Source organism: Danio rerio, chromosome 17 (assembly GCF_052040795.2).
Source record: "Danio rerio strain M-AB ecotype USA chromosome 17, GRCz13ab, whole genome shotgun sequence".
In the NCBI taxonomy this organism is placed as follows: Eukaryota; Metazoa; Chordata; class Actinopteri; order Cypriniformes; family Danionidae; genus Danio; species Danio rerio.
This window is the reverse complement of record NC_141037.1, coordinates 49090543-49196450: the sequence shown is the minus strand read 5'-3', so window position 1 is coordinate 49196450 and position 105908 is coordinate 49090543. Positions and strand designations below refer to the sequence as shown.

The window sequence follows — 105908 nt, the reverse complement described above, 5'->3', positions numbered from 1 at the left end:
TCAAGTCAAGTGCAGTACTTGGGTTGAAAGTTGAGTCAACTTAAAACAGCTCTGCAGCAAGTAGTCTTACAATTGTAAGAACTGTCAGGTATGGTTCTAGTTATTTTTCCACATGAGCCACATGATTACAAACTGTGCTCAGCCTGGAATTCTACCCATGGTTAGACAGCCGTGCTGGTACACTTTTAAAAATGGTCAGTTGACCTTATTTAAAGTGAGTAAACCTGTTGCCTTAACATTTTTAAGTAATTGAGTTATGAGGATAATTATAAAAAAATAAGTTATATCAACTTGATAGTTACAATGCCAGTCTCTCCAAAACTGGCTGAGCACAAGCACGCCATTTCTTTTTTCTGTCATTTAACAAAGTAAATATATATATATAAAAAAAAAGAGTCCAAAACAAAGAAATATCTTATATTGACGTCCATATTGCTGTTTTAAATGCAGTATTGGCGCATTTGTATTACATTCCAAAGAGTTTCGTTATCAGCACCACCGTGGGATATGAAATTGTATCTGTGCTGACTGGATCACGATGGCATAAAATGGTTTTATTTGGCTTCATAATAGAAACGTGTCTTAAAGTCTGTGTGAAATCAAAATGTACAATGTTTGTTTTGCTAGCGCACATTGACATTCTTTAATTGAACAATTAATCCATGCAAGTTGTTCCACTAAAAAAAAATGTTTTGGTAATCCTCAAGCAAAGTCTGACCATTTGCTTTTGTGTTTAGATTGGCAGTCCTTCTGTTGATGTCATTTTGACGGTTTTAACCCACAATATTTTAACCACGCCCCTTTTACTGTTAGTTTGCTACAAGTGAATGATGTGCAAAGATAAAACCCTGCCCTCTACTAAGTATTCAGTTTGAGCAGAGAGATAGTATATGATGAGTAAATTTTCATTTGGGTGAACTATCCCTTTAAGAACACTGTTTACAGTGAGTTTGGAACATGATTACATTAATTTACTTTTACTTTTCATGATGTTTAATACTTTATTATAAGAATGTTTCTTTTCTATCTGATTTACATGCAAACCTGCTGAATTTCCCCCCAGGTGGCTCAATGCTAAAATATATCTTCATTCGTGAACATTTCAGAGATGTAAATTATAATTACCGCATCCATACTAACAGCCCGCTGCTCACTAAAATGAAAGTAATATTCGCATACACTCATATGGTGTTCACATACAAAGGATTGGCATACAGCACAATATGAAGCAAGCAGCTTTGAGAGTTGTGTAATGTCTTAAAAGGGCTCAGATCACACAATGTGGGGGGGTTTCTTTTTCGTAAGGATTGATACTCCTTGTATTCTGACATCTGGATAGACATTCTGAAGCTCAGTGATCTGAAATGTTGGAGTAACCTTCGGTCACAAAGCATTAAACCAAGACGCTTTCATCTGACAGGGATGTGCTGAATGCAGTATGTCCTGTGACTAGTTGAACTCTAACCCTTAACCTCTGTTGAAGAGGCAGGGGTCAAGATCTGTGACCTCTAGGCATGACCTCGCTGTTAGACTTGTAGAAAGGATTAAATGGGCTGATGGTTGCGTTATACTGTATGGATTTCAAACTGGATTTTATGTCAAAACAATGCTACATATGAGCTGATTCATCTGTACAAGCTGCTCACTATAATCGATTATTTCCCAAAATAAAATGTGTGAAACAAGGATGGTGAAGGTGGTCTGTAATGGGTCATTATTAAAATTATTCATTCATTTGCTTTTCAGCTTACTACCTTTATTAATCTGGGGTCGCCACAGCGGAATGAACCGCCAACTTATCCAGCATATATTTTACGCAGTGGTTTTAAATTTAAAATCAATTAAAATTTTTTTGGAAAGTTTCCCTTTCCTTTCATTTTACATTTTTTATTGAAGGCATGATTTCAAAATATGACTAGAACAAAAGTTGACTTTAAAGTTAAATTTAAAGTTGAACTTAAAATTTTAAGGCATCAAACTTCAGGACATTTTTGAGTTTAATCAAATTAAATCAAGTGAAGCAATTGGGTTTAAAGTTGAGTCAAATATGTCCTGAAGTTTGTTGCCTTAAAATTTTAAGTTGAGTCCACTTTGTTTTTTTGTTTTTGTTTTTTTAACCGTGCATATACAGAGATGTACACTGTCAGGGAGTGTTTGGATTTCACCGCATGTCATTCAATCAAAAAAATAATAAATTAATAATTTATTAATAATTAATAAAGTCCCTTTATTAATCTGGGGTCACCACAGTGGAATGAGCCACCAACTTATCCAAAATTAAATCAACAAAATATGTCTTGATTTTTTCATAATTTTTTTTACAGTGTAATTATAGTAGGTGTATTTGAAAATTAATTGTAGCCTATATGTTTATCACATTACTCCATTGCATTTTTTTAAATAAAAGGTTTAAGAAAAAAGTTATTATGGGGACCTTTTCTGTTCATGCATGTATGTGTGCATGTGTACATTACAAGAACCTTTTGTGCAATAGTTCAACTATCAATGCCTATAAAGAAATTTCATTTGAATATTGTGATAATAGTATTGTAATAATAGTAATATACATAATAATGGATAGAATTGTTATATATTCAAAGGTTGATAGCCTAATTGAACAGCAGAATTAAAAATAAAATAATTTAAATATTTAATTAAGAACTTGATTTGTATGTATTCAGTGGAGAATATATAGATAGAATATAGGCCTATGTCTACATATAAAAGCTCAATAGGTCTTTGAAAAATCTCTTCTCAAGGACTCATCGTGTATTCTTAACCATGAAGGTTTAGGGTAATATCTTCCCAAAGGAGGAAAATTATTCCCGCGACTTAAAAGACAAAATGGGAGAAAACGGCAAGGCTTAACCGCCCGGCAGTGTTTAAGATGTGTGCGGTCGTCACGGGCAGGAAAGGCCGCGAGAGATAGAAACGCTTCAGAGCTGAACCGAGCTGCGGTTTCTGCCACACCGGGCCGCTTCCGCAACGGTAAACAGCCAAAGTTAACAGCACTATTAATTAGGTTAATATGAATATGATCACTGCCAGGGAAATTCAATTCTCTCTGCCCTAATCACAACTGGATAGCTTGTAAAAATTATTTTGTTAGGCCCCGGTGCAAACAGCGCGGCCTTTTCCAAACATTTGACAACTATTTGTTTTGCATGGCGATTAGCGTTTGCTTGCAGCGAGCGAGCGTGCGCGGGGAAAGCACAGCAGCGGGACCGCGCAGGCTCCCGCGGGAACAGCGAGCGTGAACGCGGACCGCTGCTGTTGTTTATGGAGGCCTGTGTGTATTTGAGCAGGTGGCGAGGATTAGCGCTGCTGTCAACACTGAACGCTGGATAAAGCCTCTGCTCACCCTTTCCTCAGTCTGCTCATTAGAGCTCATCATTTTACCATTTCCCTCACACACTCGTGTCTGAAGAGGTAAGGTTTGTTTGGGGGACGGAAAACGCTCACAGACGAATCCTCATGTGGAATGGTGATCTTTTCTCCGCTTGTGGATCTGTTTCCAAAAGTTGTGCAAACTAGTCTTACTTTCTCCCTTTATCTTTTCGAACAATACACTTAAATGAACTTTCTACAGTTCGCTTTTAGCATTAAAGGTTAAACTGTTTTTAAAATTAGATTTGCTATTTTAATCCCCTGACAGCCAAACATGGTTTTGGCATTTAGATGTTTACGTCACAGTTTTAAACTTTAATAAAAACCATAGTGCAAAGGCAAGTTACAGCCTAGGTTATATTTCTTAAATTTGTAGGCTATACTTGCATTCAAGCCTATTATTATAGTGTGTCAAACAATGAATTTGACATTTAGTAGCCTAATTGATATTTTCATTCATTCATTTATTTTTTTCAGCTTAGTTCCTTTATTAATCAGGGTTCGCCACCGCGGAATGAACCGCCAACTTATCCATCATATATTTTATGCAGCGGATGCCCTTCCAGCAACAACCCATCACTGGGCAACATACACACTCATTCACACACATATGGACAATTTAGCTTACCCAATTCACCTACACCAAATAGTTTTTGGACTTGTGGGGGAAACGGGGGCACCCGGAGGAAACCCACACGAACACAGGGAGAACGTGCAAACTCCACACAAATACCAACTGTCGGGGCTCGAATCAGCGACCTTCCTGCTGTGAGGCGATTGTGCTACCCACTGCGCTTAATAATAAGAAGAACATAATAATTTTAAAAAATTGACTAATAGAGGTTTTTACAGTCAGTCTCTGACAATCAGCATACAAGATGAATAAGCTCTAAAACATTTCTAAACGAATGGATAATTAATACAGAGGACAAAAAAAAAAAAAAAGTGGTAACGTCTGGGTCTCAGGTGACTAAAATGTGAATTTACCAGCTTTACTTTTCCTCACATTCCCTATTTAACCATATAAAGCCTGACATAGTAAATTCAACGTATTTGAGCAATAAAAGACAAGAAAAACGACCTATATAAAAATGTAACTATAATACCAAACATATAATGCAGTGCAAAACAATAACATTTAGGAGGACAAATACAAAACCCATAGTTTGATATTTTGAAAATGCTTTTTAACTTTATAAATTAATATATAATAAATAATTATATAGTAAATAAATATATTTTATCTTTGTTTTATTAGTCATTTACAGGGTCAGATAGATCTGCTGACATTTTTTGCTATTTCTGTTCACAATTTTGTAAAAAAAAGAATAATGTTGATCTATGCGCAGTGATTTTTGGATAACAGTAACAAATATCTTAAAACATTCAGTAAAAAATATTAACTTATTCATTTTTATCAAAGCAAGTATATCATATCTACTAAAAGACAGGAAATATTTTAGTTTACAAGCTGAATTGTAAATAAATCATATAAATATTAGTTAATAACACACACACACACACACACACATATATATATATATATATATATATATATATATATATATATATATATATATATATATATATATATATATATATTCTGTTGATTTCTTTTTTTAATATATATTTTTATTTTTCAAAAGTTAACAACACGGAACATAAAAACTAAGCAACAAACAAATTAAAGTAAAACATACAAAGTATATAAAATAAATAAATTACATGAAATAATTTAATAAATAAAAAGGGAGAAGATACAGTATAAACTAATAGAGAAAAACTATTTTGTTAAATCAAATCATGTGGTACTGTTTTAATATAATTCAAAAATGTATTTCAAATCTTTTTAAATAATTCATAATTTTCGGATCTTCTCCAATGGTATACAGTTGCAAACTTCTGAGATCCACAGTCCAATTGTTACTTCTAGATCTTTTTTCCATTTTAAAGCAATACATTTTTTTAGCGATTGTCAACATTTCTGTAAGAATTTTTATAATTGCCCAATAAACATATCTCTGGATTCAATGGAAAATCACTTCCATGAATCTGTGATATGATGTTGCATACTTAACACTTTCACTTAAGGGCACAGCCATGCAGAATGCAAAAATGTACCTTCTTCGGGACCACAGCTGAAGCAGAGAAGAGAAATACTGTTTTTAAATCCGTGTAATCTGGATGGATTGTAATAAAGCTGGTGTAAGAAATTAAAATTAACTTTACGGGTCATTTTGTAGTTTTGTCTGTTGATTTATTTGTGCGTGGGCCTAGTCATATGGTATCATAAAGTGAGAATATATTGGTTTGTTCTTGATTGAATCTGAAACAGTATTTAGTTGTTGTTTCTCGTCTTTATGAAGTAAACAAGGATTTGATGGTTAACTGATTTACCCAAGTACCCTATTAAGCTACTAAGTATTGTCATGGCATTATGGAATGGTTTGGAAACATGACAGTATAGCTGGTTTACCTGGATGAAAATTGTTGTTCTGGAGGATCATCTTAATCTTCAGGGCTTATATGAGATTATGAATCAGGTGTATAAGATCTTGTAAGATCAAAATCCACCCCTCTTTCCCTCGCTCTCTATCTCTCTCCCTCAATTCAATTAATTTCTATTTAATAAATGCTTTATTTATATATATATATATATACACATATATATGTGTGTGTGTGTATGTGTATGTGTGTGTGTATATAATAAATAAATAAATATATATATATATATATATATATATATATGTGTGTGTGTGTGTGTGTGTGTGTGTGTGTGTGTGTGTGTGTGTATATATATATATATATATATATATATATATATATATATATATATATATATATATATATGTATATGTATATATGTATTTACAAAAAATAGTAAACACAGTAAATAGTAGTATAGTAGTTTAAATAGTATAATAACAATTATACTTAAATAAAAAAATAATAAATAAAAAAAACTACATTTAAAAATGAACAATGATGGATAAAACAATACTAATATAAATAATAATAATAATCAGCATATTTACATGAACTCATTAAAAAATGTAGATCTAAAATAATTTTTAATAAAATATTTTTTATTTATTTGATAAACTTTTATTTATCTTTATTGGTCCTCTTGTTTGAGCTCTCTCTGTCTCTCAAATCAATCAAATCAATCTCAGTATCTGAAAGAATATATTTAACTACATTATTTAAAATCTTTACAATCCTTTATAGTTTTAACTTTAATCAATGGCATAGTATATCAGATTACATGAGTAAAATCATATACCTATATATCGCTCTATATTTCTCATTATTTAGATCATATTTATAAGTGAGTAAATTAACAGACTTTTTATTGTGGTGGGCCAAACATATAACACAGCTCTAAACAACAACAATTCAGAGTACAAATACAAACCATGTTGTATTATATTTCATATTTGCATTTTTTAAATAAAAATTATGTATCCATTCAAGTAAAAATACACTGATTCAATTTCCTTGAAATATTAAAATCAATATAAAAAGTTTTTCTTAAATGAAACAAACAAATCCTGAGCATTTTCACTGCAAAAATGCAGATATGCAAAAAATATGACCTAATGATGGACTAAATAATAGCAAAATGACCTAAAGATGCACCAAAGAAAGCAAATATGGCCTAAAGATGGACTTAAAGGCCTTTTAAATTACGAAATATGAATTATATGTCAGAAAGTACACCACAGATTGCCTACATCAGGTTTTTGAGGATACATCACACAAACTTTTCTGTAGCTCGTGGATACACGCGCCTACCCACACATCCAATTAGTTATTAAATGGCAAATCCAGTATTGTTCGCAGTGTTATTAGAGCTCCCACATGCGTTCCTTTGGTCCACGCTGCCTCCAGTGCCCTCCAGTGTTACGGCAGCCCACAAATCCCAGCTTGAGCGCATCACTCTCTCAAATCGCCCTCTCTCTGCCTCCTGGAGCAGTGACAATACAGCATTACAGCACTCAATCCATGTCAACAGCAGCTTTGCTTAATGCCAGCTCAAAGCTTTTAAGCTAAATCTTCACCTAATGATGCTGAACGATTAGCCCTTTGCTCTTATGCCTGTCGATAGACTCGTATCAATTAGTGTTTGTTTGTTTGTTTGGTGTTTCGAGGTGAAGCTCATGCGCATTACAGTATTCGAGTTTCAGACATACTGTACTGTTCTATTACAGGAAATATTTTTATTTTTAAAATTATATACTGTTGCTTTGAAATAGGATAAAAGATTAGGACGTGAAATTCTTGGCATTAAGAAATGGAAAATTAAATATTAGTCTAAATTAAGTGAATCTTTGGAGCTTGGATTGCATTGGGTTTCTTTTTTTTTTTTTTTTTTGTCTGCAGGCCTTGTTTTTGTGTTCATGTGTGTGTAAATGTGTGTGTGTGTATTTGTGTAATACAGTGGCAGTCCTGTCTCCTGCTGTGAAGCAGATGTTGCCCTCTGTTTTTACCCACCTCTACACCTTTTATGGCATGCCAAGCCCCCAGAAGCAATAGTGCCATGCTAAGTGAGGGGCTCAATGGATATATAAAAATGCAGCAGAAAACAGGTATGAACTGTGGATAATGTTGGTGTGTAATTTGGATCTATTTCTGATAAAGCTTTAATTTGGCTGATCTTTTTTGGGAGTTTTTGTTTTCATGTTTTAAATAGAATTTTGGCGTGAAAACACTGTAATGGTGACTTTTGTCCGTATGAAATTTTATGCAAGTGCAAATAAAGTGCAAAACTGAAATATCACATAGTCGTAAGTATTCAGACCCTTTGCTCAGTTTTTAGAAGCATCCTTTTGATCTGATACAGCCATGAGTCTTTTTTGGGAAAGATGCAAGTTATTCACACCTGGTTTTGGGGATCCTCTGCTATACCTCTTTGCAGATCCCCTCCGGTTCTGTCAGGTTGGATAATAAAGGTTGGTGGAAAGCTATTTTTTAGGTCTCATCAGAGATGCTCAATTGTGTTCAAGTTAGGGGTCTGGCTGGGCCATTCATGAACAGTCATGGAGTTGTTGTGAAGCCACTCCTTTGTTATTTTAGCTGTAAGCTTAGGGACATTGTCTTGTTGGAAGGTAAACCTTCGGCCCAGTCTGAGGTCCTGAGCACTCTGGAGAAAGTTTTCGTTCAGGATATCCCTGTACTTGGCCGCATTCATCTTTCCCTCAAATGCAACCAGTTGCCCTTTCCAGCAGCTGAAAAACACCCCCATAGCATGCCCACTGCCACCACCATGCTTCACTGTCGGGACTGTATTGGACAGGTGATGAGCAGCCTCTGCTTTTTCCACATACTGTATACCATTTAGAATTGAGGCCAAAAAGTTCTGTCTTGGTCTCATCAGACCAGAAAATCTTATTTCTCTACATCTTGGAGTCTTTAAGGTGTTTTATAGCAAACTCCTCTGAGGAGAGGCTTCTGTTGGGCCATTCTGCCATAAATCCCCGACTGGTGAAAAGCTGCAGTATTGGTTGACTTTATACAACTCTCTCTCATCTCCCGACTGCATCTCTGAAGCTCAGCCACAGTGATCTTTGGGTTCTTCTTTACCTCTCTCACCAAGGCTCTTTCCCCCGATAGCTCAGTTTGGCCGGACGGCCAGCTCTAGGAATGGTTCTGCTCGTCCCAAATGTCTTCCATTTAAGGATTATAGAGGCCACTGCGTTCTTTTGCTGCGTTCACACCAGACGCGGCTGAAGCATCTTTTGTGAGTGATTTACATGTTAAGTCAATGCAAGGACGCGAATAGACATCCTGCAGAGCGATACCTGCGAATGAAGCAGTGCAAGTTAATTGTTTTGCGCGCAAATCGCTCGAGTTGAAAAATCTGAACTTCAACGGACATTCGAGCCACTTTAATCAATCAGGAGCTTTCTCTTGGAGGGGCATAATTATGCCATAGCTCCTGTTGCTGGTGTCCCGAGGGGAAATCTTCTTGCCGACACCGGACAATAGTTCCTCAAACTGGGCTTGGCTCAGTCCGAATCACAGCTGTTTTTCAGCCTTCATAAAGCACAAAAAGCAGAGCTACAATCTCAACAAAATCCATGTTAGCCATTTAGCATTGAATCTAGAGTCACCAAAAGCCCTGCCCATGACGCGAATCCACATCTATTCTGAAGTGAATTTGACGCATGAATGAAGTGAGTAAACTCAAAATATTCACGTGTGAATATCGCTATTTATTTGCAGGTTCCACCTCTGGTGTGAACACAGCATTAGCAACCTAAAGTGCAGCAGAAATTTTTGTAACCATGGCCTAATCTGTGCCTTGCCACAATTCTATCTCTGAGCTCCTCTGGCAGTTCCTTTGACCTCATAATTTTTATTTGAGAAAGACAGTGAAGATGGGCTCATTAGAGAACAATACATGTTTCACATTGTCCACAGACCAAGATTTTCAAAGCAGGCCCCATTGAAACCAAAGTTTGTCATTGGGATGAGTAACCGGATGTTTGGCTGCAGCCCGGCAATGTACACTGCACAAACAAATAAAGGGAGCACTTAAACAACACAATGTCCACACAACTCCGAGTCAGTTACACTTCAGTGAAATCAAACTGCCTATTTAGAACTCAACACTGATTGACAGTCAGTTTCACATGTTGTTGTGCAAATGGAATAGACAACAGGTGGAAATTAAAGACAATCAGCAGGACAACCCTAATGGATGGTTCATGCAGTTGGTGACCACGGACCATTTTTCAGTTGCTATGCTTTTTGGCTGGTGTTTTGGTCACTTTTGAATGCTGGTGGTGCTTTCACTCTAGTGGTAGCATGAGACAAATGGCACAATGCGAGCTGTGGCAAGAAGGTTTGCTGTGTCTGTTAGCGTAGCATCCAGAGCATGAAGGTGTTACCAGGAGACAGGTCAGTACACCAGGAGACGTGGAGGAGGCCGTTGGAGTGCAACAACCCAGCAGCAGGACTGCTACCTCTACCTTTGTGCAAGGAGGAACCGGAGAAGCACTGCCAGAGCCCTGCAACATGACCTCCAAGTGGCCACAAATGTGCATGTATCTGCTCAAACGGCTGGGTATAAGGGTCCGACTCTCACAGGTGGGGCTTGTGCTTACAGCCCAACACCCTGCAGGACATTTGGCATTTGCCAGGGAACACCAAGATTGGTATTCGCTACTGGCACCATGTGCTCTTCACAGATGAAGATTCAGGTTCACGTTGACCACATGTGACAGATGTAGCAGAGTCTGGAGACGCCATGGAGAATGTTCTGCAGCATCATCCTCCAGCATGACTTTTAGCAGTGGGTCAGTAATGGTGTGAGGGGTGGCATTTTTTTGGAGGACCCTCCATGTGCTCGCCAGAGGTAGCCTGACTGCCATTAGCTACCGAGATGAGATCCTCAGACACCTTGTAAGACCATATACCTGCGCTATTGGCTCTGGGTTCTTCCTAATTCTAGGCAATGCTAGACCTCATGTGGCTGGAGTGTGTAAGCAGTTCCAGTAAGATGAAGGCGTTGATGCTATGGACTGGTCCACCTGTTCCCCAGTCCTGAATCCAATTGAGCACATCTGGGATGTCATGTCTTGCTCCATCCACCAACGGCAAGTTGCACCACAGACTGTCTAGGAGTTTGCGGATGCTTTAGTCCAGGTCTGGGATGAGATTACTCAGGAGACCACCCGCCACCCCATCAGGAGCATGCCCAGGCATTGTAGGGAGGTCATCTTTACTACCGATCCCAATTTTGACTCATTTAAAGGACATTAAATTAAATTTTGATCATCCTATAGTGTGTTATTCCACTTCAATTTTGAGTGTGACTCCAAATCCAGACCTCCATGGGATAATGCATTTGATTTCCAATTGATATTTTTTGTGTGATTTTGTTGTTAGCACATTCGACTATGTAAAGAACAAAGTATTTAATAAGAATATTTAATTCATTCAGATCTAGGATGTGCTATTTTAGTGTTCTCTTTATTTTTTGAGCAGTGTATATTGACCCTGTAAAACTCCAGATGAACAGTTTTGGTGGAAACAGGAGATTGGAGGTGCACATTTAATTCTGATGTGAGTTGGGCAGCTGTGACTTTGTTTTTTGGTTACAATCCGGGTTAGCACCTGGACATCCCTTTCAGTCAGCTTCCGCTTTCATCAACAAGTTAATTCTATTGAATGTGGTTCATTCTTCTTTGTGGTATGCTGACGTCACTCTGGATACTGTAGCTCTTGATACACCACAGATCCACACTTGCTGTCTGTCACCGATGTGCTAGCGAGACTCTGATATGTCACCAATAGTATTGTGTACATTGCAATATTTTAAACAATAACTATGTCACTACTCTGCTAATTAAACCTTCACTCTCTGTTCCTACTAGTGGAACGTGCAATCAGTGAGGATTGGCCACCAGGCAGGTCAAATTTAGCCACGAAACCTCCAACACTAAATTGCCCTGTGTTTCAGTTCCATTGTCCAACCCCTGTATGTCTGTATGCATGTATGTATATGTGTGTATGTATTTTGTGTACTTACATGTGTGTGTATGTATGTATGTAAAGATTACTTTTATATTTATAACAACATTATTTCCTTTAATCCACAACTTTCTGTTGCATATGAATGAACTCGTGTCTCCTATATTTGAGGAGAATCCTGGATGTACATAAAAAAGTTTGTTCTCATACAGAATGTCTCTTAATTGACTTTCACAGGTTCTCAATGTGTGATGGCCATGATTATGCAACATTCCGAAATTGTCATAAAAGTACTTGGGAACTTTATGCAGGTAATAAGTTATAATGTTCACCGTGAATTGTTTTGTTCATAAAAACTCAATGTGTTGCCAGGAGCCATATTAATTTTGTATTGCCTGTGTGTTGTTTTAACTCTCAAAGTGCTGATGCCTGTTGACTTGCATTTAATGAATCATGAAGAACCAGTTTCAGCTGAAAATGATCTGTAATGTTCTGCTAAAGAAAAAAAGTCACCTACAGTACATCAAAGAAGGCCTAAGGGTGAGTAAATTCGTTTTTTTTTTCATTTTGGGATTAACTACCTTTAAGAAATACAATGCAATTTTAAATATATCCTTCAAACAACTTCAAACAAAGCTTTATATAATTGTGAATGATAAAAAAATTTGTCCCCTCATACAGTTGAAGTCAGAATTATTAGCTCCCCTGTTTATTTTTCCCCAATTTCTGTTTAACGGAGAGAAGATTTTTCAACACATTTCTAATCATAATAGTTTTAAGAACTCATTTCTAATAGCTAACTTATTTCATCTTCATCATGATGACAGTAAATAATATTTGACTAGATATTTTTCAAGACACTTCTATACAGCTTAAAGTGACATTTAAAGGCTTAACTAGGTTTATTTGGTTAACTAAACCGGTTAGGGTAGTTAGGCAAGTTATTGTATAACAATGGTTTGTTCTGAAGACAATCAGGAAAAATATAACTTAAAAGGGCTAATAATTTTGACTTTAAAATAATTTTTTTTTTAATTTAAATTTAGCTGAAATAAAACAAATGAGACTTTTTCCAGAAAAAAAAAAATATTATCAAACACACTGTGAACATTTCCTTGATATAGCAATCATCATTTGTGAAATATTTAAAAAAGAAAAAAAATTAAAGGGGGTTTATTAATTCTGACTTCAACTGTATATTGAATAAAATAAATGCATCCGTTACTATTTTAACATTTGACAAATTATTAATATGATTCAATATCAAAGTAAATATATTCTGTGCACACAAAATCACGTTTCTACACTTTGACCCATGTATATGTTATGCATTAGAATATTTATTTCTGAGTGAAATCACTTCCATCGTTCAATATTGATGTATGATCACTGCCTGAAGTGACTTTAAAATGTTCAAACCACATGCAAAAAAGACCCCAAAACAAACCCACCGCACTTTTCATTTCCTGTCTTTGATCTCAAAATAAAACAATGTGTGGCATATTTTAAGGTTCTTGCCGCTGAGCAGGAAGCAGAGCCAAACCCCGTCTTTAAAACGAACGCTGCTTTGAAACGTGCAGTAAAGCAGACGGAAAGGCAGAGGGCAGTAGTGCACTAAAACAGCCCCCCAACAAGCCCTCTCTCCCACACTCCCTCTTTCACAATGGAAGTGCGCCCGGGGGGGGGAAGTGTTGCTTTTTTAGGTCTATAAGCCCGTATCCCTTAATCCCTCGCCATGATTGACAATCATGATTTAGGGTATATGGTGTCCCATTCTAATCCAGCAGCACTGCTTTCATTTGCATACTTGCCGTGCGTGGCCTCATTTTCAGGGGAGGCAAACTGCCTGCTGCCTTTGTAAGAGATGCAGAGAGAGAGGAGAGGAAAAGAGAGGGAGAGCGAGAGAACAAAAAGGGAAATAGGAGATAGAAAAAGAGAGCTGAGAGGAGAGAGAATTTGGAAAAAGAGAGTTGGCTGCCATTGAGGAGAGAGAGCGAAAGAGCGACGGAGAGAATGATGAAAATTAGATTAGAGAGAGAGAGAGAGATTAGAAATTGGGAATGTTTGTGTATGTCTGCCAGAAGTGAGGATAACTGTATACTGTATGTGTGTGTGTGTGTGTGTGTGTGTGTGTGTGTGTGTGTGTGTGTGTGTGTGTGTGTGTGTGTGTGTGTGTGTGTGTGTGCTCACCAAAGTCAGTCCTTGCCATCCAGCCACTTCAGTATCTCTCAATTGCCCTCCAGCTCTAAAGATGCATCCCAAGGCACATCACACAGACGAGAGCGAGACAAGGAGAAAGGCTAAATTAGCATTAACTTAATTAATGAGGCATTTGCGATAACAACCAACATCCTATGACACCTGCGAATAAAACAGACTAAAGAATTATGATTTATAACAAAACTTTGAAGATGATTTCTAGGTTACTGTATGGCATTGACAAGCAAGAAGCGTGAAAAGAAACAACAACAACATTTCAATATTATGGAATCTTAGCAGCAGGGTTGATGTTATGCTGTTTGACCTTTATTTCCACTGTATATATTTGCAACCGCCTTCTCCGGATCTAAACTAAACTAAATTCGTATGCCCGACTCCTGTTTTCATGCTGTGAAAACTTTTGTAATTTTGTATGATGTGCGGAGAGAAGGTCAAACATTTACAGTCCAAACATTTAAACAGAAGGTCAAACATTTACAGTCCAAACATTCAAACAAAAGGTCAATCATTTAAACAGAGCGGTGTGTTGTGACAGATTTATCCATTGCAGTTCGAAGCAGCTAGAGTAATAAAATGTTGATTTATAGTGTTAAACCGTGAAATCAAGCAGGTAAAGTCTCTTTTTGTCAAGAACATGTCGGAAAACATGGTGAAGTGATATATGAATTGTGAAATAATAGCTGATGATGATAATAAGGACAATAGTAAATGCTGTTGTTATTATAGTTGATCTTAATTACAAAAATGTATATATTTCTTGTTTTGTGTTTGGTCAAAACAATTTAATTAAAGCCTGATATAATATTTTAATAGCCAGTTCAAATACCTATAATTAAATTATAAAAGAAGCACAATAATTAATTGTGAACTTTAATTATTTAACGTTGTTAGTATGACCTCTGGCTGATTTGGTCAAAAATAAAATAAATAAAATCTAAACAATGTAGTTTTGCTTTATTGTATACAATTTTTAAATAATTATAGTTGTGTGGTAACTATATATTATGAAGTAGATCACTGTAAAAAAATTATTCAAAGATGATCCCTTGGATTTACAATTTTTTTTTAAGTGAAGTGGCTGTAAACAGTTTATTTAGGCTGAGTTCAAACAAACAAATTGAGTTGAACATTACTAAATTTAATTAGTTTGTTTAAATTTAACCCATAAAAACATTTTTTCAGGCATCATTGTTTTCAGTATATGGTTATATTAATAAACAATATGTATTAGTTTGTGTATAGTGTTGTATTTATTTATTCGGGATGGTCTTTGGTCAAAGAATAAGGGAATTAAAAGCTATAATAGCTCATATGTATTAATATTTAATGATAGTAACTTGTATAGATGGCAATTATTGTATTATAGAATTTGGATTTATTTATGTAGGACTAGGCATGGGCTGATATAAGATTCTGACGGTATGATAACCTTGGATAAAAATATCACGGTTTCACAGTATAATGATAATTGTTCTAACATATTTTTAAATATATCAAGAAAAATAAAACTTTTTTTTTCTCCTATGAAAACAATATATTTTATTTTGTGAAAGATTTGTAGTATTTTGGAACAGTAAACATGTCAGGCTGAATGATTAAAATAATTAAAGACTTCATTAGTTTTAAGAACACTGATTTCTTTACAATTTACAGTAGCATCTTTGGATATTTTTTCTGCTGAAGGTAATGTTTTAAAAAAAAAAAGTTTTTAAAACCTTGACTTTTCCAAACCGTGGTATACCTTGAAAACTGTTATCGGTTATGTTTCATGCCAATGTGGGGGCGATGTTTTGTAAAAGAAGAGCAAAATAACAGTTAAATATAATGACACTGACATATTGAATTGATGTGTGCCCTGATTAAGGAAAGCACCGAATTGTAATATGCTGTATTTGTATATAGAAACGTCACCGTGTGAGTGTTGTAAGTGTGAGTGAAAGAGCAAGACAGAAGGTGAATATGATAAATCTGACCTGATTAATATCTGTCGTAGAGTAAGCCAGGACTGATCCAGTGTTTACTAGACTAAGTGGTTTCCTGTCAACATGCACCGTCCACATATTCACGCGCATTAATACTTTCCCCAATTTGCTATTTACTAAAACTGAGCGCCTGTGTGCATTTGCATTGTGTGCGCGCATTATGTAGCGTATCTCTGAAGGAGACATGGGGGGGAAAAAAACCTTCACTTATTCCCCCATTTTGAGAAATTAAACTCTTGTACTTGATCCAGCTAACAGGATTTTCTTAAATTACTTTATAAAAGACCATCTTTTAACTTCGCTCTCTCACATGCAATCCATTCATTAGTAGGTCTGCCTGAAGGGCCTCCCCACATCAATTGCTTGGGTTAAAGTTACAAACTTAGGCAGCTCTGTGATGCGGAGCGCGCGTGGTGGTGGATCGCGAAGGCGGGGGCTGGAATTATTAATTTCTCAAGTATTAGGAAAAAAAAATAACGAGATTGAATTAAGTGTATTGGCCCTCTGTTATCCTGGGCTGTAGCCTCAGGGTCCGACTGTGGTGGAGGACATTATGCAAATGCTTCCTCTCTATATCTCCTCTCTCCCGCTCTTCCTCTTTTTTTCCCTTTTCTATAGTTTTTTTTTTTCTGTACTCTGAATTAAAGCCATAGGAACTACACAGGACACTGCACTGTAAACACTGTAAAAAATGCAGGGTTCCACATAATTTATTCATGTTGGCCATTAAGTTAACATTAAATATAAGTGGATTTGAACAATTTAGTTTCCCCAATAAGTTGCCAAAATTGTGTTGTTTCAGCTCATTTTAAATAAGTAGTTTGAACAAGCAGCACAAATATTTATTTCAATGCACTCAAACTATGACTATTGCTGCTTGTTCAAACTATTTATTTTATATGAGCTGAAAAAACACCATTTTTAAGAACAACTTAATTGTTTTTTGTTTAATCCACTTAAATTTGTAAAAACAACTAAATTAACTTAATTTGTGTTAGGAAGGTGTGAAGGAATTGTGTGACACCCAACATGCTGTACAGCAGGGGTGCCCAAAACGTCTATTGCAGGGGTAGCTTGGGTAGATAAGCATGGTATTAAAAAAATAGACATCAGCCTATCATCCATCCTCAGTGAAATTTGTCCCTTGATTGACATACAGTGCAGCCAATCTGATATCTGACCATTTCAGATGCATGGGTAACCACGTATGCACGTAAAACCGCGGCAACTTCAATAAATGCTGCAAAACTGTATTGGCTATATTGGTCCAAATATCGTTACACCATCAAGGTAGTGTGCTTGAGGCTGGCTATCAGCAGCGACTGTCCGGACTGTGCTTCCCTGACTGATTCCATTCAGTGCAAGTCATCAGATTAAAGTAATGACAAAAATATGTACAGAGCTGTACACTGCAAAACCCGAAAAGTTAAAGTAACTCCAACCATTTGAGAAAACCGATTGCAACAAACCATTTAAGTTCAAAAACGAATGCAAATGAGTACTGGGAACTTAATCCATTTGAGTAAATGAAGCACATTTGAGCACAGTGAAACCAGTAGTGTAGTCTAGGCTATACGCACGTATACTCCGTATGCCTACTTTTTTCCTTGAGTTGTTTTGTATCACAACTTCTGAGGATCAATTATTACCTATACCCTCGGTATACTCACTTGTTTTGCTGATTTCAATTCCCTAACTAGTGTGTATTCGCATCCCCTTTAATTGTATTCCAAATGTTACTGATCCCCTTGGCCGTCCGCTGTTCACTTTCACTTTTTTCTGCGACTCCCCAACCTCCTTCACTTTCGTCCACGACAAATCCCTTCACTCTTCACTTTCATCCGCGACACCCCTCCGCCATCCAACGCCCCGCCATCTTACCCCTCGCTCTCCATTTTCATGTGTGGCACATCTACATCCTTGGATATCATGCCGGATCCGTTACTCTGATCTGTTCTGGGACCTTGCAATTCACAAACTATGCACTGAATGTTTTCATTTGACTGCAATTCAGAGTGACATCAGAGTGAAACATCATGTGTTGTATTATATTAAAAATTATTTCCTTTTATGACTTAGGCCCATTATGATAGTGAAATATGCAAATTTGCCTGTATGTTTTTTATGTTTATATTTATGCCATTTTGAATTTAAAAAAGTGACAGTTTTATTTAATACATGAGAAAAATACTTGAGAATAGGCTAGTATTTATTGTTTCTTTGCCTACTTAAAAAATTTGGGTTGGGTAGTAATAGTACACCACTTATTTTTTAGGACTACACCACTGAGTGAAACCCAATAAATGAAGAAAACTCAATCGAACTGAGTACTGTAAATCTCAATAAGATAAGGCAACTCAACCATTTGAGGAAACCGATTGCAACCATTTGAGTTAAAAAAAACTAATCTTTACGAGTACTGTGAACTTGCTCCATTTAAGTTAAAGTAATGAGCAGGGCCAGACGGAATCTGCGGACGTTTTTTGCTATTTCTGCAGAGAATTTTGGTAAAAATCTGCAGATTTCTGCGGAATTATTTTGGGAGTATCTAGCGGAGTATCATAACTAAAGCCTTAATATATTAAATAAAAAGTAATAAATTACTGAATAAAAACAGAATAAATTTTGATTTACACATTTACTCAAGTAAATAAACAGAATTAATGATGAGTTAAAAATCTGCGGAAAATCTGCGGAATTCTGCGCGCGCAGATTCGGTGTCGGCCTAGTAATGAGGTATTTAATTAACTCATTCTCCTCAGAATGTTCATAAATAAATATGTGTTTTGCATTTTTATATTAGGTAGATCATTTTGACTTGGTCATTTTATAAGTAGCTCGCATGCTAAAAAAAGTGTGGGCACTCCTGTTGTACGGTGTAAAAAAAAGTCTGGTTTCCACACAATCGATTTGTGTTAAGAAAACACAAGGTAATTAGGATAACTTAATACTTTTGAAAAAAAAATAGTCGGTAGAACATTAAACAATTTAGTTGTCACAACAAAACTCAAGATTTGCGTTGTTTCAGCTCATTTTAAATAGGTAGTTTGAACAAGCAGCACAAACATTTTTCTTTTCAAAAACGAATCTATTTGAGTACTGTGAACTTGCTCCATTTAAGTTGATTAATGAGATATTTAATTAACTCATTACCTTCAACACTGAGTTCAAAAGTCTTCAAATGAGTAGACTTAACTTTCGGTAAATTTTAAGTTAACTACACTCATTTCATTTGATAACGTTGACTTGGGTTTAACAATGGGTTTTGCAAATACAGAATTCTCAATATGTTTATAAATAAATATGTGTTTTGCATTTTTATATAAGGTAGATCATTTTGACTTGGTCATATACTTCTGTGTATATATGTGTATGATGTGTACTGTATATTATGTGTATGACTTTACTGTGGACAGCAAAGTAAGAATTTCATTGTACAGGGTAACTTGTGTTCTTACTGTGCTCATGACAATTAAACTAATTGAATGGAATTTATGAATAGCTCACATGCTGAAAAAGTGTGGCACTCATGTCGTACAGTGTAAAAAAGTGTTAGGAAAACAAAAGGGAATTAGGATAACTTAATACTTTTGAAAAATGTAAGTGTATAGAACATTAAACAATTAAGTTGCCGCAACAAAAACTCAAATTGTGTTGTTTTAGCTCATTTTAAGTATTTTGAACAAGCAGCAAATCTATATTTTTGAGTGCTCTCAAAAATGACTTATTAAACTATTTATTAAATTACTTATTTAATATGAGTTAAAACAACACAGTTTCTTGGGAACAGCTAAATTGTTTTCTGTTCAAACCACTTACGTTTGTAAAAAGATAGCGTTAACTTAATTTGTGTTGGGAAAACATGAAGCAATTGGGTGAAACCAGTACCACAATCAATGGTTTGTATGGATGGGTTCCACACAATCGATCACAAAGGAAGGAATTAAGTTAACTTAATAATTTTGAGAATTTTAAGAAGATTGACTACAAAATAACTGTCAAAGTACTCAAGAATTGTGTTATTTGAGCTCATTTTAATTAAGTAGTTTGAACAAAGTCATTTGCAAACGTGTGTAACATTCTGCACTTGTCCTTTATTTCTCCACACTTGTCCCCAAACTTCATGCTCTTCACCAGAATAGAACATGAATTTTTTTTCGGTTTCTTCCCATCTCCCCTTCTCTGTGCTTCTCTAATCTCAGAGCAGGATGAGATTGTGACGGGTCCCATAAAAGAGACAGCTGTCAAAACACGGGCTGCTCCTGTCATCCCAGCCCTCCCTCTGTCTCTCCCTCTCTTTCTCTTTCTCTCTCCGAGGTGCTGATGCTCCTGCAATCTCTGGATGGGAAATGAGAGAGAGGATAATCTGCATCTATGTCTGTCTATGTTTCCTTTTCCCTCTTTTTCTTCTTCTGCTTCTTCAATCTGACAGCTGAAAAAAAGCTTCTAGCTGGAACGCACTGTGTTGCTCCTCAGTGCTCACATAGAGTATTAACCAAACTTTCTGTTTTTCCCAAATCAGCACTGGAATGACCGGTTCTCAGAGTTTGAGATGCAACAGAGTGGGTTTAACACAACCGTAAATTCTTACCGAATTTAGTTTTACAGTCTGGTGCCATAAACTGTAGGAGGAACTTGCAAGTTTTTCTGTTTTCATAAGAGGAACTTCGCCACAGGATGTTTTTCATTTTTGGCGATGTCAAAGTAGAAGCCATTTTTAGGAGCTGTTAATCTTGTCAACGAAATTAGACTGAACATGAATTTAAAAAAATAAATAAATAAAAAATACTTTCCATTTACTTACAATCAAGTGGTTCCAAACTTTTATGATTTGTTTTCTACTGTTGAACACAAGTCAGATATTCTGAGGAATGTTGGAAAAAAGCAGCCATTAACATCCAGGGAAAAAAATGATATGGCCCAAAATTTAAATGTATTGCTGCTGCTCAACATTCTTCAAAATATCTTATTTTGGTTTCAACATAAACAATAAACGTTTGTGAAAATGAGGGGTGAGTAAATTATGAAATTATTTTTTTGGGGGGCAAACTATCCCATTTATTAGGCCATTTTTATTGAAGCAAAAAATATATATAGCAATTTTGGGGACAGACCCACTTAAGCTGCATGAGATAATAAATGCTAAGGGTTTTAACACACTGTGAAGATTCATAAGTTTAAAATGGGAGTAAATCCTCTAAACTGTTGGTATGTCTGTATTGAACACAACTTTCTCCACAAATTGCAACTACACTGTGGTAATGTTTTACTATTGTAAATATTGCAGTGACTTATTATGAATGCTCATTTTAAAGATGTAATAGAATGCATTGATACAATATATAAAATTATTTTCTGGTGTCTAAACTGTTAACAATTTTCCTATAGAATCCACAGTAACCTACTGGCAGCAGTTTGCCTGCAACTTACTATAAATCAATTGCCGCAAAAACAACTTTACATTTACAACACCATTGATCTTGCTCTATATGTATTTACAGTACTGTATATCTTTCTGTAAAATTAACAGTAATTTTTACAATGCAACTTTAAAATACAGTGACATACTGCATAAATCGTTGAAAAAAAATCGTTAACAGTGTAAGCGGGGCAGATTTAACCAATAAGCAGCAACCTCTTATAGGAAAATCTGAGGGCCCCCTAATGAATACACATGAATATAAATGATACTTATAAATTATATATAACATTGTTTTATATCATATTTTGTACAGTGAGGGACTAACAATTTTAATTTGAATCTGATTTTTACATCTGCACAAACGGGTCGACCACCTTCAATCATGGAACAGTCCAGTAGTCCAATCAGCAAAGATTTACTTATAAAAGTGAACAAGTTCATGTGTTGTTTTTAGTTCTGAATTCATCTTAAGAAAACAAACAGTTTCAAAAGTTTTACAAGGTGCTCTACATGTTGTTTGTAAAGCAGGTCACTGATTCGAACCATTTCTGTGTGGAGTTTGCATGTTCTCCCCGTGTTTGTGTGGTTTTTCTCTGGGTGCTCTGGTTTCCTCCAAGTTGGTTTTATATTCACATTGGTTTATTTTTTAATTGACAACCTGTGACACGCTCCATATATTGTTTACCATGCTTTGTTGTTATTGTTAAAATGCTTTGTTTAAACTGCTTTGTTTTTTTAATGAGTTAAAACAATTAAATTCTCAAGGTTTTTTGGGGGAAATTTTAATCGTTTTATGTTCAATCCATTTATATTTGTAAAAAAAAAAAACAATTAGGGTAACTTAACCAATTAGTGTTGAGACATCATGTGAAACACAGTGTGACATTAGCATGCACTGAACTATTATTATTCAGCTATGCTATATATATATCAAGATTTTCTTATAGTGTCTGGATGCAGAGTTGCACTTACATTCTCAGGCTTGCACTCTCAAGTGACATCATTATTAGGTTTATGGTTGGGTGGGTATAGATGTTAACAGCGCATGTGCCTGAGAGCATGGCACATTTGACTGTCAACAGATAAGTCATATTTTGCTTGTTTAAGAGCACGCTTGAAAGGTTGCCAGCTTTAAGTTTAAACTTCCTTAAGTTTAAGTGGTGTAGTTTTTTAGAGTTAATACAGTAGTCAGGTCCATGTTGGGATGTTTTGGCATGTGTCCTGTTTATTTGTTAGATGGAGTACTTGAGTTTAAGATTACTGTTAGCTTAATCTTATCTGTTGTATAGCAAGATCTGGCAACGCTTGATGGATGTGATTCCTTGTCATTTCATCCATCATGCATACAAAAGCGTGATACAGTTCTGAGAGGTGTCTAAACACATTCATTCATGTCATTATCAACTAATTGTTTCATTTGGTTCTTTGAACATTACATAGAAATTTTGTTAATGCAGATGACAGTACCTTCATTTTCAGCAGTGTGGTTGTCATTTGCTTAATGTGTGTATAGAGAAGAATTAAGCAGTAAAAAGGTGAAATGACAACCGATTTTTAGCTGGAGTGTGTTTCAGGCCTAAATGATAAATGTGCAAGTGTATCAAGTAAAAACAAAGACTATGTACATTATAATGTTCAAAATGAGCTCAAGTTTTCACAGTTAAGACAGCATTCACATGTTGTCAGATAGATACACAGCTTAAATGAATGTAGTAAATATTTTAAATGTCTGGTTGCATTTTAGAGAGATTATACTCAATTATACAAGATTATACAAGTATTTGCCAGACTAATATTTGTTGTACAAAATGACATATCATTTTGCATCTCATTATTATTTATCTCACTAAAGTTGATTTAAATATTTCAATATGAGAGTATTTCAATATTATAATACTTATATAAGTAATATTTTCTGAAATATACATGTGTAAAAGTTCTCGTGCTATCATAAAAGATAGTTTATAATTAGCATACCATCATATAACATTTGGTGTAACAATGTTTTTAAGCGAACCTCGGCTCAGTTGGCGTTTCTGTGTAGAGTTTGCATGTTCTCCCTGCATTCTCTTGGGTTTCCTCCAGGTACTCCGGTTTCCCCCACAGTCCAAAGACATGTGGTACAGGTGAATTGGGTAGGCTAAATTGTCCGTAGTGTATGAGTGTGTGTGTGTGAATGTGTGTGTGTGTGGATGTTTCCCGGAGATGAGTTGCAGCTGGAAGGGCATCCACTGTGTAAAAACTTGCTGGATAAGTTGGCGGTTCATTCCGCTGTGGCGACCTTGGATAAATAAAGGGACTAAGCGTACAAGAAAATGAATGAATTATTGAAGGAATTTTTTTAAGCTCATCTGACATTCCTATGACAGTTTCCGTGATGCCGAAATTAACCTTATCAAGTTTTATTGTATGTTTGCGTTGTCACTGTCATTGATTGGACAAAAAGACAGCACACTGTCTGTTTGCATAAAGGCTCTGGTGTAGCGCATCCTCATATAATATATTCCCAACAGCAGAAGCTTTTTCTTGAATGGAATTTGTAACCTATATAGCATATTAAATATCACATATTAAATGACTATTTCTATATAATTCTTTTCCCACAATTGTCCAAAGCACATTAACCATAAAGTTTTATGTTGCATTGTTTCTTTATACACCTTTGAAAAGACAATAAAAAGTTAACAGAGCAGGGATTCATAATCCAGGGCTGGAAGTGGTACTAATTTTGCTTCTAAATGAAACGTTCTGGTTCTGAAATGTTCTTTTAAAAACTGCTGTGTTATATTACCTTTTAAGTTCCTATAATAAATATTATCATTGTACTAGCTTGTAACAGACACACAAAACATTCATATAAATATCATCAACAAGATAAGAAACTAATATATATATATTTACACACACAGGTGAAGTCAGAATTATTAGCCCCCCAATTTCTGTTTAATGGATTTTTTTTAACACAATTCTAAACATAATAGTTTAATAATTCGTTTCTAATAACTGATTTATTTTATCTTTGCCATGATGACAGTAAATAATTTTTTCTTGATATTTTTCAAGACACTTCTATACAGCTTAAAGTGACATTTAAAGGCTTAACTAGGTTAATAGGTTAACTCAGGTTAGGGTAATTAGGCAAGTTATGATATTACGATGGTTTGTTCTGTAGACAATCAAAAAATATAGCTTAAAGGGGCTAATAATTTTGGCCTTAAAATGGTTTTTAAAACATTTAAAACTGCTTTTATTCTAGCCGAAATAAAAAAATAAAACTCTCCAGAAAAAAAAAAAATGTTATCAGACATACTGTGAAAATCTCCTTGCTCTGTTAAACATCATTTGGGAAATATTAAAAAAAAAAAGAAAAAAAATCAAAAGGAAACTAATAAGTCAACTGTATATATAAATGTATATACAGATCAAAATAATGGAATATACAGTTAAAGACAAAATGATTAACCCTCCCTTGAAATGTAACATTTTGTAATGTTTTCCAAGTTCTGTTCAACAGTGGTCTGTTCTTAAAAGGGCTTAAAACAATAATATAATAAAATAATGATAAAAAAAATATTTACCTTAGCAGTTAAAAAAAGTAAAATATTTTTTTATTCCAGCAAAGCTCAAGTAAATTAGACATTCTCCAGCAGAAAAAAATATATATATTAGGATACATAATGAATAATTTCCTTTGCTCTGTTGTACACTGGCTTCCCACGGCTCATATCTTGGAATTTTAATAGGCCTATTCCAGACATTAAAAAATCACTATCAGTATTTATTTCTCCAACTAATGCAATATCCAGGACTTTTGTTTGTCATTTAAAGTTTTAGTTCAAAATGTATTTTCTATATGGTCTTTTTTTTTGTTCCATTAAATCCAGTGATCGCATAATCACAAAATTCTAGGGGCTACTTAACAAAACAGCTGCCAGTTTTTCTGTTCATTATAGGTCATGAAAAGTCTGCTTTTTAAGTCAGTGAAATGTCAGGGAATATGACGTTTGATTCAGAGTGGGAACCCTGTAGACATCACATGGAAAATTTTGAAAAAGAATTACAATTTCACAGTAGAGCTAATAACTGTTGTTTTCAACTGTATACATTTGTAAACACACATGTAAATCTAAACTAGCAAAAAGGTATTTGGTAGAATAGTATTAATAGCATTTTTTTTATTTGTTTAGAAGTTACAAAACCATTATTTGTAAAAGATTGAGCTGTATCTTTTATTTAAAGTTGAAGTCAGAATTATTAGCCCTCCTGAATTATTATCCCACCTGTATATTTTTGTCCCCAATTTCCGTTTCGGATTTTTTTTTAATCTTCAAAAGATTAATCTTTCAATATTCAAAGGTCAATTAGGCAAGCTATTTTATAATGATAGTTTGTTCTGTAGTAGTCGAAGCTGGTTTTAGCATCAGGTTCAGAACAGTAAAGCAAGTCGAGATCAGGATTCCTCCAGCTGCAGTTTAAGAGGCGAGTAAGTACGGACAGATCTGATGTCAGTAAATATTAGCCTTCCGCCTGCCGCTACATTTGTATGTATATATGTTTCCTTGATTCCTTGACAAGCTGATTGCATATTCAGGAGCAGATGCTTGGGAGTTGTAGTGCAGGAGAGCGAGGGAAAGCGTTGGAGACGAGTGTGAGGGGGGGCTTCTGTCAGAGGAGAAGGTAATTGGCCCCCAGGCGATGGCGGCTACAAAGAGAGAGCGCGAAAGAGGCAATAGCTCTCGTCCTCCGCTCCCCCTTGCCGTCTCTCATCTCTGGTTCTCGGCAGATCTGATAAAGATAAACGTGTGGCAAACGTGTCATTTGATGAAGAAGGCTCTGGGCAAACACTGGCGACATGATGAGCCTGTGATCTGCCTGCATGAGTGTCAGCAGGGGACGGGCCAGAGATCTCAATCCAGAGCTGCTCGCTCTCTCACTCCCTCTCCGACTCACTGACTCTCCACTGCTGCACTGTTGATAGGGATGCTGTAGCTGTACATTAAAATAAGATAAGACCTTTTATTCTATATCATTGCAATGTGTATTTCCTGATACAGATCAAATTGTGCCACATATCTTATCCTATATATATATATATATATATATATGTGTGTGTGTGTGTGTGTATATATATATATGTGTGTGTGTATGCATGTATGTATGTATGCATGTATGTATATAAAATATATGTATGTATATATAATATATGTATATGTATATAGACCATTTTGAAGGATGTAACCAAAAACAATGGTCGCAACATATTTTTTAACATTTAAAAGTGATTTAAAACAGACTATCTTATATTTCTATAGCTTATGAGAATCCAAAAAGGCCAACATATTGATAAACAATGATATAACAGCTGTTTTAAAATTAAGTTATGATTAAATTGCTTCTTTTTACAGTTATGAAATAGTTGAAATGTGTATAAATTGAAATGTGTGTATGTATATACGTATATATACACACACACACACACACACACACACACACACACAGTTGAAGTCAGAATTATTAGCCCCCCCCCCCCCCCCCCCCCCCGCTTTTTTTTTTAATATATATATTTCCCAAATGATGTTTAAGAGGGCGAGGAAATTTTCACAGGATGTCTGATAATATTTTTTCTTCTGAAGAAAGTCTTATTTGTTTTATTTTGGCTAGAATAAAAGCAGTTATTATTTTTTTAAACTCCATTTTAAGGTCAAAATGATTAGCCCCTTTAAACATTTTTTATATAGTCTACAGAACAAGCCATCGTTATACAATAACTTGCCTAATTACCCTAACTTGCCTAGTTAACCTAATTAACCTAGTTAAGCCTTTAAATGTCACTTTAGGCTGTATAGAAGTGTCTTAAAAAATATCTAGCCAAATATTATTTACTTTCATCATGGCAAAGATAAAATAAATTAGTTTTTAGAAATTAGTTATTAAAACTGTTATGTATATATCGGCCAGTCACATGGCAGCAATTCCATGCATTTAGGCATGTAGACATGGTCAAAACGGTCTGCTGCAGTTCAAACTGAGCATCAGAATGAGGAAGAAATGTGATTTAAGTGACTTTAAACTTTGCATGGTTGTTGGTGCCAAACGGGCTGATCTGAGTATTTCAGAAACTGCTGATCCACTGGACTTTTTACGCACAACCATCTCTAGGGTTTGCAGAGAATAATCTAAAAAAAGAGAAAACATCCAGTGAGCGGCAGTTCTGTGGGTGCAAATACCTTGTTGATGCCAGAGGTCAGGGGAGAATGACCAGACTGGTTTGAGTTGATAGAAAGGCAACAGTAACTCAAATAACCATTACAACTGAGGTCTGCAGAAGAGCATCTCTGAATAACAACATGTCGAACCTTGAGGCAGATGGGCTACAGCAGCAGAAGACCACACCAGGTGCCACTCCTGACAGGAACAGGAAACTGAGGCTACAATTCGCACAGGCTCATCAAAATTGGACAATAGAAGATTGGAAAAATGTTGCCTGGTCTGATGAGTCTCAATTTCTGTGGCAACATTCGGATGGTAGGGTCAGAATTTGGCATCAACACTATGAAAACATGGATTCATCCTGCCTTGTATGGTGGTTGCTTGTGGTTCAGACTGGTGGTCGAGGTGTAAGGAGAAATTCTTCTTTGGCCAGATAGAGAGCCTTCTGACAAAACATTTTAGCAACAAAACCATTAATGATATATAAACAAATGCATTGCACAAAACCTGAGAGGGGGAAAATCCATTTCCTAATGTTCAGCAATGGAATTCATAATGGAATTAATGAGAATTTAGTATTATTTAACTTAAAGGGTGGCACTCTATACTTCATTCCTGAGGGCATCAGCTCCTGATCATTATGGAGAATATGGCTTGCATGGGTCAACCAATAATTTTATGACTCCGCTCCTTTACAGGAGAAATATCCCGAAGGGAAGGTCATGTCACCACTTTCATTATTTTAGTTGTGTCCTAGATTTAACAGACAAATTACCAAACCATGTTGTGAAAGAATAACGTATAATAGATTCAATAGCGGATTTATAAAGCAATAACGTGATACTTTTGTCATTCAGAAGCATAGAATAGTGCACTTACTGCACTCCAACGAAATGGTAGGGTAAAACCTAATTAATACATATTAAACCTCTTTAACATTATTAAATGTACATGCTGAATCTCTGATATGTGTTGGTTTGCACTGAGTCACAGTTCTAAAGTTCAATTTCAAACTATTTTATTTTCAAGATCTGTGTTGAACTATCTGCTTCTTTCAATAGTATGGCAATAAATGGCATGTAAAATGGCATTCAAACTCACATTATCAGCATTTAACACTGAATAAAGCACATGAGGTGTACCTGATGTGATCATTGTCATAGTTTTCTGTTGTTCAGCTGCAAGAAATAGAAGCTGTTTCTAATATATAACTTTCAGGTGTTGGTTAGAACAAAAACTCCCTTTAATATGAAGATATTCCTTCTATTGCGTACCATTGCTTTTATGTAGAACACGACTTAAATCAGCCTTAAATCAGCATTTAGGCTCGCTCCTGTTGGTCCTCAATCTGGCAACCTGCGCTTGCGTGTTTTTTGATCCAAGAGTGCAATACCTAGTTCAACCACTGGGTGTCAAACTTACATGCTGCACCTCTACCTTACATGAATTCCAGACCTAGTCCAGATAGTCCAGACCTTAAGTCAAATGCATTGAACAGGAAACAGGAAGCACCAATTATGAAAGTTGAACTCATGAGTACATTTTTGGACCACTCGAAATGATTTGTGTGCTCATATATTTGAGAGCGGAGAAGCTTTGTCAATGGAGTGTGTTTCTGTGTGTGCGCACACTCACGTCACCCAGCTTTGAAAGCCAAGCCCCCTGGGCGAGGGCTGTGAAGAGCTCGAATGAGACATGCACAATCAGTTCCACTCTTTAAATCTCTCTCAGAAGCATATCTACTGCCACAGTGCTGTCTTCATGGGCCTCTCCATCAGTTAGTGGGCTGTGATCTGGCACACTGCTCCGGCTAATTCTTCCCGCTCTCAATGATGTGCGGATGGAGAATCTTTTGCCTTATTATGTCTCATTATTATTATTTTCATTGTATCATTACTCAATTCAAACTCAGATGTTCACTACGACTATTTTCTGTCCTTTCTCTAAGGGTTTTATTAATGCTGAATTCCTTCCAGTTCAGGCACTCTGTATTTTTAGGTGGCTTGATAATGTGCAGCAGTTAATAGTTGTTGGATAATTTGGAAACTCTCTTGACAACGTTATTTCTACATTATATGCAATACATGTCAGTTAAGGATTTTACTTAAACCTAAAGACTACATCTTGCATGGACAATAGAAGATTAAAAAAGTTTTCCCTGACTACGAGTTTAGATTTTCTTCCTCAACATTGAGATGAGTTACAATTTTCTCTAAATAAATAATCTATCCTGCCTTGTTGTGCCAGTAATTGCGGCGACTGGTGGTGTAATAGTTTGGAGGATATTTTCTCCACATTTTGGCCTTGCTTCCATTTAAGCTCCTTTTAGTCTATACAGCCTACATGAGTGTTGCTGATGACTAGGGCCAGATGGAATCTACGGACATTTTTTGCTTTTTCTGTGCAGAATTTTGGTAAAAAATCTGCGGATTTATGCGGAATGATTTCGGGAGTATCATAACTACAACCTTAATGCATAAAATAAAAAGTAATACCTTTTAACTTGCATTTAATGTTTACAATGCAAATCCAATTAGCTCCACTATTATATGAGGGGCTTTGTTTACTAAATAAATATTTACTAAAAGACAGAAAATATCACTTTAGAAACTATATTACAGTAAATTTTTGTAAATAAATCATATAAATATTTTCAAATTAGTCAATAATATCACTGAAATTAATTTAAAAACAGAATAAATATGAATTACCCACGTTTACACAAGTAAATAAACAGAATCAATGAAGGGCTAAAAATCTGCGGAATTATGCGAAATCTGGGGTTGACCTTGTCCATTCCTGGTCAACTTTTAAAGGGATAGATATCCCAAAAATTAAAAAACAATGTGGCTTTTAATTACTCACCTTCATGTTGCTCCATTTCTTGAGATCTTGGTTCATCTTCAGAACACAAAATAAGATATTTTAGGTTAAATCCGTTGACCGTTGATGATTAATAATCAGCAGCACAACAAACAAGCATCATAGTGAATGCCAATAGTAAATGATTCTGAAGACATAGGCAAACAAAGTTTATTAGTTTTTTTTGACATACAAACGTGTTCTTGGAACTTTTTATAGTTACAGTTGAGCCCCTGAAGCCATATGGCAATTTTTGACAATCTTTAGGACTCTTGTTCTGGACTTTCATCAAAAATATCTGAACTTGTGTTTCAAAGATGAACAAAAGGTCTCAGAGGATTGAAACATCATGGGGATGAATAAATATTAACACAATATTTGTTTTTGGGTAAACTAAAGATTTAAGATCCTTTAAGATCCCAGGAACTGTTTCATTCCTTACATTTTTTTTTTCAAAGTGAAGAAAGTTCTTCTGTTTATTAAATATGTTTTTGCAGTAAGGAATAAAGAGTTGTTTTAAGAATTGATCACTAAATTGTTCTTTGGGGACACAAAACGTGTTGTTCTTTTGAGTCCTTGCAAAAACCCTTCTCCTGGAACCTTATGGAACTGTTCATAAAAAAGAACCATTCAATTGTCTTCACATTCAAGATGCATGTGCATTGTTCAGGTCACCTGACCACGCACATAATTAAAAAAAATAAATAAATAATTTGACAGGTCCATGAAACTGTTTCATTCCATACATTTCTTGAAAGTGAAGAAGGTTCTTCTGAACGTTATTCTTTTTTATTATTATTTTTTTCCAGTAAGAAATTAAGTTATTTTAAGAACTGATCACTTAATTATTTGGGGAAGCAAAATGTGTAGTTCTGTGTTGTTCTATTAAGGTCCCGTTTACACTAATATGTTTTAGTTTTAAAGCTTATAAGTTTTGCTATGGTTATACCATCCATCCACACTACCCCAGAGTTTTCGAGCGCTGAAAACGTAGCAAGGCCTTTTTGGTTCTAAAACGCTGCTGCTCCGTGTCAGTGTGAATGGGGGAAAACGGAGACATCTGAAAACATTCACCTCTCTGATTGGGGCTTTTCCATAATATTTAGTGCACAAAGTTCAGTCTTGCATCCTCTCCTTGTAAGGTCAGACTTCACAAGTTTAATATAGGAAAAAAACTCCTGAGGACTAGTCTGGTAAATCTTCAAAGGGAACAGTGTACTATAATCTCATTCACATCATCCTAGCTATGTTATTTTACTTTCTTAACAATAAAATGAACATATGATATAAGGAACTGCCTATTTTCATTTTGATATTAACCTACAGACCCTAAAAATGTTGAAGCGTCGTGTAGCTGCATATTTACGAGCGTCGTCTTCACTGTATGCATATTTATAACAAAACGAAGTCTATAACATCACTGCCTCTTTTCATTTTCATTGAAAATTTGAAACATACCCTCTCTTTTGCTGAATATCGGTTTTAATAATCAATAATGGCGATTATAAAAGTACAAGGTACAATAAGTTTATACAATATAGAAAATAAATGTAAGCAATCAGTCAAATGTGAAGAATCAGTGTACGCGGTTACAATAATTATTAACTCATCTTTGCACTCAGCAAAGTTACCGAAGAACAAGTGATGGATTCAACAGACTTAAGTCCGGGAATCTGTTGTTAGCAGTGGTGTAAAGTAACTAATTACAAATACTCAAATTACTGTAACTGAGTGATTTTCCTCAGAAATTTTAATTTATTAAGTAGTTTTATAAATGTGTACTTTTACTTTTCCTTGAGTACATTTTTAGTGCAGTAATTGGTACTTTTACTCCACTACTTTCCTTCAACTTGCATACTTTATTTTTCATGTCTATGGGGATTAGAAATTCCAGTCCTCTGACTCCTGTCCAATCAAATAGCACACCTCAAGACATGTGCACTTTATACTGTAATTGCAGCAAACTGTTTGGAAGCATTAAAGGTGTCCAAGAAGACATCCAAAATCTTTACACACATTGACTCAGACACTGTTTAGACGCATGTCACTGATGAGAAGATGACTGATGTTTACTATATGATGGACGAAATGGCCTTAAACACCCAGCAGGCGCAAGACATCAACATGACGTTAGAATGACGTTGTACCCCAGTGTCGTGGAGACATTCCCTTTTGTTTGGAAATTAAAATCATGTTGACGTCATGCAGAACTCAAGGTAAGGCCAACATCCAACCTACGTAAAACCCACCAAATATCAACGTCTAATATTGTTACAGCTTGACGTTGTGAGGACATTACCAGTATGACATCAATCAGACATTGGATTTTGGTTGCCATACCTGATGAATAAATGTCAGTATTTGACATCAATATGACGTTGATTTAAGATTTTGGCTCGACGTTGGATTTTGTTTATTTTCCAACACAACCTAAAGTCAACTAAATATCAACGTCGTTGGACATCATTATTGGACATCAAAATAATGTTATCCTTAGACGCTGGCTAGACATTGATTTGTGGTCACCTGACATCACGACCTAAATCTAACCTAATATTAATGTCTCATGACAGTGTGTGCCTGCTGAGCAATAACTTATTGCACTACAGAATTATATGAATACACATCCACAAATTACATGTAAATGCATCAGCTATAAACAGCGTAATACTCATTACTCTTGAGTACTTTAGAAAGAGCTACTTTTTACTCGTACTTTGCTCATACCGGCCGCTTTGTTGGTGTGTTAAGACCTACTGCAGTCTATTCTGTAAAATGCAGCATAGCTTCTTTACACTGAATTCTAAGCAGACAAGCTTTATGGTGACCTGTGTAAAGATGACTTATTACTGAGATCAAATCTTTCTTTTAGTTATTTGATTTTATAACCTTTAAATTAACCTTAAATAACTTTTAAATATACAAATAATAATAATAATGATAATGATAATAATAATAACTGGTAGATTGTAAGGCTACGCTCAAATCAAGATTTTTATTGCTTGTTTAAATTATTAAATATATTCAACTTTAAAATGAGTTGAATCAACACAATTCATAAGGTTTTTTTAGCGACAACTCAAGTGTTTTATATTCAATCCTCTTAAATACGTAAAAACAATTACATTAACTTAATCAGTTTGTGTTGGGACAACATGAAAGAATTGTGCGGAACCCAGCATTCTTTACAGTGTATTTAAAAGATTGATGTATGATATTTCTAAATGCTATATCTAAGTGTTACAATAGTGCTTACTTTTTATTTTACAATGAATACCAATTGTAAAATTGTTTGTGAACTATCCCTACCCTAATGTGTGCTAGGAAGGTATATCTAATAAAGTGGCCAACCAGTGTACATTAAGTAATTGATTTATTCATTTTCTTTTCGGCTTAGTCCCTGTATTTATCAGGGGTCACCACAGCGGAATGATCTGCCAACTTTTCCAGCACATGTTTTACGCAGCGGATGCCCTTCTGCATGCAACCCATGTCTGGAAAAATCCATACACTCTCATACTGTACACTACAGACAAATTTAGCCTACCCAATACACCTGTACTGCATGTCTTTGGACTGTAGGAGAAACCAGAGCACCCGGAGAAAACCCACGCGACCGCAGGGAGAAAATGCAAACTCCACACAGAAACGCCAACTAACCCAGCCAATACTCGACCAGCGACCTTCTTGCTGTGAGGCGACAGCACTACCAACTGTGCCACAGCGTCGCCTCTGCATGAAGTAATATTTGACAGAAATTAAAACAAACTGTGTGAAAAGGACATATGCTGTGCCTAAAGTCAAAACAGGGAGCAAAAAAAACATAGACAAAAAGTCCATAATAAATTGTTTTGCTTACATTTATTTATTTATTGCTAAAAATTTTATTCATTTTCAGGACAAAACTGTTTCATCTGGTCGTACATCCAGATTCACAGCATAGTCAAGTACATTTTAAAGAGGTGAGTGACAATGAAGTAATTCATGAGTTATATCTAATACATTACATCTACTTAGAACCAGGTGCTAATACAGCGCGGAAACTGTGTGCAAACTAACTGCGCTCTTGCCAGGCCTTATATGGCAGGGGGGAAATGAGAGTTTGCACTGAGCTGCATTGAAGGATTGTGCTTCATTAAATGTCCCAGCATCGGTGCCAGAGCATGTGTCATATGCCATATGTCACATGACCAGTGGCGCCGTTATGCAGAAACACATGCAGGTCCATCAGGATGCTGACATGTGTTTAGGGGTGGGATATGGGAGGAGGGAAGGGTGGTGCGTTCGGAGGGTGCCTCTCCGGGGGTCACCATGTTTGACTCTTCCCACAATCCCCTTAGAACAAAGGCGTCATTGACAGGAGGAATGTGCCAGGCCACCAGCTAACATGCTAACACCCTCCTCGAGCTCCCTCCCCCTTAACACACGGGGTCTAACCAAGTGATTAGTTGGGGATTAAAATATTTGCTGTGCAAATACCTGCCATGGCTGTCCGAATCAACGCCACAGCGTAGTTCAAAGACACTCGTTGAACTCGAGCAAGACCTCTAAACTCCAGCCTCAGACCCACCCAGACAGCTTCTCAACAGACCTTCTAGACGTCCGCTAATGACCGGACCCTAGTCACCTTTGCCGAACTCAAACAGCAGACATGCTGAAAGAAAAATAATCAGCCAAAAAGGAAAAATTCTGTCATGCTTAATTCCCCTTCACGTCATTTTAAAAGCATTTCTTTTATTTCTAGTAAGATATTTTAAGTAATGCTGGTAACCAAGCATTTTTGGAGATCCTTGATTTTCAATATATGGACACATTTCTGAGAATGTCTTTCCTTTTTTAAGATTTAGTAAGACATGCAGCTTTAATGACACCTGACAACATTCAATTATGTCATGTCATGGACAATTAGCCATCATTTTTTGGTATGTGTTTACATCAAATTAGTAAGTTTAGAAAGTGCATTTTACTTATTGCTTGATATTCCTGTTCAAAGCATAATAAAACATTTGAATAATTAAATGCACAACGCTGTAAATTCAAAAATGTCAATACTGTAACAGCAACCTAACTTTCAGACATATACTTTTGCAATGCCCTATTTTAAATGTTATCAGACAACATCTGTTATTGATAACTTTTTGAAAGGATTATTTTTAAATGTGAATCCTACGAAATGGTAGAGTTTTTGACGAAAGATCTGTATCTTATTTTAGGTATTATTTTTTGATGCTGATGATGTCATTTCTTTGTTATAAAGTTTTTTATTGAAACATGTTTGCATACAATTTACCCAGTAAAATCTTTATTATCAAAGTACATTGAAATGGAGGACATCTGTATTTTCTGCAAGGCAGATAAAGAGAGCCTTTGTCATTTATTTTTTGAATGTAAAGTTGTAAACAGTTTTAAATGACAAATCATAGTTATTATTTTACATTAAAATATATTATTGTTTTAAATTATGAAAACAAATACTACAAAAGTCTTGAAGATATTGTTATTCTCTTTATTTTATTGGTAAAATTTCACATACACAGACAGAAATTTAAGTTATCTCCCACATTAAGACGTTTTGTATCAATTTAGATTTTTTTATTTACTATTATTTACTACTGTGAAATTGTTGTAAAGCAAAAATCTGAGATATGTATTCGTTATTATAATAGCTTTTTTGATTCCCCTGTTAATTCTAAAAAAAAAAAATCATTGTATATAAAAATGTTGTATATTATGCTTTGTGGAGCATAATGTATTTATTTATTTATTTTGTCATCATGATTAAAATACCATTATAGCTTTTTTATGTTCACCTTATATTGTGTATATATATATATATATATATATATATATATATATATATATATATATATATATATATATATATATATATATATATATATATATATGCAAACGTGTTAGTTATAAAATGCAAACGTGTTAGTTATAAAATGTTTGTATTTTTGATCTGTTTTTGCTATGAAATCTGATAATGCAATAAACTCTAAACTCCCTTACACAACACCATTTTTAAAAGCATTTGCAGGGGACATTAGTCAGATTAACCTCTAAATAAAGATGCAAATTTCATAAGCAAAAATGGTCCACTGCCTATGGCTGATGGATGAGACCACCTAAGTGTTTCGCCAATTATTGAAAGTCCGTCAGACCAATTGTTGCAATGTGTTCTGCACAAAGCTCGGACCACCTTTGGTGTTGAATCTTCGTCTGAGCTGCTGGTAATTATAAATACATTTTGTAAAAAATCATAAAACTTTTTGGCCCAGAAACGACAACAGTGTCAGCATTCAATGCTGCTTAAACAGTAAAAGTATCTGTCATACCAAACAGTGTGTTTGACTAGAATGAATACAAATATTTTCATACACACTTTGCAACATCAAGTGGTATAACAGACTGTTTTAAATATTTAAAACAGCTTGAAATTACTGACTTTATGGCATTATGGGCGTCATGATGGAGCAGTGAGTAGCACAATTGCCTCACAGCAAGAAGGCTGGGTACTGACCTGGCATTTCTGTGTGGAGTTTGCATGTTCTCCCCGTGTTCAAGTGGGTGTCCTCCAGGTGGTCCGGTTTCCCCCACAATCCAAAGACATGTACCATATGGGGAATTGGGATGTGAATTGTCCATAGTGTATGTGTGTGAACAAGACTGTATTTGGTTTCCAGTGATGGGTTGCGGCTGGAAGGGCATCCGCTGCTTGAAACATATGCTGGATAAGTTAGCGGTTCGTTCTGCTGTGGCAACCCCAAATTAATAAAGGGACTGAGCCAAAAGGAAAATAAATGAATGATGGTATTAAACAAGTACAATTAATGAAATGTAGAGCTAAAGCTAGTTTTACTCTCCAAACACAACTACGCAAATTGGTTTGAAAATTATGCAGATGTTATAAAAACTTTGGTAGACTCCATGGTACACATTAATAGCGAGACATGTTGTTTTAAAAATTGCAATCAGCGTGTCACTTTTTTTGTTTGCAATGACCAGCTGTTCTATAACAAAGAACTTTCATAAAAATTAATTTCTTCTACATGCTAGTTGGCAAATGCAGAACTCTGTGGGTTGTAACAGTGCTGACTGTACACACACACACACATAGACCCCAAACCATCAGTCTGACCACAGCCTGTGCCTCCAACAATGTGACCTGCACTTGTTTTTTGCCATATTGTGCAGTTCCTTTATTAAGGAGCCCTAACCCCTACGACTCCAACCTTTAGTATTATATTTAGCCTCCAGCAGACATTTGGCACCAGTTTCTCTTGATTTTCGGCTGCCTCCCTCCACACACCTTTTCATCACGCTGCATTTACTTTATGTACGGCTGGTTGTTGAAGCAAAGATTTAATTACTTTCTGTTAAATTAATTTGAGAAGGAAAATAAACAGGCTGGTGGTAGGTCTGTGGAACAAAAGGCAGGGAGATGCTGAGAGCGAGAGCAGAGAGTGAGCGTTGCTGAATGAGGTGAGGCACGCGGTGAAAAGAGGAAGGGGAAAAAAAAGCAGCCGGTCTCCGACAGGTTTCAATTAAACAGACCCCTGGCAGCTCAGACCAGCGTTACCTGCGGCCCTTCCAAAACTTATTGATGCAGTCCATATAAACATCAATCACTGTCAGGAATCAGGGCTGCGTTGCATTCGTCCGCCCCACACTGCCTTTACCCTGCGTGCATTAATTAAGATGAGGTGAGGTCTACTTTTAATATTTGACTCTTTGTTCATTTAAAGTGACAATTCACCACAGCTGCTTTGCAAACCCGTATGGCTTTTAATCTCCCATGAAACTCAAAATAAGATTGTTTTAACACCTACAGGTTACTCTTTTTCCATGTAATCAGAAGTAAAAGAGTGTCTTTAAACTTCAATAAGCACTACAAACATGTAACATATCATAACAGTAGCATTACCACTAATGTGCTATATTACAAGTCATTTAGAGCCCCAAAAATGTGTTTGTTGGATAAACGGACCCTATATTGACTACTAAAATCTTGATATTTACTCTCCTTGGCACATTTTTGGTCCTTGGCCATGTTTAAGACATTAACAAACCTCTTCAGGCTGTTTTCAATGAATGGGTTCATTTGATTTGTAAGGCTGTTTTGAATGATAAATTCAAGTTTAGGACTGAATGATTCAATAGCAAGTTTCACTCCATTAAAGCAATAGGAATAGTTTACCCAAGAATTACTATTTATTCACACAGGTGGTTACAAACTCAAAGGATGACTTTCTGAAGTATGTTGGCAACTGGTGTGCATTCATAGATTACTGTATGCCTATATACACTACTTCACACAAGTCTTGTCACCTGTCCAGTTTTAAGGAACAACAAATAATAACTTGACTTCTAATTGATCATTTGGTATTATACGTGGCTTGTATGAAAGGCAAAGGCCTCTAGATTACGCTTTATTTGCCAAAATAAAATTTGATCATGCCTTGATTTTTAATGATTTAATTAGTACAGTAAGGTCTGACTCTGCTTAGACAAAAGTCTTAACAGAAATAATGTACAGTATAGTATATTAAGTCATGCTGCATTCAAAAAGATTAATATTGTGTATGACTCCCATGAGCATGGAGGACTGCATCCATACATCTCTGCAATAACTCACATAACTTATTAATAAAGTCATCTGGAATGGCAAAGAAAGCGTTCTTGCAGGACTTCCAGAGTTCATCAAGATTCTTTGGATTCAACTTCAATGCCGCCTCCTCCATCTTACCCCAGACATGCTTAATAATGTTCATTTCTGGTCATTGGGTTAGCCAATCCTGGAGCATCTTGACCTTCTTTACTTTCAGGAACTTTCATGTGGAGGCTGAAGTATGAGGAGTGCTATCCCGCTGAAGAATTTGCCCTCTCCTGTGGATTGTAATGTGATGGGCAGCACAAATGTCTTTATACCTCTGGCTGTTGATGTTGCCATCCACTCTGCAGATCTCTTGTATGCCCGCACACTGAATGTAACCACAAACCATGATTTTTCCTTCACCAAACTTGACTGATTTCTGATATGATATTCTATACTGTACATTATTTCTGTTAAGTGACAAGACTTATGTCTAAGCAAAGTCAGACCGTACTGTCCAAATTAAATAATTAAAAATTGAGGCATGATCATAGTTTATTTTGGTAAAATAAGTGTAATCTAGAGGCCTTTGCTTTTCTTATAAGTCACTTCTGATACCAACTACAGTAGAAGTCAAGCTATTGTTTGTTGTTCCTAAAAAGTTGTATAGGCGACAAGACTTTTGTCAGGTTGTGTATCTACAATGGTTTTAAGTTTAAAATTTGGAAATCTAAATTATTTTTGTTTCAAAAACACATTCATATGATTTAGTAGCACATCGGTACGATTTAGTAGCATTTAGTTGGTTTAGGAGTAGTTTTTGAATTACATAAATCACATAAACTAGTCATTTACAGTGAATTGAGAATATCAGCAAACTCTTTTTGCTGATTTTTCCATCAGGTCTTTTGTAGTTTGTCTTTTGCATTAGCAGGGTTGGCGGTTTAATGAAGTGAGTCTGCACTACGCACAGTCTCTGTTTTTAATGCTTTATATTGGACTTTCTCCAAGTCTTTTAAAAATACCTTTCCCGTCTACATCTCACATCCATCACTGCTGTGCCCACACATGTTGCATTTCATATTTATAGCATTTTCAAAACTATTTCAAAACATACAGTTCAAAAATGGAATTAAAGTCATTTCTTACATGCAACATTTTAAAGTCTGAAAAAGATGGTGAATGGATCTAGAGTTGTAGCCAAAAGTAATGTCTGGCAAATGAAAATATGCCATAGCCATTTTATGTGTAGATCTTTATGGTGATAAATAAAATTTCAAATAAAACGTGATTACCATAGAATGAATAGGAATGGATGCTTTATCAGATGCAAGGTGGAACCAGCCAAATATAATTTTTTTTTTCAATTTTAAAGAATTCTGTTACATTAAATAAGTCATCCTTACAGCTTTGATCAAACTGTTCTCTGCTCAGGGAAAGTGCGAAGGCAGTCAAATCAAAATCCATGTTAACACTATTCTTAACTGTCTTCCACACCCAAAAGAAGGCAGCCAAACAAAGTATAAATTGAAATGACTTACCCACTGCACTTCCACGTGAAGGATTCAAGATATATGTTTTTGATGTACAAAAACACAGGACGATGAGCCTTATATGCCCTTGTTTAGGGTCAATGACGTACAGTACATACACTCTCAGAAATAGGGGCAGTACCTTTCTAAAAGATACATATTTGTACCCAAATAGTCCACAGTGGTACCTAAAAGGTGCAAAATAGTACCCAATGTACCTAAAAAGTATCTTTGAGGTACCGTTATAAACCCTTCAGGTACAAATATGTACCTTTTGAAAAGGTGCTGCCCCAGTGACGGCTCATGTAGTTTTATTTCTAATAGTAAAAAAGAACACTGGACAAATAAAATACCTTTTATGAATCCTTGGAGTCGGGTGCTTTTTTTTTTTTTTGTCTTTTTCTTTTTTTAAACACCTAAAACATGAAGCCAGATATCTCGGAGGGGACCCACAGAAAAATTATGAGCAAAAAAATATCCCCTACTTAAACCCAAATGAAAATAAATACACCTAACAAAACAACAGAAATAAAAATACAAAAAACTACTCGAACCTCCCTGACTATATATAAAAAACAGGAGAAAAAGTTTACAGAAAAGAAAAGTGTGGCGATTAGCTTCTACTGCTTCTCACGGTGTACAATAGTACAATACTCACAATAACAACCAACAAACTAAAAACAAAGTAACAAGAGGAGGAAAACACCGATTGATAAACAACAAACAAAAGTCAAAATTTACACACACACTAAAATAAAAATAAATAATATAAATTATAATATGAATTATAATTATAGTTAAATTACATAATATTATAAGGATGTAACTGAGGATGTTTACTCGCGCAAACAGGTGATGTTATGCGCATGACTATTAAAAAGCGTGTGCGCTCCCGTTTACATGTGCGAAACAACTGTGCCAGAAGCGCAGATGGTGCATTTGGTTCTCTTTGAAATAGACTGGACAAAAAGGGATGATCTTGCTCTCAGTCTTGCTGCTTTCAAGAGCTCAAGATTTAAAAAAAAAAAAAAAAAAATATATATATATATATATATATATATATATATATATATATATATATATATATATATATATATATATATATATATATCTTTTACAAGCAGCAGCAGACTCTGTTTTCACTTTAATTATTTTTTTAACAGATTATTAACAGGCATAACATCAACTGTGTGTGCATGATCATCCATTCATGATCACACTTGTTATGATTTTTTTTTTACCAGCTTTATTTTTCTTACAGGTTTTAATAATGTTTAATTCTCTTTTTTTCTTATTTTCTTATTTTTATTTTTTTTACAATAACATTGCTTTAATATGAGAATAACTCCCTTTAACTGGTGATCTGAGACCTTTAGCCAGGACAGATAAACTTGGTAAATCCCTAGTTTTTAGCACTGAAAAGTTATGTGAAATAAAAACTAATTGCAATGTGACAAAACCCATTTGCCCATGTACATTGAGCAAGCTCATACACAACACACACAAAAAGTGAAATGAATGAGGAGGCATGTGGACATAACACAAAATATCAATCAAGTAATTTTAGCATGTCAAAGTTAACATGTAACTTTTGCATACAAAATTTATTTTCCAACTATAAAATTGTGGCTAGTGAAAAAGGCAAATGGATAGTAATGTTGGAAATCTACTAGCCACAGTGGCTGGTGATCAGAAAAGTCAATGCACAAGTTAATACACAAAGCTGAAGTGTAATTAACACATTCACAGACACCTGCAAAAATGTCAAAAACAGGAGTTTTTTGTTTTTCCTTCCATGCTTATGCATAGTAAAGCAAAACACATATTCTGTGATGAACTACTTTCTTGCAAAATATGTTTCAAATATCTTTTATTACCAAGTTCAGTGTATTCAGTTTGCCAATGTAACTTATGTTTCATGTTTTGATTGTTTAAATAAATCACTTCTAAAGTCGTTAAAAAACACAAATAGTGTAAATGACCTTTATGTACCTGACTTTTGGTCAGCACTATATACATCCAGCAATATGTTTCAGGAGGTTGGTTACAAGTTGATTAGTATTTTAAGACCATTTTAATGCACTGTTAAAAATCAATTGATTAATTTGCAGAAATTAATTTAAAATAATACAGGAATTAAAAATACAGAAATTACAGAAATTTACTGTAAAATTACAGACATTAAAATACAGAAATTTACTGTAAAATAACGGCCATAAGAAATTTATTGTAAAATAATGCACATTAAAACACAAAAATTTACTGTAAAATAACGGATATTAAAATACAGAAATTTACTGTTAAATAACGGACATTAAAATTTACTGTAAAATTACAGACATTAAATACAGAAATTTGTTGTAAAATAATGAACATTAAAATGCAGATATTTACTGTAAAATAACGGTTATTAAAATATAGAAATTAACTGTAAAATAACGGCCATTAGAAATTTATTGTAAAATAATGCACATTAAAACACAGAAATTTACTGTAAAACAACGGATATTAAAATACAGAAATTTACTGTAAAATAACGGACATTAAAATTTACTGTAAAATTACAGACATTAAATACAGAAATTTACTGTAAAATAATGGACATTAAAATGCAGATATTTACTGTAAAATAACAGATATTAAAATACAGAAATTTACTGTAAAATAACGGACATTAAAATTTATGTAAAATTACGGACATTAAATACAGAAATTTACTGTAAAATAACGGCCATTAAAATACAGAAATTTACTGTAGAATTACGGACATTTAAATACAGGAATTTACTGTAAAATAAAGCACATTAAAATACAGAAAATTACTGTAAAATGACAGACATTAAATTACAGAAATTTACTTAAATTTTCATTTCTGGTAAATTTCTATAATTCAATCTCTGTTCTTTTACTGTAAATTTCTGTAATTTTACAGCCGTTATTTAACATTTTTTTTTGTTTTTCAGCACTCCAGCTGCCAGAAATAAACCGTAAAATTATGGAATTTTTTTACAGTTTAATTTTAAAATTTGTAATGTTGTAATGGTAAATTTAAATTGCTAAAGCAACTTTACTGTAATGTTTGTTCCTCGTTGTCCCAAAAGAAAATGAATAATAAAATATACAAAATAATGATACACTAAACAATGCCACGGGTAATATCATGAAAAGACTTTAAAATAACAAATACGTTGAACATTTCTACAAAGTATACCTTATAAAGTCATGAATTTTATTTCTCATAATATACACAAAGCTGAGGTGTTATTAATACATTTACGAACACATGCAAAAATGTCGACAACGTATTATTTTTGTTTTGTTTTTCATGCTTATGCATAGTAAAACAAAACGCATATTATGTGATATACTGCCTTTTTACCAAATCTTTTTTTTTTTTTTTATTCACCAAGTTCAGTGTATTTTCTTGCCACTGTAACTCATGTCTCATGTTAAACTGTTTATTTAAATCACTTCTGAAGTCTTTAAAAACAACAAATTCATTTCAGGAGGTTGTTGATAAGTAATCTAAGACCATTTTAATGCACTGTAAGAAAAAATCCATTGATTAGTTTGCCTGTATTTCATGATTCATGTTTTCAGATACCTTAATCTCTGCTTGAACTAATTTTAAAGTAGAAAATGTAGCTGTACAGTGACTTTTTGACTTATTAACTTTCCTTAATCCTGTGAAAAAAGTCTTATTGGTTGTAGTTAGAAATTTAGTTTTAAACTGTTGACTCTTTTTTTTACAGTGAGACATGATGCCAGGAATCATTTATATTATAAATTATCATCTTAATGTATGTATAACATTTTATAAATATCATAAATGGTTTACTTGCATAAATATGTATTTCTGAAATGGATACAAATAGAAATGTTTGTCATTCTGGTACACATATATTCCTGCCAGAGGAGATAAAAAAAATCTAAAGCAAAAGCGACAGACATGTTTTATGGGTTTTTTTTATTTTTATTATTATATATATGAAATAAATATCTTCAAAAAGTATTTAACTGTCACATGACTCCCGAACAGCTTCCGGGTGGTCACAGTCATGTCTCTCAGCAATGTCTGCCCACCCACAGAATGTAGGTGTTGGTAAATGAGTGGAACATTTGGATGGGGGAAAGAGTGTGCGCGAGTCCCTGTAGCCCTCAGCAGTCTAAACCCATTATGCTACCTCCATAAGATCTGTGTGATGTCAATGTAGTGGAAGTGGTTTGCCAACAAATTATTCTTTTCAGGAGCTTGAGTTGCGAAATTCCAGCTCCCTCCAATGTAAACAGTCACATGTATTGAAGCACAAGCACATAAGATGATACTTATTAGTGTGTGCATACAGATACCACTTATTACACATGTAGATGTAAGACAGCAGGTATCACCTTACTGGGCCTAAATCATCAACATACTATTTCAGTCTCTTACACTGACTGTCAGTCAGGGGTAGCGAAGCATAGAGTGTAATCTATAAGCGGGATGTGTTTTAAAAGGACCCCATGAGCTCCCGTAATCACTTTATCAGGTTGTAAGATCAATAAAGCTTAGTGTCCTGCGTGTGATTTGTTATAGATGGGCAGAATAGAGACAGCGTGGTCTGCACATATTCTTCCTGGCATTTGTTGCACTAAATTTGAAATAGGATTAAATGGGTCTGGAGGAGTGTTTGTTGCTTTTGCGGAAGTTCAACGTGGATTTCACAGGGTTTCAGACCATGTGATGATTGCTAAATAACCCCCAGTGACCAGCTGCAGGCAATTCAATACAACACATAGAGTAAATACAGTTGAAGGCAAAATTATTAGCCCTCCTGGGAAATTTGAATACTTTTTCAACTATTGTTGAAGCTATTATTGTTAGCAAGGAAATATTCACATTATTTACTATATTATTTTTTCTTTTATGTGAAAACATTTTATTTTGGCTGCAATAAAGAAAATGTAGGTCAATTATGTTAGCCCCCTTAAGTAAAATATATACATTGTTCGAATGGCAGTGGTTCCCAACCCTGTTCCTGTGGGACCCATCACTGGGAAACATCCACCCACACTCATTCACACACTCAAGCTGCCTTTCCACTGCACACGACAAGAAGAGCGGAAGTCATTCATTTCCAATGGAGAGTAGTGCGGGAGCAGTGTTCCGATCATCTTCGTATGCGGAAAATTCAGATCCGATTTGAGGTGCGAATCCGTTGAAATATTTTGACTAGATTGTATGCGACCGGCCGACCGGATGTGATGTATTCCAGTGTTTTCCAAGCAGAAATTGTGCATGCGAGATGAGAAATAGGAATTTTTTTATGTTATTTTTTGAATAATTAAAAAGTCTAAATAAAAAAAAACACTTCTATTCATAATAATAGAGTAATAAAAATATAATATTTTAATGTTGTCTCCATATTCCCTCCAAAGGTTTTAACGGTCTATGAGTTAATAGTATTCATTCATTTAATCATGGTGAAGACACGGAGAATAAGGGATCTTGCTTTTGTACTCCTTTATTTTGGACACCGCGAGAATCAGCTTCTCTCCCATGGTGCACAACAAAACTGAATATTCTGTGCGAGTTCTGCAAGGTAGCATGTAAAGTGTAAAAGTAAGAGAAATTAATTACTTATTTTAATTTTTACTCTGTGATACCCACAAAATGTTTCAAGTCCTCTTTAAAATGATAAGAAGCGAGTAAATTATCTTATTTGTGTGAATGTTCCTTTTCCTTTCCTCTAGTCAATAGCCGTTTCCTCTAGGTGCCTTGAAATTTGCACATGGGAGGCTTGCCATCATCTACAGTAGGAATCTAAAAAAAGCAAAATCCAAAAAAAAAAAAAAAAAAAAAAAACTGGCCTGTTCACAGACCACAACATATATTCAGTATAACAATATGATTAAAAAATAAATAAATTAATTTTATATATATATTCATTCATTTATTCATACATTCATTTTCTTTGCGGCTTAATCCCTTAATCTGCGGGCGATTGTGCTACCCACTACGGCACAGCGGGCCCCTAATATATATATATATATATATATATATATATATATATATATATATATATATATATATACTTTTTTATCATATTGATGGGTTGCTGTGCATCAATGGATTTGCTCTTCAGTGTTTGGATTCTCACCAGTGAATATTGAAATGAACTGACACAATTTCAATTCACTATAATCTTCTCTGCTGCTTTGACACTATCTACACTGTAAAAGCGCAATAGAAATAAAGATCAATTGAATCGAATTTTAAATTCTATCTAGGCAGTTTGGGAAAATTAGGCAAGTTATTGTATAACGATGGTTTGTTCTGTAAACAGTTGAGAAAAATATAGCTCAATTTTTACCTTAAAATGTTTTTAAAAAAAAAAAATATTTTAACTTTTATTCTAGCCGAGATAAAACAAACAAGACTTTCTCCAGAAGAAAAAATATTATCAGGCATACTGTGAACAATTCCTTGCTCTGCTAAACATCACTTGGCAAATATTGAAAAAAGAACAGAAATTTCAAAAGGGCGCTAATAACTCTGATTTCAACTGTATAAAGTACCAAATAGCATCAAACATCCACAAAACATATACAAAAAAATATTGTCATAACAAATAACATTAATTGCAGTTACCGGTTCTTTTCATTGTTTTTTTTTTTTTAACAGGTACACATTCATTTCAGGTTTTGGAGTCTTTTCTAATGTTCTGATAAGTTGATTCAGGTGTGTTTGATTAGCAAGAGGTTGACAACATGTACTGCTGGTTTGCCTCCAGGAACACGGTTGGGAAACACTGGGCTACAAAACAATTGCCTTGCTTAGTTAACTTAACTAGTTAACTTCCCAAATTGCACTATAAGCTGAATACTAGTATATTGCAAAATAACTAGGAACATGTTGTCCAGATATCATGTCAAAGACAAAAACAAAAAAACAAACAAACAAAAAAGTTTACAAATGCGTTGAAAAGGCTTATAACACTAAACTTGAAAAATCCTTCTCCACCCTATGTACATTGGATGCATGATCTGATGCAGTCTATGGAAATGGAAAAGATTAGGTACAGTTTGCAGTAATACTGAAAGATTTGAATCTATTTGGCACTATTTTACCTTCCTCTTACATTAAAAAAAAAAACACTATAGCTGGCATATTTTCCCTGCCTCTGGCTTCATGAATGAAGAACGGAGTGTTTTTTATTTTTTCTTACTTTTTACTTTTTCTTTTCTCATAATTTTTTTAATTATTAATTTATTTTCTACTGCTGTACCTTTTGCATATTTGTATCTATATACTTTTCTGTATTTTTGTAAGGCCTAGCATGTGTTACTTATATCTATAATGTTATTTTATCTATCTTATTATTATTTAATTGTGCTCTGCTGCTAGATTGAAGTAGTTGATGTCTTCTGATTCTTTGTGTTTGGTGCTTTGGCTCTCTGACTAATATGTATCAATTACATAAAAAGTTAAACTAAAAATGGATTGAAAACATCTTTTCTTCATTAAACGGCCCTTTGAAAATATTTAAAAGAATTAAAATTTCATTATTTCATCTTAAATCCTAAATTAGATATATGCTTAGAACAAGAACAAAAAATGTAAATGCAACCCCCCAGATCTGTAAGTAGTAATAGTGTTTAGTTTAGTAGTTTATTTCATAACACACCAATTTTAAAATGGCAAGTATGCTCTTTTCCAACTAAAATATGATAGCACACCACTGAAATCCCTTGCTGAACTGAAGTGTGCTCAATTATTCCCACATTAATTAACAGTCAAGTTCCGGAACACTAGAAATCAATTCAGTTTCTGTTGATTTGTGTTCCTTCGCAAAATGTTTTCTGTTTCACTGTTTTTCTATGATCTATAAGCCCTGTTAAGAAATTGAAAATGTTCTGGTGTGTGTTAAAGAAACCACAAAAAAAAAAGGAGAGTGATAGAGGGCAAGAGATATGCACTGAGAGAATTTGATGTAACTGTGGGTGGCATGAGGAGCAGGCTACCTAATCTGCTGTGCCTCACTACACCCTAAACAAGGATTAGACACCATGGGCAGACCTCATGACTGCCCTGCTGCCGTAGCACACACAGAGACTGCGTTTGTGTTTGCGTCAACTTCTAATCCATATTAAATAAGTTTACAGAGCCTTAACGAGGCTTTTGGTCCACTGAATGGCATGACAGCCTTCACTACTTCAAGTAGGCAGCATATACTGATGTTGAGGTAATTCCGAATCACATGGTAACATATTATTCACTCAGTACTATTTAGTTATTTTTAAAAACAACAATACTTTAGTCATTCATTTTCTTTCGGCTTAGTTCTTTTATTCATCAGGGGTCACCACAGTGTAATGAACCACCAACTTACCCAGCATATCTTTTACACAAAGGATGTCCTTCTAGCTGCAACCCAGTACTGGGAAACAGCCATAGACTCTCACATACACACTCATACATTACGGCCAATCTTTTTGATTGTAGTGTCTTTTTCGACTTGACCACCCAGAGGAAACCCACGCGAACTCTGTCTAAACGATAACTTTTAAAGCTCTCGCCTTATCCAAACTGTTTTACTGTTCTAAAACATGTCAAATACTAATCAAATAGACAAGTGATTTGACGGATAGGTCAACAGCTGTATTTTGGAGCAGGTTTGAGCTCCTTTTTGAATCATTTTTGATAGACTGTTGGAAAGTCTGGATTCTGTCTCTTGAATGCTTTCAGTGACAAACCAATTTTTTTTTTTTCACACACATTTGATGCTTTATTAGGGGGGAAATGTTGCATGTGCCCATCAAAAAAGCATCTAGGTCGGAGATTTGTGTTTTCTCTGAAAAATTACTTGTCTTGAGTCATCAGCTCAAGTCCAAGTAATAAGTAATTGCACCAAAATCAAAGCGAAGTCTCAAGTATTCTAATATTTGCCAAGTCAAGTCATCAAAATTGCGATTGGAGTCTCACTCGGGTCCACATATGTGATAGATGTCTGTACAGATAGATTTCCTCAAGGGGAAAATTAGTCAAACTAATGCATTTTCCCATTCTAGTTAGTAAAATGTAATGGAAGAATTAATTGCTTTCGCTGCAAGTATTCAAGCCGTTGGGAGAGGTGCAGTCCTGATAGAAAATAAGTTCCAGTGCAAGTGTGTCTCCTGGAAGAGTGAAATCCTCCCCATGAGAGCTATTTGTCAGGGTGTCTGCCTACTCTCTTTGCCATCACTGCTCGGTGTAAATATTCATGAGGATTTGAGCAGTATAAATAGCAGAGGTGTCCACACTGCCACAACGTGCTCTATCTATGCAGAGAAAAAAGACGGCTTAATGGGTTTATTATGAGGCACATTACATCACCAATGCCCAATTAAAAAGCTCCGTAAGTGGAGAAGAGGCAGCTTAGGCTGGTAAACTTTGAACAGTGTGCTTTAAAAGTTGTGAGGAAAGGCAACTTGTGACTGTGAAGCTGAAAGTGTTGATACTAGAGCCCCTTAAAACTTTTTTAAAGTCTATAACAGGGGTCTACAAACTCGGTCCTGGAGGGCCGGTGTCCTGAAGAGTTTAGCTCCAACCCTAATCAAACACACCAGCTAATCAAGCTCTTACTAGATATATTAGAACCTTACTGGCAGGTGTGTTGAAGCAAGTTGAAGCTAAACTCAGCAGGACATTGGCCCACCAGGACCGAGTTTGGAAACCCCTGGTCTTTAAGATTGATGACATTTTATGCTGACCATGTATTGTAGAAACACCTCTGTATCATTCCAAAATTATTGTTTTGTCGCTTAGACAACTGAAATGTACTAAATAATTTACGTTGGCATGGGTACTGTAATTTGTGCACCACCTTAGAGGACCATAAAGATACAGACAAATCAAAGTCAAGAATTTTTGGTGGTGTTAAATGTAATATTTACAGCTTATTCCACAAACAGCCACTGAAATATAAGCAGGGTGTTCAGTAGTCCAGTGATGTACAATCAACATTTAAAATGGTAAAGTTTGGAGTAACTGAAGCAGGTCAGATTTACGAGATAAAGAAGGTGGGACCATGTGGTGTGGGGTATATGTAAAGTTAGGTTAATAGGTTTTGTAGGGGAGCTTGGCGATCACCTAGAATGTGCGACACACTTCTGAGAACGTCATGGATGCCTGCAACTTGTGTTATAAACAAATACAGCTGCAATGGCAGGTGGGCAGGTGTGAAAGAGATGAAAGCAAAGATGTAGAACAGCAGTCTCATGATGAGTCCAAGTCTGATAGCAAATGGTAGATTGGACTCTGTCAGGACCTAAAAGACGGCAGGCAAGATCAAGAAGGGGGCAAGAGAATAGGCACATATAGAAATGCTGCTAGAGGACAAAAGTCAGCAGGCAAGAGCAGCGGGCAGCCCCAAAGGACTGGAAGCACCACATTCTCCCAGGCCTCCCCTCACTGAGTGCTGGTCCAGATGCAGATGTGGAAAAGGGAGAGACAATCGGGCCGGGCAGCACGATGGGCATGAAGGGAGGGAAATGGGGAGAGAGAAAGAGAGGGGGAACAAGTACCATCCCCGCCGCTTTTTATCGCAGCCATTGATCGTGGCATGTGTGCATTGATCCAAGTCGACCATCTGCTAGAGTTAGATAAGCATGTGAGGGTCTGGGCATTGTACTGTCACTCAGAGAGAGAAAGAGAGAGGGAGAAAGTGAGAGATGGGGGAAAGAGAGGGAGAGACGGCGAGAGATTAAGCGGAGAAATAGTGAGACAGTGCAAAAGACAGCGAGAGAGAATGTTAGAGACGGAGGAATAAAGAGATAGGGTAGAGTCAGCGAGTGAGGAGAGAAGTGATGATGATGGGGAGGGAGGGATGGATAGATGGGGGTTTGCTTCTGCTGCAGGGAATTACGGAGGCAGGATTAGCCTCTTCACTCCCAGGAAACTGAATTTTAAACGGCTGTCTCCTGGCTCTTTCCCTTTCTCTGTCTCTTTCACTCTCTCCTGTGCGAACCCTACCCCCACAATGTCTCTTCCTCTCCCAACTGTACTTCATCAGATGTACCTCATCAGTTTGGAGCTTGGAGATTATGTTTTAAGTGATGGAATCACTGCCAGTCTATAACATCATATTTACCCTGAAGGTCTGCAGTCATCATATTTGGCCCTAGACTCTTTGTCTGACCTTTGGTCTTAAATCTCCCATGTTTTTCGCTCGCTAAAGAGGTTACATATCCTTGTGTCATCTACACCCATAATTTGTTCTCCTGTCTTCAAACCTTTTGCAATCGCATCCTCCTACAGATTTAGTGAATGTAACGCCAAGCATGTACTTTGCTACTTCGTTACACTACTATACCACTGATGTGCACTTATCAACTGAAACCTCTACAGACCTTGGGGGGGAACATATTCCCAATATTAAGAGTATAGACTATAGGCTTTTCAATGAGCAGATTCCTGTCAAACCTAATCCTGCTTATTTAGGTATTGCCTCAATGCAATACGTGTTCAAACTCAACAGAAAAATATCTTCAAACTTTGAAGACGCTTCCAACTTTGAAGATGCTGACCTAATACTTGATCATGGAATTATCTATTAAATTGCATACTTGGAATTTGGGCATGGATGTGATGACGTGATGTTCGTCATCACTTGCAGAGTTTCTTGGTTCCCAAGGTAGGCCCCCTCTTTGCACTGGTACTGGAGTCTTATGTGGGAGATGAATACTAAGGTTGTGAGGGAGTCTCACGGCATGCCCTGTTGCCAAGGAGCCCGTAAAAGAGCAACAACAGCTTTCCGAAGGACACAAGGTATTCTGCCACCCACACCTCCTTTAGTCTTCTCCGCCTTCTGTCCTTCCATCCTGCACTCCATTCTCTCAGTTGGGGCAACTTTTTACTTCACTTCATTTTCCTCTTTAGAATGTGGACATTGGGGTCTGACTCCCAGTTAGGGCTGTGCCATTGTTGAGGTGTTTGGGAGGGGGGGTTCCATTGGGTACGGGAGGATTAGCAAGGCCGGTTGGATCATCTTACAGCCGCCAACCCCCCTCCCGACCAGACCCACGGACAATAGGGATTAAACTTCTCTTATTCTTCCCCCCAAATCAACGGGATGACAAAAACGGTATTCCTCTGGGCCTTTTAACACCGGGCTGCACAGCTGAAGTTACGGTCGGGGGTGGCTAGGGACTGCAAGAGCGGGTGTTGGGGTGCCTTGAAGAAGATTAATCCTATGGAATTTTCTCCCTCACCTCTCCTTCTCCTGCTCGATGCAAACAGAGCTTTGTGGCCCCTCTCTGCTATCTTACCCCAGCAACTACAATAAGCGAACACACACATTCACACATGTAAGTTGGTGAAAGGGGCACGGGAAGGATAACACTGATGCCTTGCTTGGTGTTTAACACCCTAAAAGGGAAACTAGCAGACGCCAGCCAAGAACCTTTTGAGTAAAGACTGATAAAGATCTACGTGAGCTGGTGTGGCAGCACAGGCCGAGGTGTCAATAAGCTCGTTTGGCTGTTGACAGTGATAGCTTTAATTAAGTTTCTTATACACCGGTCTCCCGCTGGACATCCACTTAGTTTAATCACCATATGTCATTCAGAGGCGGCCTACACGCGTAATAGCCTTTTGAGTGCCTCTCACATCACTTCCACACCATTGCAACTTGATCCCACAGTATTTGCACTGGACTGGGACTGCAGCATTTACTGCAGGTAAAATAAAGCACAAGTCAATACATAAAACGTATATACTTGTATGTGTTAATATTTCTGTTCAGAGAGGGGATTAGCTGAGCTCACCAGAGAAGGTGAGCAGGCGTAGAAATAGAATTTAACAGCAAATCTGAATTAGTGTAGCTACTTGTATAGCATTGTTTTGCATAATTGTTTAAATAACTCCCTAGTGTGAACTCTATGTTGTTGTGCGGATGAACAGAAATGCTTTATTTTCTTTAGGGCGATCTGACCTGACATGCATTTTCAAACTAGCATTTTGGTGCATTTTCATTAATTGGATGTCAGAATTTGTTTGGTAGATGTTAACTCTGCATTCTGGACACTGGTATACACCTGCAAACCACATCTTCAAAAGGTGATCTGCAGTATGGTCCATGTAGACTGATAAAGTTTGCTTGTGATATGGCATTTATTCTGACAAAATGTTAATTTATAGTTTGCTCTATATATATATATATATATATATATATATATATATATATATATATATATATATATATATATATATATATATATATATATTATAGTGCTTGGCTACAGAGCTGACAGGGATTCCTATTGTATCTACTATAAAATGTTTGCTATGCATTTGTGGCAAACAAGCACAAGTGTTGTTCTGTGTTGCTACAAACTAAACCAAAAGTTATGTGACTAACAGTATCCCTTTTTCATAACTGGGTACATTTACATGGAAAAAATGTATTTCATTATTTACCTTATTTTGAACAAGACTTGAATTTACATGAGTTGCTTTTAGAGTATTTCTTTCATGTTTCAGCTTTAGATATCATAGTACATAGATTGATTGATGGTACGTCATCATGTCATACCCACATAATCCCATCCACCATTTGCTCCAGAATTTCACATATCAACCCTATAAAGATTTAGGAGTAGATTCAAATGTAGGTATTAATGTGTCATGCTATACTTGAAAACAGTGAGAGGCCAATATGGATTTTTGTTCAAGGTCTTGCCATTTTGCTTGTCAGATTGTTGACCACTATTGGTGCTGATAGCATAGTGGACAGTGCACCAACATATACAGCAACATCGATGCGGGTGTCCTGAGTTCAAGTCCCAACTCATGAACATTACAAGATCCCATACTTCCAGACATCGTACTGTCCTGTCAAAATAAAGGCAATTTTTTTTTAAATTGTAGAAAATGGCCTTGTGTGTGTAATGTCACAAATTGTGCCTCAAAATGGTGCTTATATAACAGCAGTTGTATGATTATCGTGTATGCATGACGATACTGCACTTCAATAAATTGACCAAAATAGGAATACATACTTACTTACTTACTCCAAGCGCCATTTTATTTCAAAGTTAATATTTAGCCAGACCATATTGTTTTGTAACATTTAGTCTTGGGTCTAGTGGGTTGATAGCCCAATGCTTAACCCCCAATCTGGAGAACCATGACATACATACATACACCACAGACAATTTAGCTTACCCAATTCACCTACAGCACGTCTTTAGACTGTGGAGAAAACCGGAGAACCTGGAGGAAACCCATGCGAACATGGGGAGAACATGCAAACTTGAACCAGCGACTTTTTGCTGTAAGGCGACATCACTACCCATTCTGCCTCTGTGTCGCCCGAAAATAGTAATACTATTCATCCTAATTCGATTTCTATGTACTATAACTTCACCTAAGATACTCAAAATCTGCCTAAATGTTACACTCTAAAGGCATATTTTCGACGTGTAATGCCTTGTAACTAAATAAAGGGCGTCAATGTGATCACCAACGCACAAAATAGCAGGCATAAAAGCTTCATTAAAAAAAAAAAAACGAGCATGAGGGGTTTTTTGTTCGTTTGTTTGTTTTGACGCACTGCAACAAAACCTTTTCTAATAATCAGATTGGCACTTTTGTTCACGTGCACAGAGCTGCCGAAATTACAGTACACAGCACTTGGAGGCGCTCAAGCGCAAAACTGTCAATGTGAGCGAACATTGAAGAAGATGACCAAAGGCGATATGAACGTGGAGCACAAGGCAATATGAACGTGGACAACAAGCATGTCAACTTTCTTTCTTCTTCTGTTACAAGTGGGTGTCAGAATGAGTGATTTTGCATACTCTTCTGCTTGATGTCAGTGAAAATCGCTTGGGTTTGAATCCGAAAAGACGTCCTGAAAATGCTAACGATAAACGCAAACTAAAAGTGTCAAGGTGTGTACGAGCCTTTACACATCTGTAGTTTGGTTCATTTGGTCCGGACCAAGGGCAATAAATAATACATTGTAGCATTTCCTATTATCTTGGGTTTTTTCACACCACACTGGTCCGAACCAGTCCAAACCAGTTGAAAAGAACCAAAATGCAGTCATCTGACAAAACCCACATTACTCATTGGCCAGATGCTGTTGAACATATTTCCTAAACTGCTTATCGATTTTTAAAAATTCACATGCGGGAAAATGACAATGGAACTCCGCAAGTAAACAAACTGGCAGACACAAAATGTGGCTTTTGACCATGGAGGGACAAATGCGCTGGCTGATTGTATCGCTGCTCATAGTATACCACATATTTTGTATACATCACTTTAGACTAACTATACATTTTGTGAATGAAGTGCAGTTGCAGCTGATAAACAATGTTTAAAGGCATTGCGAACTGTGAAGGTGCATCGCACGTCATTTTAGGTGCACTTTACACAACTGCGTAATGGTTGTCTTGTGGAAATATTACCAACGATTCATCAGGTAAAGTTTTTCCCTCTCTCTCTCTGTCGGTAAAGCACTGTCAACAAATATTTTTCCTCCATATCCCATAATGCACAGCGCATCGGCTTACTGCAGCTGGATTAGTCCGAAAAGGCGGTTAGGTCTGTATAGGTCAGATCATATTCTCACCACAAACGAACCGCTCCAGGGTTGGTTTGAAAGTTTACCGGGACCACCTCTTCAAGGAGGTCTTGGTGTGCTTTTTTGATCTGTTTTTGGTGCACACTCGAGTGCGATTGCTACATTCACACCTGCCCAAACAAACTGCACCAAGAGGGGAAAAAAATCTAGTGCGATTCAACCGAACTAAATAAGGCAGGTGTGAAAGCACCCTTAATCAGTGTATTGTAATATCAGAATATTTTTGTCCATCTAAATGTACTGATGGTTATGTAAAGTAGCAATGAGTAAACATCTTGATGATTTAAGTGCATCTCAATTTGGACTGAAGAAGCACAGGTGTAAAATTCTGTGTGGTGGCAGATGTGGTAACTGGTTCGAACCATGCAATTAAACAGTGTGAAAGCACCTGAAAACAACTTCAAATAATTAATCTGTCACTTAAATGCCACTTCAGTGTCAGAGGGCCAACAGGAAGGAGGGCAAGCTGATTGACTAAATACATTTGTGCCAAATTTATTCCAAGCCCATCCTCGTTGTTCAATGTCAATTCATTAACATGCGCTGATGAGTGGTAACCACAGTTGATTTGTCGTAGGGGTGGTAAATGTTGGTCTTCAATGACAATTGACATTGTGCAATGCAAGCTGAATGATTTGCCACATAAAAAAGGCATCTTTTACTTATTAGGGCAAGGATATGCAAAATGTTTGCACGTTATCTTGTTCTTTTCACCCTAGCCTCTCTCACACCCCTCCCCTCCTATCTCTCTCACTCCCACTCTCAAACATGCATGTTTTCTCCCTCCCTCGCTCTTCCTCTCTCCGCAGTAAATAAAAGATTAAATGAGTGTTCTAAAAACACACACTGGTCACCAGAAGATAATTGTTTCAGCTTTGTTTACTGTGCGTGAGTGTTTTCTCTCTCCCTCCCCCCCGTTTTTTTTTTTCTTTTTCATTGTGCAGCATAATTAAAATTCCTTTATTTTCAAAGAAGTTTTACAAGAAGAAGCTAAATTGCCTTTTTTGTGTTTATGTTGCTGTCATTAGCCCACTGTCGTATTTCATGAAGAATGAAAAAAAGAGAAGGAAGTCGAGAGAGAGACTCACTCCGAATGTCCTTGGGAAAGAGGAAGATCCACTTCATAGCATGTTTATTCAGTTCATGCTGTCCTTTCACCAATCTCTCCTCTATTGCAACCCATCTCCTCTCCTCTCTCTCTTTTTAGAAGAGATCATCTCAAAGTCATTTTGTCTCGAGGGTTTGAACCTCTTCTGATGTGCTGGAATCGGAAGTATTTTTATTTGTTGCATTGTTGATGATCCTAATTGACTGAATTTTTTAGATCGGCACATATCACGAAGGACATGGATGTGATGATTCCCTAGCGTGCCTGACTGCTTAACCATGCCTGTCAGCTGGCGAACACGATATATATGAATTTCCGGAGCGTGATTTGAGGATGGTGTCATAGATGTTCCGCAATCACCTTCTCTTTCCGGTCCATGATATTTTCTCCAAACGCTGCATTTGGGAAAACAGACAGGGAGCTTGTTATTAAAAAGGTGACAATGAGATTTTGTGCTAAAATTTGCCACTTCCCTCTTTTAGAAGCCATGCACGATCAAGGCCATGTGACACCAGCTGACTGTGAATTGCCACAGGAGGCCTGATGCCAGCACACTCATCCTTTGTCACCATGGCAGAAAAGGAAATGTAGGAAATGAATATTCAGCCATTGACAAGAATAAAAATACAACTTTTATGTGGCATTCACAACCATTGTTTTTCAAGAGTACTAACAGAATCCAGGCCAAATGGGTTTGATGATGATCACAGATTAGAGACATTTTTAAAAGGTGAATTTTAATTGTCTTAGCTATGGTTTAAAGGAGCACACATTTAAAAAATAAACAGCTAAATAAATAAGTTTCATTTAACAACTCCACCAGAAATAAACAGTTGAGTTTTACTATTTTTAATTTATTCATCTTCAGGTCTGGCAGGAGAAAGCTCGTCCTCATCAAAAAAAAAAAAAAACATACAAAAACAAGCATCAAATCATATTCAATGATGGAACGCATCCTTAAACGCATCATCGTCAAATGATGTCACTTACTTAAAGGATGAGTCATAGACTTAAAGGAATATTGCATGCAGTTTATTCATTCATTCATTCATTTCTTGTCAGCTTAGTCCCTTTATTAATCCGGGGTCGCCACAGCGGAATGAACCACCAACTTATCCAGCAGGTTTTTACACAGCGGATGCCCTTCCAGCCGCAATCTATCTCCGGGAAACATCCACACACATACACTCATACACTTTGGACAATTTAGCCTATCCAATTCACCTGTACCGCATGTCTTTGGACTGTGGGGGAAACCGGAGCACCCGGAGGAAACCCACGCGAACACAGGGAGAACATGCAAACTCCTCACAGAAACGCCAACTGAGCCGAGGTTTGAACCAGCGACCCATCAACCTTCTTGTAGCACTACCTACTGCGCCCCTACGTTGCAGCATGCAGTTTATGTTAAATTTATTTCAAACGTGGCAGGACTGACAGAAACCTGGGAACAAATGTAATATACAGTGCATTCGGAAAGAATTCATAGCGCTTCACTTTTTCCACATTCTTCCACAAGTCTTTTTCCAAAATGGATTAAATTCATTCATTTCCTTTAATTCTACACTCAAAACCCCATTATGACAATATGAAAAAATATTTTTTTTTATTGTTGTAAATACATAAAAATAAAAAACAAATACAAAAATAAAACAATTAAATAAAGCAAATACATTTATGGAGTTGGTATAAATACATAAGGATTTCACTTACCTGGGAAATGGAAGCCACTTGAATGGTTTGTGAGCACAATTGTCCACAGCATGCCATATCATCTGATAATTGTAGGAAATAATTCCAAATGCAATTGACTGTGTAAAGCCTTATAAAACAAAACAAAAAACAATTTATATGCTGAGTTCAGCAGCTAATCAGCCAGAATCAGCTAAGGTGACGTGACGGCGACCAGCAGGACCTAGCTGTTATTCAAGTGGCCATACCCTTTAATTGTGCAGACTTACTATAACTTAATATAATCGAAACGGATGAGTTATGAAAAATTTCACCCCCCTCACAGTTGTCATGAAGGGTAGTATTAGCTATGTGCACCAAAACCATCTTTTGTACCAGGCTGTAAACATGTTTTTTATTAGCTGTAAAATTGGCCAATTTACCATTGCAGTCAGTGAACATCTGGACATCCTGGAGCCCCCAAAGGCGAGTCGATGAATTGCGGTTTCAGTTACTTCCGTATTGGCTTCACGAGGGAGAGTGGGATGTTGCCGCTTGGCAATTACAGAAGAGTCAAGCTTCAAATAGAAAAATAAGCTAAATATTTTGGTCCTTTTTAAGTGAAATTAGCTAAAAGTGCACCTGATAGAGACCAGGAGATCTTTTTAACTCTAAGGTAGTTGTAAAATGAGCCTATTAAAAAAAAGATGAAGTTTTCTTTTAAAACGTGGAAACGCTACAAAACTTGTGCTGCTTTTTTCTTTTTTTTTTTTTTTTGCCTTGCCTTGACAGTAGTTGTAATTGTAGTAATTTAATTAAAATAGTTGACAGTTTTTGCAAAATAACTAGCAATTTTTTTTAGGGTTTATAAACAGAAACAATGATCAGATCGTGATTATTATCACTCCCAAACTGCCCTTATCTATACACCCAAGAAGGTATATGAGTTTCTAAACACATTTCTATAGGCAAAAGAAGTTGCGTTTAATATTTCCACATCTACGGCATCCTCACCCACACATACCTTTCCATTTCCATCAAGCTTTCCTTCTGCTTTTGCTTAGTCAGGCACTAATAATTGAATCTCAGGTTAAGATTACTTCTAGCAGCCACACTTGACTCGGTCAAAAACAACTATTACAAAGATCCAATGTTTTTTTTTACACGGCTCTTCACATTGATTAGGCAATGTGCTGTCATGAGAAATGCATTGGATTCTAAATGACAATCATTTGCATTAAATAAGGAGCGTGGGGCACAGGGGACCTTGCCTGCCTGCAAGTAAATCACACAGCGCTGTGGATTTCAATCACTGTGCATTACAGTCAACACACGTATGACACGAATACATTCTCATCAACGGTTCTGTACAACATAGCAGAAGAGCTCATTACCTTGGATTTATTGGTTAATAATGTGTGTGTTGCTTTTGTTTTTGTATTTGAATAAATTCTTTCAGTTTGCAGTTAATTACACTCAATCCATCCAAAATATTTTGTTTTTAGCAGAATGCTAATGAGGATTTTTAGCTGAAACCTTTGACTTTCATAAAATACAAGTCAATTTTAGCTACTTTAAGAGTATAAAAAACAAATAGACGTAGCAATATTAATTTCTGAGGATATGATGAGGTCTGGGCAACGCAGTGGCGCAGTAGGTAGTGCTGTCGCCTCACAGCAAAAACTCCCTGTGTTCGCGTGGGTTTCCTCTGGGTGCTCCGGTTTCCCAGTCCAAAAATATGCAGTACAGCTGAATTGGGTAGGCTAAATTGTCCGTAGTGTATGAGTGTGTGTGTGTGTGTGTGGATGTTTTCCAGAGATGGGTTGCGGCTGGAAGGGCATCCGCTGCATAAAAACGTGTTGGATAAGTTGGCGGTTTATTCCGCTGTGGTGACCCCGGATTAATAAAGGGACTAAGCTGACAAAAAAAAGGAATGAATGACTGAATGAATAAATGAATGATGAGGCCTCTAGAAGAAATGGAATTCACAGCCTTTTAAGTGTGTTTACAGCGCAAGGGCGGACGTGTGTTATATTGTTATTTAATCATTATTTACTTGTGCTTTTTTTTTTTGATGCTTCAACCTATTTTGATTACTTCAACCCATTTGAGCAAACCGATTGCAACAAACCATTTTTAAAAAAAAACTAATCCTAATGAGTACTGTGAACTTAGTCCATTTGAATAAACAAAGCAATTTGAGCACAGTAAAACCCAATAAATGAAGAGAACTCAAACCAACTGAGTACTGTAAAACCTAATAAATAAAGGCAACTCAAACTGCTTGAGGAAACCGATTGCAACAAACTATTTGAGTTAAAATAACTATATATAAGTACCGTGAACTTTATTTTATAGGTATTTTATTAACTCATTACCTTCAACACTAAGTTAAAACTCTTTTCAAATGGGTAGAATTAACTTTCAGTCAATTCTGAGGTAACTACACTCATTTCATTTTATAACGTTGACTGTTGGGTTTTACAGTGTATGCACTCAGTAAGGACAACTGACTTTCATTTAATCTCAAGGTTTCATATACAGACTGTTGTAAATGTGCTTTAGAGTGTTAGCCAAAACTGTGGATTAATAATGTTAAGATAATATTGTAAATACTGCTCACAGACCAGTAGTTTCACTTTATATGACCTCCATGTACAAGTTACTGGTATTCATTTTGGTTACTCTTTGTTTAAGGTGTCCTTGTCACATTGTAACTACTCATTAACCACAGTTAACCACAGTTATGGAAATTAATTACATGTGGGTTCAGTTTATGGCCAGTTGCATGTGATTTAGCATGATTGTAGTTACTCTAGTAAGTACAAGGCACATAAAGATAAAAAAGTGTTGTGCCAGTATATGTGTTTATTTGCTCTTAAAGTGCCAGTGATAACTGCGATACATGTTATGAACCACAATAGACTGTGGTTTCTGCTAAAATAAAATCAGCTTTTTTTTCTACAAAAAAATGTATGCTACTTCATAAATTGACACCCTAATTTCTTTCTATTACAACATCTCCATACCTGTGTATGAGATTGAAGGTTAATTATGTTAATAATGCTGTAAAATATATATTTTAAAGTTAAAATAGCTGTTTTCTTCACATTTTTATAACATTCAACATAATATATTTGATGAGAGTAAATGCAGTACAGCTATCTTGCAATAAAGTACATGAGCTCAGTCTTTATGTTGCAAACCCTGCTGAAACTGCGGATGTTTTTGCTGGTTTGCTGATGCAGGTTGCTTTTCACTTGTTAGTTTTGATGCTGGTCGAAACGGTGGACCAGCATTGCTGTAAATCTTCACCAACAGTTACTGCCCAAATTAGCCTTGGGGGTTACGTTTGCGCAGAAACCCAGCAGTCCAACAGCATTGCATGCTATGGGACCAGCATACAAAACACAGTCTATGCTGGTGACCAGCCATACGGGCGTTTTCAACAGGGTTGAGTTCCAAGTAAAAACAAAAGAAAATAGTAAAAAATTGTCTACTGTGTAACGTTACAACAGTGCAAAGAAGATTACAATAGAGCTACGACAACCGTTAAAGACTATTTTGAATTTCTTTATAGGTCTGAACTCTCCAATATTTAACCTCCCGGTCAGAACAGAAGAGCAGAGGCTGCTGGGAAAGGAGGGGGTGAGTGAGGTAAGAAAGAAAGGAGGCCTCTTAAAAAAAAAAACAGAACAAAAATCTTTTTTTATTTTCAAATGAAAGGCCAAAAAACGTTTTGCTTGCCTCCTCCTGAAGCGCTGTCAAACTCAATCAGCGGCGAGGACTGCTGATGGCTGTTCATTGGCCAGACTCTAGTGCTGGACAATAGAGTTTGCTGTGAGCCACAGCGCGCACACACATACTGCGCGCAGCTCGCAGCCAATCACAGCCCTCCTAGAACAAGCCTGTCAGACAACGGCGAACAAAACCCCAAAGACACGTATTTACCGCATAAACAGAGCGGCATAAACAATTCACCACTTTCCCTGAAACCATTGTCGGACATAAAAGAGAAACGTAAAATAGAAGAAACCGATACAACTAAATAACAACCACCTGCTACAGCGGCGCTGCTTCACATTCACCATACACGGCGAAATGAAAACCCCACAGACCTAATCAGAATTATAAACACAACACCTCCATATAACAAGCACGCAGACACACAAATCCACTTGTGTGCACACACACACACAAGAAAATGGGCCTATAATATGAGTGGGGTAAAATGGCCTTGAGCCTCAAGCCCTTTGCTCAGAAAGCAAAAAGGCCTTGAATAGACAAGCCTCAAATCACATTGTCGAACAAATCTGGTATTAAGAAGAGGAAGAGAAGACTTTGCCCCAATTTACCGTCTCTGAAGACTTTAGTTAAGCTAGTTACTCTGGAGCTTAGGTGGAGATGAGGGGGCTATGCTAGTGTGTGTGTGTGTGTGTGTGTGTAAATCCCTCTCCGTATTTTAGGGACTGGGAGAAGGGGCCACTGGTCGCCAGACGCCCAGAGTCTGACACTCCTTCAACTTGAACCCCCCTCTTGCCAAGTCTGTGTTTACCCGCACCAAACAATGGGCCTGCTATTGGCAATTAAATGGCATTTGGAGATCCCTGGTGCAAGTTAATGGTATTACTGTTGTGATTCTTTCTCTGAATGGTGTGAGGGATTTCTCTTTCTGCACCAATAAAACACAGCTCACCGTCTTACCAGCATTACATAGCTTACCTAAGGCTTATGATTCACGGCTGCGTGATTACCGTTTGACTGTTTCTTTAAACGGCACAGTCACAGCTATGGCTGCCGGGCCAGTCTGCTGGATTGCCTCATATAGCCTCATTACCCATTTCATTTGTCTCGCCGTGTTGCCTGTTGGTCGCGAGTTGCCGTTAATCTCCAAATTGAAACACGTCAAATGCGGCCCTGCGTATGTGACACTGCATTATTCGCCCACGTATGCTTGTTTAACTTGCGCATTTGTTAGCACAGCTGCTCAGTTTCGTCTTCTCAAAATATGAATATGTATTACTTTCTTTCGTTATATATACATATGTAGCAGTTTCAATTTCATTGAAATATTTTCCTTTTACTTAGTTTTAGTGTTTTTCTCTGTTTTTTCATCTTGATATTCTCAGTTCCAAAAGAATATTTACAGAATATTTACTGCCCCATCAAGTAAAAAAAAATAACTCCTAATGTCGCTAGTCAACACACTTTTTTCAACACATACCATCATTTCTAAAGTATCAGCCTCTACCAAATGATTTATGTGAGTTTATGGTATAAGAATTAATATATATACAATAAAAAAATCTGAAAATTTGAAGTTTAAGAACAATTTATTTGTAAAAATATTATAAATTAAACAATTTTGAATAAATCATCTTTTTTTTTTTAAGTATGCCATATTCTCATTTGCCAGATTCTCATTTTAACATGCTGTTTTGTTTCTTGTTTTTTTTTTTTTCTTACCACAAAACCTAAATCAAGTGTAGTAGCGCAACAGGATGTTTGTTAATTTTTTTTTGCAAACCAATAATGCTGTGTGTGCGTAAACTATTATTTAAAAACAGTTATTTTTTAAATTGCATTACAGTCGAAACATGGTCAACCATTTGGCAGAGCAGGCAGTCAAAGGAAAATCTACAGCAGCCTCCCAAAAAATATCTGGACACTACAGACACGATTAAAACTTTGAATGTGTTTTATATAGCATAAAAGTGGTTGAAAGTAATAAAGTAAAAACAAAGAGCTCATTAAATAATACAAATATATTATTTTATTATTTTTATATTGGAAAATCAGTCACACTTTACAAAATGGTTTCAGTAGTTAATGTTAATGTATACTAATATGAACTAAAAATAAATAGAAAATATCTGTACAGCATTTATTAATCTTAGTTCAACATTTCCTAAAACGGTATTCAAATCTAAATGCTTGTTAACATTAGTTAATGCACTGTGAGTTAACATGACGTAATTAAGATAGATTTAATACATAATGTAATAAGTTTATAGTTTGTTGTTTGTTCATGGTAGTAGTAAATACATTACCTAGCATTAATAAAATCACTGTAGAGTGTTACCTTTAAATCTGTATTATTTATAAAGTTGATTTTATTTTAGCTTAATTTCTTTTTTATTTCTAAAAGGATAAACTTGTTTGTGAATTTAAACAATGGTCCTTTTGTGGGTTTTCAAATGTTAAGAGCGAAATTTTACATTTTTTAAAACAACATTTTTAATTTTCACTGTATAGTACAAACATATCTATACAAAAACAACTCAGAATTAAATGAGAAGTATAGAATTATTTATCAATAGAACATAAAAAAGAAGCATTTTCTTTATTATATATATTTTTATCTATATGTAATGTTCATCAATTTTAAGTGTCTACATTCCTTTAGGACCCACTGTACTTATATTAAACACAAATATTGTTCTATTTAACTCTGTTATTTATTTATTTCAATTATTTATTTACTTCTAAACCATTGCTTACTCCAAATGATGCACATTTTACTAGTTTCACTCTTTTATTGTGAAGATTGCTTGTTTTTTTTCTCCACCAAAACCTAAATGAGCATTAAATGTATGTACTGCTAAAAAAAAAGAGCAGTTATTTCTTCACTTTTTTTTGTTTTGTTACTACTTCGTCTAAAAATCCTTTCACAATATCTACTATAGCTCCCACCCTCCACTCTCTGCCCCTCTGTCCCTCGTCACTTGTTTGCCCAGAGATCCTGTTTAGTGTGTCTTTTTCTCCCAGACAAGGGGCTTTGAGAGGAATATGAAAAGACAGATTTAAAGGTGAGAGGTGCTGGAGGGGGGAGAGAGGAGGGAAACGAGGGCCTGTGCCATAATAGCTCTCCTGCTACATTCAGATACTTTGCTTTTTTATCAACTGGAGAAGGAGGGGTGTGCCAATATAAAAAAAGCCTCCACAGCAGAGGTCAAGTTTTTGAGGAGAGAGGAATTGAGCAGGGAAGAATAATTCAGACTACATTGAACGGGCTAAATGATTATCGTTTTTTTTTTTTTTACCCAAAAGATGACACAGCGCTGACCCTAATAGATATCTTCTTTAGTAACTGAGAGTGTTTACAATTACAGTCTCTATGCAGCTCGTTATAGAATATAAATTAGCTTTCAAAAGTGTTGTTTCTATGTACACGTGTGCTATAAAAATGCTGGGTTCCACACTATTCTTTTATGTTATCCCAACACAAATCGATTAAGTTAATTGTTTTTACAAATTTAAGTGGATTGAACATAAAAGAATGAAGTTGTCCCCCCAAAAATCTTAACAATTGTATTGTTCATAAGCTATGACACCCTTTTGCTTTTTACTACATAAACGCTGTTTTCGCGCGTAAGTAACATAGTAAACATTGTAAACAACAGGGGTCTAATGTATCAGTGCTGCGAACGCACAAAAACTTTGCGTACGCCAGCTTTTATGCTCACGTTTGGATTTACTAACGTTGAAATGAACGTGAGAATGTGCAATGGTCCATGCTAACTTCATGTCTGGCGTACGTGTATTTCTAGTGTGTGTTTTATTTCCATTGGCGACTCCTAGAGGCAATTATCTTACATTGCACACCATACATGTGTAAAAACATTGCTATTATTTATAATTGATAAAATGGTTTAATTGACACATAATTTATTTATTTTGTTTTACCAATTATGTGATTTAGAACATATAAAAGCATTTGCAAATGTATACAACCCTTGGCAATGGCCATGTTGGCCTTATTAGAGGACATTGTCAATGGTCGAATCTGAAGACTCCAAGGTGGCAGGGTGCATGATTTGTGACTTCTTGGTAAATTATGTTTTTAAAGATTTTATTCCAGCTTAGTTTTGTTTTCATTTATTTACTTTTTTATTGAGCGTAATTATTTAAATGCATATCAGAAGACGGCTGTTATCCAATTAAGACATGGCTGTTAACCCCCCTCAACAACCCACAAACTGACCAAGAGCGGAAATTCAATGATGCCCATTCTCGCACTCAGTCAGTTTTAGAGCGGGCGATTGAGCAGCTGAAATGCCGGTGACGCGGCCTTAAATGTTTCTTTATTTAACTAGAAAAAAAAAAAAACATCAAGATCTCATTTACAAGGGTGACCTGGCCAAGAGGTCCCAAACACATGAAAGTTATAACCTTGAGAGCTATACCGTCCTAACAAAGTGTTCCTTTAATACATCTGTGTCTCCCACAGACACGGATACTACTCCTGACAGTATAGTGTTTCCTACAATTGAGGCAACTCTCTCCTCAAAGGGTGTTTCAGAAATGGGTTATTTTTAGTCACGTGGTTCTGGTGATGTGCAAAATTCAGATGGAGGAGTAAAAAACTCAATGGGAAACATAGAGGAAAGTCTGTATTTTTTTCCAATTTATAGAATATTCCAGAATATTTACCAGAATATTTTTACCACATTTCAAAGGAGATATAAATAGAAATGTAGCATATATGTTGGGCATGATCCTTACATCATGAAGAGGGCAGAGTTTTAAAATATTTTTTAAAATATGTTTTAAAATATGATTTAAAATATATTTGCCTGTCATCAAGGTGGTAGATACTGTATAATTACATTACATAAAAAATACTTTAGTAAATACTAGTGTTTGGAAGCATACTATAGATAAATACCTAAATTAAACTGTCGTAGTAATTTTTTTGTTGCTGTGGTACAACAAAACTGTAGTAATAAATGATTTTTTCAATTCAATTCAGCTTTATTTGTATAGCGCTTTTACAATGTAGAATGTGTCAAAGCAGCTTCACATAAATGGTCATAGTAACTGGAACAGTGTAGTTCAGTTTTTAGTGTTTAAGTTCAGTTCAGTTTAGCTCAGTTCAGTGTGATTTAAAATCATTACTGAGAGCTCAAACACTGAAGTGCAAATTCATCGATGCGTAGCTCTACCAATCCTGAACCATGCGAGGCAGTGGCGACAGCGGAAAGGGAAAAAAACTTCACCTGATAGGAGAGTGAAGAAAAAAAACCTTGAGAGAACCAGACTCAGTTGGGCACGACCATTTTAACTTCTCCGCTGGCCAAGTCTTATGCAGAGCTTCAGTCTCCTATTTGATAAGCTTCAGTTTTCTACACTATAATCACAATGCACCACAGTTTACACTAATGTTACAGTATTTATTACAGTTTATCAGTTTACAATGCTACAGTATTCTGTAGCATTCATTAACAATGAGTTGTACACATAATACATTTTACTTTGTGGTTCAAAAACATGGTTATTATTAATAACTATAGTTTGGCAACATGCGGATATCTTTCAGACATCACTTAATAAGAGATAAAAGCATACAAAGCATGGACACGTAGTCTACATTATTTATTTATATATTTTTGTAAGTGGAAAAAAGTGATCCACAATAATAACCGTCTAAACCAATAATCTTTATTGGTGCTGTCAAATAAATTATCGTGTTCAAAAAAGTTTGTACACATGGCTGTATTGAAAAAATGTTTATTACATGCCGTCTTTTCTTCGTAGAGATTCTACGATCTCACTCATACAATTTAGTATGATTTGCTCATTCCCCAATGACAGTTGGGTTTAGGGGCGACGTTGGGTGCCACACATCCTTTTTAAAATTGTACAGTTTTGTATGACTAAACTTGTATGAATTAGCCATTAAACTGACAAAATATAATATAGTTGCGTTTCCTCGTGAGTTTGGGCTGATCATTTTTTATTAGGATTTAAGATACTGGGTTTTAAGATTGCTTTTTAACTGATTACTTTTTTACATATATAATTTAATTTAAAATATTTAATATTGTTTTTTTATTGCTAATATTAATACATTTTCTGTTAAATTGTTGATTTGGATTGATTGATTGATTGATTGATTGATTGATTGATTGATTGATTGATTGATTGATTGATTGATTGATTGATTGATTGATTGATTCATTCATTCATTCATTCATTTATGCATACATTCATTGATTCATTGAGTTTCCTGTTCAAATTGATTTATTTTTTGTTATTACTGTGTTGAAAGCAATGGCATGAAGATAACACAATTTTGGGGGAAGAGGAAGAGAGTAGTGAAGGGGAACTGATTGAAACTCATTTATCCAAAATCAACAACACAACTAAATATATCTAACTAAAATATGTCACAACTCATATGTTTTTGTTTTGTTTTAATTTGTAGATAACCTAATATTCTGCTTAACTTTCCCATTTACAATATTAGATAATACTTTTAAATACTTAGTCATTAGTTCTTGTTAATTAATGTATTTACTAACATGAACAAATCATGAACAAAACATTTTTAAAAACTTTTATTTTACCAGGAAAAACACTTGAGATTTGTAATCTCTTTTTTAAGAGTTTCCTGGACAAACAAGCGATACACATTGCAGACTACACATCAAAATAAATCAACAAAGTTAAATAAATATACCGTAGATTTTGTTAAAGTTACTTCATGAAAGTAAAGTTCATTTTTAATTCATGTTAATTTGTAGGGGAGACACAGTTGCTCAGTGTTTAGCACTATCGCATCATTGCAAAAAGGTAACTGGTTCAAGCTGTCTGACCCGGCTGCGTCAGTTGGCATTTCTGCGTGGAGTTTGAATGTTCTCCTCATGTTTTTGTGGGTTTCCTCCAGGTGCTCCGGTTTTCCCCACAGTCCACAGACATGCGCAATAGGTGACTTGGATGAACCAAATTGACTTTAGTGAATGAATGTGTCTGTGTAAATATGAGTTGCGGCTGGAAAGGCATCCATTGCATAAAACATAGGCTGTGACAGTTGGCAGTTCATTCAATTTTGGCAACCCCTGATAAATAAGGGACTAATCCGAAGGAAAATTAATGAATGAATAATTCGTGGTGCAGTAGGTAGTGCTGTCGCCTCACAGCAAGAAAGGTCACTGGTTCGAGGCACGGCTGGGTCAGTTGGCGTTTCTGTATGGAGTTTGCATGTTCTCCCTGCGTTCGTGTGGGTTTCCTTCAGGTCCTCCGGTTTCCCCCACAGTCCAAAGCCATGTGCTATAGGTGAATTGGGTAGGCTAAATTGTCTGTAGTGTATGAGTGTGATTGAGTGTGTGTGGATGTTTCCCAAAGATGGGTTGTAGCTGAAAGGGCATCTGCTGCATAAAACGTGCTAATAAGTTGTAGTTCATTTCGCTGTGGCGACCCCGGATTAATAAAGGGACTACGCCTAAAAGAAAATAAATGAATTAATAATTTATGGTGCATTAACTAGTGTTCACAATTTATACATGTTTGGGATTTTAATAATTAAGATTGTTCATACGTAGCTCATGTTAGTAGTACTGTAATTGCCTTTAAATACTGCAAATATACATAAAACAATTCATGATTAAGAGAAGCATGAGTAACAAAATACAATTATATTTTGCATAATAATTACATTTTTACCTAGGGAATTTACTTTTACAAAAAATAATTAAACGTGCTTAAAACTAATAATTCAATAATAATTCATGAATTAAAATCATTTAAAAAAATAATGACATAATGACAAAAGTCTTAATGTCAATCCCAGTTGTAAGAGACACAAATAATAACTTGACTTCTAGTTGATCATTTGGAAAAGTGGCAGATGGTAGATTTTTATTTTTTTATTAATCATCTGTTAAACTGCATCCCAATCACCATAAATACTGCACCTTTTGAAACCTGCATAAACCCAAGATTCTCACAGAAATCAGTCAAGTTTGATGAAGGAAAAATCATGGTTTGTGATTACATTCAGTATAGGGGCCTCCACTCAAAGCAAAGAAAGTCAAGGTGCTCCAGAATTGGCCAGCCCCATCACCAGACATGAACATTCTTAAGCATGTCTAAGGTAAGATGTAAAGAAGAGGCATTAAAGATCAATCCAAAGAATCTTGATGAACTCCGGGAGTCTTGCAAGAGCGTTTTTTTTTTTTTTTTTTTTTTTTTTTTGCCATTCCAGATGACTTTATTAATTTGTTTTAATATTTATTAATTTATTATTTATTAAGTTATTTAAGTCATTGCAGTGATGTATGAATGCAGTCGTCCAAGCTCATGGGAGTCATACACAATGTTAATTCTGTGATGACTTTTGTATAGGTAAAGTCAGGGCAAGGTCTTACTGTCCTAAAATCAAATTAAAAATCAAGGCATGTTCATATTTTATTTAGGTAAAATAAGCTTAATCTAGAGGCATTTGCCTTTCATATAAGCCACTTCTGATACCAAATGATCAACTAGATGTCAAGTTGTTTTTTGTTCCTAAAACTTAGATAAGTGACAAGACTTTTGTCGGGTAGTTTATATATGACAAAAAGTGTCATTACTTTAAAATGTTTAAATATTTTATTATATATATATATATATATATTTTTTTTATATATATATTTATATATTTAAATATAAGTGCTACATTTTTAAGTACATATTTTAATTTATATTATCTAATCATTTAGATTTATAGGGATTTTTAAATAGTATTAAATAAAAGTAATTGAATTGCTTAGTAATTGAGCTACTTTTTAGACATAATTAGACGTAATTTCAATATACTTGTAATAATGTAATTAGTAATTAATTACTTTTTTACGTAACTTACCCAAATACTAATCTTATTAAATGCATTGACTTGGATTATTACTAGTGCTAACCAATATTTTTTTTCTTCTTTGAAACCTGAAGTCAAATTGAAACATGGCACGTAAATGTAGCATCTTAGAAGGCGTAAAACTGTAGGTTTAGAAGCTTGACTAAAATGCCGGAGGGGATATACCAATCAAAAACTGTACACGTGTCTAGTCAAAGGAGCCAATTAAGTAATGACATAGCGGGGGATTCAGGATCAACACTGCCAGAGGAAAACCCATAGGAGAAACACACACTCACACAGGGCTGTCATTGCCTCGGGCTCTTTCACCTCTCACACGCGCACTGTGTCAATAGCAGCTTAGCTACATAAATCTTAGCTGTGTGGCATTATAGGGAATATTATTATGAACATTATCACTTTTTCACCTGGCGAATGTTTAATTCAAAACGTGTAATAGGCTTGTGGGTGCCACAAAACATTGTAAATGGCCGAAATCAAATTTTATTTGCATGGAACTATAGAACTACTTTATCGCATACGTTTACATGAATTTTTAAATGAATACTGTTTATTAACAATGATTTATTGAATTGACATTAATGGTTTATAATGTCAAACTTTTTTTTGTTTCTCAAATAATCCTGAAAAAAAAATAATCCAATATCCACAAACATAGTTAGCAGATAAGAGAATTTTTGCTGGGCCAAAAATAATAATCATTATTAATTCCATCCAAAATATTTTTAATTTTACTTATTTTATTTATTATGTGTATATATAAATACACAGATGCATGCATATATTTGAGAAAAGGTGTGTTTATATTAAGATATACTATAAATATATATATATATATATATATATATATATATATATATATATATATATATATATATATATATATATATATATATATATATATATATATATATATATATATATATATGTGTGTGTGTGTGTAACAAAATTGTTTTGTATAGTTTTTTTTCTATCACATATGCAAAATAAACATATATAATATATATTATGTTAAAACAAACTTTTATTTTGGATGCCATTAATCATTGCCCAGCACTGCTAAATAAAAATGTGTAAATTTAAAATTATATTATATTATTATGTCATTTAAATTTATTTACAATATTATATCATTGAATTAAAATTATAAATGTAGGTGTGCATAAAAGCAATATTAATGTTAATTTTACATTTAAATCGCTCTTTATTCAGCATTCAATGCACTTTGCACAATTTGAAGGGTGAAATCGTCTCAGCAACATGTTAATTATTTCATTATAATCATTAATTCATTCAATTATAGACTTTTTTGGGGGACATTCAGGACATAACCGGGAAATATTTTGTAATAATTAGGGCATGTAGTAGACTGGATTTGAAGACTGCTTTAGACTTAAATCACCTTCACGAGCAGCAACATGCATTGATGTACTCTGTGCACTTACAGTTTTCTAACAGCAAGTGTATGTTGCATTCTCTGCATTGCCACAAGGGGCTCTATAGCAGCCGTTAGTGTTAGTGGCCTTCTTTAGTGGTTAGTTTTCTTCATCTGATCAAGTATTTGCATAGCAGAGCAGCAGTTTGCATAAAATCTTGCTGAGCAAGTAAAAGTTAAACTGTCGTGTTTACAAAAATTTAAGGGTTACCCTCAATACCCCCTTGAGCGTTAAGGTGCATTACAGCCGCAGTAACCAGAACCTGTTTTGTACCAGCAATATTGCACGTGTTGGTGTAATTAAGTGAATTAGCTTTGAAACTGAGTATACAAAACACTCAAAAATTATGTTTGCTGTTTGTTCAAGCTACTTCTTTAAAATTCTTGAGATTTTTGGGGGGACAACTTTTGAACATAAAACAATTAAGTTAATTGATTGTGTGGAACTCACAAGTGGAACTCGCATTTTTACAGTGTACATTATTTATATGTATTCATAGGATTACAGCAATTCTACCAAAAATGAAATTGTTATTAATCACTCACCCTTGTGTATTTCCTGTTCCCTAAGACATCTTCATCTTGTTAAGAATGTTAAAAATGAAGATAAGACATCTTCATTTTGTTCATCTTTGGACACAAATGAAAATTTTAGATGAAATATGAGACCTTTCCAACCTTTAAAGCAACCCAAGCTGTTCAAAGTCAACCAAAAACTTGTCAAAACATTTCACAGGACTTCAGTACTTCAACTGTAGTCACACAAAGTTCCAAGAATACTTTTATGTGTCCATAAATGCGGTAGTACTTTGTTCGGCAATGTCCTTTCTTCCGCATCAGTTCAGGTTATACCTTTACCACGGGCAATATGGCACTTGCATGTTTTTTCTGCTCACTCTAATGGCAATGCAACATACTGCCAGTAGTAAACGTGCATCCTGATAAATTGGTACGGAAAAAGAGATATACAGTGGGTACGGAAAGTATTTGGACCCTGTTAGATTTTTCGCTCTGGTATATTGAAGCCATTTGAAATATCACATGGTCCTCCTAAGTATTCAGACCCTTTGCTGTGACATATTTAACTCAGATGCTGTCTATTTCTTCTGATCAACCTTGAGATGGTTCTACACCTTCATTTGAGTCAAGCTGTGTTTGACTATACTTCTTGAACTTGATTAGGAAAGCCACACACCTATCTATATAAGACCTTACAGCCCACAATGCATGTGAGGGGAGAAAAGCCTTGGTGAGAGAAGTAAAGAAGAACTCATGGCTGAGCTGCAAAGATGCAGTCGGAAGATGGGAGAAAGTTGTAGAAAGTCAACCCCTCGCTGCAGCTCTTAACCAGTAGGGACTTTATAAAAATGAACCTAAATGATTTTAGCTAATGGCTGCGATATAACAATTTATTTAATTATTTAATTATTTTACCAGGAATGTCTCATTGAGATACAATATCTCTTCTATCAGGGAGTCCTGCTCAAGACATAGAACAAAGTAACAAAAAATAAATATAAATACATGTCACAACACATAGACACACACAAAAATAGGATAAATCAATTGTTAAAACATGTGCACTATTCTAAATTGACACTCTTTAAAAAAAATTAAGTATAGTGATAGAGGGCACGGATTTCATATGTAGTATATGTTGAAGCTCATTCCATACATTTTAAGCATACTTAGAGAATGCAGATCGACCTAACTTGACCTAAAAATGGCATCTTAAGTAATAGTATATCTGCTGATCTGGTATTGTAAGTATTTGAACAGTACTCCAACAAATAAGATGTATAATGCTGTAATTTGCCAACCAAAGCTTTAAAATGAAAATTGAAAATATGTTGTTTTCTTCTTAACTGTAATGAGGTCCATTCTGTCATTTGATATAAATTACAGTGATGTGTGCTTGCACTTGAACCAGTGACAAATCCTAAGGTTCTATGATAAACAATATTCAGTTTTTTTTTAAATATTTAGAGGTGCTTGCATATAAAGTATATCTCCTTAATCCAATACTGACAGACGTGTATTGTCAACTAAAAGCTTTCGAGCTGCAAAGAGAAAACATTTTTAAAACAAAAATAAAAACCTAATGTTGCTTTGAGCTTTTTTAAAACGCTATCGTTGCACTTATGGAGGATGAGGGAGCTCTCATATTTCCTCTAAAATATCTTAATTTATGTCTGAACAGCTCTCACCGGATTAGAATGACATGATGGTGAGGAATTAATTGCGAAATTCCTATTTTTGAGTGATCTAATACTTTAACATACCTGTCATGGCATACAGTAATTTCAGTTGTTCTTCTGCACTAGTGGAACATTTTTATAGTTTCAAAAAACTTTGGTGGAAGTTAACCCTTTTTGCACCACAGAAACTGGGAACTCTATTTGGGTCAAGTAAATTTGATCCTGTTTTTCCAATATGATCTTGCGCACCATTATAGGAACAACTAAGGATATCCTGAGCCAATCACAAGGATTGAAATCCGAGTCAGTCAAGCAGTTATTTAACTAATTTGAATCAACTCTCAATACCCTGATCATTATTTTACGTCAACTGTCAAGCTGGTGACAATGTTACAAATTACACAACAAAAACACAGCTTCAATTACACTCTCCTCACATATATTCAGCTACCACTTGCAGTAGTTCATAAATCCTATTGTTGGTATGGATGCAACCAGGGAATTGGCCTGAGGGTAAAATTCAGTTCCCCTTCGGTTGGGGAACTTCAGTGCCATGAATGGGAGGATTCGTATCAGAAGCCGCTTATCTGGAGAGTATTGAACGGGCCAATGAATGAAATTAATTGGCAGCGTAAGCTTGCGCAGGTGTGCGACATCTGCAATCATCTCAGCATATAAGCACACCTGAAGCCAGCAGACGCCATCCTTTTCGCTTCAGATCCTTTCTGAGTGAGTCGATGAGGGTTCCTCTTGCTGATCAGCACTTCAGAGCGAACGAGTGTGTCTCCCGGTCCAGAGTGGGTCTTCGCGGTGGCAGACGGTCGAGCTGGGTTACTCCCTTGCCTGCGGTTCTTTGGGTCCGGTCCTCCAGAGCGGTGCGTATAGTTGCAACTTTCCTAAAAGAGCAACACAGTCGTGCAGCACGTCCTTTTCAGGATGGCGCTCCGACTGTGCGTTTCTGGATGCGGGGGTTTCCTGTCTCCGGATGATGGACACGATCACTGCATTGCATGTTTGGGGGTCCAGCATGTTAATGCGGTGCTCGCGGGCGGTTCATGTCGTCATTGCGATGCCATGACCGTTGCACAGCTAAGATCGCGGCTAACTTTCGCAAGAGAGCAAGCCACCCCAGTTGCCTCCTGTTCTAAAAAAGCAGCGGGCGCTCGGGCAGATCTGAGGGTTTCAGCGGGAGCTAATCCGCCGCCCACGGGCTCGCGGACCTCTCGCTCCTCACGGCGCTCCATCTCGCTCCTCGCGGCGCCTCTACGTGGCGGGGTTTGCCCCGCCTCCCGTCCAAAGCCTGTAGGTTGTCTGCCTCCCTCGGAGCCAGAGCTTATAAGGCTGCGGGCCAGGCTGCTTCTGCTTTGCACGCGATGGCCACCTACCAGCGCTACCAAGCGCAGGCGCTGGCCGAGCTGCACGAGGGCGGGTCCAACCCAAGCTTATTACATGAGCTGCGCACCGCGACCGACTATGCTCTTCGGACTACTAAGTCCGCCGCGTGTGCGCTGGGGAGGACGATGTCCACACTTGTGGTTCAGGAACGCCACCTCTGGCTAAACCTGGCCGATATGCGCGACGTTGACAAAGTTCGCTTTCTTGACTCGCCCATATCCCAGGCTGGCCTGTTCGGCGACACCGTCGGTGAATTCACCCAGGAATTCAAGGCGGTGAAAGAGCAGTCGGATGCGATGGGCAATGTCATCTATCGGCGTGGCCGTAAGCCCGCTCCGCCCGCCGAGCCATCCACCTCCGCTGTTCCTCGCCGAGGGCGCCCGCCAACGAGTGCTGCCCCGCCCCCGCCTGCGCCTCCGGCCAAGCGGGCGCGGCGTTCACCTCGAAAGCAGGCAGCCCCTCCTGCCCAGGGCGCCGTTAAGTCCGGTAAACGGACCGCGAAGCGTCCCTGAGACAGGCCATCCGGAGAAGAGGAAACTTGCTCTTTCCCCGCTGGAGGGCGGGGCCCCGATAACAACGGTACTTTTCAGTGCCACCAAAACATCAGTAAAAGAGCACTTTTTCCCTTCCCCGGATGTGACTGCACAAGTTCTGCCAGTCCGGGACGCGCTGCCTTCCGGCTCGCAGACTCTACGTGCTTCGCCAGTGGCTCACGAGCGCTGGGGGGACGGTCTCCCTTCCCCCAGCCCTCCAGCCCCCTCTCCGGAGTCAGGGTGCGGAGCCAGAGCAAATCGCTCTCCTCCAGCTTTTCCGCGGGACCCTCGTGCTTCCCGGATCAGCACACCCACTCCGCGCTGCCCCACCGCTGGTACGTCAGCGATTGTAGCGATGACTCCATTAGCGAGGGCTCTGCCTGCCTGGTTAGCGCGGGCCAGCCCCTCGCGGTGGCTCATACGCACAATCAGACTCGGTTACGCGATTCAGTTCGCGAAACGGCCCCCCAAGTTTACGGGCGTGTATTTCTCCAGGGTCAACCCCCTGTCCGCCCCTGTCTTGCGAGAGGAGATTGCTGCCCTCCTGGCGAAGGGTGCAATCGAGCCGGTTCCTCCAGCCGAGATGGAGAGTGGGTTTTACAGCCCATACTTCATCGTACCCAAAAAGAGCGGTGGGTCACGGCCAATCCTAGATCTGCGCGTTTTGAACCGCTGTCTGCACAAGCTGCCGTTCAGAATGCTCACGCAGAGGCGCATTCTCCAATGCGTTCGTCCTCGGGATTGGTTTGCAGCCATAGACCTGAAGGACGCGTATTTCCATGTCTCCATTCTTCCACTCCACCGCCAATTTCTGCGGTTTGCGTTCGAGGGTCGAGCGTGGCAGTACAAGGTCCTCCCCTTCGGGCTCTCTCTGTCTCCGCGGGTCTTCACCAAACTCGCGGAGGGTGCCCTAGCGCCCCTTCGGCTCGCGGGCATTCGCATACTCGGTTATCTCGACGACTGGCTGATTTTAGCCCACTCGCGGGAGCAATTGATTGTGCACAGGGACGAGGTGCTTCGGCATCTCCGCCTACTGGGGCTTCAGGTCAACCGAGAAAAGAGCAAACTCGCCCCCGTGCAGAGGATTTCTTTTCTCGGGATGGAGCTGGACTCGATCACCATGGTAGCGCACCTCTCCGAGGAACGCGCTCGCCTGTTGCTGAACTGTCTGAGGGAGCTCGACAGCAAACTAGTGGTCCCACTGAAGTTCTTTCAGAGGCTCCTGGGGCATATGGCATCCGCAGCCGCCGTCACGCCGCTCGGGTTGCTCCATATGAGACCACTTCAGCACTGGCTTCACGATCGGGTCCCCAGACGCGCATGGCACGCGGGCACACACCGGGTCTCGGTTACTGCGCTGTGTCGCCGCGCCCTCAGCCCTTGGAACGACCCCTCGTTCCTACAGGCCGGTGTGCCTCTAGGACAGGCGTCCAGCCATGTTGTTGTTTCAACAGACGCTTCCAACACGGGTTGGGGGGCCGTGTGTCGCGGGCATGCGGCTGCGGGCCTCTGGAAGGGTGCCCAGCTGCATTGGCATATCAATCGCCTAGAGCTGTTGGCAGTGTTCCTCGCTCTCCACCGCTTTTTACCGGTGCTGGAGCGGCAACACGTGCTGGTCAGGACGGACAGTACGGCGGCGGCGGCGTATATCAACCGCATGGGGGGTATGCGCTCTCGCCGCATGTCTCAGCTCGCCCGCCGTCTGCTCCTCTGGAGTCACCTGCGGCTGAAATCGCTGCGCGCCATTCACGTCCCAGGCACGCTCAATCGTGCAGCCGATGCGCTCTCACGACAGCTGTTACGCCCTGGAGAATGGAGACTCCACCCCGAGTCTGTTCAGCTGATATGGGCGCGATTCGGGGAGGCCCAGATCGATCTGTTTGCTTCCCCCGAGAACGCTCACTGCCAGTTGTTTTTTTCCCTGACCGAGGGCTCTCTCGGCACGGATGCACTGGCCCACAGCTGGCCTCGGGGCATGCGCAAGTATGCGTTTCCCCCAGTGAGCCTGCTCGCGCAGTTTCTGTGCAAGGTCAGGGAGGACGAGGAACAGGTTCTGCTAGTTGCGCCCCTTTGGCCCAACCGGACCTGGATATCAGAGCTCTCACTCCTCGCGACGGCCCTCCCCTGGCGGATCCCTTTGAGAGAGGACCTACTCTCAGGGACAGGGCACCATCTGGCACCCTCGCCCCGATCTTTGGAACCTCCACGTGTGGTCCCTAGACGCGAGGAAGACTTAGGTAACCTACCGACTGCGGTGGTTAATACCATCACTCAGGCTAGAGCCCCCTCCACGAGGCGCGCCTACGCCCTGAAGTGGAGTCTATTCACTGAATGGTGCGTCTCTCGCAGAGAAGACCCCCGAAATTGCCAGATTAGTGTTGTGCTCTCTTTCCTTCAAGAGAAGTTGGACAGCAGGCTGTCGCCCTCCACTCTCAAGGTTTACGTGGCCGCCATCTCCGCTTATCATAGCGCGGTAGCTGGCGGCACCGTGGGAAAGCATAACCTGGTCATCCAGTTCCTTAGGGGTGCTAGGCGAATTAATCCATCTCGCCCCCCTCTCATGCCCTCTTGGGATCTCGCCCTCGTTCTCACAAGTCTGCGATCCGATCCCTTTGAGCCACTCGAATCAGTATCTCTAAGATTTCTGTCCCTGAAGACAGCTCTGCTGGTTGCGTTGGCCTCCATCAAGAGGGTCGGGGACCTGGAGGCATTTTCGGTCAGTGACTCGTGCCTGGAATTCGGGCCGGATTACTCTCACGTTATCCTGAGACCCCGCCCCGGTTATGTGCCCAAGGTTTCTACCACCCCCTTTAGAGATCAGGTAGTGAACCTGCAAGCGCTGCCCCCGGAGGAGGCAGACCCAGCCCTTTCTTTACTTTGTCCAGTTCGCGCTCTGCGCATTTATGTGGACCGTACTCAGAATTTTAGATCATCTGAGCAGCTCTTTGTCTGTTATGGCGGTCGGCAGCAGGGAAGTGCCGTATCGAAACAAAGATTATCCCACTGGATTGTGGATGCCATTTCACTCGCTTATTCGAGTCGAGGTCAGCCGTGTCCCCCGGGAGTACGTGCACACTCCACTCGGAGCGTTGCATCCTCTTGGGCGCGTGCACGCGGCGCCTCTCTAACAGACATCTGTAGAGCTGCGGGCTGGGCGACACCCAACACATTTGCAAGGTTTTACAATCTGCGAGTGGAGCCGGTTTCCTCAAGGGTATTAGGTAACCCTTTGGTGATTGAGGAGACAACTCGGTAGGGTGTTGAAACACGCTTGCTGCGCCATTCTCCCTAACACGGAGGTACGTGCGCCTTTTTTATCTGTCAGTAAAGTTCCCCGTCAGGTGAGCCCTGCAGATTCCTCCGTGGCCCCCAGCACTGACTCAGCGGAGGAGTCACTTGCTGGCCCACTACGTTGTAGGTCTGCCCGCTGGTCAGCCCGCGTTTTGGGTATAGGTGCCTGCTATGCGTGATCCCCACTAGGCGATCCCATATGCTTATTCCGCCACGGTTAAGTCCCCCCCCTGGGCGGACCCGTGTCTTCCCTCTCCGCTAACCACTCTTTGCTATGCGTACTCCCCCTTTTTAGGGCTAGTCCATAGGTAAATTCTGCCATCTATCCCCCCCTTGGGTAACGGATGGCCTCCGCAGCGTCCTCCCTATCGGGATTGCACGCTTCCCAACGTACTGTCGTATTTCCTAGAATTATCTAGATGCTCACGACTTCCCAAAAAATATATCTAAATCCGTAAAACTTCTGTTGAAGTAGGATAAATTAGGGCCAGGGACACGTTGGAGGACCGCGCCCCCCATGATGTGGGTGCGTCACGCTTGCTTGACTATCTCCTCATCGGGGGTGTTGGTAAGGTGCAGTCATTATGGCGCTTTCCATATTTTCCCATTCATGGCACTGAAGTTCCCCAACCGAAGGGGAACGTTCGAGGTTACAGAAGTAACCCTTCGTTCCCCGAGGAGGGGAACGGAAGTGCCATATTCCGTCGCCATGATGACTGTCCCTTAGCTGTTTGAAAGTCTCTTCAGCTTAAAAGGATGGCGTCTGCTGGCTTCAGGTGTGCTTATATGCTGAGATGATTGCAGATGTCGCACACCTGCGCAAGCTTACGCTGCCAATTAATTTCATTCATTGGCCCGTTCAATACTCTCCAGATAAGCGGCTTCTGATACGAATCCTCCCATTCATGGCACTGAAGTTCCCCTCCTCGGGGAACGAAGGGTTACTTCTGTAACCTCGAACGTTCTCTGGTAACTGGCCTGGTGGTTAGTCCTCCATAACCACCTGGTGGAAAGTCCTCAACGGCTGTTGTTGTTAATTTTAGAATAACAATTGGAGCTGATGAGGAAACTTAGGAAGAACTTGTTGATCAACCTAAACATCAGATTAATTTAAACACATGCAGAATTCAGAAAACTTTTCAATGATCTTAAACAACCAACTATTGACAATATATGGAAAAAGAAATTAACTTTACAGCTTGATTATATTGGGAGTGCATGTCATGACAAGATGTTGACAAGCCAACTAACTGTCCAGTAAATCTTCCACATTTCTCACATTCTGTGCTGCAATTTTGAGGGGCGGCAAAAATGTTAGCAATTTTTGTGTGAGTTACTTACACTCTCAGAAAAAAAATGGACAAGAGCTGTTACTGGGGTTGTATCTTTTCAAAAGGTACACATTTGGTCAATTTAATACCTAGGGTACATATCAGTACCTAATGTTTACCTTTCTTTTTTTTTTAGCTATTAATATATACAAATTTGTCCTTTTTGAAAAGCCCCAGTAACATCTCTTTTCCCCTTGTTTCTGAGTGTAATAAAGAAGATAAAAATGCAACATCCTGCTGAACATGGTGGTTTCACAAATCCAACGCACAGAACAATGAGTCGTGGCAGAATCAACAAAGTTTAAGAGCTTCATTCAAAAGGGAAAAGACAATGAGCAATAAAGGAATACATACAATAAACGATGCAATTCCAATAGGGCCTCACGTTATTGAGTAAATGGTTGTGATTACTGTTACTGCTGGGCAAAACCAGTTGTAGACTTTAGGTTATAATAAGATTATTTTCTTTTATTGTATTAACAGGGATGAGTCTAAAGCACGAAATTATATATATATATATACATTTACATAGGACCATTATAAACAGATACACACCCAGGTATTGGAATAGGGAAGGGGGAAAGGGTATTGACGACTCGTTTTAGCAGTTTGGAATCATGTTTTTTTTCTTCAAGGAGACAGTGACTTTATTTTTTTTAAGTATTACACTGTAAAAGCTGATGCGTTTGCATGTCATTTGTGGATGTGTGTGTAAACGTAACATTCTGTAGTGCATTTAATCATTGTTCAGAAGGCATACAATGTCATAAGACGTTAATATTAGGTTAGATTTAGGTTGTGATGTCAGGTGACCAAAATTCAATGTCTAGCCAATGTCTAGCTACAACGTTATTTTGATGTCCAATAATGACGTCAAATGACGTTGATATTTGCTCGATTTTAGATTGTTAGTAAGTGACCAAAATCCTACAATTTAAATGCACATCATATTGACGTCAAATATTGACATTTGTTTGTCAGGTATGGCAACCAAAATCTCATAGTCGTCATAGTGGTAAAGTCCACACAACATCAAGCTGTCACACCATTAGACGTTGATATTTGGTTGATTTTAGGTTGGACGTTGGACATTGACGTTGGCCTGATTTGGAGTTCTGACGTCAACCTGATTTTTTTTTTGCTAACAAAAATGCAACATTCCCACAATGCTGGGGTACAACTTCAATCTGACGTCATGTTGACGTCCTGTGCTTGCTGGGTGTTTAAGACCATTATGGTCATCATACAGTAAACATCCGTCATCTTCTCAAAAGTACCAGTACTGCACTAAAAATGTACTCAAGGGAAGTAAAAGCATTTTTAAAACTACTTAGTAAATTACAATTCCTCAGAAAAAAACTAGCCAATTACTGTAATTTGAGTATTTGTAATTAGTTACTTAACACCACTGAACCTTGCAGACCTTTTGCATTCACAAACAGGTAAATCACACACTACATAGAAAGCAATAATCTAATATGGCTCTTTTAATATTGCTAGAAATGTAAAAAAAAAAAAAATTATAAATATTAATTTCCCCGTAAATAATGGAATTGGCATTTCAATAAGTCAGTTTCTCTGCATCAAAGAGATGTTGACGCTCACCTTTCCCTCTGATTCGGTGTGATTTTTCCCTATCTACACACGCTGCCTGCAAGGCTTTACCCCTGTCATCACTCATCCTTGTGATATCAAGTAATGACCATATCAATGAAAAACAGATGAAGAGACCTGACATAATCCAACCAACAGCTCTTCATTGAGCGTATGACTGCAAGATAGCGAAACGATCAAGTAACGCCATCCACTCGACCCTCTGACTCCCAGTCAGAACCTAATCCCTGACCCAGGCCCATATCTCGGACTATGTGGGAGCAGAATATTCCCAGTCTCGCTTGATCCTCTCTCCTATCCCTTTCCCCAGGGACTCATCTCCTGCAGCGCTGCAATTTAGAGCATTTCAGCCCAAGCTATGATCTTAATTAGCTACACCTCCATCCGATTTCGCTCTTGCTTTCCTCCCTCCCTTCCTCTGTCTCTCGCTCCCGCTCTCTCTAATTAAGCTCGGAGTGATCCTTGGCCGAGGGCCTCCGTGCGGGCGAAGAGAGACAGAGAGAATCTGTTGGCCAGGGATTACAACCTTAAGCTAGGGCCACATCACAGGCAATCATCTACCCCACCATCATCGCCCCCCCTCCAACGTCCCCAAGTACCGCTGCAGCATCAGCCTATGTTGTCCATTAATTTGCTTTGTATATTAAGCAGCCCCTTAACTTGAGTCAAAGAGGATTTCCCGCTCTCAGGCAGACGCTGTAATGAGACGTGTCAGAAGAGGTGACTGCTTTTAGTGTCCAACACCAGCCAAGAGCTCTGTGTTTAGCAGGCCCTCGCACTCCCACTCGTGTCTTCAGGTTAGCAGATGTTTTTGGATTCAACTCAAGAGGCAATTGAGTTTGTTTAAGGACAAGTCATTGCCATGTTTAAAGATGGCTTTTAAAAGAAAGGAGCTCAGTCATGAAACCCAAGAAATGTTGTTTTGTGGAAATGAAATCAAACTTAATCAGCTGCTGGCTAATAGTTATTGATGGTTTTTAACTGCTTAATGTTATTGTGTAATAATGCAGTGCAGACCAGGATATTGTAGGAAAACATTAGTTAGAGAAATGGGTAACATTTTAGTACTACTGACTTATTATCTGCCCATTAGTTATTGGCTGTTTATTATTGCTTAAAAGTATGATCCTCTTCTACTTCTTTACCCAATACCTAAATACCTACGCAGTGTTGGGCAGTAGCCTCGCTACTAGCGTAACTACATTTCTTAGTAGCGTGGCAGTTGCATCGCTTCTTTTTAAGTCAAATAGCTTTTCAGTAGCAAAGCTATATTTTTGTCAATTAGCACAGTAGAATCCACACAAGCTACATTTCCCGATTGCGGTTCAATAAGTGACGGCACCAACATTTACGGAGCTTTGAGGCCAGTGTCTAGCCGATGAAGGTAAATCCATATGATGGCGAGAATGATGATTTCTTCTTCTACTTGTTTTACGGTGGTCGACAGACAAACTTTTTACTGCGTTACTGCCACCTCTCCTCTGGTCCGTGACGTCGCCAACCATTTAGGCTAACACGAGAAAATTACTTGATGGAAAGATGACTGAGGGAGAGGAGATATTTCTGATGCAGGAATTCTCGTGACCATACCTGAAGATGTACATGTTAAAAGGGAGTAAAGGCTAAAATCTACTATGTTAATTACTATTAGTTTTTGATAGGTACTTATATATATATAGTGACATATAATGGTTCTTACCAAAAGCATTCAATATTTGTAACCCGGGCTCATTGTGGAAACGTAGCCCCGCGGACGTTTCTACGGACCGCGATTTACGTCCCGGGAGGTACATATTCGATCTGTTTTTTGTTTTCGCGGATCCGCGAGAGGCCGCAGTGCGCGCTTTTTCACGTCTGGGGCAGGCGCCTCTCGGGAGCATGTGGCGTTAGCACCCACGCTGTTCTCACGCGAAAAGCCGCCGGATCGGAAAAAAAAAAAAAAAAGCAAAAGCCCTCGTCTTCGATTTCGACCGCGTTTTCGGATCCCGCCACGTTCTCGCCCTTATTTTCCGGATTCTGTTTTTCGTCTTACCTGATTTCCGGAACCCGCTGTTTCCCGGACTCGATCCCGGTCGTCGTCCACCGCGGCCGGCTCCGGCTCCTCCTCCTCCTCCAAGAGGAGGAACGGAGCGGCGCCACACCGCCCCGCAGCGTTCACTCGAAAAAAAACAAACGCGGCCTTTACGTACCTCCGGCCACGTAAATCGCGGTCTCCAGAAACGTCCGCGGGGCTACGTTTCCAGAATGAGCTTGGGTTGAATATTTGTGAGTACATTAATTATAAAGTCTATACAAGTTCGAAAAGAGGGGTAATACAGTACTACAGCGCAACATGCATGCAGCATAACATTGTCCTAACTACACACAATGTGACAAATGATCAGGTATTTTTCCCATTTTAAATGTAGTTTTTGTCCTAACTATTCTCAACAGCAGTATACAACATTTTCATTTTAAAAAAGGTTTCTATTTCTGCAAAGTTGTGGTTGAACAGCTGCATGAATTACTATGACAATGATCACCTGAGGGGCGTATTAAGTGTTTTATTCAGTGTTAAATGCTACTAATGTGAGTTCGAATACAGGGTTCAAAACTAAGGATTTTTTCTACTGGCCTGATCGGGCCAGTGGTTCATATTTTTACTTAAGCTGCCAATAATTGTCATTGGCCCCACCAAAAACAAAAAACAAAGTTTATAGCTATTTCTAGCCACATGCTGTAAATAATGTTCAAAATCTAAACTTTAAATATAAAAAAAAAAAGTTAATTAGGTGTAAAATAAGCAAAATTCAAGGTGTTATGCAAACAAAAAGAGCTGTATAGAAAATATACAGGTATTTTACTGCCGTTCGAAATTATTTAACAAAAGGTGGCCGACCGACTTGCCAAACTGAAAGCATACTGCGCAAAACATCACTTCATTGTTTTAGTTGTGTTGTACCCACGTAAATGTCTGCCTCAAGACATCATAAACAGACTTTTTTTAACCTCATAATTTGCTGTTGCTGCCATGTTGCCATCTCTTAACAAATAAAAAAAAAAAACGCGCTCACAACATCCAATCAGATAACAGAAACTGAAAAGCAGTATGGTGTTTACAACATCACAGAGATGGCTGCATTAAAAGGCTTTAAAGCACAAATAATTCTAAAGGCTCGTACACACTGGGACGCTTTTCGTTTGCATTTATAATCAGCGTTTTACAAGTCGTTTTTCTGAATTCAACCCCAAGTAATTTTCATTGGCGTCAAGCAGAAGAGTATGCAAAATCACTCCTTGACGTTAGATGGCGCTACACGACTTTAAGCTTATGACACATGCTTGTTACACAGAAGAAAAGAGGAAGTTTACACGCTCGTTGTTAAAGTTACTGGTGACTCAGACAAGCATGGATGGTTCAAGTAGCAGCTCCAGCTCTAGCAATGAAGAAATGATTATTGTTCACAGTACAATAAGCAGCTTTATGTTAATACCGCCTCTAGACTTCTTCTTCAATGTGCGCTGACTGCACTCGCATTGACAGTTTTGCGCTTGAGCACCTCCAAGTGCTGTTTACTATAACTTCAGTAACTCTGTGCACCAAACAAAAGTGACAATCTAATTGGAGGAGAAGGTTTTGATGAGGCGTTTTTCAACCAAAAAGCATGAGGCGTTTCTTAAAAATGATGCTGTTACACCTGCCGTTTTGCACGTTGGTGTGCACGATTACATTGGCACCTTTTATTTAGTCACGAGGCATTAAACATCGACGGAAAACGCGAGTAAAAAGCGTCCCAGTGTGCATGGGCCTTAAGACTGCATTTGCACATACTTGACAAATAGTTGCAGGCAAATTAAACTTTAGTGACAAGGCAGTACTGGGCCGATCGGGCCAGTTACGATCCTGTCCACTGTCCTGAGCATCTCTCACGCTGACCCCGGGCTGAAAGCAGCAATGGATTGTTCACCTCAGATGTTGAAAAAAAAAATTAACTAGCAAACATAGTTTAAAAATGAATGTTAGAACTGTGCTTGTACCCCCTCCCATCTCCCCTGATGGCCGGCACTCACATTGCATTTCCACCTGAGCATGCTTACTTCATCGCTGATGCACTGTATTATATATATATATATATATATATATATATATATATATATATATATATATATATATATATATATATAAGAAACACTCTCGCTCAGCCGTGGACATTGCTTTAGTTATATCATTTTAGTCGTTTGATATGCATTGACGTGTAGTCAAATATTTTGCCGAACATATCAGCCACTTTTCACGTAACTCATAAACAATCATAAAGTCCTCGTGCTGCAGGAATTAGGAAGTTTGCTGAAGATGCAGCTGTTGTGCAGTGAGGGGTTTGCGTCTTTAATAATGTTCATGTTCATTTAACAGTAAGAATGATTAATAAATACAAATAAAACAGTCCCTTAAAAGTCATGTCTCGTCTTTAGTTTCGCCTGAGCCTAGGTGAACCACGCTCAGGCACACCTCTTCCAACCGGGCCAGAGCCAGTCAAGTGAAGCACTCACGCTTCTCAAACGATCTGGGAAATGACCTGGGCACTGTTCAGATAGCATAGTGTGAATGCGCCCTTAAATTTAAAAGCTCAGTTTTAGTCTTTAAAATGTCTTAAATCTACTGAAACATTGTGTTGAAGGTCTTAAATCTTTTTTAACAGGTCTTTAATTTTCCTTTGTTCATGTATAGCTACGTGAGTGACCATTAACATACAATCATACAACAATGTATTCTCTTCCAATCACTAACAATCCCAATCTCAAAAAAATTACATTTTTAACTCTGTTTACCTTAATGTTTTAATTAATTTCCATAATGTAACATTTGTTTAAAAGTTCTCCATTTATTTACTGCTGAGGATACTGACCTGACATATATTTTTATTATCACATTATTGTTATTGTTTTATTAAGTGTATTAAATTCAAATTAATTTTTTTAAAAGGGCAAGTGAAAATCTTTTCCAACTGTGATATTTACAAAAATCCTTTGCATTTAGCCCTGTATAAGTCTAAAATTTTGTTCATAATGGTCTTAAAAAGGTCTTAAAAAGTCCTAAATTTACCTTGGTGAAACCTGCAGAAACCCTGTCATGTTGTGTCTGGTGCTTGTTACTGGAATTTTGTCACATTGTGGGAAGTTCATACATGGTGTAATGAGCTTTGCCTCAATCACGTCTACCGCACAAGATGAAATAATTGAATAATTATTCAATTTCAATTCAATATACTCTTAAACAATTACTAAATTTGCATGAGGGGAAAAACATTCCTCAAGTAATCGAACTACATACAACTATAATTATCTTTCTGCCCCAACCTGAACAGTTAATCATATTTTGGAAATAAACATGATGGGAACAGGATAGGAAAACCAGTATATAACCTTTTTTCCCCTCTAATTGTTACGCATGTTCCTCCTTAGCATACTGAAGAGTGCAGATTTTCAGTATGTGCTCCACATTTCAGTTAATTAATTTGTAGAAATACAAGGAAAATCTTTTTAATTACTTGGAAGGTGTGGCTAAAAGCACATTTCAAATGCCGATACACTTTTTATTTTGTAAAGACTTCACTGCTCTCTCTCTCTCTCTATCACTCACTCACTCACTCTCTCATGATGAAAGTGCACTAGCCGCTGGTTCCACTCTTACTGAGAGGCAGGCCAGTGATTAGTGGGGCGGAAGGCCAGCGCAGCCCCTTTCATTTGGGCCCGGGCAGGGGTTGGGGGGGTGCCGGCGAGGGGAGGGCCACGGCGGTGTATCTGTGGCTGACAATGGCGATTACCTTCCCCTTTATCTGGCCAAAAGAAGGGGCTTTGAGAGAGCAATCTGAGGAGTGGAGGAAATGGCACGACACGGGATTAGCCACACAACAGGATGGTAAATTAAATGTTGGAGATGAAAGAATGAGCTCTGACATGCATCAATAGAGAGCATTGGCTGCATTCTAATAATGCAGAGGAGAGAAATACCTGCAGAGATTAGTAAAGGGGGAAAGGGAGAGGGTGAGAGAAAGAACGACACAGCGAGAGGATATGAAATCAAAATGAATGGGCGGCCATAGACGTGAGGTTAACTGAGTGTACATGAGTGTGCATTTACGTTTGTGCTGAAAGATCACGCACAAACAAACCTTTATATCACACGCAGTCATTTAGTGAAGCACACTGTTTCTTTGAGAATTTGAAGACTGCTGTCTGAAAGCCATCAGTTCTCTACACTCTCAGAAAAAAATGGTACATTCCGAATCAGAATCAGAATCAGTTTTATTGCCAAGTGTGCTTCACACACACAAGGAATATGTTTTGGCTACAGAAGCTTCCAGTGTACATAAAGTTACAAGTGACAACACAAAATAAATGTGGAAAAAAGCAATACGGTAAACATTAAACAGATGCAGTTATACGGTGCTGTGTACAATGGAGAAATGGAAAACCAGCTGAATGGAGAGAGTATTGCATTGTATATTGAAAGAAAAAAGTGCTGTGTACAAGTGCGTATTAGAAAGTATTGCACATATTTATTGCACAGTTAGGGGATATTTAACAGTTCATAAGGTAGATGGCATGAGGAAAGAAACTTTTCCTGGCTGTTTTTGGGCATGGTGCTCTGAAGCGCCGACTAGACGGTAACCGTACGAACAGGTAGTGTGCTGGGTGCGAGGCGTCCAGAGTGATTTTGCTCAAAGAGGGAGTTAAAAAAAGGTACAAACCCTTGTTACTGGGGCAGTATCTTTTTTTGGATTGTACCTTAAGACAGAAACATTTGTACTATTGCAGTACCTTAAAAGACATGATTTGTACTATGGGAAACCAAAATGTACCTTTGGTTTTTAAAACCTGCAGATACAATATTGTACCCTCATCAAAGGTACAAATCTGAGTCATGAAGGTACAACTACAGTGACAAGACACTTTGTACATTAACAGTGTCAAATGTGTTCCTTTTGCTATATGCAAAATTGGTCAATTTATTTTTATTAAATATAAAACATCAAATTCATTTATTAAATACATTTATTAAACAATGTTTTAGTTTACAAAAAAAGTTTATTTTTGCGTGAATACATATTTTCAATTTACAATAAAGAATAAAAATACTTTAACATAAATTAAAATATATATTTTTGTGGTATAGAACTTAAAAATTAATGTTTATTGATTTTTTGATGATTCACATTTTAATATGGAAATTATTCATAAAAATCACCTTGCCTTTCCAGTCATATTTATTTTCATAGATATTATAATAAAGAAGGAGTTGTCCAACACTTTTGTACCTTTTTTATGAGAGCAATTGTGTACCTTCATTTCAATTGTACCATAAAAGACACAGAACAGTATCGTAAGAGGTCTTTTCTGTTCCATATAAGGTACAACTTTTACAAAAGTAGAAAACTGTTCCTTAAGAAACATTATTTGTACCACCGTGTATCTTTTTTTCTGAGAATGTACAGTCAAGACATTCATTCTTTTCCATTACAAAAGTACTGTTGATGATCCGGCAGCCCTATCTGAAATCATTCACAGCATCACTACCAAAATTGGTTGAGATATTGTCATGTTCTCATCAAAACCATTTTAAAAGTGTGAGTGACACTGATATAAATTGAAGTAAACAGTAAATCTGTTCAATTATTGGACAGATTATTATTTATATAATGGGTAACACTTTATTTTGATTGTCCATTTAAGTATTAGTACACTGTCTGCTTAATATCTGTTGATACTGCTCCTTCAACAGACATTTAACTGACTATAAGAAACTTTGCAAGTACATGTCCACTTACACTACCCCTAACCCCAACTTTACAGTCTACTTATAATCTAATAAGAATTAAATGGCATGTACTGTAGATGCAATGTAACCTAAATTCAACAAACGGACCATCAAAATAAAGTGTGACCATAATGTTGTCATTTATTTCTATATAAAACACATTAGGCTTTACAGAGTAAAGTTTTGCAAATAAATTTAATTTGCATTTTTGGATGGAAACAGTGTCAGTCATGATCATCATAAATCACTATTTTGGTGAACCTATTACGACTTGCACCATCATGGCCCTTATGTAGCCTTATTACTGCTTGACACAGTCATAAGGGCCCTCTATCTATACGTACACGCTGACAAAACAAAAACATATATACAAACCATTCATTTCACTTTCCAGCTGAAATGACCACTTAGCAATAAAACACCAATTACCTTCCTTCCTACCTACCTACCTCCCCACACATGTTAGAACTTGTCCAACTGTATGTTATTCTGCTCTGAGACCATCTAGATTGTAAAAACGCTATAGGAGTAAAGATTAATTGAATTTAATTATATTGATTACAGGGAAAGTTTATTTAAAGAGTAAAATAAACTTGCTTTGAATACTTTCTTGTGCACACTGTTCTGTTATGACCTCAAAACTAATATAATGTAAATGAAACATTTAGGTTGTTGTATCATACAACTGACTAAATCTTTTCTCATCCAGTAAACTTTTTCAATAACTCTACTGATACAGCTTTACATTTGTAAATACTCTCACATTTGATTTTTGTTCGCACTTTGATTTAGCTTTTGATGAATTAAGTGACTCCAAACCGTTTATGTGTGCGCAGTTGAGTGAGGTACAAGAAGGTGGATTTTGTGTATTAAACAGGCAAGTTGCAATGAAGACAATGGTGACAGACCATTTTGTTCCGTATTACGACATACAGTTGATGGTAAAATTATTGTCAGATTTTAATTCATGTGCTGTTTAACAGAGAGAATTTTTCAACACATTTTTCAACATACTTCAAATAACTTATCTTTTTTAACTTATTTTTTTTGTCTATGCTATGATGACAGTACATAATATTTTACTAGTTATTTTGCAAGATACTATGTATTCAGCTTAAAGTGCCATTTAAAGGCTGCAAGTTCAGTTGTCATTGGACAATAGTGGTTTGTTTTTGTAACCAAAATAACTTTTATTTTATTTATTCATTCATTTTCTTGTCGGCTTAGTCCCTTTATTAATCAGGGGTCGCCACAGCGGAATGAGCCGCCAACTTATCCAGCAAGTTTTTACGCAGCGGATGCCCTTCCAGCCGCAATCCATCTCTGGGTAACATCCACACACACATTCACACACACACACACTAATACACTAAGGACAATTTAGCCTACCCAATTCACCTGTACTGCATGTCTTTGGACTGTGGGGGAAACCCGAGCACCCGGAGGAAACCCACGCGAAGACAGGGAGAACATGCAAACTCCAGACAGAAACTCCAACTGAGCCGAGGTTCGAACCAGCGATCCAGCGACCTTCTTGCTGTGAGGCGACAGCACTACCTACTGCGACACTGCCTCACCCCTAACTTTTATTTCAACTGTGTAAAAATAAATAAAGAAAAAGAATAGGAAATACGATGCAAAGAAGGGCTAATAATGTTGCCTTCAACTGTGCATCCAAGCATAACATTATCAAAAAGAATGTGTGTGTGTGTGTGTGTGTGTGTGTGTTTGTGTGTGTATTTATATGTATATATATATATATATATATATATGCACAATATGGTATTGTGTTTATACAACAGTTCAACGACATAATCATGTGGATATAAAAAAAAATCAAATAGTCTAAAAAACTAGAGTCTAAAAAACTACTTTTACATCTGCAGCTGATGTCAGAACAGCAAAAACTTCACAAATGTCTAGAGCTTGTATTGGAATGATTCTCTAGCATAATGTCTGAAGTGATGACAAAACAGGTGATTTTGCTCACATTATAAGATTATAAGGCTGAACTGCATGAATTGCCATCATTCTAAAGACATTTCCCAGTATTTCTCTGTTGCAATCAGGAAATTACAATAATTAACCCCAACAAAGCCAAAGCAAAGCAAACACTACCAGACTATAGTATACTGTAAATACAGCACTACAGCATACAAAAGTAAGAGATAAACTTATAAAGTCACTTACCTGATTTATATTGATTTGAATCAGTTCTGTAGAAGTTACGCTGAGTTTTTTTCCTCTAAGGGCTTATCATGTGTTTTCTGTCGCCATCTCGTGGTGGAGTGCCAACCGTCTTTGCCAAGTTTGCCGCAAGCCTGTGTTTGAGTGAAGGTCTCGGCCGTTAGATCGCTCCCTGGGGGCTGGCTGCAGTACAAGTCGTAAAGCCCACCACCTCCGTTTTAATGAATGAGACTTGAGTCCAGATAAAAAAAAAAATTACACTTGCAATAAAATGTCCCGAAAGATGGTTCTGCTCAATTAAGGCACTGGTTATCATGCTGAAATAGGTGCAGATCTTTTTTTTTGTAAACAGTTTGTTTTTAGCAGTAATTTAATGCTGGGCGTGTCATCGTGATTGATAGTTTCTCAAAGCAGACCGTCTGAGCTTCGGCAGGAGACTGAAGTGTTATTATTCGATTTCTGTGTTATTTTACCATGATATAATGAGTTCAGTAGTAAACTATACGTTTTGACATACAAGATCTATTGGAACACAGTTTATTCGGTAAGGTCAGGGCTTTTCTCGGGCTTTATTAGTTTGCTGATATACGCCTAGCCACCCAGATAGCAAAATTCACTCGGGCCAGTTCCGGTCGGATTCTCGCCTGCCAGAGACTTACCCCTTGGCCCGGCTCCCTCTACTGGACCTACTCGGATTCCTATGGACACACTGCCCGATTCCGCCCCAAGTCAATCAGGCCAAATGCGGCGGTCGTTAACCAAAACTGCTGCCACATTCGAGCCGCAGTCGGCCCGCGAAAATGTGCGCTGTGGCCGGGGAGCTGGCACGATTGAATCTTCATTATATTAAACCTCACCTTTGTTAACGTTATTGCAACCATTTGTGTTGATATAATAGCAAACGCAGGCTACTATGTAAACCCAAAGTGTAAGCACTGAGTTTATCCTTTGAATAAAACGCAAACATAACCAAAAAATTGTAAACAATACAAGCGATGTTGCAGCAGCTGACATCAGTTATGCATTAATACTGCCAAGTTTTTTTTTAGTTTTTTTTCGTACAAATTGATGAATTGCAGGGTTGTGATGTGAAAATATCCTGTTGATATAAACACGATTAACGCACTAAACGCACGATTTTCCTGCATGGTAAATGGTTATCTATGGTGTGTATATTTTGGGTCCTGTTGATTGCTAATTAAAAATAAAAACCTTTCTAAAAATGTATGTGTTGTTTTATTGTTCATATTTTACAAGTGTTATTTCTACCCCATGAAGATAACAAATACCAACAACCCTGTTATAAGAGAATATATTATTTGTGCTCATATTAGTCTAACTCAGGCTACAGTGTATAAAAGATCGATTATTTCTGCAGTCCAGCTTGTATTGCTTTTATTAAAGTATAACAGCTTACATCACACTGTTTTTAAACCGTATGCTATTGCGTGTTTTTAAATACAAGTGCTTATATTAACACCAGCGAGCCTTTGTTATTGTGCAGATACTGGAGGTTAAGTGAGAAGTTTGGGGGGCGTGGTTGATTTTACATCAAGCGTTTGGTTGGAACTGACTCGGAAGCTCGATTTCGCAGCTCCTCCTCTGGCTCCATCAGACAGTCCTTCTGCGCATGCCCAGGCTCCAATTTCAGCAGTCTTTTGCGACAGTTTGAGCCCGTCAAGCAGGCGTTTTGCCCTTAAAGCGTTCAATGGAAAACAAAACTGTTGCGTCGTCCATATTTTTTACAGTCATTGGTCTTTGCTCTGCCCAGTATGACAGGCTGATGGATGCCGACGCGCTGTATCTCTGAAATTATAAGTATTTAAAATAGGCAATTTTCATATAAATGAACTGCATAGTTGCAATCTAAGCAACAACATTTTTACACAAGTACAATATGTTGTCCAGCAGCTGCAATATTTGTCAAACTGTATTAAGTCTATGGATCTGCTGTCACTCTATGTGAGCAGAGTAATACAGAAGGGTGAGGAGGCTGTACAAGTGCTGTTGTTGCAGAATGTCAAATGGCTGTCATCAGATTCTAGAACCAGACAGAACAGTTAAAGTCAGAATTATTAGCCCCCCATGTTTATTTTTTCCCCAATTTCTTGTTAATGGAAAGATTTTCAACACATTTCTAAACATAATCGTTTTAATAACTCATTTCAAATAACTGATTTATGTTCACTTTGCCATGATGACAGTAAAAAATATTTGACTAGATATTTTTCAAGACACTTCTATACAGCTTAAAGTGACATTTAAAGGCTTAATTAGGATTACTAGGTTAACTTGGCAGGTTGGGGTAATTAGGCAAGTTAAACTAATAACATCTTTCTTTGACTATTGAAAATAATATATAGCTATATATAAACTTCCTTGCTCTGTTAAACATCATTTGGGAAATGTTTTTAAAAAAAATAAATGAGAGGCTAATAATTCTGACTTCAACTGTATATATCTGTGTGTGTGTGTGTGTGTGTGTGTGTGTGTGTGTGTGTGTGTGCGTGCGTGCGTGCGTGCGTGCTTATATTTATATACATACAGTTGAAGTCAGAATTACTAGCCCTCTTAAATTAGTAGCCCCCTGTTTATTTTTCCCCATTTTTTCATCAACACATTTTTTCTTCAACACATTGCTAAACATAATAGCTTTAATAACTCATTTCTAATAATTGATTTATTTTATCTTGTCCATGATGACAGTAAATAATATTTTACTAGATATTTTCAAGATACTAGTATTCAGGGGCATTTAAAGAATTAACTAGGTCAATTAGGCAACTAGGCAAGTTAAGTTAGTTTGGACAAGTCGTTGTTTAACAGTAGTTTGTTCTGTAGACAATCTATATATATATATATATATATATATATATATATATATATATATATATATATATATATATATATATATATATATATATATATATATATACTGTATATATTCAAAAGGTAATATTAATAAAGTAATATTGATTAATATTAAATAATATTGACCTTAATTTAAAAACTGTTTTTATTCTAACCAAAATATAACAACTAAGAGTTGCTTTTGAAGAAAAAATATTATAGGAAATACTGTGGAATGTTCTTTGCTAATAACTTTAACTTCAACTGTGTATATACATATCTTGGGTAAACCAATATGAAGCTCAGTTTAAATTTTATATTGGTTTAACCAAGATATGAACAGTTCAACTTTAGAATATAATTTTTTTTTTACATTATAATTAAAGGAATATACAGTTTAGATTAAGTATGTTTGTTTATAACAGAATTTTTAGCATCATCTCCCAAGAGCTTTATAAACCCGTATTTGCCTAGTGTTTGTTTCACAAACAACTACAAACACGCATGAAGCCTCCCAATCCAGGGTTTAATGCAACTGCCATTGGAAAAAGCATCCTCTAAATATCCAACGCATAAACACCCTCATTAGGTTCCTCTCTCTCTTGACTGACAGGTATTAGCCGTGGAGAAAGAGCGAGAGGAAAACAGAGGAAGAGGCGAGAGGGATGAATAAGGTAAGAGATGACAGTATTCATGACAGAGACAGAGATATGACAGACAGGCGAGTGAATGCGCAGGGAAAGAGAGATGATTCTATCAAAGTGTTGCTTTATCAGTGTTATTAACCCAGCCAGTCAGGAAGATGAAGAGGGTTTGAGCCTAAGCCGTGCAACAATGAAGCCAACAAAGGCGCTCTTATGGGCCCTATCAGAGCCAAATATCAAATCAGCTCTTTCAGAACGATCCTGCCCAGCAGAAGCCGAGGTTTGCTGAACCTGTAGCCCCACACCTCACACATACACACACATACACCGGCTGATAAGGAAGCACTTACACACAGCCAAATACATGCTGATAAGAGAGTGTTTCTTTCTCTCCTGAATAGTGACACGTCCTCTCCGTATTGGAATGCAGTGTGTCTTTTCGCACAATGCATTGAATATGAAAGGACTTCCACAAAGCTGATATGGAATGTTAGAAAATGAGATGTCAGAAAAAGTCATTGAGACCGAACACTTCTGTCTGAAGAAGCGCCGACGGGGCCTGAAGGCTTTGAAATATTCTCTATATATGTCTGTTGTGGAAACACAACGTAATTATGTTCGAAATGGCATTTTGAAACAGATAGTTCTCTTACCGTTTTCAACCCAAAACTTTTATACGTTTCATTCAATGATTCAAAACAACAGTAAGTTCAGCAGCCTGCGAATGCAAACTCTTTTTTTCCCCAGATTTTTTTATTGACATTTTACTCTGTAAAACAATAATTTCCAAAAGATTTAAGAAATAGAAATAAATTATTTATGCTTTAAAAGAGCCCTCCCTGGCCTGCACCTCTGCACCATTTTTATACATTATATCATGCACATTTTGTTTTACAATATATCAGATATATATAGTGGGGAAAGTATTAAACACGTCATCATTTTTTTCTCAGAATACATATTTCTAAAGGTGCCAATAGCTATGTTTCCAGCCAAAAATGCAAATAAACTTTATGCGCAAAACTGGATTATCGCATAAAAGCGAATGAAGCATCGTTTCCATCCAACGAGTCAAAGCGAACAAAATCATCACTTCCTGATTAACTGACGCCAAATATCAACAGTAAAAACTGCATTTGCTGCAGTAGGAGAAGCTGCATCAATCTTTTCTACATGAATGCGCCTCAGAAGACAATCCTGACAAGCAGTAATCCTAACAAGAGCACAGGCACACTTGATTCTGGAGGTCATTAATAATATAATAACATTAATACTGAAATGGTAATGCGTTTTATAATGACCAAAACAACAATTCAAATGTTTTATAATGTGCTCAGCCTGATGTTTTATCAATTCACACACATTTTAAACATCACATGATCTCTTTTAACAAAATCACATGACCTTTTTTAATGCACATGCTGGAGTTTGTGCGGTAAAAGTGTTTTCATTGAATAAAAAGTTTATCCTACCCAGTTAGGGGCATAAGTTTTTTTATGCACATTTTCAAAATGTATGCGAATCATGGCGTTTTTTTTATGCACATTTTCAAAATGCGTATAAAATAGGTGGATGGAAACATAGCTATTAGGGTTGGGCATCTAAGCTATAATGCCGATCCGGTACGCATCTCGATACAAAGAATACGATCCGATATATTAGCGATACATTTGTGAAATTGCGATGCAACACGATACGATTTACACCCATATCACGATAAAATGCGATAATTCAGCACTAACTTATTAGATCAAGTTTATGAGATGATTTAAGAAAGGATGCTGTGCCATTGAATGAGTTTGATAATTTATTAACCAAGTAAAACCAAGACTTTTTTTACAAACTGGCTTTTCTCTCAGAGCCAGAGTGTCAGTTTACAGTAGAGGGCCATATTTGAACCTATAGCACATATTATTTAAGTATTTTCAAGATAAACAGAATGTTTAAGTGCAATATATATTATAAATATATATATATATATATATATATATATATATATATATATATATATATATATATATATATATATATATATATATATATATATATATATGCACTCTTTCAACATAAAGGTTTACCATTGCACAACAAGAATTGTGATTTAACTTTCAACTATGAAAACAAGTTTTACAAAGATATATTTTGCCACTGAATATTCAAAACTTAAGGTCGTGAACTAGCAGTGTTATGCTGCTTTGAAACATCACTATCACTGTAAACAACAGGCTAATAAAAATATAAATAAATAAAAATTAACAGGAGGTGTTTAAAACCTTCGTTCTCCGTGACACTAGGCTGAATATCTTTGCAGATGAACAATGCAATAGCATTCGTTATTGGCGTAGAGCGAGCAGAACTGTTGCGCATGGAGAAAACTTTCAATGCTTTTCTCACCACTTTTGGAGCTGGTAGCTACAGTTGAAGCAGAGCAGGAAGCCGGGGATGCAGGAACACTGGAAGATGCTTCCACAACAACACCGAGGCGCCGCTTCAAGTGAGATATCAGATTAGTCGTACTGCCCGTGTATTTTACAGATGCGCGTCACATTTTGCAAATTGCATCTGTCCTGTCAAGTCGTCCATCCTTTTTGCAGAATCCATAATGTTGCCATACTTTAGATTTAAAACTCTGTTGAATGTTTATTTTGCTTCTCGCGTTTTCTGAGGGCGCACTACTAGCTTCATCCGCACACCTGATACACTGAGTTGTAGTGTAAGTGTACACATCTACAAGTCCGTTGCTAATGCATACTTTATGTAGGTCGATTAAATTATGCGCCAAAAACAGGTTGACAACACTTGTTAATAAATAAAAAATACATTCTATATTAAAAATATAAGTTGTATCTTGGAAAAACCGATGCATCTCGCAAAAACCGATGCATCTCGATTTGCTTCCAAAATTTCATTCATCCTCTGCTGCTCTACCGATGCACTCGCATCGTGCACGCGCATGACCGCGTATCGATACATATCGGTTAATCTTCCCATCCCTAATAGCTATTGACTTGAAATTGTTCTTGGATGTTGATAACAACCAAAAAAATCCCTATATGCAAAGAAAATCATATGGATTAATTTACAAGTGAAGTTATGTCCACTAATATGAAATGACACTGTGAAAAGTATTGAACACATGAAGAAAGGAAGGTGTAAATAGGCAGTAAAAGCCCAGAAATCTCAGTAGTTATTCAGCAACCCTCTGCCCTTCCTCAGTGAAAATGAATATCAGCTGCTTCAGTTCAACATCTAAATTAGCAGGATAATGAAGATGAAACCAAGGTGGACGTTTCAGTAAGACAACGATCCAAAACAGCCAAGGAAACTCTCAAATGCTTTCAGAGAAAAAATGTCAAGCTTTAGAATGGCCTAGCCAATCACCTGACTTGAACCCAATAGAAAACTCAAATTAAAGATCAGATTTGATAGACGAGACCCACAGAACCATCAAGGTTTTTGCACAGTTGAAGTCTGTGAGAAACTCACACCTAAGCCATTCATGTCACTCATTCTCCATGTGAGAGGTGTCTTTAAGCTGCCATCATTAAAAAAGCTTTAATATATAAGAATCAAATATGTTTCAGTAGTTCAGTACATTTTCCTTGTGTTAAAATGTTCAGATTTTTTTGTTTTGCTTAACTTTTTGCCAAAATCTGGTTCAATTCCATGTCAACAGCTCCTTTAGAAATATTATTCCCAGAAAAAATACTCAATACTTACTTTTCCCATTGTACATACATATGCAAAAGTAGATACAAGTTCCCTTAATTGTTCACTAATCTATTGTGCACATATATAAAATGAACCACAATAGGCTTAAAAATATTAAATAAAGAAAAATATTAAATATATAAAAAATTAAATAAAATGGAGGGAAGAAATGAGAAGAAACAAATATTAAACAGTCAAACCATAAATATTAAGTTTAGATCTATTTGCTCTATAGATATGTCAGCTGTAACCAGGGGTATGACACTGACAACAGAGGTGAGGATCCACATGCAGGTTTATTAGAATGGTCAGACAAGCAGTGGTCAATATTGGGGCAAACAGATGTATGCGGGCAATCCAGAGTCGAATTAAATTAACAGGCAGATGGTCACAAGGCAGGCAGTAAAAAGGATGAAACAAATAAACGAGGCAAAGGATCAAAACATGGCAAAGGCAGACAAAGAGAAAGGCGTTGTAGTGTCACTGTAGCAGAAAACAAGACTTGTCTACAGTGAGTGTTTCTGTGCTGTTTATGTAGTGCAGTAATCAGTCCAGAAGCAGCATCAGCTGTGGGAGTCTAATCAAAGGAGACTTGGAGCAGATGTGTTTGTGGCATGACCAAATATGTAGTCCATAAATGGCCGATTTGTAGTCCTTTAGCGATCTGCAGCTACTAGATCGCTGGTGATCATGACATCAGCGCTGGTTGCCAAATAATATTAAACGTATGACTGAAACCTCTGGTGGAGTACCGAATCTTCTCCATTGTAAGATGATACATAAGATCCCTACTCCAAAAGAAATTTTTTCTTCCATTTAAGAAATATAAGACGTCTAGCAATTAATGTTAAAAAAGAAATCATACTTTTGGTATTATTTTCTAAAGTGGAGTCTGTAATTAAACCAAATGTTCCAACAAAAGGGCAAGGGTTGATTGATATATGCAAAGAATTTGAAAAACATTAAATACTAATAGCCAGAAGTTTAGAAATACAAACTCTTGAAAACAGGTTTAAGGTTTTAAAAAGTACTGTTGCTGTTTCCTTTAAAACTATAAAAGTGCAAAGCAATTCAAAAAGTGCACAGCAATTTGAAGCTTTTTGATTTAGCAGCTAATTTGTATTTTGTACATATGCTGAGTTCAGACTGCATGATTTTAGCCACAATTTTGACTCGCCGACAGGTTTTGAGAAATCGCCAACAAATGCCTGAAGTCACAGGCAAATCGGTGCATGTGCACGTGAGTGACAATCACACAGTATGAACTATCAAAGACGCGAATCCGAGATCCGCAATTCAAATCATGCCGTGTGAAATGAGTTTTGACTGAAAATAACATTAGCGATCGCCTACAGCCAATGAGAAAGCAGCATTCACTTGTGTGTGCGTGTGTACCTGCAGGCCAGCGGGAGGTTGAGTGAGAAGTTTAAAAAATGCTCATTTTCGGTTTATTTGGACCCAAGAAACGGAGGAAAAACTAGTGGAGATTTGACAGGAGCATCCATGTCTGTTTGATGTGTCATACAGAAAGTTAAAAAAGAAAGTTGAGGAGAAATTGCAAATTCTCTTCAAACCCAGGTGAGCAAATATGTACATTTTCTACCCCATTAAAGGCTTCTTTCTCATTATGTAGTTAATAACAAAAGATATATACGTGTTTTTGGCTGTGAGACATAGTTTGGACGAATTTGTCGGCGATTGTTACTATTGTAAAGTCATGCAATGTGAAAGCCCCTGTCACCGATCCATCTTGCAGTGCAAACACAGCAGCGACAAAACGCTAGCCCAGATGATCATGCAGTGTGAAAACATCTGACACACGACTACTTTGAAAAATCATGCAGTCTGAACTCGGCAGGGTGGAGTCTGGTGGCACAGCATCTTTTATAAATCAGTCAAACTTTACAATAAGGTTTCAATAGTTCATTTACTAACATGAAGTAATAATGAACAATACTTGTACAGCATTTATTATTCATAATTCAACATGTACCAATGCATTACTTAAATACTTATTCATTCTCGTTAACATTAGCTAATGCACTGTCAGTTGGCAAGAACTAACAATGAACGACTTTATTTCCATTAACTCATGTTAACAAGCATGAATAAATACTGTGATGAATGTATTGTTTAATGTTTGCGCATGGCAGTAAATGCATTAACTAATACAAACTTATTGTAAAGAGTTGCCTAAAAATTTTACATTTTCATACAAATGAAATCATAGGAATTTGTATGAATTTTCAGCTTTTCTGACAATACTTAAATAAATAGTTACATTTCCGTGTGAAATTGGGCTGAAAAATGTGACCTTGTGATGTAATGCGCATATAGTAAACTGCAGGAGCATATGTGCAAGTAACCATATGTCCAAGTGACATTGCCAACTACAGGCCTATAATGCATAATATAACATTTTTAGTCTGTTTTATGAACCATTGTAAATAAATGAAAACTTTTCGACAATATTGCTGCAAAGCAGTACTTGAAACATTTCAAAAACACTATGGAAATTGCAATGCACATTAAATACATTTTATAGCAGGGCTTCTCAAAGTACCAACTCCAGTCTGCAAGCATTCAATCCGGTCCCACTTAAAAATCATATTTCAAGAGCACAAACTGTTAGTTCTAATGTCTTTTAGTCATAGTTTGGGGGCAGTATGGTGGTGCAGTGGGTAGTACAATCACCTCACAGCAAGAAGGTTGCTGGTTTAAGCCTCGGCTGGGTCATTTGCAATTTCTGTAAGGAGTTTGCATGTTCCTCCCATGTTTGCGTGGGTTTCCTCCGGGTGCTCCCTGGTTTCCCCCATAGTCCAAAGACATGCAGTATAGGTGAATTGAATTAGCTAAATTGGCCGTAGTGTATGTGAGTGTGAGCAAGATTGTATAGATGTTTCCCAGTGATGACTTGCGACAGACGCTGCGTAAAACACATGCTGGATAAGTTGGCGGTTCATTCTGCTGTGGCGACTCCAGATTAACAAAGGAACTAAGCCGAAAAGGAAATGAATAAATGAACGATCACAGTGTGTTGTCATGGCATCTAGTTAGTGAATGAGCTTTGTGTGTGTGTGTGTGTGTGTATGTATGTAAAATATTGCAGTTTTATTTTAATATTATTTGGTATAAATTGATCAAAAGTTATCCATAAAGAGATTTGCATTCTTTGTTCTTAAAAAAAGACAAATATGCAGTTTATTTTAAATTAAAATAATGCAGTTAATAGAAAAATATTAAGCAGCACAATTGCTTTCAGCATTGATAATTAGATACTCGAACACTGCATAAGCTTATTCAAGACAGTCTCATGGCAATTCATAATTATTTTAGGTTTTGGCAAATTAATGGCTAATTAATACGAATTCACACAATCTCATTTGTTTTCATATGATCTGCTGGAATTGTTGATTATTTGTTTCAGCAGCTCTGAATCATTTCTTGCTGCAGGAGGCAGAATCAGCATCTGTGGAGTGTTGATCTTTAAACTCAACAGACCTTTTCAAACTCGCAAACAGCTACAATTACACATATTTGAAAGCATAAGGCGACAACCTGGCTCAGTGATTAGCCCTTAGTGGTCAGCAAGAAGGTTGCTGGTTCGAGTCCCTGCTGGGTCAGTTGGCATTTCTGTGTAGAGTTTGCATGTTCTCCTTGTGTTCGCGTGGGTTTCCTCCGGGTGCTCTGGTTTCCCCACAAGACATGTGCCATGGGTGAATGGAATAAAATAAAATTGGCTGAAGTGTATGTGTGTGAATGAGAGTGTATGGTTGTTTCCCAGTACTGGGTTGCAGCTGGAAGGGCATCCACTTTGTAAAAACATACCCTGGATAAGTCGGCGGTTCATTCTGCTGTGGTGACCCCTGATTAATAAAGGGACTGAGCTGAAGGAAAATGAATGAATGAATAAATGAGAAGCGTAAATGAGTTTATGTCGAATCTATCACTGACTTGAATTCCTTGCCTGCTGTTTTTTTTTTATTTCTAAAGTCTAATTTTTGTACATGTTCTGTTTTATTTTCTTAAGCAAATGACTAAAAACAATATTGAATTAGGGATTGTGTCATTCAGCATTTGATACCAACTGCATGCTTCCTTGTGTAGTTAAACAAAGTAAGACTGGAAACGTGTGACTGTATTTGACAGAGGACAATTCAGTCAACACACTCTATTCCAGCGATGGCATGAAAAATCACCTCATCCGAGCGTCTCTTTCACCTCTCCTGAGAGCCACGCCACACATGGCCACCTTTGAACTCTGCGAGACAAAAGCTCACTCTCGCCATATGGCGGAGGACTCACAGTAAAACGTCCTTGTGCCGAATGGCTCTTGGCAGAGAGCGAAAAGGCACCAGCAATTTCATTATCCCACAATGACAGACTAATTATTGTGTTTGTTTGCCACAAATCACTGTACAACAGACAGCATGTCCGTGTCCTGTTTTCAGCATCTTAATTACTTCCTCTCGTCCATCCCTCCTTCGCTCTGTTGCCTTGCCGCTGCTGTTTGTTTGCATATAAAAGGCAGTAGCTAATTGTCTGGTCTATAAATATTCGTCGTGCAATTAGCAGGCTGGCCTGCCTTTGCTGAGTGTTATCACCCCAGCGTTTGGAGCACTGAGAGAGAGACACGCGCTCAATTCCGCGTATCTAATGGCAGTTTGATAGCGGCAAAAGGCCCTTTTGTTTTCCGGAACAAACAACAGCCTGATGTTGCCCTTTCTGAAGTCTCCTAGTTGCATGCTGTTTACTCGGCGAGGCTTTTTCGAAGGGGGAAATTGCGTTTGACTGAGAAGGGCTTGTACAGCACAGGTGGCTGAGCTTCAAGGTGAAGGGTCCACAACAGGCACGCGCACACATACACACCGCCTTTTATCTTCACTGAAAAAATATGTTTGTTGCTTGTTCAAACTTCTTATTTAAAATGAGTTGAACAACACAATTTTTGAGTTTTTTTTGGGGGGGGGGACAATTTAATTGTTATATGTTCAATCAACTTAAAATTTTAAAAAACAGTAAGGGTAACTTAATCGATTTGTTTTGGGACAACATGAAGGGATTTTGTGGCACCCACTATTTTATACAGTATTCCTGGCAGGAGAATGTCTTTCTCTTTATATGAATATATGTATGTGTGCATGTGTTTGTTTCTGTTTCCGAACAGCTTTCCTTGTTAAACAAGTAAAAACTCAAAATATCAAA

At 37.2% G+C, this 105908-nt stretch overlaps 2 long non-coding RNA genes across 3 annotated transcripts; both read left to right on the top strand.

The window, feature by feature from the left end:
* Positions 1–3182: 3182 nt before the first annotated feature.
* Positions 3183–63791, top strand: LOC141378416 (uncharacterized). Of its 2 annotated transcripts, XR_015513806.1 has the most exons (6): positions 3183–3429; positions 7829–7976; positions 12103–12176; positions 12286–12405; positions 62663–62739; positions 63549–63791. It is a non-coding gene; the product is annotated as an uncharacterized LOC141378416 (long non-coding RNA). The 2 variants fall into 2 exon arrangements; XR_015513807.1 differs by lacking the exons at positions 62663–62739; positions 63549–63791 and adding an exon at positions 34460–35938 and having other exon boundaries at positions 3187–3429.
* LOC147833178 (uncharacterized) lies at positions 57130–58285 on the top strand. The gene is made up of 2 exons (XR_015513822.1): positions 57130–57187; positions 57332–58285. It is a non-coding gene; the product is annotated as an uncharacterized LOC147833178 (long non-coding RNA).
* Positions 63792–105908: the final 42117 nt, after the last annotated feature.